This window comes from Panthera leo, chromosome A1, assembly GCF_018350215.1.
Source record: "Panthera leo isolate Ple1 chromosome A1, P.leo_Ple1_pat1.1, whole genome shotgun sequence".
NCBI classification, from domain to species: Eukaryota; Metazoa; Chordata; class Mammalia; order Carnivora; family Felidae; genus Panthera; species Panthera leo.
Genome location: NC_056679.1, coordinates 196077001 through 196189054, shown reverse-complemented (window position 1 = coordinate 196189054; position 112054 = coordinate 196077001). Strand labels below are relative to the sequence as shown.

General features: G+C 54.1%; 2 protein-coding genes across 2 annotated transcripts; both read right to left on the bottom strand.

Annotated features, from left to right (window-relative positions):
• Positions 1 to 9826: 9826 nt before the first annotated feature.
• Positions 9827 to 69994, bottom strand: CAMK2A (calcium/calmodulin dependent protein kinase II alpha). Its single transcript, XM_042949304.1, has 19 exons — positions 69717 to 69994; positions 56376 to 56470; positions 49096 to 49155; positions 42259 to 42313; positions 41328 to 41393; positions 41135 to 41207; positions 37992 to 38094; positions 36597 to 36680; positions 36372 to 36466; positions 35020 to 35142; positions 34561 to 34644; positions 33020 to 33062; positions 30573 to 30613; positions 25931 to 25963; positions 24900 to 24948; positions 17315 to 17390; positions 14619 to 14713; positions 10321 to 10549; positions 9827 to 10011 (listed from the first exon to the last, which is right to left on the bottom strand). The coding sequence occupies exons 1-19, from the start codon at positions 69776 to 69778 to the stop codon at positions 10008 to 10010; spliced, it is 1470 nt and encodes a 489-aa protein (XP_042805238.1). The 5' UTR covers positions 69779 to 69994; the 3' UTR covers positions 9827 to 10007.
• A 6516-nt stretch (positions 69995 to 76510) lies between these two features.
• ARSI (arylsulfatase family member I) lies at positions 76511 to 83006 on the bottom strand. Its single transcript, XM_042907629.1, has 2 exons — positions 82144 to 83006; positions 76511 to 78782 (listed from the first exon to the last, which is right to left on the bottom strand). Exons 1-2 carry the CDS (start codon positions 82461 to 82463, stop codon positions 77375 to 77377), a joined length of 1728 nt encoding a protein of 575 aa, XP_042763563.1. The 5' UTR covers positions 82464 to 83006; the 3' UTR covers positions 76511 to 77374.
• Positions 83007 to 112054: the final 29048 nt, after the last annotated feature.

Below are 112054 nucleotides of genomic sequence, written 5' to 3'. Positions count from 1 at the left end.
TAATTTGCTGAGGGCACAAGAATGGCCTTCACAGTTCAAGGTGCCTCTTCCCACACTCTTGGGGGCAGGCTCCAGTCTTGCTAACAGAGGCCCCTGGTGCCAGCACAGTGGCCCCAGCCCAGGAGAGGGCACTCTCCAGTCCCCCCAGCTGTCTCTAGGACAGACCCCAGGCCCCGGGCCAAGGTCCTGTGAGTACTCATTGCCCAGCCTCTTGGGTGCAGCCTGGGGTCCTGGGAGTCCAGAATGGGCGATCCTAGAAGTCCAGGTTTCTCTTCTCCCAGATTCCCAGTCTGGATTTGGAGAATTCCAGGAGTTTGTGGAGCCCACCAGTTTCACTTCCAGTCCCTCCAGGACGCGCTTCCCCTTGCTCCTGGGCCTGCGGTTCCTGGTCTGCCCTCCCTGGCCCCATCTTCCAGTCTGTCCCGCTTTTCCCATTTCCGCTGCTCCCAGACAGGCTGTGCTGCCACATCACCCTTCTCCCACCTCTGCCACCAGCGCCAACTCCCAAACGCCCTCAGACCCAACGCCCCAAGTGCCCCCAGCCCCATTCCTTCGTTGACTTCAGATCTCCCTGGCTCAGAACAGACCCCAGCCGGGCCCGGCTGCAGTAGGAACTGACTGGGGACCAGGAACACCTGGCTGGAGGGGTCCGTGGCGACGTAGTGGGCAGCTCAAGGAAGACGTCAGCCCCATCTGGAGTAGAACCCCAGCCTGGAATCTCAGAACGCCCTAGCAGGTGACAATCCAGTGCCTGCAGAGCCCGGCAGGCAGGGAAGTGGGGTGCGGGATCGTGCTTTGCAGAGGCTGGTCAGTGGTGGGGACCGTGGGGCACTAGAGAACAAAGCGTGCCTCTCTTCGGGGGAGGCTGACCCTCAGAAGTAGGGGCCCAGGTTGCCGGATACCCTGGCTTTTCAGGACAAGCTGGGAGTGAGGATTTTTGTGAGAGGTTTCCCATTTTTGAACATGAGCAACTGATGGGAAGCAAGTGACACAGTGTGGCTCCGTTAGGGTGGCTGGCAGGCCCACTGCTCTGCAGAGGAGGGGGTAGTAGGGCTGTGTCCTGTGGTGAGAACGTGACGGAGCAGAGGCCGGATCCAGGGCCCCCCTCTACTCAGTGTTCTGCTCCCCTTCTCAGCTGACCTCTGTGTGCATGGACTCCTGACCCGGGCAGGCCAGTGGGGGGCCCCGGGAGGCAGCATATGCGCCTGGCTCAGGTGTGCTGAGGGTGCCCTGGGGCCCCTCATTGCTGTTCTAGGGATGTTCTAGAACTCATCAGAGACGGTGTTCTCTTGGCGGGCACTGGGAAGCGCTAAGATGGGGCGCTGACCACCTGCAGTCACTTCCAGTTCCAGCCTGTGATCTGCAAGAGCAAATATCTGGGAGGCCCAAGGGGGAGAGGGAAGTGGGAGGGGGCCCTGTTAGGGTCAGCCATATTCCTAAAGTCAAGTGAGGGTCAACAGCCGACACGGGGGGACACCGGGTACCTTGTGTTTGGTTCTCAGGAGGCCCTGCCCCTTGTGCTCCCTTCTACCACCCCAGCCAAGTTCACCTCGCATGGTGCCCTGAGCCGGCCCATGCTTCCTCATCCAGAGTCCTCCCCGTTCATCCATGGGACTCCCATCCATTCTCTTAGGTCTGTCTTCCACATACCCTCCATCCTCCACCAGGCGTGGGCTCCTCGCATCCTCAGGAAGCCTGGCTCAGCCCTACACCTGGCGCGAGCTGCGACAGCCGGCCTGGCCTGCATGGGGTGCTCACGGCCTCCGGAGACACCCCACTTCATTTCTGTGCGGTTAAGACACGTGCAGCACTCTCCCTGGGGCCCAGGGCACTACGATGCAGGGCATCGTAGTGGGGGCTTGTCACCTGGTGCAATCCCAGCTCTGCCCCTCCCTGGCTGTATGGCCGTCAGGGACCCATAGCATCAGGTCACCACTTTGCACATCGCGGCAGCAACTGAAAGCAGTTTGTTGGTAGCTCTAGGGACAGCCAGCGAAGAGTTAAGACAGTCCCAGCCCCTCTGAATTTCACGTGACCCTGGCTTGCTGAGCCTACAGTTCTGGTTCTGCGGTGGACACTCTTCTCCAGACTCATTTTTTGCTGGTGGCTCATGGAAAATTTGGCTCCTTGAGCTCCAGGCCACTCCCTCTGGGGCCTGAGGCCTCGCTGACGCTGGTCCTGCCCTGGAAGGGCGTCTAGGGCCGCCTGCCTGCCCTCGGATCCTTGGCCAGCACCCCCTCCCTCGCCCCCCCTCACCCCTCTGTCTCCGCCTGACTTCCTGCTGCCTGACCTTTTCCCCCAGGACAGAACGGCAGCCCGCCCCCCTTGGCCACGCCGAGGCCTCCTCCCGGCACCCCATCCCGGATCACTTTCTACTGGAGGGAAAGAAAGCCGCTTCCCACTGACAGCCACCGCATCTGTGAGCAGCATCCCTTCCAGAACTGTAGTCAGCAGGAGCCAAGGCAGGCTCGGACTCTGCCAGTCGGAGCCCAGTCTTGACTCAGCTGTCCACTGGCTGGACGACTCAACTGGGTCTGCTGCTTCATTGCCCTGACCCCCAGTGTCCTGACCCTCAGATGGAAGATGGGAACAATGGCTTTCCCTCTGCAGGGAATTACATGGGATAATATAGGTGCTCAGTGCATAGTTTTTAAAAAGCGATCAGTGCTTAGTGCAAACCGTGGCAGGCAGAAGGCCTGCAGGTGGGATGGTTCTCATGAGCCTGCTGTCCCTAGTTCAGATAAAGAAAGTGAGGCCCAGCTCCCGCCTCCAACCAACAGAGGGAGAAGGAGGGTGGGGATTGGTGTGCTTGGAGCCAGGGTCAAGGCAATGGTGGAAGCCTCAGGGCGAGCTGGCATCCTCCAGTTCCATGGCAAGGGGCCTGGGAGGCTGGGCCTCAGTGTCCCCACCTGTAAAATGAATGGGTCGGAAAGCCACAGAGGGAAGTGGTGCTCATTCTTCGGAGCCGGATTCCAGGACTGGGACCCTCTTGCTGGATGGAGTTAATGGTTAAGAACTCGGATGGCGTCACCAACGGGCTGGGAGGTCCTGCCAAGCCAGCAGGAGGTGCAGATTCCGGGTGGGAGTAGGGCAGCACTGAAATCCTCCAGGCTCCAAGGCTTGCTTTGACCTTGACTCGGCTGACCAGGGGTCAGGGTCTCACAGAGTTTCAAGGATTGGGGTGGCAGGAGGCAGGGGCAGGGGAGGGGCCAATGGTCAATATTGATCTAGCTGAGTCAGGGGAGTGGATGGGGAAGCAGGCAGGCTGGGGTGGGGTTTACTGATAACTGGTCCTCCAGCTCCCAGCATGGCTGTGGGAACCGGAAAATGGGGTGGTTGGTGCAGAATCCCCAGACGGAGTGCTTCTCGAAATTACAGCTGCCTGGAGGCCAGCTCAGGCTTAATGCATCCAGTCCTCTGTGGGGAGGGTCTAAACATCTGTATTTTTAGCATACTCCCTGGGTGACTCTGCATAGCCAACTCGGTTCCCATATTGGGGACCGTAGGCTCAACCCCCTCTTTGTAACAACGAGACACCTGAGGTCCACAGAAGGAGAGTAACTCACTCAAGGACACACTGGGAGAGGATGATGATAATTCTCCCCTTTTTCTTGGGCGAAGGGGGAGTCTACTTCTAGATAGCTCCATCCATCGTGCAGCTTTGGCCCAAAGCCCAGGAAAGAATGGTAAGGCCAGGATGCCCAGAGGGAAGTGGCTTCTGAGACCTTGGTAGGCCCAGGTAGAGAAGGGAGGGTGGGGCATGTCCCAGGAGGAAGGACAAGGAGGAGGGGCCATTCCCACAGGACTGGACCTGCCCCGCCCCGCCCTGAGCAAACACTCCCAGCACCTGCTGGGGGATGTTTCCTAAAAGATTTACTGTGGTCCAGTCCGGGGAAGGCCATTTCCATTTCTGGGGACCTACCTGTGCCCTAGAAGAACACATCCACATCAAGGGATATTTGGGACCCACATGGTCCTCTGACACTCTGGCTCCAACAGCCTCCTCCCTAGCCTCTTCTTTCCCCACCCCTCCCTGATCCACTGTGCTGGGCTCTCAGCCTTTGCTCTGGCCTCCACCCTCCCCACCATTTCACCCTGTGGGGCACGTGCACAAAGCCTCTCGGGCAATCCCAGTCGCTGCCACGCTTCTCCCGCTCCTTCTTCTGGTTCTGTACACTTGGCACCTCCAGACCCAGCCCCCACCCCAGCCCGTCCTGCGTTCTGCTTCTCTGCATGTCCCTCACTCTTGGGATGGCCTCTCTGGGGACGGGAGACATGCCCAGCTCATCACTGGGCCCTACTCAGAGCCCAGCTGGCTGCAGCAGGCCCCAGCAGGTGTTTGGAGGGGCTAAAAATCCCGAAACCCCCCTCCCTCCCTCACACCCTGGGCCGTCCTGGTCAGGTTCCTTCCCCTCTCCACTACAGTCTCTGTGTACATGGAATGAAAAGAAGAGAAATGTAGTGCCCAGCGGAGGGGCAAACCCAGGATCCTGAGAGCCCGGGAGTAAGGGGTGCCTGGTACCTTGTGTGAAGGAAGACTTCGCCATTGTTACCGCAGAAGTGGGGGAGTGGGTGGGAAGTTCCAGCCCCTGCACCAGCCATCCCTCCGTCACTGCTGAGGCACACATTTGCCAGGAGTTTACTCTGAGCAAGCGTGATGATACTCTGTGCGTGTGGGGAGCAGCGAAAAGATGCTGTCCTGCCTTCAAGGGGCCCTCAGCTTCGCAGACTCTTCCTTAGGTGACTGCAGCCCAGGGCGCTATGAGGAGATGGCTATGGGGGCTGGGTAAGCCCACAGAGGGCCCTAACCCAGCAAGTGCTGGGAGAGTGTGAGGGAGGCTTCCCCAAGGAGAAGACACCAGAACTGTGTCCTGAAGGGTGAGGGAGCATCGCTGTGCACTGAGCAAGAGGAGAGGAGCCAGCGGGTTTCACAGCAAATGGGCAGTGGGGAGGTAGGGACTGCGGGGTAGACTATGGAGGGACAGATGGTCAAAGATTCCTAAGAATCCCAGCCACAGTTGGCTGGCTGTTCAGAGACGGGGAAACACAGACTGGGTCACCAGAGGCCTTGAAGGGATTCCGGGTTCTGTCTGGCAAGAAGCCTTTTACCCTCTGAGCCTCATTGTCTTCAGGATAAGGCTCTTCTAACTGACACAAGAGGTATTATGAAAGCACTTTGTGAGCTATAAAGGGTCACACTACTGTCAATAGTAGTGTTTTGGGTGGAGCTGGTGTGTTCTGAGTTAAAGGATACCTCAAGGGGCGCCTGGGTGGCTCAGTGGGTTGAGCCTCCGACTTCAGCTCAGGTCATGATCTCGCAGTCCGTGAGTTCAAGCCCCGCGTTGGGCTCTGTGCTGACCGCTCAGAGCCTGGAGCCTTGAATTCTGTGTCTCCCTCTCTCTATGCCCCTCCCCTGCTCATGCTCTGTCTCTCTCTGTCTCAAAAATAAATAAAAACATTTTTAAAAAATTTTTAAAGGATACATCTTGAGGTCTACTGGGGACTGGAGGCACAGAGCCCAGGACTGCTGGAACCTGCTCCTGTGCTGCCACCTGCTGGCGATTGTCTGCAATGGCAGCACAGACCCTCGGGCCCTTCCTCTTGCCCAGGTGGGGAGATCCGAAGGCTGTTTGAAGGCCGGAGCTGGGAGAAGCCCAGGCGCCAAAGGTTAGCAGACTCCAGGGCAAGAGGGCAAATAGAAGGCCCCACATTCCTCTGCAACCCACCCCCTTGCCCTTCTCAGCACTCCTCGTGGCCACCCTGCATACCGGCGGCAAGGCTAGATCCCAGAAGTGGCTGGTACAGGAATTCTGGAGTCCCAGATGTCCCAAGCATGGGCTAGAGGGGACTGTGGGCTCCAGAAGGCACATTTCCCTGATCCTGTGGAATCCAGGCCTCTTAGGTGGCAGCATGGCTGAGAGTGACCAGCTCACCCGCCTTGCCTAAGGCCGTCCCAGGTTTACTACAGAAAATCCTACATCAGCAAACCAGGACCGGTGCTTACCCTGTCGTGGCCTTGAGGAGAGCCAAAGCCTCTGCATCACCATGTTGGCTCCGCCTGACATCCTGGGCTCAGAACCAAACTGGCCTCTAATATGGCAGGGGCCTCCCTTCCGCCAATGGAGCCTCTCAAGCCATCTCTCTCTCCAGCCCCAAGGCCCCTGCCCCAGGCATTCTGTCCACAGATTGTGGGTTTGGAAGGTATTTCTCCCTTACCCCTTTCTCCAAACCCGTCTCCAGGACTTCGGAGGCCTGGGGGCTTGTCTGTGAGGTTCGGCTGAGGGGAGAGAATAGGTGGGGAGGGACTTATGGAACAATTTCCTCATTTTACAAGGAAACGAAGGCCTAGGAAGCCTAGAGGAGAAGAGCCTCGCCCAAGACCCCTGAGGGAGACTTTGCTGCTGTTTGTGGCAACCCGCATCCACCGCCCCCCGCCCCACCCACTCTTGTTAAGGGCACCCCATGTGTCTGAGAGAAAGCCAGCCCCACCCCTGGCTCTAAGCCTGGGCACAGGGTCCAGACACAATCCCACTGCAATTGGCTCAGGCTTGAGCATGAGACCAAGTTGGCCCAATCAGAAGGGAGACCTTGGCTTTTATTTTGCAAATGGAGAGATCTTGTACTGGAAACAAACAAAACCCACCCAGTGCCAGTGCTTGACTGAGACAGGGAGACCTCAAGTGCACAGAAGTTTGTAGCTATTTATTGCACTGAAAACACCAATAAAACAGACACCCCGTTTTCCCCCCCTCCCACCCAATAGCAGAAGTTTTGAGCAGTGGTCATTCAAATTCACAGCCACATAGTTTTAAAAAAAGAAAAGAAAAGAACTGAAACAAACGCCCCCCCCCACCCGCCCCCCAGACAAATAGTAACAAAGAAACCAGCATGGGGAGTCTGGCAAACACATCCCCCAAAGGGTCTCCCTTTGGGAGACAGGAGGCCGTGGGTCAGGATTAGTGCCACAGTGTGCGTAATCCTGGGAGAATACTTTCCTATAAAGGTGTTTGCATGCTGGAGCCTAGGTCTGGTCTTAGGTCTGGATTTTTTTGCGTCTACAGGATGTTTTAGAGGAGCAGAGTTTCACTGTCTGGTGGGGGTGGGCTCTGGGCCACTTTGTCTGCCAGCCTCCCCTGCGTGCTGCCTCAGGATCGCGCTGATGGCCTGTGGTCCACACTGGCTGACTACCCGCCCACAGGAGTGGCCTTCCTTGTGGGGCCGTTTCCTCCCGGGGTAGGGACCTGCCTCCATTTCTCTGGCACTTGGAACTGGACACGGTAGACGGGAGGCATGTCAGCAAATAAAGATCGGGACACTGGGGTCCTCCAGCTCAGTTACCCCTGGTGGGAAAACCCAGGGCCAGAGCAGGAAACAGACTTGCCCAAGGTCACACAGCAAGTCTGGTCAGAACTGGGGATGGAATCCTACTAACCCCCAAAGCATGGCTCTTTCCCCACAGTCCACTGCTAATAAGCAGTTGACAGGCACCGAAGAGGGGGAATGAGGGGCAGGTGGGGGAGAAGTGGGGGCTGGTCAAGGCCCAGAATGAAGCAGGGGTCCAGCCAGTGGATCCTGTCAGTTCTTGCAGGTACATCGGGCTTCACTTCGCCGTCCTGTTTGATCCCCCATCAGCTCTGCAACATAGGCTGGGCAGGAATATTTAACCCTTTAACTGATGGGGAAACTGAGGCTGGAAAAGGGACCAGACTTTGTCTTGGTACTTGCAGCATCCCCTGTGAAGGCTGCACCCTCACCTTTGGCTTAGGGATGGCTGTGGGAGCTGGCAGCTCACAAGGGAGGCAGGCGGTTTTGTGGCTGGGACGCTGGGATCACTGGGCCTTACTGGGAAGCCCTCTGGACCTGGGGCAGACCAGGTGCCTGCCCCTGGGCCTCAGCAACAGGGTGTCTGCCAAGGATAGAGGCCGGTGATCAACCAGTTTGGAGACCAGGAGGCCCAGGCAGCCTCTATCCTGGCCTGCAGCCCCAGAATAGCCTGCCTCACCTGGCCCCAGGGCAGCAGCACTTGTGAAAAGGGCCCAACAGACAACTCATGATCAGGGAAAACTCAGAAAGTCCTGGATCAAACATCCCCTCAGTCCTCCAGCCAACACCCAGGACTCCCCAGAGGTTCGGGGGAACCAGAGCCTCCTCCAAATCCCTGGGGATGTGGCTCTTCCTCCCCTAAAATCCTCCAGAGGGGACAGTATCTCATGCTGGCAAAACACGGCCACACAGAGGCCAAAAGCACAGAGAGGCGGCAACATAATTCCGAGTCGGACACTGAGAATACAACCTCTATTTTTTTTTTTTTTTTTTTGTCCAAAACATGTAGATTGGTTTTGCTGAGTGCTTTTTTTTCTTCTTTTCTTTTCTTTTCTTTTCTTTTTTTTTTTTTTTTTTTTTTGACGTACTTACTGCATATAAAGTCATGCAAAGAAAACAGTGCAGACAGTAGATGCTAGTGGATGTGCCAAGGCATTCCACATCAGAGTCAATCCCAGGGGAAGAGGGGAAGAGAAAGGAAAAAAAAGAGATTCGAACCCACGGCTGCAGGACGAGGCGTGAAGAGGAGAAATTCCAGTGCTCTGCTTGGACCAGCAGATACAGAGGGGAGAGGCAATGGAGACACATGCTCGTGAACCCCCAAAGACTGGGGGAGGGGCTGAGAGGGCACATAGATGCGGTGCAATGAAATCCGGGGAAGCTGGGAAGCGTCGTAGTAGGAACCTCAGTTTGGGAGGCAAGAAAAAAAAAGAAAAAAAAAAAGATAATTTCCGTCTTGACAACCTCCCCCCGCCCCCCCCCCACCCCCCACCGGCTCTCTCTGCCCTGATTTGCTATTTCTTAGCTCTAACATCTGGTGTTTCTACAGTCCTGAAAAGGAACCTTAGGACCAAAATGTCAATGAGCCCCTCTTCCCCCTACCTCCCGCACCCTTCCATCCCCGGGGACTGAGTCCACCTCGACCCCAGATAACCACGGGTGACAAAGTCCATCTCAGAGATGACATTAAAAAAGAAGAAGAAGAAGAAAGAAAGAAAGAAAGAGACCTAGAACAGAAAAAAAACTACCCCTCATCCCTCTTCCCACGTCCCTTCCCAACCCAACCTGACCTTCCCCACAATAATTTGAGAGGTTTAGTTATCACATAGATATCCAGGAACGCAAAATCCATTTAGGAAACACACAGAAGTTTGGCTATAAAAAGGCATGCGGTCCAAGTAGAAGTGATACCTAAATGTTGCCTTCTTTGCCCCCAAAAAGCAATCAGATTCTCTCCCTCAGATGTGACGGAGCTGGAATTCTCCAGGGCTGATGGAAGGGGTGGAATGGGAGTTACTGTTGGAGGTGAACATCAGCCGGAGGAGAAGAGTGAGGGCACCCTGAGACGGTTGTGCTCCACACGCTGAGGGGAAGGGTCCGCAGGGACAGGAGGAGGGGACAGGATGGGAGAAGAGCTAGGGAGGCAGTGTCAGGTGGGGACTCCTGGTGTCTGCTCCTCTCTCACCCTCTCCCACAGGGGAGGCTGGCTCAGGGGTTGAGGGGGACCCTGGAAGGAGAGAGACAGCGAAAGGTGGGGGCAGATCCACATTCCTCCTGATTCTGTCCCTCTTTTTCCTCAGCCCCTGGGGGACACACAGCTGGGCATTCTGGCCTATAGCCAAGGCAAGAGCAGGCTAGCGACAGCCAGGAGCGGGGGTGGGGGGGGGGTCCTCGGAGCCAGCACCCAGAGCACCCAGGGCACCCAGGCCTGAGGAAGCCTCGCCCTGGCAGGAGAGTGACAGGTGGTGGCAGGGAGATGTGGCTATTTGCTCTGAAGTCGTGATAACTTTTGTGGACAGACAGGTTTTCTTGATGCAGGTGTGGCGGTGGTGGTGATGGTGATGGTGGTGGGATGGGGTGACGCGATTGGGGGAATTCCAGCCAAATCCAAGTGGGAGAACCAGCAGCCACATTCCGTGAACGAAGAGAACATCTCTGCGGTACAGGGCCCCCGGCCCGGTCCTTCAACTGTAAGAAATGGTATGTCTGTGGGTAATGGCGGTTGCTCCCGAGGGCGTCATGCTTTCCTTGGGCAACCACCCCTCCCCCGTCCTTAGATGGAGTCGGAGCTGCTTCTGTGGGCCCCACCCAGCACCCTACCTGGCCCCCCCTCCCCCACCGGGGACCTGCAGGCCAGTCTCCTCCCTGTGGTCCTCCAGCCCCCACCCCATGGCCTTCCAGTGCCCAAGTGCCCCAACATGTCCCCCTCCAGACTGACACCACCCTGTTCCTTTAGATCGCCCTAGATGACAGATGGCAGGAAGGAGAGGCTCTTACTGGGGCAGGACGGAGGGCGCCCCAGATCTGTGGAAGTGGACGATCTGCCATTTGCCATCCCGGCGGTGCCAGACACGGGTCTCCTCCGACTGGGCCGTGCGGGGGATGCCACCCGCATCCAGGTACTGCGTGATGCGGATGTAGGCGATGCAGGCCGACTCGTCACCCATCAGATGGATGTGGGGGTTCAGGATGGTGGTGTGCACGGGCTTGCTGTTCCGAGACCACACTGGAGGTGGGGATGGGGGGGGGGCACAGGAGATGCACTTGGGGGCCTTCTTCACGTCCTTCATTTGCCCATCTCCCAGCGACCCTCTCAGCAGAGGCACTCCCCGCCCCCTGCTTCATTTCCACAGGAGGGGTGTCTGTGACAGGGCTCAGCTAGGTGTCAAGGCAGACCTTCTAGATGACTAGATCAGATCCCAGCTTAGAGACAATGGATTTCAGGCATGCCAGTTCTTAAAACACAGGGGAATGGGATTTTAGAATCACAGTATCTCAGACACACAGAAGTATAGGACTATGATGGTAGAATCAGATGAACTTAGACCAGGGTCTCAAACCCAGATTCCCTACGGGGGCCAGGCGTGTACATAAACGAGGCTGGTGAGCTGGGTGTAAAATGCTAAGTGACAACAGACCCTTTGCCTCGGAGTCAGGGAGCCATAGGAATGGGGGAGACTGGTGACCTACAGAGGGCGCCCTGTACACAGCTTCCCTGGTGGCTGATATGCGAGTACAGCTGACCCTGGAATAATGAGGGGGCGCAGGTTAGGGCACCCACCCTCTGCACAGTTGAAAATCCACATATACCTTTTGACTCCCCTGAAACTTAACTACTAATAACGGTCCGTTGACTGGAAGCCTTACTGATAACACCAACAGTCGATTAACCCATCTTTTGTATGTTATTTGTATTATGAGCTATATTCTTAAAGTAAGCTAAGGGAAATAAAATGTTATTCCTTAATAGGGAAAGGGAAATACATTTACTGCACTGTGCTGTATTTATTGGGAAAAATGCACGTATAAGTGGACCGGCACAGTTCAAACCCCTGTTGCTCAAGGGTCAGCTATAAGTAGAACCCACATTGCCACATCTTCTGAGTTTTCAAGAGAATCCAGAAATCTGGATGTTTATGTGAAAATGCTTCATTTTTTATTATTGGTATTTAACTCAAATTTAAAACATGCGAGCCCCATGAAACATATGTACAGTCCAGATGGCCCGTGGACCCCTCAGTTGCTATCCCTACTGGCAACAGAAAGAATTATGGAAACCTGGGTAATACTGAAACTGCAGAATCTTAGGATCTTGAATTGAAAGGATAGAATTAGGGGTCATGGGGTGAGGTCGTGGAGTTCTCCAGAGTTAGGTGGAAATACATAACTCTTATGATCAGGACAGAACTGACAAGGTACTTGAAACCAGCTTTCTCTATGCAAAATATGAGTTACTATTGTTATTATTAGTAGTAGTAGGATTAATTATTTTGGTTCTTGGAACTCTCCATTTTTTTAGCGAGATAGAAAACAAAAGCACAGCAAGACAATGACCCAGGGAGGGGCTGGACAGGGGTCACCAGGGTCCCAGGCTTTAGAGGAACCTTCATGCCTTCTCTTGGTGTAGCCCAAATGTAGGTCCAAATCCCATAGAGAGCTGACTTAAAATATACACTGCCCATCTCTTCCCTTAGAGATGACAATTCAAAAATCTATACTATTAAAAAGCCCCCTTCCCCTCCCCACCCTTTGATTCTGAAGCCCAGCCTGGTTTGTGAACCACTGATTTCCTAGAAAACATAAAATGTCTTTTTTTTTTTTTTCCAGGACTACTGGAAGCATCCCTAATATTATAATCCCACTATACCCAGGCTTTGCCTACAGAACTCCAAATCACTGAGTCTTACATACGTAGACTACACTAACAGACTGTTGCAATGTGGGGCTCTCAGAGAGAATGTAGAGCGTTTGCATTATAGGCTTGGGAGAGACTTCAGAGGTCAAAGGTCACCCAGTGGCCTTCCTACCAAATGCAAGGAGGCCTCAGCAAGTATCCTTGACAGCAATCAGGGCTGGAGGCACTCCAGACCGTCTAGTTCAATGCGTCCATTTTAGCACATCTGGAAGCTGAGGTCCAGAGAAGCAATCTGACTTGTCCCAAGCTGGGCCACTTCCTGAAGGAAATGCAGTAGGACCTAGAAGAAGTCAGTCTCCAGACGGGACTGAATTAGGACAATCTAGAACCGTCTCAGAAGGGACAGACAAGCTCAGCATTGTTGAGGGCACTGCGCCTTGTTGTTGTTGGCAAGGGCTGGGGTTCTGGGGGATGTTTGTAAAGAAATGACCACCCTAATTTGGTGTCTCTGACTAGACCGGAGCCTTCTAACATCCACCCTTGTGGGCAGCGTGGGAGAAAGGGCCAGGTCCTCCAGCACCAGCAGGGAAAAACAGGCTGGATGGTGAGACTTGGCCTGGGGTGGGCCGTTACTCCGGGTCTTGCTCTCATGGGCCCTTCGGCGTTCAAACCTGCAGTCCAGGGGGCCGGTGCTGTGATGGGTCCCCCTGCCCGGACGCAGGCCAACAACTAGGTCAGCCTTCTCTTTGTATTTATTTTCCTTTTCCCACCCCTGAGCCTTTAGAGCCAGCTCAGCCTGGTTTCTGCTCTACTGGCTGGGGACTGGGGAGTCCACTCTGGGGAACCAGTGCCCCCAGAGGACAGGCCTGTATAGAGGTGGCCATGGTGATCAGCGAGGGAGCTCCAGGGAGATGGGGACACTTGGGGTCCAGCCACCTCTCTTCACATGAGAATTTAACCTCCATTGCTAGCCTTGGAACATCAGAGTTTGATTAATCAAGGGAAAATGCAACTTCCTTCTCCGCAGCTTTTTGGGGGTGCTCTTGAGCCCCTAGATTGGGTGCAGGCAGGAGAGGAGTGTCCAGCTGGGGGCTGCTAACACATAGTTGAGAGGGGGTGACACAGGGCGGGAAAGGGAAGGAGTGAGTCAGGACTGGGTTCTGCTACTGACTTTCTGGGTTCCTTTGGATGAGTCATTTCCCCTCTCTGGGCCTCAGTTTTCCCTTCTGGGTGTTATAGAGTTGGACTAGATCCTTTTTCAGTCACTTAAATGCCCCCTTTGTTTTAGCCACCTACAAGTGCCACTATACTGACTTCATTACAATCCTTCCTTAAATCAATACACTTTATCAATTTATGTCAATTTATTATAAAAGAAAACTTTCTGGCACAATCAGTAATGAACAACCAGTATCACAAATACAAGTTTAATCACGAGTCCAGTGTAAATGAAATAAAGTTATGTAATCCTAGCTCCGAGCTCTTGCCCGCAAAGGATCTGAGCCTGAGACCGTTCTCTCTTTGATGAAGAGATAAATTAGAAGGTTGGAGAGATGTTTAAGACCAGCACCCAGCTGAGCCTTTCCCCCTGATGAAACCAGACGTATTGAAAGAGAATTTAGAAAGGGACCAACTTTCTCACTGTGTGAACCAATGTTGTTTCAAGTGATGCCCACGTGCACCGGAAATCATCTTGGGTAGCCTCAGTGGTATATGCCTTCCCTTTGGGGTACCCTGGATATGCCACTTCTCAGGTCCTGAGCTAGATGATTCTAACCTGCATGTGCTTTGGTTCGTCCCTGTCTGACCCCTGGCCAAGATGAGACATGGACACAGGCAGAAAGCGCCCTCGGTCAGGCCCAGCCTCAGCCCCCTGACGGCCCCTGGTTGCAAAGCTGCCAGGGTCTCTCCTGCAGAGGAGAGGCCCAGTAAGGACAGACATGCGGACAGAGACCTAGACAAACAGGCAGGGGCACAGCAGTGTGAGCTCGGGTCCCCTCCTCTTCCCTGGACTGCCCACCCACAGGCATTAACAGCCCATGAGCCGGCTTGTGACCAGTTGGACAGCTGGGGTGGCCCCAGGCGTCTAGATGGCTGTAACTTGGGTACATGCTCCGGCAAGAAGGCTCCCATATCTGTAAAATGGGAACAAAGGTCCTCCCCCAGCCCTCCCAGGGTCAGGGGCAGAAGAGGCCTGGGAGTGCTTGTCACACTTGTCCCAGGTCCCCGTCCTCAGCCACCGGAGGGACAGCCGGCAGTCGGATGGGCCCAGGTTATGAGAGGGAACCAAGGTGGTACCAACCCCTGTCCACACAGGATCTTCCTCTTCGCTGGCTCCTGAGCTTCCCCGGGGGCCCTGCCTGTCACCCTGCTGTGCCATCCGGCAGGACATGGAACAGAGAGCAGACAACAGGCACCCCAGAGAGAAGGGATTGCTCACAGTTTTCAAAATAGAATCGATGGAAGTCCAGGCCCTCGACCAGGTTCCCCAGGGCCTCAGGTTCGAAGGCTGTCATCCCAGGGTCACACATCTTCCTAGGGGGAGGAAGTCAGAGGAAAGAGGAGTTGGGAGTAGCCTCTTGGAGCCACCCTCTAACTCCAGGGCCTGGACTGGAGGAGGGTGGGCCTGAGAAACCAGAGGGATGGAACCCACCTTACAGGATCAGTGACGTCAGCAGGTGGGACAGGGCTTGCAAACTGTGCTATGAGGCACCCACCACGATCCAGTGGTAGAACTGGGAGGCCAGGGTTCGACTCGGGTCCTGGCCCTGCCACTCACCGGTTATAAGATCCCCAGCAAGTGGCTAGTGGCCTAACATCACCCAGCAAGCATGCCATGAGTGGCCGTGAAGCGTCGTGCAGAGACCCCAGGCGGGGGCTGACTCAGCGACTCAGCCTGTGCGGGCCTCTCCAACCTGCATCTCCCCACCGAGGGCAGCAGAAGCCAGAGGGGCTTTTCCTGGTGGGGAGGACCTTTTCCTTCACACCAAAGTGACTTCTGCTCACCAAACAGGTACATCCCTGGAGGGGGTGCGTTTTGCTACTTTAAAAATGGCCTTTTTGCCCTCAGCGAGAGCCGCAGTTTCCTCTTCTGTAACATGAGGAAAATAGCATTCCGTCAGGTTTTTCATGCCTGGGAGGGAGGCGCACAGGGCAAGGTGAGGAGGCCCTCTGCTGTGTGTTTTCAGCTCAGAGCTCCCTTCCAGGTCTCAGCCTTCTGGGGAAACCTGACATCCAGGTTGAGGAAGGAAAAAGGCCATCTCCCCCACCCCACCCCCACCCCCAGGTCTCTAGGATCTGTGGAACGACACAGACCCCTGTGACAATGACGGTGAAGCCAGGGACAGGAAGTACCTCAGCACAAGCAAAGATTCCAACCCTGGGGAGGAACCGGAGACACTGGTGGATGGGTATCAGGCCCGGCATCATCTGAGCTGGACATTGGCTACTGGAAGCCACTGTCTCCCTGCTCTTCCCTGACTGTCCTGTCCATGTGACCCAGACAATGCACTTCTCCACTCAGCCCCTCAAATTCTCCAGGCGGACTAGCTGGAGGTTGGGGACTCTGCTCAGACCATAGGAGATGCTCGGGACCCTTCAGCTCCAGAATCCTCCAAGGCTGGGGGTCTGAGCTCTGAGTGTCTGGGAGACTGAGCACCCCCACTGGAGAAGCCCCTGCCTTTGAAGGGACTCAGGGACCACCTTCTCCAACTCCATTATACATCTAGAGACACTGAGGCTCAGTGAGTGAGTGTTACACAGGGCCAGACTCAGGGTACCACAGGCTCCAGGGGTCGTGGCAAGGGGTCAGAACCGGGAGTAGGCTACCGATGCCAGAGAAAGTAACATCACAGAGGTGAGAGCGGGTCCCCAGAAATGGCACTGGTGGGGGGCTGGGGTCCACAGAAGCCACCTCTCTTTCCCTCCCTCCTTGGGGACATCTTTCCAGAGAGACTCGACGACTCTTCCTGTGGCTGATTTAACATTTAGGGCTGGCCACAAGACGCATTCAACAGCGTGTTTCTGGGCTTTCATGCTTTACCCAGGTGCAAACGTGCATACACACCTGTGCACGGCCCTTATGCACACAGTCACAAACATGCAGTGTAGACAAGTGCACACACACGTGCATACGTGTGGCCTGTCTCACACCTGTCCCTTCCAGAGTCCTTGTTCATCCAGACATAACCAGGGGATTGCTGGGGCCTTGCCATCATCGGCTGCTGCCAACACCCTCCCACAATTACCACGTACCTGGCCTGCCAAACCTTTAGGGAGACAAACTTCAGCTCCTGGGCACAGTGGAAACCAGGAACCAGCTGCCCAGGAACCAAACCCCGGCTACGTTATTCCCCCTTCATCTGAACCCAACAGTCAAGGGTCATTCTGCCTCAGTTGGCAGCTTTTGCCCACCAAAAAGCATATGTGGGGTCTTGTCAACCCTGCCTGAGTGGTGGAGACTCCTCCCGCTCCTTGGGGTCGGCTAAGGGCCTGCTTCTGGGCCAGACCAGGGAGGGGCATATGGGTGACCACTAGGGGGCGCTCCAGCCCAGCCTTTGCACACAGCCGCCCCATGAAAGGCTGGTCCAGATGTGCAGGGGACAGTCTCAGACCACCTGTTTCATTTAATGTTAGTTTTGGACACTCTGCCTTATTCCCCCAGAGGATTTAAGGTTCTGTCTTGAGGTTCTTTTGGTCACCCCTGCTCCCCGGAGGACATACCCTACCCTGCCCTCCTGAGGTCAGGTCCATTGCAGCAGGTCTGAAGAGCGGCCCGGCCCGCCTCCCTCCCCTCCTTCCCCACTCATCTCCTGAGGAGACCCATGCTGTGGTGGAGACCACCCTCTGTTTCCTTGGAGAAGCAAAGGGGTTTGGTTGGAGCCCCTCCTGAGGAACAAGATAGGAGGAGGAGGAGGAGAGGGAGGACCAAAATACAGAGAAGTACTATGAACAGAAAGCTTCACTAAAGCATAAAGTCTAAATGCAAAACAGCATATGAGCTCAGTCTGACTCACAGCTCACGCAGAGGGAGTGATTGAGGGTCAGAGACCGGGACCCCCAACGTTAGCCATCAGCACCCCCTCCCCCTGAACAACCATCTGGACATGACATGCAGAATGGGCTCAGCCAACTCACGTGTAGGACTCAAAATCTCCATTGCTTATGGCTTCGATCAGCTGCTCTGTCACTTTTATAATCTCCTGTTTCCGCACTGTAAGGCAGGAGGAGACACAGAGAAATGATAGTAATAGAAATAGTAATGAAGCACCTGGTACCATTTTCTGAGTCCCTATCATGTGCCAGATCCTGTGCTAGGACCTGAGGGCCTCTTGGAGACTGTCTTCATTTATATTCACGTTATCCCTGGGAGGTAGGTGTCATGACTCCCATTTCACAGAAGCAGAAACTGAGGCCCAGGAAAGTGGGGAAAAGGTGTGACAGTTCCCTCAACTGCAGAAGGCAAAGCCAGTGTCCCAGGTGGAAGCCTTTGTCTCAGTGAGGCATGCATGGCAGACATTCTGACATTAGGTCTCATTTGAACCCAGGTTGTCTCCAAAATACGCTCCCCGCCCCCATCGCCTTGCTTTGCCGCCTGAATCAAAACCAGGTCAACGGTGGGGCTGGACCTAGTAGCCATGAACCAGGGCCCTCCCACCCCGGGCCCAAACTGGGGCCCCCAAGGAAGGTCTTAGGGCTCTACTCCTCCCTCAGGTCTGGGTGAGCGTTTTGGTCTATTTGGGTGCCTGTAGGAATCAGGCACTGAGCTGTTCAGAACTTTCTAGGCCTTAACGAATCCCAGTTGCTGAGACCTGGCCTCCCCTGGCCACCCCTGAAACACTACAAATAATTGGTCTTTCTAGTACAGGTTTAGGCATCAGCTTTCTTATTAGATGTGTGCTGTTCCAAGCCCCGGTTTTCCCATCTGTGAAATGGAAACACCACCACCTCTCATCCCTTCAGTGCCAAACCCAGACTTGAGGGCCAGACAGACCTCATGGAAATGCCGGCGCAGGTCCTTACACGCTGTGTAACAAGGCCACAGGGTTGTTTCCTGGCCTGTCCGACGGAGACAACAGTGCCCCCCACCCCCAGTAACGAGGTAACGAGGTGGGATGAGGCGATGCGCACGAAGCCCCCGGGCCCACTGTAGGTACGCATTTTCAGCGCTTCCGTTTTCTGCCTTCTCCTACACAGGTTGCCACACCCACTTCTCACAGACACCCCGGGAGGTCAGCAAGGGCCAGTGCCCCCCATCTGATCCACAAGGACCCTGGGCCTCCGTGACAGAGGAAGCTGGAGCTGGGTGTCGTGGCTCCCAGCAGGGCTGTCTCACCAGAAGCCTCACATGGTTCCCTGGTGGCAGGCCGCCCCCCCCCCCCCAACCCCAGGCCCAAGCTTCACTCCAAACCCAGTCAGCTCTCCGGCCTACTGGAGCAGCCTCGGTGAGGTTCAAGGGCACACTGTCATTTCTCAGTCTGGGGCTGAAGGAGGGGACCACGCCTGGCTGAGGCCCTGTCCCTGCCCCTTTCCTCACCACCGCCCATGCAACCCAACCCCGTCTCACGCCAGGGAGCTCACCTCAGGCCCAGAGGACACAGGGTCCTACGACATCCAGGCTGAAAGAACCCCTGGAGACCAGGGACTCAGCCTCCTTATCAGACTTTTGGGGAAATGGAGGCCCAGTAAGGGGGGTGACTTGCCCGAGGACATAGAACATACTGGGTGCAGAATTTGGCTCCCAGCCCATGGCCTTTTCCACAGGACCCCCACACCCCACATGCTCCCTGACGTATCAGGCCCGTAAGCTCATCTATTTCCCAACTCAAATATGTGCTCCTCGGAAGCTGGGCCGTGGCTGCCCGTGTCGTACAGGATCCCTGGACCTGGATGGGACCCCTGGCCCCCCCAGGCACTCATCCCTGAACGAACGAGTGCATCAGGCACTGTGCTATGCGCTCTACCTGCAGAATCTCGAAGCCTCACAGCACAGCTTCACGTGGCCATCACTTCCACATCAGCGATGAGCAAACCGGAGGTGAGAGAGGTCGGCCAGTCTGCTGCAGTGGGCTGACTGCCCCAACCAGAGTCGTCATACTGTTCTCGGGGCAGGGGCCCTGTGCCCAGCACGGCTCTTGGCACACAGTGGGTGCTCCGTAGACATACTGGCGACTTTCTCCAATGTCAGTACCACAGTGAGGGGTTAATTCTTTATCTGCTGGCTCTGCTAAGATTTACCAGGGCTGGGAATGAGCCTGTCTTAGACCTTGAGCTCTGCCGGCTCCCTCTGGGGTCTTGCCTGGGGCGGGGGCAGAGGAGGCTTGAATGAATGAATCAGTGGGTGGACCCAACACCGGGGCCTGGGGCTGCTGTCTTCACCCTGTGTGCTAGAATTGCCCAAGTTGCCAGGTGGTCCCTGTCCCTAGGAGCCCAAGAGCCTGGCCTCCAGGTCGACTCTGCCCTCCTTCCTGGAGACAGAGGGTGGGAAGAAACCCATCCCTGCCAGGAGATGTCTCATTCCACTCCCACGCAGAATCAGGCTGACGATCCAGAGCGGGCCACGTGCTCCGGGCAGGCCATGGCACCTGTCCCACCTCCTAGCCTTTTCTGTACAGACCTTAAGATTCCTTCCAGCCTGACATTGCACGAGCCTGTGCTTAATTAACGCCCTGTCTCCTGTGGGCTGCCTCTCACTGCCATCTCAGGGAGGCTAGCGACGCGGTCAGGGGCATGGATTCTGGAGCCAGAGTCCCTGGGTTTGGATCCAGATTCTCTGCCACTTCATAACTGTGACCTTGAGCAAGGTGCTTCTGCGTGCCTCAGTTTCTCCGTACGTATAACGGAGCTACTGACACTACTTACCTCACAGGGTGGTTCCCAGGACCGAGTGAGTTAAGAATGTATCAGTAGGAATAACTAATACATAGATGGTTCTCACTAAGGACCAGCTACGGTTCCAAGCCCTTTATATCAACTCATGTATGTAAATAATGATGCATAATCTAAAGCGTTTAGAGCAGTGCCTGGCACTCCGTAAATAAGAGCTGTGATTATTGTCATCCGGAAATCTCTGAATTGGAAGTTTTCCCTGAGGACAGCCTCTGGTCTTCAGCCTGGGCAGGGATGTTTTCCAGAAGCCTGATACGTGATGGTTCCATCTGGGTTGGGATTTGGGGGTCTGCAGCCTGCTGCCCTGTTTGACATCTCCCTCTCTTTGCACCCACCTCCTCCTTCTTTTAAGTCAGAATCTCCCCCCCTGAAAGCCCCTTCTTATATTTCTCTTACCCTTTCTGCCTCCTGGGCCTCTGAAGTGTGCACCTGTTTCCCCAGACCCTCTGCCCTCCCCCTCTACTAGTCTTCTCTTTTTAGGGCTGAAAGCCTCTGGGTTGGGATTTGCAGGATCTGACGTAAGCTGGCCATCCACTCTTTGAGCATCCTTGAGCTATTTAAATGCCTCTCTGAGTGTGAGCACACAAACCTCAGTGTGGCTTGAATATTGCAGCATATCAGGTCTGGGGTAACACTCTCTATCCCCTCCCTAATTCTGGACACTATACGTCTCTTAATGCAGCCAGAGACTATGGCTAACTTGGCTCTGCCTCCAGCCACTCAGGACATCAAGTTTGCCAGCAGTGGAAGTCTAGTGAGCAGAAATCTCCCTAGTAGCTTCATCTCTGGGATGGGAAATCTGGGAGTCTGGTGCTTCTGAGATGTGGAGAAATTCATTCTGGTTTTGGGTTCCTTCCATGTCCTCAGCAGTCCTGTTGCTGCGTGAGAGATCCATTCAGCAGCTGCTCAGTAGCAATCTCTGGCATTTCTCACCTACCAGGTGTTCATTCATTCAATCCAGGAGTGCTCCCCTACAGATGGGAAAGCTGAGGCCCCAGAGAGGTTAAGGCACTCTCTCAAGGTCACACAGCATGCTGAGACAGAGATTGGATCAGCATTCCTGGCTGGTATTTCCCAGAATGTCTCTGCCCAGATTCTGAGGCAGCTCTTTGGGTTTGAGGAGGAAATTAATTTTTCATGGAGTTGACCAGGAGGAGGTAGGGAAGTGGGAAGGAGCCTGGCAGGGCCTCAATGCAGCTCAGAGGGTGAGAGGCCTGTGCATGAAGCCTGAGGTGCTCTGAAATATTAATGTCTCTTTCTTTGCTCAGGGGGAAATGTTCCCTAGAGGATGACATTTCTAATTAACTTTAATGTTAGGTCAGAATCTACCCCACCAGCTGCTATTCTCACTTAGTAAGAAGACTTAACAAATTAACACCAGAAAATGGTTTTTTTTTTTTGAAACTTTCTCTGAGGCCCGAAGAAGCTGGGGGAGGCGCAGGGCTCCTCTCTCCTGCCAGACATGGGGAGAAGCTTCTGGCTGAGCCAGTGTCTCTTCCATCAGACATGGACTTTTACATGTGGGAGACAGAGCAGGGGACGGGGTCCCAGTTCTGCCAGTAATAACCTGGATATACCCTTTCTCTCTGGGCCTCAGATTCCCCTCTACAAAAAGGGCGTAAGTGAACAAAAATTTAAGACTTCACAAATCTTCCCATCCTGGTCTCTAGAGGAGAGGATAATGGCTGCACATGTGGGGTCTCAGGGATGCCAGCCAGAACCATTACTCCATGTGGACAATGTCTTCGATGGGTCACATTTGACACTTATAATGCATACAAATTTTGCATTCTGTTCCAAACATTTCTCTGTCTGTTTAACATATAAATATTTGTCTCAAAATAATCATTGAGTAAAATCAATGCTCCAAGGAAATGTTATGTGGCCTCTTATCATTCAGCCCTAAGCTCCAGTTTGAAAATAAAGAAATTAGGGGCGCCTGGGTGGCTCAGGTTGTTAAGCATTGGACTTCAGCTCAGGTCATGAACTTGTGGTTTGTGAGTTCGAGCCCCATGTCGGGCTCTGTGCTGACAGCTCAGAGCCCAGAGCCTGCTTCAGATTCTGTGTCTCTCTCTCTCTCTCTGTTCCTCCCCTGCTTGTATTCTGTGTGTGTCTCTCTCTCTCAAAACTAAATAAGGAATAAAAAAAATTTTTTTAAGAAATTAAAATTTATTAAACAATAACTATATGCCAAATACTGTGTAACCACTTGATACACAGCCTCTCATTTCATCCCCACAGCAACCCGCTGAAATGGAGACTATCGTCATCATCTCTTTACTGAAGGAACCTGAGGCTCAGAGAGGTTGAGTTTGTTGTCCAAGGTCACCCAGAAAATGTACCGCAGTGAAGAAGCACGGAGCCAGTTTACATCCATGACCCCCCTCTGCTCTGAGACCAGCATTATGAGACCACAACGAGCCTTTTCAAAATCCCAGTGCCTCTTATCATTAAGACAGTGAACCTCTAATGTGGGGAAAGCCTTAGAAATGCCATGTCTTGTCCACCACAAACCTATGGAATCAGAATCCACAGGGGCAAGGGCTGGGAATGTGGTTAGAAAATCATACCTGAGGGACTTAGGGTGCAGACTTGACCCCAAAGGGAGCTTTTCTTCAAGATGATCCTTTTTTTTGGTAAGTTTTTATTTAGTTTTTGAGAGGGGGGGAGGAGAGTGCAGGCGAGTGGGGGGAGGGCAGGGAGAGAGATTCCCAAGCCGACTCTGCACTGTCAGTACTCGGGAGTCAGACTCGGGGCTCGATCTCACAAACCGTGAGATCGTGACCAGAGCCGAAATCAAGAGTGGGATGCTTAACATGCTGAGCCACCCAGGCGCCTCGAGGTAATCTATTTTTAAAGGGTGCCATCACGGAAGACTGGTTGGCTCTAGTCCCAGGCTGTGGTGATAGAGTGCCCCCATGCCCAGCTGGGAATGACCACCCAGGGACACACACAGGGTGGGGCTGGTCTCCCAAGGCATCCTGGCAGAGTCGGAAGGTAGCCATGGTGCTCTGTGGGTCACACTGACCTTAGAGGCGGAAATGCAAGGATACCAAAAAATCTGTTACATAGTAAACCACTCTTTCCCCTTCATTGTATTCTTTTAGAGGCAAATGTTTACACTGAGAAACGTCTACACAGATATAGCTGCAATCTCTCCAAGCCAACCGTGTTTTTCTAAATTACAGACACCCCCCAGGTGTCTCCACCATGAGCTGTGAGAACCCCCACCCACCGTGGCTGGTCTCCCTGTCCCGCGGGATGGCCGGGCGCAGGCAGCACAGCGGGACATCACGAACTCATCCGGGGATTTGGGGTCCCCAGAGAAGAAGTCGACACTCGTCCTTTCTGCTCCCACTCCAAGCATTCATGCCACACCTTTGAGCCATGGTTACGAGGCAGCATCCGGAGCCACGTTGCCCAGGTTCAAATCCTAATCCTACCCTTATGAGCTAGAGGACCTTGGGCCAATTTACTCGACCTCTATTTCCCAATCCATAGAAGGGGCTCAATCACAGCACCTGCTTCACAGGGGTGTTGTGAAGCGCAGGTAAATGTAAGGTGCGTGGAACAGGTCTAGCAAGTGCCCCACAAAAGGCAGCCACTGTTCCTGTTACTGTCCTTGCTATTTTCTCCCTTACTATCCAGTCCCAGTTATCTAGGTTCCTCCCCCTCATCCATCTGAAGGCTTTTGGGGACTGTTAGCCCCTGGCTACAGTAGGTCTTTCTCATACGCCTGTCAACTGAACTTTCTGAATTGTTGCTTCCCCTTCCTTTCCTATCATCGCTTCGTGTTTTTAAAATCAACTCACTTTTTATTGATTATTTAAAGTAAGCTTTATGCCCAATGTGGGGCTTGAACTCCTAGTTCTTTTTTTTTTTTTTTTAATTTTTTTTTTCAACGTTTTTTATTTATTTTTGGGACAGAGAGAGACAGAGCATGAACGGGGGAGGGACAGAGAGAGGGAGACACAGAATCGGAAACAGCCTCCAGGCTCCGAGCCATCAGCCCAGAGCCTGACGCGGGGCTGGAACTCACGGACCGCGAGATCATGACCTGGCTGAAGTCGGACGCTTAACCGACTGCGCCACCCAGGCGCCCCTCTTTTTTTTTTTTTTTTTATGAGCAATATAGACTTTATTTTTTCCAGATTTTGCACAGTGAATATCAGTTTTCTGCTCCTTTCAGTAGCATTTAAGAGTGACGTTTTAGGAGTTATTTTATGTGCTCAGGACTCCAAGTTCAAGAGTCAAGAGTCATATGCTCCACTGACTGAGCTGACCAGGTGCTCCTAAAATCAACTTTTTTTTTTTTGAGACAGAGAGAGAGAGAGATCAGGGAAGAGGGGCAGACAGAGAGAGAGAAAGAGAATCTTAAGCAAGCGCCATGCTCAACATGGAGCCCGACACGGGGCCCCATCCCATGACCCTGGGATTGTGATCTGAACCAAAATCAAGAGTCAGACGCTCAACCAACTGAGCCACTCAGGCGCCCCCAAATCAACTCATTTTTTAAAAATTCAAAAGAAAACGTCTACCAGTGTGATACATCTATGAGTTGGCTATGTTAATCCTTTCCCTAAAATGTACCAAACTACATACATGACCCCTACAACAGGAAAAGCCTATCTGCACGCCACCAGTGGACCAAGCACCTCATATGGGGAAACAGTGCCCCGCAGCGTGCCCAGTCTATGAGCGGCCACAGCCACGTTCTCTGTGGAGGAACAGGACGCACGTTGGTACTGGGGCCCTTCCAAGCCCGGGCTGTCAGTAAAGGGGGCCTGCTGGGAGGCCCAGGGCACCCAGACACTGGAGGCAAGGCCCCCCCTACCTTTGGTGTCTTCATCCTCAATGGTGGTATTGGTACTCTCTGAAGATTCCTGCCAAAGAGAACACGGGACACGGTGAGGCCTGCCTGGCAAGCGGGAAGACGCACGGCCAGTTTCAGGGCCGCCCCGGCTGCCTGATGCTGTGGCCCGGTTTCCGTAAGCCTCGCCGGCTCTGCCATCCAGATGCTGCACTGAAAACCCTGCCAGACCTCCAGGCCTAAGGAGGGGGAGGGCCCAGCTGAGCGGGTGGCTGGTGGCAGGGGGCGTGGATGAAGGGATGGTCGCAAGGAGAACCCTGGCCTTTCTGGAAGGGTTGGGAGGGCTCCCTGGCCCTGTCAGCTTGAGGGAGCCAAGAGGGGGTGTGGAAGAGCAGAAAAGGCATATGGTGGCCACAGAATGGGGAAGGAATACACACACTGGCAGGAGAGGAAGAGAGAGAGGCAGGGAGGCCCAGTGTGAGAGAGGCTGGGCCTCCGGGGGAGAAAAACCACACAACTGAGGGAGACAGCGATGGAGTCAGAAAAAGAGGGATGTGGGCCACCATGCCACCACTGGATCCCCTCGACAGAGGCAGGGGCTGGTGGCTCCTCTGCCACCGGCAGGCCCTGGGTAGCGTCGAAAAGCTCAAGAAGGGCCTCTCTGGCGCCCACTCCTTTGGCCAAACCGAGCCCCCCCTCGCCGCAACTGGCACAAACCAAGCCCTGAGACGAGTTCCAGAGCGGAGGGCGGGGAGAAGCGAGAAGCCAAGGGCTGGACGTGGGATGGGGTTCAAATCAACCTTCATACCTGAGGGGGCTCTCAGGTCTGCCGCCAGGCTGCTGGTCTGGGCCATGGAGTTGGAGGTGTCAACAGAAACACGCCAATGACACGCACACACAACACACATGTTGTCGCACGAGGCACACACGTACCAAGCACGCCCTGAGCACCCTCTCCCCGCCCCGGGTTCCCAGTGCAGCCCTGCAGGAGGGAGGCGGGAGCGAGGGTTTGAGGCCCAGCATTTACCGGCGTTTGGGAGACGGCAGACACTCACCATTAACTGAACGCTGGAACTGGACTTTCTTTTCTGGAAAAACAAGGAGAAGAGATGGGACAGGAAAAGACACAGCGTGAAAACGGCAGGGAAGCAGAAGAAACGGCAGGGAGCAGAGAAACAAAAGACAGGGGAGGTTTGGAAGGATGATGGGCCTCAGGGTCACCCTCTGTGGTCCCTCGCCAGCATGGCATTGGGGCATGAAGTCAGGGCCACCAGCAAGAGCTGCCCTAGTATGGCCAATCCTCTCTCAGCCTGAAGCTCTCGGGGCCTCGTGCACAACTGCCTGGGGCTCGCCATCCAATCGCAAGCTCCAGGCCGGGCCTCGCCTGGACCAGGGCTCCCCCTACACCAAGCTCTGACGGGGGAAACCAATCCTAGGGCTTGGATGCCAGTTGCCTAAGGCCTCCGGAAGCCAAAGCTCTTGCCGGACGAGAGGGCGCTCAGGTCTGGAGATGAGGCCCCATGTCTCCTCCTAGACTCCCCACGTGTGTGTCTACTGAAAGAACCCCACTCCCGGGTGGGTTGAGCGTCATAGTCACTTGGGAAACTTGTCGAGAATAAACATCACCAGGCCCCCTCAAGGAGTTTGATAACTGGGTGTGGGGCGGGGCCTGGGCATCTCCGTTTTAAACAGTATCACCAGGTGACTTCAAAGCAGGTCCCGGTGTGGAAACCAGTCCTTTAAGTAGCCTTTGAAATCCTGCTTCCCAGCGATTGGCCTGTTCAGCTCCTTTACGGCGACAGAGAAACTGAGGCACAGCCAGACGCATGGCTGAGCCCAGAATTTGAGTCTTTAGGTCCTGCCCTCCCTCCTACTCCAGTTTTTGGGGGATTTGTAGCCTCATTCCTATTATTGGCTGGGGAACCATGGGAAGGAGAGAAAGTTAGAGGACACGTGCGGATTGTCTTCTCCTTCGCTCACTCCTAAGCTAGGTGGTGCAAAGACTCACATTCAGGAGGGGCTGTAGGTCAAGACTGACACTAAAATTGGACAGATGGGAAGCTGGGGTCCAGAGACGAGCAGTGACCTGCCCGAGGTCTCTCAGCCAGCTGGTAGCAGAGGGGAGGCTGGAACCCCTGAATGCAGGCTTTCTCCTCTGTCCAGGTCTCCAGGCCCCACAGCCTGATGGCGCTGCAAAGGCCCGTCCTTCCTGGACGCGCTTACGTCTAAGAGGCCTGGAAGCTGTCCTCCTCGCTGTACTGTGAGCAGGGACAGACTTGAGATGCCCTCAGGTAGGCCTTTGTGGGGGCGGTGGGGGGCGGCGGAGGCACTGGCTATTCTCTGAGGATCCTTAGGTCTAAGTCTGCACTCTCTGACTTCAAGATCCAGGATCCTCTGAGGGCCAGGAGGAGCCTAAGATCCTGTGCTTTCCGTCCAGGGCCCCCAAAGATGTGGCAGAAGTGGCTCACTGGGCACTGCCCAGTGTAAAGTCTCACAGTCCCTGCATCTGCCCCAGCTCGATAGACTCCCACAGCCAGCAGCCCGCAGCCAGCCCCTCATCCCCTCTTCTAGCAGAAACCTGAGGAACGCAGGGCCCGGGGTTCCAGGCGGGACACGAGGAGGGAACACAGAGCAGAGACTGCGTCAGATTCGGACATACAGTGACAGGATGGGACATGGGGGAGAGGAATCACGATGGCACGGATGGGACACCAACAGGGGGCAGTGAGTGGGGCTGAGGGGTGGGAGCGGTCGGCCGCTCCTCATAGAAGCAGAGGCTTAGAGGTGGCTGGGAGGCGGGGGTGGAGGGCATCACTTCTGGCCAACAGAAAGGCTCGATTTCCCCGGATCACAAACGATGACGATGCTAATAATAACCCCGCACTGACCAGGGGCTTTCACCAAAAGCAGAGTCACATCTCCCAGAACCACGTGCAAAAGCGTGGTTCTAGGGTTAGCAAAGACGGCAGACGTAAAGTAGGGTCAAAATTAGCCTTGCAAAGCCCATCAAGTACAGTACGGTGTTATCTCTGTTCCCCAACCAGACCTTTTCCCATCCAGCGTTGGAAGCAATCACTGGGGCTTCAGCAAAGCCTCCGATGAAGTCGGTGGTTTCTTTAGGGACCAAGTGGTAAGAAGAATATGTACGTCCCCACTTGGGCGGAATGTGTGTTGTTCCAAGCAGCACACGGTATGACACCCCCCCCCCAGGGCCCACTCTGGTGTAGAGCCTCTCACTGGCCGCAGGAAACACCTACCATTCTCCCCTTGCACAGATGGCAGGACTGATGACCCAGATCGCCAAAGGAGGGCACGGTGGGGCCCATCAAACCAATGGTTCCTTGACTGGAGGTCCAGCATCACTCATAGTGAAACACATGACTGGACCCCCCAGAGCAACACATTGCAGGCTAGGCTCCCCAACTTCCAGGCAGGCCCCTGGTTAACTCTGGCTATTCCTGGCCTTTGGGTTTCTCTTCGTCCACACCAAAGCCACCTGAGAAGCCGCTCAGGGTCTGTCCTGCTGCTGCAAGAAGGAGTGGCTCTTTCTCCAGCTGGGCCCACCGGCACGCCTTGCGGTGACTAGCCAGAGTTCCGCCATGCTACGTGATGTCCTTGCCCCCAGATAGCCTCTGCCTCCTGGCCTGGGCTGGAGAGGAGCCAGAAGGGAGCTTCATCCCAAGACCCACTATGAGGGAGGACCTGACCTCACATCCAACGGCTCTGTGTCAGCCTTTGCCAGGGCCACACCCAAGAGCCAAGCAGACGGGGCAACCCTCCCTCCGCCCCTCCTCCTCCGCTGACTTCAGCCACAGCCCACCCGCACCTGTGACCTCTGCCCTATGTCCTTCAAGTATGATTTTTTTCCCGGGGACCCCAGCACCCCCGGTGTCTACCCACTAGGGCCAAGAGGACCCCGGCTGCTCCAAACTGGGCCACCTTCATACTGTACCTCCCCCCATTACCCTTTCCATTTGGAGGAGGGAGAGCGTTTGACTCATGCATGACCCAAAACAGCCAGGCAGCCAGAACTCAATTCTGGATTCCATCCTAGGATTTGGGATAGATGTGTGTTAACTTTATAAATTGGGTTGGCTTTAGAGGTGTGTTTCCAAAGACTTCCTTGATCAAACTTTGTTTTCAAGGGAAATCTTACTTGCAAGTCCAATCTAGAAAACAGAAAAGATAATACTGACTAGCATCTCATGAGCGAGGATCGCACGCCAGTGCCCCTGCTGAATCCTCAGGATACGCTGGTTTGTTTCATCTTCACAAACAGCCCCGGGAGGTGGGAATCCCTTTTACTCCCATTGCCCAGATGAGGAAACACAGGCTCAAGGGATTGAAATAACCAGCTGAGGTCTCTAGCTGCTAAGTCCTCCCTGGCTCCCTTAACCACTGCGATGTCTGTTACATGGAGCTTTTTGGCTGAAGTGGGTGTGAGAAGCCGAGAATCTTCTCTGCTCAGCCTCCCCCTTTCTATCCCGTGCTCCCTGCTGCTAGGGATGCCTCCCCAGAACCTTCAGGCTCCAAGAAGTTCAGTTTGAAAACTACTGACTTGGCTGATAACCAACTAATTATGTATTCCTCACGTACCCAAGATGAGAAGGAAAAATGATCAGATAGGGTTTTGTTGGCTTTTTTTTTTTTTACTCTTCTGTTTTTAAAGCTTATATCTTAGAAATGATGGAGTCCACATGCCCCCCCCCCCCACACAACCCATTGCACATTGCACTTATGAGGAAAACTTAGCCCCCAGAGGACTAAGGGCAGAGAGGAGGCCCAGATCCTGGCCTCAGCCAGCCAGCCCAGATATCCTCCCATGCAACCCATAAACCAAACAAAAGCCAGTGGCCTGAGACCATAAATGCCACTACAATGAAGCCATGAAGCCACCAGCCCACCTGGATGGCTGTGTTTGGACAGCATCCCACACCTTCCAGCATCCTGGGCACAGCCCAGCCCTGGGGTCCTGGCCAGGCAGGGCTCTGAGCCCAGAAAAAGGCAGGGTCTCAAGAGAGGAGAGCCCACAAGGCAAGCCAGTGGCAGGGGAGGAGGGGGCCGGAGAGGGAGGGGGGCCAGGCCCCAGAAAGCAGAGGGAGAAGAGAGAGGAGGGAAGGAGGGGTCAGCAGGGTGTGGGCGGAAGTAGCTCGGGCAGGGCATCGGGGGTGGGGACAGAGGGCAGGCCTGGGTCATGGGGAGGAGGAGATTCTTGGCCTTGAGCCGGCAGGCCTTGACAGGGTGGGTGCCTCTGTCAGATGATTGGCTCTCCAACCTCCATGGACTTCGTGGGTGGGACTGGGGTGCACACTGGGTCAGGGGCCCATTCCAGCCAGCCCACACTCGGGGAGGAGGAGGTCACCCCTCATGATCAGCTCTGTCTCTTCTTTGTACCCTCTCACTTTCCAGTCTTCCCATCCCAGAGAACCACAGGTATCTTCAGACCTGCCCCTTTCCTTGCGCCCGCCCCAACTCCCCTGGCCACCTGCCTCTCCCACCTACTTTCAACCCTCCCCCTTCCCCTCCCACCAGCCCCCCCCTCCCCCACCAATCCTGGGGACAGCCCGGCCGCACGAGTGACCACATCTGCCCACAACACCTTCAGCAAGGCCTGGGTCTCGCCCCAGCCCTGAAAGGCAGGCCCTGTTGGTGGAAACGCTGCCTGACGCTGGCCCTGCCGGGCTCCCGGGGGCTTACCTTCACACCATCATTCTTCTTGTTTCCTCCGCTCTTCCCTCCTGCGGAGGAGAAAAAGTAGAGGGTTACCAACACCAGGCAGGGCACCAAGGCCCACAGGGTAAGGAACAGCAGCATCCGCGGGCAGGCGGAGGGCACAGAGCCGGCTCAGTGATCCGGGGGACACCTCCTCCTTCTGCTCCTCCTTCCTTCTTGGGGCCTGGACTGCCGGTGGCCCCCTAGGTGGGCCTGGGCTCCCCCGCTCTCAGCAATCTTGAGTGTGACCCTCTGGCCCCATGGGTTGTAAGAGGTGATCAATGTGTCCCAGGCCCGTGGGGTTGCTGTTTCAGCCCAGGGATTCCCTCTGGATCCCAGTCACCACCCGTGCTGCTGGTGGCCAACCCAGAGGCCTGGCTGCCTGGCCCGGGGCTGGACGCTCCCTCCCCACCCTGGCCCACTCTAATTTTAGCCCCATGCTGCTGCAGAGGTCATGTGTCAGCCCTGCCTACTCACTCCGGACAGCTGCGAGCGTCGTTTTGCCGGTGATGAGAAGCAGATGCCCCGCTCTGGGGCCCATCCCTGCCAGAGCACCCACCCCTACAGAGGCCTCCCTACCCCTAAATTCCAGAGCCCCATGCTCGGGCTGGCCGTGTCCCTGGTGCTGGGAAAAGCAGAGCAGCGGTTCTCAGGGAGGCCCCTCCTCTTGTTGTTCCTCTTTCCTCCTTCCCTGCCTCCTGGACAGAGCCCCTGGAGAGGGCAGCAGCCAGGAATCGGCAGGAATGCCCAGCCCTGCCCAGCCCGGCATCTGGCCGCTTCAGGCTTCAAACAAATGCCTTAAGTTACGTGAGACAGGATAACTATAGAGTGCTTAGCACAGCACTTGACCTCGATGCAGTAGATGGTCGGTAAATGGTAGCCACTGTAAGTCCTTCTCCCGGACGCTGGGAAATGGGGAGCCTGGGAAAAGGGGCGGCATGGGACATGGACGCCCCAGAGGCTCAGAATGACAGGTTCATGCTAGCCCAGCTTCCCAGTCCTTCTCACATCTCTACCTGTGACCCCTTCCAGGCAAGTCTCCCTCTTAGAAAGTAAATGCAGGGGTGGGTGCCTCTGGATCCCAAAGCTGGGAGGAATGAGCTTCCTGGGCTGGACTGGGGTGTACAGAAGAACAGGGGGAGTAGTTGCCCCTCCAGCTTCAAGGGGGCGCTCTCAGCTCCAGCCCACAACCGCAGGACTGTGGGTCCCATGAGGTCACATGTTCTGATCTTCAAGAGAAGACAGAAATCTGAGTTTTTCTATGAAATCGTCTACTTTTTAAGTGCTGGGAACTCTTTTCAAAAACACCACTGTTTTAAAACACCACTGGTCCCATAAGCCCATCAAGAGATGGGAACTGACCCACGGGCACCATCTGGACTAGAGTTTCTAGGGGCCCTTCAGATGTTAAAAAAAGACTCTGACTGTCTGGGTGGCTCATCTTTCAATTTAAGGAGCTGCAGGATCCTTGTCTGAGGAGAGAGTGGGAAGGCAGTTAAATGTGGTGGGGCAAGCCCAAATGTGAAATTCCAGAGTTTTCCCACCCGTGGGTCTCATTCTCCCGGCTGATTCAATGGGCAGATAGACTCTCTGGGAAGCCAGAGCCATAGCTTCCCAGAGCCGACCCCTTGCTGTGGAGCCGGCCACGTGTCCACAGCAGCCCTCTCCGACTGGCCCAGCCCCAACCAGAGGGCCCCTCGGGTGAGCTTTGCTATATCTGCTCAGCTGCCCCGTCAGCTGTCCGGGCTCCCCAGAGAGAAGCCTCTGGCAGGCATTGACCTGGGTTCTCTCCCATGCGCCAAGGGGAGCTTCTTGCTAAGCCCTGATGCAAATCCCTTCCTTTTCTCTTTGGGGCCACATGCCACAGGTCGTTGGGTACTCCCTGCCTTAACCAGCCGGCTACGGCCAAGGCCAAAGACCATTACCCCGGCTCCCTGGTGACCCGTCGTGGTTAAGGGCTTGCTCCGGGGTTGCTCAAAGCTGCACCAGAAGCAGGCTCTGCCTCTCTCTGCCTAGCAATGGCCCCCACTGCCTTGTCACAAAGGCCACCTAAGTGAAAGCACGGGGACTGCTTAGCACAGGGCTCAGTAACAGCAGGGAACAGGAATATTGCTACTTCCTGGGCCTACTTCAGTCCTGCCTGGACGTGTACCCCGGTGTTTGGGAGGACTCCCCCTGGGGCTGGCCCAGCCTGAGAACCCAGCACCGCTGTGAGTTTGGGGCATTAGCCTTTCTTGATGGGCCTTTGGCCTGCTGACCTTTCACCTCTTGCCACTTGTGGGTGCAAGTGACCTAAGCCCCCAGTCTTTGGTCCTCTGTAGCCCTCACTCTCCCCAGGCCCCTGGCTCAAGGCCACCCAGATATCCAACAGGGCAGTGCTTCCAACAGACCTGTGCGGGACATATTTGGGGCTCTGAGGTCCCACCACCTACCAGAGAAGTTCCTGGTAGCCAGCATGGTGGTAAGGATGGCTCCCTGCAACAGAGAAGGAGGGGGCATGGGGCACAGGAGGTCAGAGGTGAGGGGGGAGAGGAGGGACAGAGAAACGGGAGGGGCGGGGGGAGGGGAGGCAGGTGCTGCATTCAGACACAAAGCCAAAGCCTTCTGCCCTGCCCCTCCATCTGTTTTCACCCCACAGCCCAGAGACCGTCCCTGCCTCCCTGGGGAAGTCAGGGAGAGCTAGGCCTTAGCTGGCACAGCTCCTGGAACAGGGCCACCCTAGCAGCAGATATTAATAGGTCCCACTGGCCTGGTAAAAGGGCTCAGGGACACCTGTCAGTGGGGGGTCCTAAAGGCCAAGGAAATGTCCTGCCTGGACAAGGACAATAGACCTGTCCTCCCGGGCCCCCTTTACTCTCCACCCGGTGCATTCGAGCCCTCAGTTCATCATTAGTTTGTCCACTCGGGGCTCCTGGGCTCAGAGCCGTGGACGGTTAACAAAGAAACTCTTTTGTCTCGATGAGGGGGCTAAGGCACCACGCTGCTGGTTCTGACAGTCTGATCTGGACACTCTCTGAGTCTGACAGTTCATGATTTTAAGACATGAACAATGGTTCTGACATTTTGCGATTTCCTCTGCGACAGCTCCCAGTGGGGGTTGGGGGGGTGGGGGGCAGTGGGACTTAGTTCTCCAGGCCTCATGCTGCCCACCACCCCCTTGGCCCGTGTCCCCTTCCTGAGCTACCACATCAGGCCTGGGAGCAGTTGGTGAGGAGGTTCTGAATGAGTTGAGGCCTCAGCACCTGTCACTCAGCGTTCTGATGCCTTCTCTGTTCCAGTGGGCTGGAGATTCCTCAGTCATTCTTCCTACCTGCTCGTGGGGTCCCTGGCAAGGTCTTAGGCCAGTAGCTATCACAGCCCTGGGGGCACACATGACCTGCTTGAGAGGCTGGCAGCTCCAGGCCCACCTGGGTCCCACTGTGGCTTCCTCTGGGCCGTGACCCCTGACCACGTCTCTTGGCTTGTCATCTCCTGTGTTTGGCAGCCGGATCTCTCATGCCCCTGGCCTCCTGCCCCATCCCATCTCACCCCCTAGGACCCCTCACCAGCCACTCTGGAACCACGCTTCCGGACTTCTGCACGAGCTTTTCTCTCCGTCTGGAACATCTGCCCACACTGACTCCACACCGCTAACACCTGCTTGTCATTTGGGGCATCTGCTTAAATGCCACTTGCCTAGCAAGTCTTCCTGGGATGCTTCCGTGGTCCTCCCAGACCTCGCCTGTGGCCCTGCTGTGTACTCCTCCAGCCCCAGGGTGTGCCCAGGCACAGCACTCACCACTGCCCCTTAATGTCCTGCTTCCTTGTCTGTCCTTTCCACCGCCCCCTCCCCAGCCCAGACAGTAGATGTTCAGTAAATGCTTGTTGACTCAGTGAAGGAAAGAACTTGTGAGGGGGTCTCTCAGCCTCTGCGGAGACCCGACCAAGCTACTCCATGTCGGGGGCGGGGCTCGGGAGGGCGGGGACCCGTTACCTTCAGTTTTCTCCTGGCATTGAACTTCTTCAGGCAGTCCACGGTCTCCTGTCTGTGCATGCAGGAGGCCACAGTGGACCGATGCTGGAGGAAGAGGGGAAAGGTCTGTGAGTGGAAGCCAGGCCCGCCCGAGGGCCCCTCGGCAGGGTGTCTCATGGAGATGTGGTCGGGATTTGGGGGGGAGGGGCGGGGGGACAAATCTCTGTTCTAGGGAATGCTGTCCACACTGCAGGTGCTTGGCACCCCCGGCACCCGACATTCAATGCCAGCAGCATCGCCAGTCATGACGTCAACGCCTCCCGTTCTCACTTCTCCCTGAGAACCACAGCCGGGCAGCGTCTCGTGAGCAAGCTCCCTTGACCCCATGTTGGGCCCGAGGGGCCAGGGGCAGAGCCATGGGGGTCCGGACCCTGAAGTCAGGAGGGGCTCCTGGGAAGGGCCCTGCTGAGGAAGGCTCACCGAGATCCAAGGGTGCTTGAGGGCCTCGGCGGCCGTGATGCGTTTGGATGGGTTGATGGTCAGCATCTTATTGATCAGATCCTTGGCTTCCGGGGTGACAGTGTCCCATTCTGGTGACGGGAACTGGAAGGGGCAGAGGGGCCAGGTTTGCCCAGCCTAGCCCAGGCCACCCCTGCGATCCCCCAGCCCCTGACTGGCAGGGGAGCAGGCAGGGGTCCTACTGCCCATCCACTCGGGCATCCACAACCAGGAGGAGTGGGGACCCTCAACGCAGGGACCCCCCCTGGAACCAGAGGAGGGACAGGGTGCTTTGCCGCCGGGGACAAATCAGAACAGAGGCCAGAGGGAAAGGAGGACTTCCTCTGTTGTTCTAAGGCTGTGCCTTGTCTGGGGAGCAGTAGGCCAGCGGCTGTAGGCCAGACTCCAGAGTCAGAAGGCTGAGTTTAAGTCCTGGCCCTGCCTCTTAGGCTGTGTGACTCCAGACAAGTCATGTGACTCTCAAACTGCCTCTAGAGATGTTGTGAGGATTAAATATGACGTGAAACACACAGCACATAGCTTGATAGAAGCAGCCTTATTGAAAATCAGTATAGGGGCGCCTGGGTGGCTCAGTCGGTTAAGCGTCCGACTTCGGCTCAGGTCATGATCTCACGGTTCATGAGTTCAAGCCCCGCATCGGGCTCTGTGCTGATGGCTCAAAGCCTGGAGCCTGTTTCAGATTCTGTGTCTCCCTCTCTCTCTGACCCTCCCCCGTTCATGCTCTGTCTCTCTCTGTCTCAAAAACAAATAAAGGTTAAAAAAAAATTTTTAAAAAAAGAAAATCAGTATAGCTTGGTCCTTAGGAACACAGACGCTAGAGCCAAACTGCCTGGGTTCAAATCCCAGCTCCACCACTTTCGGCTATGCAGGGTGGGCAGTTATCTAACCTCGCTGCGCCTCAGCTATCTTATCTGTAAAATGGGACTAATACTCACACCTATGTCATAGGTTGGTATGCAGATTAGCAGTAATATATATATAAAGCATCTAGAAGAGTCCTCTATCAGTGCTAGCTATTATTATTATTTATGTGTGCATTACTATTGGCGGGAGCAGGGTTGGGGGGAGTTGAGAGTCCGGCTTCTGGACCTACCCTCCACCTCTCATCCCACTTGGGTGCTGTTTCTGCCCTCTGGGGCCCCGGGCTAAATCCCGTCACACAGAGGCTCAACCGTGAGGCGAGGCCTCACGCATCAGCCCTCAGGCTCTACCCGCCCCACAATTAGAGAGTGGCAGGGGGCCTAAGTGGGTTGGGAGGGCAGGAGGGAGGCACAGGGGTTGACAGGGAGGCTGGAGAGAGGAGGGACACTCACATCATAGGCGCCGGCTTTGATTTGCTGGTACAGGCGGTGCTGGTCCTCATCCCAGAATGGCGGATACCCAACCAGCAGGATGTACAGAATGACCCCTGGGAAGAGGACCAGGAGAAGCCTCACCCCCCTGTGGGGAGGAGCCATGAAGAGGGGAAGGATGGGAAAGGAGAGGGCAGCAGAGGGGCAGGTGACTGGGGGGATGAGGCGGCTTCGGGGTAGACTCACCACAGGCCCACAGGTCCACAGGCTTCCCATACGGGTCCTTCCGCAGCACTTCCGGGGAGAGGTATCCAGGCGTCCCTGCGAACCCTGCTCCCCAGACACCCAGACAGGCAGACACACACACAGAGGTTGGCACATTAGCAAGCCAGAGCAAGATCCTGCTGGAAGAGGGATGAGGTTGCCCTGGAGATGAGGAAAACACTCCCTGCCCCCAAGAGTGTGTCGAGGGCAGGAAGCTCTGGCCCGGCCAGGCAGCAAAGCCTCTAGACCCGGCTGGACAAGTCCACAGTGCACCTGTCACTACCCCCACTCCAGAGCCTATGGCAGAAGTCATCAATCAATCCCAGAGTCCTTCCCATGGGGTCCTGACTCAGCATCCCTCACTTCTAACAGCCATCCTGCAGCCACTATCAAGCGCTGGTGGCACGCTGGACAAAATGTCCTTGCCGTGTCAGCTGTAGCCGAGCAGAACCCTTGCCCACTCCCCACCCTTGTCGGAGCTGGTCCTGGGAGAGGAGGAGGACTCTCCCCAGCTCTGGTTTTGCCTTAAGTCTCTTTTTCTTCGAGGCCTCGGTTTCCTCATCTGTCAAATGAGGGATTAGGGACGCCTCCCTTCACCACCTCCCGGCATTGTTGAGAGGATCTCGCTGGCAACAAACGGGCATCCAAAGTACTTTAACAGATAATCCAAAGAACAGTGACTATCTCTTAAGTGTGTGTGCTAAGCACGGAGCTGAGCACTTACTCGTCTGGTCTCACTCCTCACACAGCCCTGAGGAACGTGCTGTTATCACCCCCATTTCACAGGTGAGGAAACAAAGGCTCAAGCAAGGTGATGTGACTCGTCCCAAATCACACACCTCCTAAGTGGCAGAGTCAGAACTTGAACCCAGAGCTCTGGCTCTTAACCGATGATCAAAGGTGCCCACTAAAAAGTTTCCCCAGATAGCGGAAAGGACTTAATTATGCCAGAATCTCAGAGTGCTCAGGCTTGTCTGAGCTTAGATCCTGGCTCTTCCCCTTTTGATCTCCCATGAACTCTTCCAAGTTTCTTAGCCTCTGTTCCCCATTTGTAAAATCAGGATAATTAGCCCCGGTACCCAGGCTGTTAGGGGAACCCATGGAAACCCCCTAGCCCGTAGGGATGGTGCACGTGTGTGTGAAGAAGCCACGTACTCTTTTCATGATAACTGTGTCCCTGTGCCTGAGTCCCGTGGATATAGGATGGGCAACACCCAGTGACCAGGGGCTGACTGGGCTGCGACTGCTGCTCCTAGAGCCCTGGCTAGTGCAAGAGCCATCTCCCACTTGCCCCTGCTTGGGCAGGACTCTCCTAGACGCCAACGTGTCAACACAAGGCCGGCCCCCAGTGCCCCCGGCACCCCCTGCTCCACTCACCGAACCATGCCTGCTGCTCCCCTTCCACCTCTATGGCCAGGCCAAAGTCCGCCAGCTTCACCGCGGCGCCCTTGAGCTTGGAAGCCAACAGCAGATTCTCCGGCTTCCCAGGACCAGAGAGAAGAGTGAAGTGGGGGAAGAAAGAGCCAGAAGACAGTGATGAGCAGATTCAGAACCTCACCTCCGGGGGCCTGGGCGTACGGAGGAGCAGCTGGACAATCCAGAGGTGCCCTGCACCCGCCCCTCCAGTCCCAGCCACGGGACCCTGAGCTTCAGCCCCCAGAGAGGGGACGACCCTAGGGCAACACCGCCATCTACTGCACCAGAAAGACCTTTTCCCCACCCCGCATCCCCTCCTTCACCTCACCTCAGGGTTTGGGGCTGGGGCTGCGGTGAGGGCAGGGAGTTGGGGGAATAGCCACCACTATAATAGAGAAGAAGGAGTGATATTTATTGCGCCCCTCCTAGGTGCCAGTCACTAGGCTAAGTGTTTTGCATACATCATCTTATTGCCTCAACAACCTTTGGGGTCAGCATCATTCTCCCTGTTTTCCACAGTAGCCTTCCTACATTCCCCGAAACAGTCATGCTTGTTCCCACCTCAGGGCCTCTGCACTTCCCACTCCCCCTGTCTGATTTGCTCCTTCTCTGAGCTCCACAGAGCTGACCTCTTCTCTTCATCTGCTCTCACCTTCATGTCACCCTGTCAAAGGATCCCTCCATGACTATCCAAAGGAGGAGCCCCCAGGTAGCCTCTGTCTTAGCAACTTGTTACTATCTTCAGAGATATCATCACAATTTGTAATGTTTCCCCATCTGCTGTTGTGCTTGTCCATTATCTGTCACCTCTATAGAAAGTGAGTTCCTTATCCGTCTGTGCACCACTACATCACCCGCACCTAAGACAGGGGACAGCACAGAGCAGACACTTAATAAGTATTTGGCATACGTATGAAGGTGAGGAAGCCAAGGCTCGGAGAAGTTAAGTGACTTGGCCAAGATCACACAGCTGATAAGTTATAGAGCCAGAATCGAGGCAAAGTCAGGCTCTGGAGCTGTATTTTAACCACTCTAGGCTGAGAGAGGGCCTCATATATGCTGCCTGGCCTCTGGGGCCCCAAGGCTGCTGTCTTCTGCTGGGTCTGGAGAGGAGGAGATGCGCCTACACAGGACAGAGGGAAGTGGAAGTGAACCCTGCAGTTAGATAGCCCTCGCTTCTGACCCAGCTCCACCATTTCTATGCCGTGGAACTTGGGCAAGCCATGTCAATCCTGAGCTTTAGTTTCCTCTCAGAAAAATGGATCAAGCCCAGCTCATGGAGCGGTGTGCGGATTAATCCGTGTAGAGCCCTTGGCAGTGGCCTACGGCGTGTGGTTGATGAGCATCAGCGCTCCCAGTTTCTGCTTGGGGTGGGCTGGGGGCGTGGGCTCCGAGTCCCCGGAGACAGCTGGTTTCCTCTGACCCCCTTCCCCACTGGAACTTCCGAGGGGTCCCACCTCTGACCTTCCGCTGACCAAAGTTAGGCGGGACCCAAACAAATATAGCTCCATCTGTCCCTCATTAAGGCCTCTTTTATCCTCCGGCGACTGCGTTCCCAAAGTGTCCTGGGCCTTGGTAGCTGTCCTGCCCTGATTTGATGAATATGCCACTAATTAATCCAAGCAGAGTGGCCTAAATTTGTGCTGCCTCTCCTCCTTTCTCCTCCTGTGCAGGGGCTGTAGCTATAATGGGAACAGGCCCTCTGGGAGAAGTGCCCTGCAGTCTGGCAGGACCCTCTGGGAGTGCACACTCACCTGTGGGTGTAGACTGATAAACTAGGAGCTCACAGGAGCTCAGATGAGAAACCATGGACTGCTCGTGATAGAGGTGGGCAGGGGCTCAGGTCAGAGCACTGCATCTCAAAGAGGGACCTGGGTCCCACTGGAGGACTCCCAGGGAGGGTGCCCAGAGAGGGCGCCCAGGATGAAGAGGGCCTGGAAATCCTGTCCTGCCTGGGAACGGAGGAGAACAGCCTGCAGAAGACTTAGGAGGTACAACAAAGCTGCCAAAGGGTCTCTGGGCTCCTCCAAGCTGGAGGCTTGATCTGTGTGGCCCCAAAGGGTAGAATTGGGGTTCACAGACAAAACTCCCACAGCAGGAAAGATTGAAGGAGCATTTCCCAGTGGTTCAAGGGGATACCCCATAAGAAGCAAGTTCATAGTCACTGAAGGCCAAAACGCAGAGGTTCAAAGGCACCTAGAAGGAACTACTGTAGAAGCAGGAACTGCATTGAGGGGCTTTTTGGCCCAGGCCACTGCGGGCACAGGATCTGGGGTCAGAAGGCCAGGGCTCCAGTCCTAGCTCAGACACAGCTGAACTGCGTATTCTTGGGCAGGTCCCTTAGACACTCTAAGCTTCAGTTTCCTGCTCTGCAAACGGGGGATACCAACCGAGGTAACCAGCCTCGATGCCGTGAGGCTCAGCAGAGGAGAGCTAGGAGTCTGAGCCGACCAGGCAAGGCTATGTGGCTCGTGCCAACCCTAGACTGCACGTCTGCTTGGGTCTGTCCATCTTCCCATTCAGGTGGGAAGAGGAAGGACTCTGAGGACCCCGAGACCTGTTTTTCTTCTCCCCCCACCTGCCAGAGACCCAGAAGCAAGAATGACAATGTGTCCGCGCACCAGACACTGTGCTGTCTCCTTTGACACCCTCAGCAACCCTGTGCAGAGGTTGCTATGGCAACCCCGCTGTAAGGAAGCTGAGGCCTTGAGGCTAGAGAGTGGCCTAGCTGGGCCTTGGACCCCTTCGTAGCCAGCACTGTCAGTCTAACTACATCTTACCGGGTCTGGCCCAAGGCACATGGGGCGAGGAGTCAGGACACTGGATCCTGAGCCTAGATACTCCTCCCTGAGCCCAATTTCCTGATCTGAACAGTGGCGTCTATATTCCCCACCCAGCCCAACTCAGGGGATTCTGGGGGCTCCTGGGTGGCTCAGTCAGTTAAGTGTCCAACTCTTGATTTCAGCTCAGGTCATGATCTCATGGTTCATGAGTTCGAGCCCCACGTCGGGTTCTGCACAGAGGCTGTTTGGGATATTCTCTCTCTCTCCCTGTCTCTCTCTGCCCCTCGCTGGGTGAGCTGCACCCCCAGATGGGTCGCTCACCTTCAGGTCCCGGTGCACCACACCCATCTGGTGGCAGTGCAGCACAGCCTCCAGGATCTGCTGGATACAGTGACTGGGGAGAGAGAGGAAGGGGTCACGGTGTGAACGCAGGCCTCTCCCGGAAAGCTGGAAAGGCAGGGAGGGAGGCCCCCTTGGCCCCAGGCACCATCACCAGGCTGCACCTGGCACTCACCTGGCATCAGCCTCACTGTAATACTCCCGGGCCACGATGTCCTCAAACAGCTCCCCACCAGTAACCCTGGGGAGACAGGCACAAAGTCACCCTCCCACAAAGGTCCCAGGTGTCGCCTCTTCCGAAAGAGTCTCCAGGAAGCTAAGGACGGGACCCAGGGACCTCAGAACCTCAGCCCAAAGGGAGGAACCCCAGAGGTGTCTCCTGTTGGAACCCTCTTCCTGGCTTCTAGCCCACCTGTCCACCAACTCCCCTCCCCTCCGCCACCTGCCCTTCTCTCCCACTGGGTCCAGGCTGCACTTAGGACAGGGGATGGGACACTCAGAACGTATCACTCAGGGTCATCAGGCTCCTGGAAGCCCAAGGACTGGGTTTTGTTGCTGTTGTTGTTTGTTTGTTTGTTTGTTTGTTTAGTAAACTTGATGTTTTTAGAGTAACTTTAGGCACACCGCGAAACTGAGGCACAGAGATTTCCCACACACCCACACATGCAGAACCTCCCCCACTATTAACTGTTTTTTTTTTTTTACAAACGGGACCAGTGCCTTCACTGAAGTTTCTCTGCCAACCCAAGAACCTATCATTTCATTATTGTTTTTCCTTCCATTGACTGGCTTTAAGAACTTCACAATGACTCCAAAAGGAAACTTTCTATCACCACCAGACATGCAAAGCCAGCATCACTGGCCACAAACAGAAGCAAAATGAAAGCTGTGCCAAGGAGAGGAACGGGTATGTGTCGCCTTTTCAGGGAACCCCACCTGCACTGCTTGGGTGGCGGGCCTACCACATTTGGGAAACTTCGGTCTCAGAAGAGGGAATTCAGCCCAGCCTGGGAGCATTTGGGAATCGGGCCGAGGGACCCAGCCAGGTCACCCCGGCTCCGGCTGCCCCCCACCCCTTGTACAGCCCGGGGTGGGCCCAAACTCACAGGTCGAAGATCAGGTAATGGTGTCCCTCCTCAGAGATGCTGTCATGGAGCCGGACTGTGGGAGGGGCCCAGGCAGCCAGTTAACCCGGAAGCACTGCTTCCTGCCCCCTCCTGCCCTCTCACCTCCCTCCCCCGCCCCCCAACAGCCAACATGCCAATTTCTCAGTCACTGAGCACAAGCTAGGTAACAGGTGCTTTGACAAACTAAGTAAAGGATGGCTCACTGACTTTGGGCATCGTCAGAAGAGGCCCGGGTTTAAAGGTGAAAGACCCCTCCCCGCTTTGGTGAGAGTTTGACCCCTTTCTTCCCCCAATGCTTAGCTTCTTGCAGGGTGGGGTGGCATCGTCGAATCAGCCCGTGGCTCAAATCTCTGCCACTTCCTAGCTGTGTGACTTCAGGCAAGTTGTTACACCTTTCTGAGCCTCTCTTTTCTTGCCTGGACAATGAGAATGAAACTTCTGGACCTGCAGGCTTGTGAGAATTCCATGAGGCACCCAGCCGGTGTTCAACCAATGCGGCCCTGAGTGGCTAACCCCACTGTGTATCCAGGTCTGAGACAAGAGAGCTGGGGGACGTGGGGGACAGTGGTCCCTGAGTGTGAGCATGCTGAGAAACTCATCTCTTCCTACCTCATTTACCAAGAACGGGGGCAAGGCTCCCAGAAGCCCAGAGCTCCCTAAATTACCCCCTGAGATTCTAGAAGGAAGGGCCCGAGGCCTGGGATTGACTCTACGGGGCTGCACCCTGCCAACCAACTGCATTTTCTCCCAGGACAGCTTCACATCCTTCCCTGAGCCACAGCCTAAAAATGTCCACAGAGCGGGGTGCGGGCTCAGAGAATTAAGATACATCGCACAACGGAAAATTACACAGCTGTTAAAATAATACGGCAGTTATGTATCCACTGGTTCAGAATCATCTCTGAATTATGTTGTTTGGCAAAAAAGCACAGCGCAAAACAGCGTGCGTGGTACTTTTTATAAAAGATGTATTTAAGCCTGTCTGTGGCATAAGCCTCTCTGGTAGGATACAGAGAAGTGGGCACTGGGGTACTTTGGGAAAGGGAATCAGGAGAGCAGGGGTTGTGAATTGTTGAGACTATTTTTTCACTGTGAGCCCTAGTGCCATCTGAATTCTTGCCATGTGCATGTATTTCTGACTCAATATTGAGTCCCCTAAATGGCTTAAGACTCTCTTATCTGCACATAAAGTTTGGAGAAGCAGGATCAAAAACACAAGAGTGGGTGTCTGCTATGGGGGAGGGGAGAATGTGATCAGAGATGGAGGAGGAAGGGAACACAAGTTTATTATTTTTTTTAAAGATTTATTTATTTAAGTAATCTCTACACTGAACGTGGGGCTCAAGTTCACAACCCCGAGACCAGGAGTCACACACTCCACCGACTGAGCCAGGCAGGAACCTCAGGCATGCAAATTCAATTAAAAAATTTTTTTTAATTCCTAAATGATGATATGTGTTTATAAATGACAGAAAGAGGGGCGCCTGGGTGGCTCAATCGGCTAAGCATCTGCCTTCGGCTCAGGTCATGATCTCAGGTTTGTGGGTTCGAGCCCCACATCGGGCTCTGTGCTGACAGCTCAGAGCCTGGAGCCTGCTTTGGATTCCGTGTCTCCCTCTGTCTCTGCCCCTCCCCCACTCATGCTCTGTCTCTCTCTCTCTCTCTCTCTCTCTCTCTCAAGAACATTAAAAAATCTTTTAAATAAATAAATGACTGAAAGATGTGTTAAACATATGTTTATTTTGCTCTTAACTAAGCTCTATGCTTAACTTGGGCTCGAACTCACAACCCCGAGATCAAGAGTCGCAAGCTCTACTGGCTGAGCCAGGCAGGCGCCCCTGTTTGTAGTATATTTCAAAGCAAAAACAAGAAGCAGGTTGCCTACAAGTACATATTATGTGATCCGGCTTTAATTTCTTCTCAACATTTTATTATAAAAAACTTCAGGGGTGCCTGGGTGGCTCAGTCAGTTAAGCGTCTGACTTCAGCTCAGGTCACGATCTCGCGGTATGTGAGTTTGAGCCCCGCGTTGGGCTCTGTGCTGACTGCTCAGGGCCTGGAGCCTGTTTCAGATTCTGTGTCTCCCTCTCTCTCTGACCCTCCCCCATTCATGCTCTGTCTCTCTCTGTCTCAAAATTAAATAAACGTTAAAAAAAATAATAAAAAAAAAAAATTCAAACATACACTCATGTGAACACCCGTGTACCCCCCACTTAGGTTCTATCATTAATCTTATACTTGTTTCACTACGTTTCTACCCATTCCTCTACCTATTAACCTGTTTCCATTTTTTAAGGCATTTCAAAGCAAAGGTAGGCTCGGTTTTTGAAATGTCTATGTGCAGTGAAAAGAGCATCCTGTATATCCTGTGTGCAGAATCTGGCAACCCCGTATTGGAGCCCTGGCCAGGTCCCCTTTGGTAAGATGGGGTCGCCATCCTGCAGCTGCCAGGGGGGTGAGCTGCTAACAGCTCACATTTACCCCCTTCTCTGGAGAACTCCCCACTGCCTACAGAGCCACCTTGTGTACAAGGTTACCTGCAGCATTCAGCCAAGGACTGACTACTGTGGGAGGGCAGGGTCGGTACAAAGGGGCAGTCTCCTTGCTTTAAGGAGGGACAACCCCAAGACAGGATTTATGTTCCAGTGTGTACGCCATACACACACCTGGAATTGGGTCAAAGTTAGACTTGACCTGAGGCCACACCCTTGCTCAATTTCTTCCCTTTTTCCAACGTGCTTCACCCAATTCCTTGCAGGCCTTCCATGGGAACACACCCTCGATAAATCACGAGAACCTGAGTCCCTGCCTCAGGCTCTGCTTCTAAGAAACCTGACCTGAGATAATATGTATAGAAATACTCTCAGGTCATGATCTCACAGTCCGTGAGTTCGAGCCCCGCGTCAAGCTCTGTGCTGACAGCTCAGAGCCTGGAGCCTGTTTCAGATTCTGTGTCTCCCTCTCTCTCTGAACCTCCCCCGTTCATACTGTCTCTCTCTGTCTCAAAAATAAATAAACATTAAAAAAAATTAAAAAAAAAAGAAATACTGGAGAAGGTACAGACATATATCATATGGAAACATGTATCATACAAAGTTAGCATTGATAGTGTAACAAGATAAAGTTTTTAAAAAGACCCTTTCCTTGGGGAGTAGACTCCTTATTGCCTACTCGGTTCCTGGCAGGCACGCATATTTTTAACTTCTCTTTCCTGAGCATGAGAAGCTCTGAGAAGCCAACCTGCGGTCAGAACCATCTCAGAATGGGCTTTTAGAACCGGGTCAAGAGGCATTTGAGAGGAGCTCCAAGAAGACTGGGCTCCTTGATCTACCCTCTGACCAGAAGCCTCAGCCCCTTTAGAGAAGAGTCTCAGGTTTCAGAGAAATGGACAAAATTGGGGGAGGGGGAGGGTCCTTCGGCCTTGATTCTAGCTCAGATGGTACTTTTATGCTGATTTAAAAGCCTGCCCCTCTAAGAAGCCAGGCGACAGGAACACAGGCTGGATTCTAGCCCCCACCTGCATGAGGGCACTGGCGTTAGTCCCTGAGAGGAGGTGCCATCATAGCTACGAACCCAGGAGATAAGACACATCAAACCTCTCCTCCCATCCGTGAAGGCTACCCTGAGAAAAAAAAAAAACTGAGTCCAAAGCCAAAGAGGAAAGGAAATTTTCAAGAGCCGCCGCAGGGTGTGAAAGGGTCTCACCACCTGGTAGAGATTGACATGACTGTGGTCGTTGAGTTATGCTGTCAGTTTTTGACTTTTTAAAAATATTGTCATAGATCAAATAGATCTGTAACCTAGTTTTCATTTGTGTAGCTGAGCTCATGAATTTCTGACATGCCTTTCATATTTCCAACAGTTACCAGTTTTTTCTTGGAAATTAGAGGCTGGTGCTTCTTACCTATCCAATGCCCCCCGACAACACATTCCTGATGTCCACTTGGGAAGCTAAAGAGAACGGCTGGGAACCTGGGCTCTGGAGTCAATCTTGCTGGGCTCACCTCCCAGCGCTGCCTCTTATAAGCTGTGCAACTTTGGGCAAATTAGGTAACCTCTCTGATCCTCCTTTCCTACCAGTAGTGGTAACACTACTGGCCTGCTTTGGAAGTTAATCGATGATACTTGTAAAGCCCTCAGTACAGTGCCCAGCACAGGGAAGAACCTGATAAATGAAAACACCATCGTCTTCATTATCAACCAGCCCCCCTTCTCTTGCCCACCCAAATCACTTGTGAAACTCTAAGGTTGTCCCCTACTCCCTGGGATGGCCTTTGGGGTTTGCCCCATCAGCAGGTGGTAATACAGAGTGTAGGGCACTGTCCCATGTGCATGGCACAGTTGGGCCGCCCTGTGCTAAGCCACGGCCTCCCTGACCTGGTCCCCCTGGGGCTGGGCACCGGCCACACACGGGCAGCAGTCAGTAAGCATGGCTAGAGACACCAAGCAGGCTGGCTAGGACTCAATCTAGCTTCTCCAGGCACGGACTTGCCTCGTGGGTTTTGCATCCACGGCTGTACCTCTTTGCATTTCTTTGGGCAGATTATAATCTATAATCTATTTAGAAGTGAGATATTTGGAGGCTCAGGAAGTAGCACCCTTCAGGGCCCTTCCAGCCCTAAGATAGCTCGGGTTCTTCCCCCGCGTCTTCCTGGTCTGGGTCTCAGCTCGGCTCTCCACTTCCCTGTGTATCAGCCACCCCCGCCCCTTCCTTTCCCCCTCCCCACCCCCACCCTCACTTCTTCCGCACATCCTCCATCCCTAGCAGAGGCCTTGGCACACGGTGGGGCCTCGGATGCCCTTGCTATCAGGTGAAGGAAGGAAGGAGTAAATGATTCAAAGATGACAACGATATTAAAGGTGACAGCCATCATTTCTGAGACTTTCCCATGTGCCAGGCTTGTGCTAAGTGCTTTATTTGCACTTTCCCATTTAACCCTCCAACAGTTGTAGAGGGTGGATATCATGATTACCCTCACAGAGGAGGATACCGAGGGTCAGAGAAGTTCAGAGCCTGCCCACACTCAAACACCCAGTGAACAGCGGAGCTGGGATTTGACCCCACGTGTAAACCCCGTTCTCTTCACCGCCATGTTAAACATAGGGCCCCAAACTGTTGACCAAACACCTTGATGGCTCAGAGGAATGAGAATCGTGTGGAGGTTACATTTTCGGGTAAGGTGGTTTTGTGGAAAGGTGTGGACTGAGGCAAAAGGGGAGCAGTCTCATGATAATAAAGCACTTACCTCGGGACTGTCACTGTGCTATGCTCTATCTAATCATCACAACCCTATGAGGTGGGTATCATTTCCATTTTCCAGCTGAGAAAACCGAGCTTCAGAGTGGTTAAGCAACATGTCCGGGGTCACACAGCAATTAAGCGGCAAACCCAGGATTTCAGCTGCAGTCTGTCAGCCCCAGAGCCCATGACTACTGCTCCCCATGCACAGCTGGGAATGAGAGGGGGAAGGAGGTGCAAAGAGGAGGCAGCGTTGACCTGAGACAGCTGCAGCACACCCCCTTACACACACCCTTACACACACACACACACACACACACACACACACCACCTCCTTCCTCTGGGGCTGACAGGCTTTCTCAGAACCGTGGGACTTTATCGTCAGAGATCACTCACAATCCTGTCCGTCATACAGCTGGGGAGGTGGAGGCCCCGCCCAGGCAGGAGCCGGCCTAGGGCTGCACAGTGAGTCTGCAAGCAGGTCGGGGATCGGGGGTCCAACCAGCCTCGCTCCCCACCAGCTGCCTTGCTGCCCCTCTTCTGATTCTGGCCCTGGAGCCTCTGGCTGCTGTTTGCAAGGCTCTGCTCCCCTTCCCTGGGCACAGGGAAGGGGAGGTGCCTTTTGGGTATAAATACCAGATGGAGATGCTTCTCTCCAGCAGGAGAGTTAACCCTTGGGGCTCTGGGCACAGAGAGATGCTTCCTCCCCACGGGTGAAGGCGTGGCGGCTGTCAGAATTGGAATATTCCTCAGAGAGCCCCTAGGCCTGAGTCCTCAAAGCGTGGTCTGGGAACCAGCAGCCTTGGCATCGCCTTGGAGCGTGTTAGAAACGCAAAACCTTGCCCCCTGCCCCCAAACCCACTGAACCAGAATCTACCTTTTAACAAGATGCCCAGATGATCCAGAGGGTGCTTCCTTGTGAAGTTGGGGAGGAAAGTGGCTCAGAGAGGGAGGGGCTCCCACCCAAGGTCACACAGCCATTCCCTGACAGAACTCCATCTAGAATCTGCACTTCCTTCCCACGCCCCACCCCCAGCCGCCCAACTCAGAACCATGATGGGCAGGGATGCAGCCCCCCAATCATGTAAGGGGGAGGTGGGAGGCCAGCCAGTGACATGTGGTCTAGGCCCGGCCTCTCCTGGCGGCCTGGGCTCAGTCTACCCCGGCACCGGGGCCACCTTGGAGCCTGCCTCTGGGGGGCAAGCAGGCGGCTGGGCTAGGCAGGCGGCCCGGCCACAGTGCCAGGCTGACTCAGCATGGGGCAGGTTTGGGGAGTGGGGCGTGCTGGTCAAGGCCAAGCCTGGCCTATTTTCGTCTCTCTCAGAGCTTCGGGAGTTTTCCTGCAACAGCTTTTCCGAAGGAGGCTGCCGGCAGCTGCGTGGGCTGGGAGGAAGGGCCCCTTCTTCACCTTCCCCTCAACCAAGCTGGTCTCTGAGAAACGTGGAAACCATTAAAGTTACCCCCTTTCCCATAATGGGGGCCATGATGCCCAGAGAAGAGAGCAGCTGCCCTCCCAGCCCCCAAACACCCACCGGGCCGGGTGCCACCCACACCCCTCCCCCCTCCCCAAAGCTCACCGATGTTGGGGTGCTTCAACAGGCGGCAGATGCGGGCTTCACGCTCCAGCTTCTGATGGTCTGAAACACAGATGCCCAGGTAAGTCCCAGGTGAGGGAGGAACCTTCCCCCACTCCATCTCTGCCTCTTCATGGCCTCTTATGATCTGCACCTGCCAGGGCAGCCCCTGGGCCCCGCCTGGAGAAGCTCGCCTCTCTGGCAGGGGCCCTGGGTCCTCCAGGAAGGCAGCGGGATGCAGCAGTAGGGGGAGAGACCAGGTTGCAGTGCCTCAGAAGTCCCTTCCTCTCTCTGGGCCTTGGTTCCCGGGGCTCTCAACTGAGGTACCTCCCAGAGCCACAACCACAGAGCCCAGAACTGCCCCCCAGGGCAGGCCCCTGCCCCGCCCCCAGCCTTGCCCCTCCCATGGGGCTCCAGCTGGGACTGAACCACTGACAGGCACTCCTCCAGACCCACCCTGCACAACCCTCTCCCTTGGGCTTGGGGCCTTCACCCGTGTGGTTCTCTCAGCTTGGAACTTTCCCTTCCAACCTCCCGCCCAGCCATCATTGGCCATCACTGGTTCATCCCACCTGTCTTCAGATACACTTTCTCCTAGCAGCCTGTCCTGACTGCCAGGCTGGTAGGGGCCCCTCCTCTGGGTTCTCAGGGCCCCTGGACAACACATCCTACCTTGTCTCATGGACCGGGACCTTGTCTCGTGCCCTTAAGGGCAAAAACTTGGTCTCTGTTGTACCCTGGCATCTACCCAAATGCCTGGCACATAGTAGGTGCTCAAGAAATAATTGAAGTAAAGAATAAACCATTGAATGGCAAACCTTTCTAAAGGAGTCTGTATTTTCTCTGCAAGAGAAGAACCGTATTAATTTGCAGGGGCCACCCCCCTTACAGGGGACTCTGGACCAGTGACACAGAGAGCCCCAAAGAATCTGCAGTACAGAACCTGCATGTGACAGCATCGGGGCTTACCCAGAGCTCTTGCACCTGCTTTCCAGGACTTTTGTCCAAACCCCCAGGGAGAGAGGACTTGTTCAGAATCTGCCCCCTCTCCCCCCCATAGTCACTGACTCTGGGACTGCTGGGAACAATTATACCCATGACCCCCTTCCATCCCCCCAACGACCCTGTGCTATGGGCATCCCTGTCCCCATTTTATGCATGTCTCCATCTCCTTTTGGGTGCTTTCCTCACAGTTCAGGGGTTGATGCCTTAATTTAAAACAACAACGACAACAACAACAAAAAGGGAGGCGGTAGCAAATCTACAAGATTTACTATGTGCCCCGTGCTGTGCAGGGCACTTTTTTTTTTTTTAATTTTTTTTTAACGTTTATTTATTTTTGAGACAGAGAGAGACAGAGCATGAACAGGGGAGGGTCAGAGAGAGAGGGAGACACAGAATCGGAAACAGGCTCCAGGCTCTGAGCTGTCAGCACAGAGCCCGACACGGGGCTCGAACTCACGAGCTGCAAGATCGTGACCTGGGCCGAAGTCGGACGCTTAACCGACCGAGCCACCCAGGCGCCCCTACAGGGCACTTCTATATGCATCTCAAGTGCTTACAACCGCCCTTTGAGGGAGGTGCTGTCACATTCTGGCTTTACAGAGGAGGAGACAGAGGAACAGGGACGTTAAATACCTGGCTCAGAATCACAACTGTGGTGATCAGTGGAGCCACACTTTGTACCCAGGCAGGCAGACTCCGGGGAGGAGCTTTAAAACCCTGTACTATACTGTTCTCCGCACCCTGACTCATTGCCACCACCTCCACCTGCCCCCAATTTCTGAATGGGAAGATCGAGGCCCATGCCAGGGAACTTACGCAGATACTCAGAGGCAGAGCCAGGACTAGAACCCAGTCCCTGAATAGCCCCTTCAGGGCAGGCAGGCACCAAGGAAGATTATAAGGACGAAGCAAGTCCCAGCTCTTGTCCCCAGGCAGCCCGCTCTGCTTTCCCCTGCCTCTTTATTAGAGCAATCACTATTAGAGCAATCACAGCCGTCCTCCATGGGCTGCAGAAGCCAAGATCAATACTGAAATGTGGCTTTTTCATCAGCAAAGCAATTAAGTCCAATCCTGTTTCCATAGAGCGTAAGCTCACCTCCCCAGCTGAAGGTGGACTACAGGCTGGGGGAGGGGAGGTTGTGCACACTGGGGGGCTTCCCCTGGCCCCCCGTCCTTCCCAGCCTCCTTGCATATCTTCCAGGGTGGGGGCAGGCCGATTCCCACACAGAAGAGGGGGATCCCCAGATCACACCGCGTTGCAACTTCCAGCGCTAGAAGCATTAATTTGTTGAATTTATGTAAACATATAGGTTTTCCAATGGTTTTCGTAACTGTGAAATGCTTTTATTTTCTAACATTCCTCGAAGAATGTAGGGACTGTGTTTCTCTTGACCTCTGAGGACTTGCTCTGTTATGTAGGTAAGGAAACTGAGGCCCAGTGATGAAAAGGGCAATCCCTTTATCAAAATCACTCAGGGGTGCCTGGGTGGCTCAGTCGGTTAAGCGTCCGACTTAAGCTTGGATCATGACCTCATGGTTCGTGGGTTCGGGCCCCGCATCGGGTTCTTTGCTGGCGGCTCAGAGCCTGGAGCCTGCTTCGGATTCTGTCTTGGGCTCTCTCTGCCCCTCCCCTGCTTGTGCTCTGTCTTTCTGTCTCTAAAATGAATAAACATTAAAAAAAAATTTTTTTTTGAATCACTCAGTAGGGTGGTCAAGCCTTGTTAGTACTCAGAGCTTTGAGGAACTGCTCCTGGATGCTGTCCCTAATGCAGCCAATAGTCCTTGGCAGCGAAGAACCTCTTATTAAAATATGAATTAGTTGCTGTCACTCCCTGGCTTCAAACCCTTCAACAGTCCCTAGTGTACTTATAATCCAAACTCCTCACAACAACCAGCCAGACTCTGCTGGGTCCTGCCTCATCTCGGCCTTGGAGCTTCAGCCACAGTGGCCGCCTCCTTTCTGACCTCAGACACACCAAGCCCCTTCCCACCCCAGGGCCTTTGCATTCGCCCCGTGCCTTCTGCCTAGAATGCTCTTCTCCTGGGTCTTCTTATGGCTGCCTCCTTCTCCCCTGGCAGGTCTAGCACAACGTCACCTTTTCAGAGGTGCCTTTTCTGAGTGTCCCCTTGCCCCATCACTTTCCCACTGCCCTGTCTTCTTTATAACACTCCTTGCTACCTGAAGTTATCCAGTTTATTTATATGTTCAGTGTTATTTTCAGTCTTCCCCCTTAGAAAATGGGTGCGGTGAGAGCAAGACCTTGTCTGTCAGTCGCTGCCGTGCTCCCGGGGCCCAGAGCCACTAAGCAGCTTGTCCAAAGTCCCATAGCTAAGAAATGGCAGCGCTGGGATTTCAGCCCATGTTAATAATTACTATACTATATATCGCCTCCCATTCTTATAATTAATTAATTGACAAATCAATCCATCCAGCTCAATATAGTCCCACAATGGTGAAGCCTCCTGCCCAGGTACCTGGAAGGATTAGCCCCAATGCCCACTACAATACCTTGTGAACCTTCTCCCCCACTGCCTGGGGGCAGACCTCCAGGGTGTTGGGGTTAAGGGGTCCTACCTTGCCCAGGAGCTTGGCAGGCAAGGGTGAGTGGAAGTAAGGTTCAGGGTGAGGTTCCTGGGGCCAGATAGCACCAGAAGGGCAGGGCAAGACAGAGCAGAGCATGGGGGCAGGCTGGAAGTCTGTGCCTGCAGAGGGGGTGGGCTCCAGCAGGCAGGTGGGCAGTGGGACTCTGGCCAGAGGCATAGGACAAGAACCAGGGGGAAAAAATAGACTTCAGAGTCTTGCAAGAGGAAATGCCCCCACCCTCTGTAGGGCCTCAACAGGGTTCCTGATCCTGGGGGGGTTAGAGAAATAATCCTAAGGAGCAACAGTGCCAGGCAGGGGTGGGGAGTAAGATGAGGAAGACGGGAGAGATGTGTCTTACTGCCTACTTCCCATCACGGACCACAGGGGTAGCCTGAATGGCTCATGCTGCGTCCTGGGACTGGTTGCCAGGGAGCCAAGGAAGTGACCCCTCAGCACTCAGATAGAGAGTGGGTACTGTGAAGGTGTCTGTACCCCAGTCAGTCTCCCCTGGCTGTGCCAGCCACATCCATGTGCCCAGCATGCCCTAAAATGTTAATGAATTTTTCTTCTTTTTTTTTTTTTAATGCTTATTTATTTATTTTTGAGGGGGGGGGGCGGACAGAGGATCCCAAGCATGGTCAACACAGAGCCCGACATGGGGCTCGAGCTCACGAACTACGAGACAGTGACCTGAGCCAAAATCACGAGTTGGCTGCTTACCCGACTGAGCCACCCAGGCACCCCTAATGACTTTCTTCTGTGTGCTGGGTGAGGCTGGGGCTAGGAAGCATCTGGAGCCCCTGGCAGGGAGTTCTCACCGGCATATACTAGCTATCATCACTGCTGATAGGAGTCTGGGCCTCACCTACTGAATCCAACCCTCTGGGGTAGAACTAGGGCAGCTGCATTTTTTTAACCGCTCCCAAGGGGATTCAGCAGGGCTTGGGACAGGCAAAATTTGTACTTTCTGTTCCATGTCTTTATGGCTCCTTGGAACTGTTTATACTATAAGTATCTTATTTAAAAGAGTAGTTTTGGGGCGCCTGGGTGGCTCAGTCGGTTAAGCGTCCAACTCTCGATTTCAGCTCAGGTCATGATCTCATCGTTCGTGAATCTGAGCCCATGTCAGGCTTAGCACTGACAAGGAGCCTGCTTGAGGTTCTCTCTCTCCTCTCTCTCCCTGCCTCTCCCCTGCGCTCTTTCTGTCTCTCTCTCAAAATAAATACACATTTTTTTTTTAAAGAGTAGTTTTAAAATACATACAAGAAAACATCTCCTGGGTTGGGGAGCCATGCAACAGCAGGAGAGGCTGACCCTGGTGGGGAAAGGGAAGGGGAAGCCACAGCCCCTGCCCAGGGGAGGACGGATGCTCCGGGTGGGCATGGCCCCTGCGGGGAGCTGCCAAAGTCACCGGGAGTGCCAGCAGGAGAAGCTTAGGGTACGTTGCCAAATATTCAGCATCACACTGCTCCCCACCCCGGGCACCATGAGTGGCAAACAAAGAAACCTGTGAAAAGCCGCTCTTCTCCTCCCCTCCCGCTGGGGACAGGAGCGTTGGCAGTTGGCAGACTTCTTTGAGAAGGTTCCCCGGAGAACCTCCCCACTCCCACCCTCCGCGCTCACCTAGGCCTGAACCACCTTCCTCTAAGGATTTCAGAGCCTCAACAAATCGCCAGAGAATGACAGGGTGCCTGGCAGTTTCCTCCTGGCATGGCCCAGAGTCTACACTGCCCGAGGAATGCTTAGTTCTACCTTCCAGAAAAGAGGCAATGCCCTTTCCATTCTCCCCCATAAACATCTGTCTCTTCCTGTCAGTGTGTGTGTGTGTGTGTGTGTGTGTGTGCGTGTGTGTGAGTGTGTGTGTGAGAGAGAGAGAGAGAGAGAGGGCAGTGAACTGCCCAAGAGCCCCAGCATCCAGGGAAGACATTGGTTCCTGACCCTCCCTCATTTTGGAGCTACCTCAACTTGCCATCCCGAGTCATGGCTCTAATCTTGCCCCCACTGTATCTCAGGGATTGGGACGTCTCCTTTGATCACTAGAGACATAAAGCACAGAGAGGGCACTAGAGTGCCATTAGTCACACAGCATGCAAGGCAAACCCCAGCATTCCTGTGGCCTTCCTGCCCGCTCTGACCCCTGCCCCTGGCTCTGGCTCCAGACTTTCCACAGGTGTCACCCTTCCACACCAGCTTTCAAGCTGAATGTGTGCCATCCTGGCAGGTTCAGGGACCCTCAGAGAATCCACACACACACACCCCCAGCCTCTTCTCCCAGCAGGACACTGGCTGCCTATGGGGGAACTCAGTGACTAGGAGAAAGCGCTGGGCTCCCAGCAGCACTGAGCCGGGGGATGAAAGGCAGCAACACACGGTCAACACAGGGCCTGCTGGGAGGCCTGCGGGAGACAATGTGAACATCCTGTAACAGCCTCCGTGAACCCCACACCTGCTGGGCTCCAGCCCAGACGCAGCTGCTGCCTATGCCGGGCAAACCCCTGAACACTATGCCAGCCCCTCGCTCGGCGTCCCCCAGGCTGCACCTGCACCTGCCTCACCCAACAGAATTCCCTTCGCCTCCAGGGGACCCCCAAGGCAGCTAGACACCATTCAGAGCAGGAATTGGAGTTTTGAAGATAACCTTCCCCAACCCACTGACCATGGTTACTGCCCTTCCCGCTCTAACCACGTGCTCAGGGCAAGAAGCAAGGCTCCTGGGCAGGCTTTCCAAGTTCCAGTGTCCACACGGATCACCAGTGCACCTTGTTAAAATGCACATCCTGATTCCTTAAGGCTAGAAACAAGAAGCCTTTCTAACGATCTCCTGGTGACGCGGATGCTGCTTGTCTAGGACCATTTCCGAACTGGAATGACCCGGGGATCTCTTCCAAACCCAGGTCCCACCTCACACGGATTAAATCACAACCTCGGTGGGTAGGAGCCAGGCATCAGGAGTTTTGGAAGCTCTCTGGGGGTCCCAGGGTGAGGACAGTTTGGGGAGCCACCGTTCTAGAGAAAATTTAGGGATAAGAGAGTGGATTTGCGTGGCTGCAGCAGAATGTACTTGGCATTAGCTGGCCTCTAGTAGAGCACTGGGGTGTGTTGGGTGCTATCCTAGGTACTGGAAATAGCAGGGACTGAGACCCATCCCTACCCTCTTGGAGCTTAGAGTCAAGAGGCAAGATGGATGTGAAATCAGGGACCAAGTCAGTCAATGGGATAAGTCCAGGTTGGGGTAAAGCCACAAAGGTAAACAGTAATAACATATCAAATAGGGGATACCCCTCAGATTTGGGGGTCAGGGAAGCCTCTCAAAGGATGGGACATTGAGCTGCGACCTGAAGATTTAGAAAGGATCAGGCTTGTAAGGAGCCAGGTGAGGGAGTCCCAGCAGAGGGAATGGTGGGTGCAGAGGTCTGGAGATGAGAGAGGGAGCAAGTGGCAGAAAAACAGGGAAAGGAAGTCCTACCTGGAGCCTTTGCCTTCATCTGGGTGGGAGGCAGAGAGGCCATGGCCTCCGGTCTAGATCCCCGAAGGAAGGAAAATGGAGAGGTCTGCCCTCATAATACCCACAGGAGGAAGCAGCTCCCTCCTGCAGCATCACCCAGGGGGACAGACCCAGGTCCTGGCTCTAACCCAAGGGGTAGAGGGTAGCAAGAGCCCCAGAGGGCGGGCGAGGCATATGTCTGCTACCTACCTCTGGCCGACAGCTTCTTGGTGTTGATGATCTTAGCAGCATACTCCTGGCCAGCCAGCACCTTCACACACCTGCGCACCACCGAGAAGGCTCCCCTGGAAGGACAGAGAAGGCGCAGGGGGTAAGGAAGGGCCCAAGGGACGCATCACTGGGACAGACCAAAGCCCATGCGTCTGCACCATGCTGGCTAGGGAGACCTCCTGCGGGGCTGCAGGAGCTCCTGGGGACAAATGTGGCCTGACTCGGGGACGGGGCAGGGCTGGAGACCCGGGACAACCACTGGTAGCAGATTATCAGGGCCTTGGCCTCACGAGAAACGAACCTTGCAGAGTTGTTAATAAGTTGGGCTCTCCAAGTTGTAAAACATTAGAATCGTGTAGTGTGAGAATCATAGCATCCCGGTCTCTGAAAGATTTTACTTTTTCATTCTTTGAGTAGGTAACACATCAACAAGGTTCAAAGTTCAAAAGATTGGAAAGACTCCCTCCCACCCCTGTACCCCAGTCTCCGAGGTCCCGTCCCCAGGGACAGCTAGTATTACCAGGTCCTTGAGCAGCTGTCCACAAATACTCTCCCCCACACAAAGGTACTGGAACTTGCAGACTATTCTGCACCCTCCTTTTTTTTTTAAAGTCTATTTATGAATTTTGAGAAAGAGAGGGGGAGACGGTGAGCAGGGGAGGGGCAGAGAGAGAGAGAGGGAGAGGGAGAATCCCAAGCAGGCTCTGTGCTGTCAGCGCAGAGCCCGACCCGGGCCTCCAAACCACAAGCCGTGGGATCATGACCTGAGCAGAAACCAAGAGTCGGATGCTTAACCGACTGAGCCACCCAGGCACCCATTCACCCTACCTTTTTTTGGGAGACATCTTGGAGATACTCCTTCCAAATTGTATATGTTACAAGAGGGGTACCTGGGTGGCTCAGTTGGTTGAGCATCCGACTCTTGATCTCGGCTCAGGTCATGATCCCACAATTCGTGAGTTCGAGCCCCACACCAGGTATAGAGCCTGCTCGGGATTCTCTCTCCTTCTCTCTCTGCCCCTACCCTGCTCTCTCTCTCTCTCTCTCTCTCTCTCTCTCTCTTTCTCTCTCTCAAAAATAAACAAAGATTTTAAAAATCTTTAAAAAACACAAAAAACAAATCGTCACATAAAGAGCTCCTCATTATTTATTCATGTGGCTGTCCTATAATTTACCTAGCCAGTCCCCTATCACTGGGCAATTAGGTTAGTTCAAACCATATTACAAACAATGACTAACCTTCTATGTGTGCCTTAGAATTACTTTTGTCTTGTGTGCAGCTGTCTGTGGATAAACTTTGAGAAACGGTGTTCCTTGGTCAAAGGGTAGGTGTTATCGGTAATTTCAACAGATAATGAGAGATTATCCATCTTAGAGATTGTACCAACCTACTTTCTCTAATATGTGAGGGGACCATTTCCCTCGCCCACATCAACAGGGTATCATCAAGATTTTTGTCTTTGCTAGTGAGACAGGTGGAAAATGGCAACTAAGCGTAGGTTTGATCTGTGAGTCTCATATTGATTAAGGCTGAGCCTCTTTTCACATGTTTTAAGAGGCTTCTGAGACTTGACCCTTAAAGTATCAGTGGCTGGGAAACAATCTGGAGCGAGGGATAAGTTTCAGCGCTTGCATGGGGACATTGATTACTGCCATGTGGAGTGTGGCCCATGTCCCAGATTGTTCAACTTTTTGAGAAAAGCCAGAAGTCTGGATATGTATGTGAAAATTCCCAGTTTTTAAAGACTGGCACCTTATTCTTGAAAATAATTTTTTTAAACAGAGGATCTGGCCAAACAAAACTAGTTTGAGGGTTAGATCTTGTAGCCAAGAACTATGTCATACCCCCTCCCACAAAGGTCATCTGGTCCAACTCCTTCATGTCACAGATGATAAACCTTCCCTGCCCCTAAGGAGCTGGACACTGACCGTAGGCACCACCCTTAGCCCCCTAACCACAGACTAAAGGCAAGAAGCAAGTCTGTGGGCAGGTTTTCCCAATTTTATTTTATTTTATTTTAATTTTTATTTTGTATTTGAGAGAAAGACAGAGAGAGACCATGCACAAGCGGGGTGGGGGGTGGGGGCAGAGGGAGACAAAGAGAGAAAATCTTAAGCAGACTTCACGCTCATCATGGAGCCCAGCGCAAGGTTCGGTCCCAGACCCTGGGATCAAGACCTGAGATGAAATCAAGGGTCAACCCTCAGTGCTCAACAGCCACCCAGGTGCCCATCCCAGTTTTAAGGTGTATGTGAATCACCAGGGTGTCTTATCGAAATGCAGAGTCGGGTTCCTTAAGTCAAGAGTAGAGCTCAAGACTCTGGGAGCTCAGCGTAGAAGACTCGCGCAGCTAGCTGTAGGCAGGGCTAGGTCTGGAACTCTGGTATTTGCTCTCCCTCACCAAGGGAGCCCGCCACACCCAGGTTCCTGACGTGGCCACATCCTCCAACGCTGATGCCCTATCCTCAGCGTACGGGTAGGTCCAAGCCCAGGAGGCCTGCAGGCTTGCACAGACACCCTCCCTACGTACACCCTGGGCCCCGTGTCACTGGTTTCACGTCTGGGCAGCATGAATGGAGAGGGTGGGAGACTGAGGAGGGATGAGGAAGAAAGTGCCAGGAGGGGGCTGGAGACCAGGAAATGCGACCTCTAGGAAAGCCCTAGAAGGCCAGAATTCCTGGGCAAGTAGAAAGTCTCACACAACAATGGACCTTCCTTGAGGTGGGCACCACGCTGTCCCCCCCCCCCCGACCCCCCCCCACACACACACACCCAGGAAAGCAGCAAGACCTGGGTGCCTGGCCTGTGCTCCCAGAGCACTCCACACCCACCCATCTAGCCCAAGTTCACGGCTGGTTGCTCCTCCTGTCCCTCCCACCTGACGGTAAGTTCCTGAGGGCCAGGACTTTCACTTGCTGCTCCACGTGCCTGTGCCCGGGGAACCCAATGTCTACTGCCCATAGGGCTTCCATAAATGTTACTTGCAGAAACAGGAGGTGGATTGAATTTGCAGTGGGAGGGACTGAAACGAGACCGGGAAGGGGATTTTCCATCGGAGGTGTTAGGAATAGGAACAGGCATCTGAAGAAGGTAGGGCACAACTCATCTCTCAAAGAGACGACAGACAGACAGGCGGACGGGCCTAAAGACCTTCAGGTCCCTGCCCAGCTGGAGTCCACGATTCTCAAAGGCCCCAAGGGACAGAGTGTTTAAGGTGGCCCCTCTGGGAAAGGTTGGAGAGCCCCAGTGAGATCAGGGGGCAGGGAAGGAGAGAGGCTGTAAGCTCCTGGGTGCAGGGCGGAGTCTTGCCCCAGTGACCAGCATCTAGCCCATGTCCGGTCTGGAGCCTGGAGTTCAATTAATATGGGAGCGAGGGATGGAGGGATGGAAGGGTGGTGGGAGGAAGACAGGAAAAGAGGGATAGACATAATTTCTCCGCTAAAGAAATAAATGCTAAGTGAGAAGTAGAAAAAACTAAGTAAAAAAATCCATTCCAGGTAAAGACCTTAGACCAATGGTTGTCGAACTGGTTGCTCAGGAATCCCCTGGGGGTATTTTTAAAATACATATTCCAAGGCCCCATCCAGACCTACCAAATCAGAACCTCTGGGCAGAGGCACAGGGGATCTGTATTTTCATTGAACACACGGGTTCAGGTGATAGTTTCCCAGCCAACTGGGCTGTCCTTCCTGCCCTCTGCGGGAGTCCTCCTAGATGCCCTGTCTCCGGACATCAGCACTGAAGGGGCTGGCACATGTACTTCTGTGCAGGGTGGCTTGACAGGCGTGTGAGCCTGGGCTCTGCCTCAGGAGCTGAGAACCTAGGAGCCACAGCTATAAAACAGTAGAAGGCACATTTGCTAAACTTCCTTCCTGGAACACAGCCCCAAGCTTTTGGGTAAGTCTCAGCTTCTAGCTGGGGGTCCTAACTAGGTTCTAACATGGGGAGGGCTGCTGCAGGGGCCGTGTACCCCCTGAAGGACATCCTGCGCCTCTGAAAGTAGGTATGTGCATTTTTTTCTGGGGCAAGGATGCATAGCTTTTAGCAGCAGCTCAGAGGGAGGAGTTTATCAAAACCAGTTCAGAGCTACTGGTCCAGAGGGCACCAGCCTCCCACGTACCCAGAAGGCATCCTCCTTTCAAATGCATGTGCACCACTAAGCTCCTTCTTGAACACAGCAGCCCTGTGAAGTGGGAATTATCATATCCGGCTGGCAGGTCGATGGGCAGGGGCTTGGAAACAGGACAGGACAGAGAGGGGAGGAGGCCAAGATGGGGAGGTCAGCGTGAAAGGGAGTGACCAGGGGTCCTGAGAGGAAGGGAAAGCAGGTCACAGAACGTGGTCAGGGAGGGGTGTGTCTGTGAGACAGACAGACCCAGAAGGGACAGAATCGCAGCTCTCAGCCCTGCTGGGAGGTCTTGGGCAGAGGTCTGCCCCAACACAGGCCTCCCCTTCTTTATCTGCAGCACGGGAGTCGGGGTGTGGATGAGGCGAAATAGCACAGAGCCCTCTCCATCTTTAATATTCTATACCAGCACCGTCCAACAGAATGTTCTGGGATGGTGCAAATATTCCGTGTCGTCCAACGCGGCAGCCGCTAGCTTCATAGGCTCATAGAGCACTTGCAATGCGGCTCGGAGGACTGAAGAACTGAATTTTTTTATTTTATTTCATTCGAACAGCTATACGTGGCTAGTGACCACCGTGTTGGATAGCGAAGTTCTAGAAGAACAGGCATTCCCGAACCAGACCAACCAGAGTTCAAATCATGGTGCCGCCACTCACCAGCAAGCCCCTTAACCTCAGTAAGCCTGTTTCCTCCCCTGTGAAGTGTAGCCAGGAATAGTACTCACCCTCTGCAGTTGTTTCAAGGATTCAATGAGATAATAAGGTATGCAATAGCTTTAGCACAGTCCCTGGAGTCTAGTAAATGCTCAAGAAACATCGCCTTTTATAGGCATCATTATCTACGAAGTGATGAGAACAGCTGGCTTCATCAGAAACAAAATGGACCCTGTTTGCCAAGCTCAGAGAAGGAGGAAGTCAGGAGAGGAGGTTGTGGGGGCCACGGTGAGGAGGGGAAGGGCTGCTCCCCAGGGCAGAGCAGCGTGCCCCTGTGGGGGGGGGGGGGGGGCACAGGCAGGCAGGGAGGCCCTGCTCTCCAACAGACAGATGGAGAGGGCACGGTGAGAGTGGGTCCAGCATGGCTGAGAATGTGGGAACGTGCTAATGGGCCGTGAAAAGCAAGATTCACACTGGGAAATTGCTTTCTGGCTGCCTGGCAGGCTCGGTGTCCTGGGAGTTGCTGGCTGTCAGCCCACGGGGGGCTCACCACTCTCTCTGGCCTGAACCAGCCCAGAATGCTGACGTTGAAGCCAGGTGAGCACGGGGAGCATTCGAGGGGGGGCTTGAGAGACCTGGGTCCTCGCCCAGCTTGGCTACGAGCTTCTTATCCTCTGGGCCTCAGTTTCCCCATTTGAAAGATGGGGATGAGGACCCGCAGCCACACTTCCCCCTGGGCCATTTGGGAGAAGTCTCTCCTACACAGGGATGGGGAGAGGTTCCTGCTACCCAAGACAACTTCCTCTAAAGTAAACCTCCCCACCTTTACCCCGAGCTGCCCAGAGCCCAGGGCATGCCCGTGGGTCTCAGCAGACAGAAGACAGTTTCTGGGGGCCTTCTGGAAACAGCACAGTCACAGAACCCGCATCCCCCTCCACTCTGGACTCCTTAGGGGGTCTGATTGTCAGGGGTCCCGACAAGTACTAGGGTCTTCTGTTCACTGGCTGCTTCCTCAAACACACAACAGGTCTCCCTTATTCTGGAAAAATAAATAACCATTCTGCTCCCCCCCCCCCCCAAATTTTTAAATTGAAAACCAAGAACTTCTCTCTCGACCCAACAGCTTGGGCCATTTCCTTCCTCCCTCTTTGCTGCCAAACTTCCAGAACAAGTGTCCGACATCCGCTGCCTCCTCTTTCCACCTCCCACACTCCATGAACCCACCACAATCTGGTGCCCACCCCCGGGCTCCCTGGAAAAAGCTGTGCCAGGCCCGCCCACCCAGTGCCCCTCCCCCCCGCCCCTGCAGCCCCAGTGGGCCTGCTCCCCCTTGCCTGTCCTACACCAGGAGACATCTGGCCCACCTCCCTTTTTGTTTCTAGGTGGCTGCACTCTCCCTGGGACCTTGCCCTGCTGCCAGTGCCTTCCCCTGCTCATCTCCCCCCAGATCATTTCTCCCCGTTCTCTCTCCACCGTCCTCTTACCACCTCCCTCCAGCCCCTCCACCAGGGCATCAGCTGGGATCTCTGGGGAGGGTCTGGGCAGTCATGAGCACACATAAAATTTAAACAAAATGACTGTGTCTGCGTATTATCCTGGGCAGAGGATGCATATCTTCCATCAGCTTCACAAAGGATCTGTGACCCCACCACCCCTGCAGATAGTAAAAGCCACTGACCATCATGCAAGATTGAAACCTGCTTCTGTATAGCCCCTCCTGCCTCCAGAATTCCAGTCCCGAGTTTCTAGCTACTCATCATGTTGCTTGGATGCTACGTGACAGGCAACTCATAATCAAAGTCCAGTCTCCTCGGGAAAGTCTCCTCACCCTCAGTTAAAATACCTAAGCATTCCACCTCTCTGAGATGAGCTGGGGTGATTCCAGAAAGTTCCAGGTCAACAGGAACCGTTATCTGTCAGAGCATCAGGGTCCGGAACCTCTTGGTGGTAACTCACAGCCCAAGTTAGCTGATCTGATCACTCAGCAGAGAGGAAGGCCTGGGGGTATGGATGCCCGAGCACACGGAGTCAGGATGTCTGGCCATCAGAGGGGCCATGGGGTGGGCCACATGTGACCGCATCAGGAGCTGGTGTGCCCAGTGATATCTTCCCAGTGACGTCGACTTTTTCCCCATTCCACAGATGTAGAAACTGAGGTCAAGCCCTTGAACCCAGGACTCCTGACTCCTTGTCGGTTGCTCTCTCCAATACCTCACATTCTCAGATTAGAGGCGGCCCTCACCTTGGGTACACAGATGGACTTTAGGGCAGAGGGATCTTTGAGAAATAATACACCCTTGCAGTGGGTTGTAGTGAAGCGTTTTTCTAGGAAAGTGCCGGGGGGTCGTATGAGATTCTCTGAGGGCTCCTAGATTTCCAGACCAGTTAAAAAGCTGGGGTCAGATCTGTCGAGAAACAAAAGGGATATCCTGTTTCCGTAATAACCCCTTCGAGTGCTTTAAGCAAATCCCTTCACCTTTTGGGGCCTCAGTTTGCCTATCTGTGAAGTCAACTGTCGATCATTTTTAAACCCGCTCTTTCTTTCTTCTTAGTTCTTTTTATTATTATTATAATTATTTTCTAATCTTTATTTATTTTTGAGAGAGAGAGAGAGCATGAACAGGGGAGGAACAGAGAGAGAAGGAGACACAGAATCTGAAGCAGGCTCCAGGTTCTGAACTGTCAGCACAGAGCCCGACATGGGGCTCGAACCCACGAGCTGCAAGATCGTGACCTGGGCCGAAGTTGGACGCTTAACCGACTGAGCCACCCAGGCGCCCCTTAGTTATTTCTTTTTAAGCAACGATGCCCTTTTAAAATAACAAACAAAACACAGCTATGCAGGTCTCCAAGTGGCAAATAGATCAGAGGAGATGGGGCTGTGGGGGCTAGGGGCCCCATTTGTTTGGTGTTCTCTCTCTTCTCCCCAGTTCGCTACAGCAGCTCGGCCCAGAACCCCACAGACTATAGCATTTCGCAGCCAGAAAATTCTAGGACCTTATTACTGAAACCTTACATCTCCCTCCTCCCATCCTGGGCTGTAGCCGCCCGCTGCCAGGGACTCAGTGTCCCACACCCCACAGGCCTGCCCCATGCCAACCCAGCAGAAGTCTTGTGGGGGACACAGAAGGTCTGGGAACCAGAAGATTCTGTTTGCCACAAGGAACAGTGAACCAACAGAAGTCCTAACATATTCCTTGTTTTGGCTGTGCATGGGTTTTCTTGAATGGGTTACAAAAAGGGAAATAGTGCCCTATTCTTGTGTGCTATTGGCCTGTGCGACCTTGGGCAAGGCCCTGGCCCTCTCTGGGCCTTGGTTCCCCATCCGTAAGACAAAGGAGCACTCCTCACTCCAGTACTCTGAGTGGGACTGAGTGTGTGCTCAGGAAATACCTGTTGCCGGGAGGCAAGAGTCACAGACATGTTTCTCCTTTTACGTGACCCCAAGGCCCTCAACCTTCTCCGGCAAGGAAAGTTCCAGGGGCCCCACCTGATGCCTTGGGGCCAGCCACGCCTGGCTGGGCCTCTGGGGGCTGCGCCAGCCTGGCCAGGGACGCAGGCTTCCTACTGTGCCCCAGAGAAGCTCAGAAGCTCAGAATGCAACACGGGCAACATGCATGCTGGAGAGGGTGGACCGTGGCAAAGGGGCCTGCACAAGAAGAGGGAAGGGCAGGGCGGGGGAGCCCAGGAGCGCAGCCAGCATCATCTTGCTCCCCCTGCGCTGGGAGGTAGACCTGGGCTGGATGCCCTCTTGGAACCGGTGTGTGCGTGTGTGTGTGCGCGCGCGTGCGCGTGTAACCGGATGCAGGCATTGCATTCCAAGGCTCTGGCCTCACCCCACTGAGGGCCGGGGCCCCAGACTGCAGGGGTGCTGGCAGCAGTGTCACTGTGTGCTTGTACAGAGAGGCAGGCGGGCAGGAGGGAGGCTCAGCAGAGTGTCAGTGTGTCTCAGCCTGTGTGGGGGTGGCTGTGCGGGGGTGGAGGGCTGCGGCATGCACCAGAACATGTGCGTGCCTGCCGCTCGGATGGCTCGGAGGGGGAGGAAGGAAAGTCTGTCCCTTTCCCTGTTCCCGTCACCCCTCCCCACCTTGAAGACCTGCCCCCCCCCTCCAACTTCCCATCCTTGGCTTTTGGCCCCTGAGAACGATCTGGTCCCCTACCTTGGCTTTGCCACTGCCTCTCCCTGTGGCCTTGGGCTATTTCTCTCTGGCTGTTGGTCCCACCATGTAGGTTATAAATAGCGAGTGTGGACGGTCCTTCCAGTTCTGATGTTCTTTGTGTCTGAAATTTCCCATGTGTGTCCCCCACAGAGGGAAGCTAAGGAGGGCAATACCTCTCATGGGGCATTTCCGCATCTGCAGAATTATTCTGATCCCCATTTTACAGATGGTAAAGTTGGGGCTCACAAAGGACCAGGGATCCACACAGGGTGGCCTGGTAAATTCGAGGCAGAATCATGTTTGAACATAAGCCTCAGCTCGGCGTTCTCTTACCCAGAAGGTCATGGCCCCTCTTCCCTGGGAGCATTCCCCCAACACAGCAGCGAGAGGGGTCCCTATCATGAACCGTCTCCCCACCATGTCCCGGGTGCCAGACACCGGCACAGCGGCCATTCCACCTTCTCAAGCCTCGGTCTGCTCATCCGGCAGGTGGGTGAGTAAGCCCTCTGCCTCCCTCAGAGACGAGCTAATGTCTGGAGAGGTGCTTCACCGGCCCCAAAGCGCTGTGAATATGAGGTTATTCTAAGCAAAATGCAAGTGTACCTCCATCTCTGGGTGGTGTATGGACGGCCAGGTGTTTCCTCTCCCCAACATTACCCCATTGAGGCTCCTAACAGCTCAGCTGGGGAAGGATGGGATTGTGGAGCACACTGGCAGACGTTAGAGCTTGCATGTCACGCGGGATCCTAAGCACCCAGGATGCTGGCCCCCCAGTGTGGGGAGCAGCCTCTAGGCCCCATGTCCCCCACTGGTCACCCCGGCCCAAGCCCAGCTCCTGATACACAGCTGAGGGCGTAAGAGCGGGCAGGGGGCTCCGGAGCTAGCTCTGGTCCATCCCTCTGCCGACCTGGCTGACCCCTGGAGCCCTCCCTCCGCCCAACACTACCCTTGAGTCAATTTCAGATCCCAGTTTCTAGAGAAAGAGTGGGCTGTGCTCGCTCTCCAGTCTCCCTCCCTCTCCCTCTCTCAAGTAAAATCTCCTTCGGAGGCTCTTTCTGGACAGCTGCAGAGCAATTCTCTGCCTCCCTAACCTCTCCTAGAAGTGGGATTCCAAAGCCCAGAGAATGTCAACGGCTGGAAGAGATATCCTCCTTTCCCAGCCTCCTGGAACCTGACCCCTTGCCCCGATCGTGGTCTTCCCAGAAGTCAGGCTCTGCTGAGAGCTCTGCCCAGACCGCACCCCACCCAGCTGACTGACCGGCAGGTGGGAGAGAGACAGCTTCTCTTACATCTGTAGCCCACCCCATCCTGGGCTCCTAGAAGGCCTGCATCATAAGCCAGTCCTCACCGAGTAGGGCTTCAGGAAGCCCTCGAGAGGCACACGCCCTCCTCTCCAGCTGGGCAGCCCAGGACCCTGCGGGAGGTCCAAAGGCTCCCATGTCCCCTCGCAGGACCAACCCAGCTGCCTCTCCAAGGCCCCCTGCCAGTGATCTGAAGCGGGTTCCTGGAATAAGGGACTCAGCTCCTGCATGGTGACCGCAGTGTCCCAGCTGGCAGGGACTGTGGGTCAAGCATCCAAGGCCGGGCCCTGCGGGCATCTTCCTCGCTTCTCCCAGCAGAAGAGGAGCTTGGTCAGGCCCCTCCCCCAAGCTGGGCAAACTCCAGACAGAAGGTAAACATGTGGCAGGCCCCGGCCGAGGGCTCCAGCCTGCCCAGCCTTTGAGGGCAACAATGATTCCAGCAGCAGCCCCTGCTGATGGCGCACTGGGTGCCAGGCCACATCTTCACGCGTGCCACCTTATTTCACCACCACAGCCTTTTTTTTTTTTTTTTTTTTTTTTATCTCCAGACTACAGGGGGCTGTGGTCTGGCCGCTGTCGCAGAGCCACGGATGGTGAGATCCAGAGCCTGGGCCGTGTGCTGGGCCCACCTCTACCTGCCCCACAGGGCGCCTGGCCTAACGCTGCTGCGCGGAGCAAAACCCCCACCCGCTCAGTAATATGTCCCGGGGTTTCTAACCCAGCCATGGGTTAAAAGAGGTGTGGAGCCTCATTCTCGGCAACCCTAAGCCCATCACAGCCTTCCTAATGTCCTGCAAGCTCCCGACAATGCATGCGACATTTCGTAGGTTTGCGCTTCCTTCTGGAGAAGGCAGACTTAGACTTTCGTCAGATTCCTGGAGGAATGTGAGACCTAAAAACGGTTAGGAGCCCGTATGGTTCTAGAAGGGAGAGGTCTGAAACGGATTAGACAAGGCCTGGCCATGCCTGCCACCCTCGGTTCTCCTCCCGTGGCCACACCAGGGCTCCCTGTCCCCTGAAATCCTGCCCCTGCCCCGGTCCTGGCCGGCAGTGGGGCTGAGAAGGCTCCCGAAGGCTCCCTGGGCCAAGTCGCCCCCACAGCACCCAATCTGCATGATATCCATCTCCTCTCGGGGCAAAATACCACTTTTATTTTCACTTTAAGTGCCTGAGTCACATCTCAACTCCATGTCACTGCACCCTGTGACGCAGTCCTCCCAGAGCTGAGCCTTGGTCGTGCCCTGAAAGGCAGATCCCAGCTAATCAGGGGATCCTTGGGCTCCCGTGGGCACCGGAGCCCGGCTGAGAAGGGGCCCTGCGCACATTTAGCAGACAGCTTCAGTCCTCTGGAGCAGCTCAAAACACACTCAGAAACGCAGGAAGTCTGCAGACAAGAGTGAGCACACATCTGCACATGGGTGTGTGTGTCTGTACAGGGCCCCGGGGCATACCTCAGGGTGTCGGGATAGCCTGGGATGTGAATGTGAGTGTGTGTGCAGGCAGCCTACTCGTACACAGCCACAGGCCCACCTCCCACACATATGCAGACACCAGCATAAGCTCACACATGCCTTCAACACCCACACTCCCACCCGAGCCTTTGGCCCAGGCCTCACACGCACGCACATAAACCTTTCCGTGTGCGTGGCCCCCCATCCACACCCGGATGTGCGTGTCCAGACCTCAGAGAGGTACCACTGTGCCCAAAGCCCACACGGGCATCCTTACACAGACATAGACATCCTTACACAGACACGGACGTTTGCACACACCCAGACCCCACACACGTTTGCCTGCTGACGTGCATGTAGCTCTGACCTGCCACACTCAGGCACACACAGTGACACCTATTCACGCCTTCACCCCCATGCAAATCAGCCAGTGGTACCCCTTGGGCCACCTGCACGCGCCCACTCTTGGCGGCCTTACACACGAAGGACACCCCACAACCCCCTCCTGCTGCACACATGTGAACACTTGCCTACCCTCTCGGGGCACGCAAGTGTACCCCAGAGTCAGTCTTTACACAACACACACCAAAATGTGCACTGGGTGCACACATCCGGACCTCACCCCGGCACATATCTGCTCACAGGGCCCCTCTCCCCTGCACTCCTGCTGCCACAGCAAGGACCACCCGGGGCGCTGGAGCTGCTTTGCCCAAGGGGCAAACTCTGCCTCCAAACTATACCCCTACCCTGATCCATCCCTGGGTCCTCCACACACCTAGCTGGGGGCAGCCAGAGTGTTTCCCTGACACTCCACGACTTACTGGGCCACCCCAGGGGGCTTTTCCCCCCCCCGTACGCTCCCACCCTTCTCCCCCCGCCAGTCATCAGAGGCATAAAATGAGCTCTGGAGCTGGACAACTTTGCCAAGGGACCAGAGCCCGTATACCACTAGCCCCTGAAATGGTAGTGCTCCCCCCCACCCCACTTGCCTGATTGCCCCTCCCCACCTCCCAATACACAGGAAGCCTCACCAGTCCCTCGGTTATTAACCCCTGCTGTACCGATGCCCTCACGCCAAGAGGAGTTGGGAGGAGGAAGATGGGGAGGGGATGCGCTTTCAGGGAGAAGTTGGCCACTCTGCACAGTCACCATTGGTGCCTAAAGTCAGAAAGGACTGCCTGGGAGGTGGTGAACTCTCTCCCATCAGAGGTGTCCAAGTTGAGGCCAGATGAACACCTCAAGAGAAAGTCGGCAGGGGGTTCCAGCCCTGGACTTAGCAGCCTGGGAAGATTTCTTTTTAACCCTGAGTTTCTAAAAATCTGTGTGTGCCCAGTCATGTGCCCCCATGTATGTGTGTGTGTGTGTGAGAGCGTGTGCATGCACGCGTGCACCGGCATGCACCATCCACCTTTCACCCCTACACACACACTCACCTGGCTGGCCTTGGCACATCTGTGCACCCACAAACATGCCTACACCCAGCTCCGGGCACTTTGCACAGGCAAGCGTCCCCAAACACACGCAGACTTCCTCCCTATGGGTACACAGGAAGCACGCAGGTGCACACCCCCTGCCCGTGACGCTGACCCCCTGCACCCTCCAGAACTCTCTGAGGTGCAACTCACTTTCCCAGTTCCTCGAAGAGCTGGTACTCTTCCGTGAAGCGGGTGCAGGTGATGGTGGCCATCCTGGCGCTGGGCGGGCAGGCGAGGCTTGGGGCTGGAGGACCAGGACTGGGGCGCTGCTGCTCTGCACCCGGAACTGGGGACCACTCGCCTGCCTGCGCTGCCGAGCGCGAACCAAGAACCAGCTTGACTGACGAGCCCGGGGCTTCTGAGCAGGGCACTGTGGCTGCTCACAGCCTCGCGAGCCTTCGTCAGCATCCAGGTCCCCATGGCAACCACCTCCGAAACGCCCTGTTCCCGTTGCCCCGGTAACTGCCTCCCCAACACCTGCCTGCCTTCCACTGCGAAACCTGCTCCCGGACGCCCTGGCCCTAACCACACAGAATACTGCAGGCTTGTGTGGGCCCAGGGCGGGTGGACCCAGCACCCCCCGAGGTGATGGACTGAGGGAGGGGTCTGGAGAGGGGGAGAAGAACCAACTTAATCCACAAGTGATCTTCTCTCTTCCCACCTCCCCCACCTCCAACTGTGGGTCCCTTGTAGCAGACAGGATGGGATTAAGTGGGGCAAAAAGGCAGTTGCCATGGTAACGGCCGGTGGGTGCCACATTCTGGGATGGTCCCCAGGAAAGACAGGATACAGTTACCCTGGCAACTTCATCTCCTCTGGAGAGACAGGTATTGCCCCGTTGCCCTGGCAACAGCCGGGTTCTAAGGTTTACAGGAAAAGATGGCTAATTCATGGGGATCTCTCTCCCAGTGGATCACTGTAGTCTGTAACTATCTCTCTGCTCCCCTCTGTATTTTGTTTTGGCCTCTGTCTCTGTCTTCCCCATTTGCTCTCGTTCTCTGCTACCCCTGTCCATCACACTGGCACTCTAGCTTGGGGGACAAATGCAGAGGAGACATCCGGATTCTGGAGGGAACTGCCTTGCCTGCCCGCTCATCCCCACCCCTCTCCTCCAGCCCATGTTCCCGGTGGGACCATGGAGATCTGGTCTCCTGGGGCTCACGTCCCAGTTTCTGCTTGTGCTTTAAGTCAAGGTGAAAGAGGCAGAGGCGGGCAGTGGGGAGGGAAGCATGGCCTGGCATGGAGGGGAGTGGCCATGGGCCTGCCCTGAAATCCTCATTCCCTTTTCCTCATTCTCATTTTCCCTGCCAAGTTTGATTCTTCAGGGCAGCAGCCAGATCTATGGCCCCAGGATCTCACCCAAGCCCTGGGGGTTTAGGAAGGAAAAGGACTGGAGTCAAGGATCTGAGTTCAACTCCAGCTCTGACGTTTGTTAGCTGTGTGACCCTGGGAAAGTCACTGCCCCTCTCTGAGCCTCCAGCGCCCTTTCTACAAAACAGAACAAAGCTGCCACTGCAGAGGAAGGTTGTGAAGAAGGAGTGGGCTAAGGGCTGTGGAAGCCTTTGGGAAGTATGTAAACATGAGGCCTGTTTTTAGTTTCTGGAAGAGGAAAAGGAAGGTCTAAAGCAGGACCATGACCACCCCCATCACTAGCTTGGACTCAGAATTTCACACCCACCTCCTCCACGCAAGCTCATTTCATGCCCACCAGGCTGAGGTCTCTTGCCAGCATTTGCCCACAGTGAGCACAGGTCGGATAAAAGGATCCAGGATCCAAACCCTTGTTTCTACCCCACCCCTCTGAGCCTCAGCTTGCCTTACTGGTCACCTCACTTGCTGGACACGTTGTCTGCTTGTCGGTTATCCCCAGCCCTAGCGGGTCCCTGACTCACTACTTTAGGTCCAGGGGCCCCGGGAGACATCTGGGTCCCCTCTCCCACAATTCTGCCCCTCTTCCTGGGAGTTGGGGGTGGGAGAGAATGATGGGGTTAGCTCTCTGATGCAGCCACTTCTTCCCAGGAGAGAAATGGGAGGGAGGCCGAGGGGAAGGAGGGGAGGCGAGCTAGGGAGGAGGGGTAATGGCTTAGCCACTAATTGCACCATTACCACCTTCAGAAAAAGGAAAAACCACTCAGTTTTGTTTCTGCGCACAATGCTTCCCGCTCCTGCCGCCAACGGTTGCAATTCAGAGGCAGAGAAGAGAGGCCTGTGCTCGGGGGCTGCACAGCTGGTGGGAGCGGGCTGGGCACGGAACACCACTAGAGGCAAGAGAGGCTAGAGGCAAGAGAGGCAGACGCGGGGAAGTGGGGGAAGGACCGCACCCCCACCTCCCTGCCCAGGCCCTCTAGCCCTCCCCGGGAGGTGGCTTCCGCTCGTGAAGGTGCTGCAACAGCCTTTAGTGACCACTGAAGCTACCTCAGTCATTGTCCAGGGGAGAGGAGAGGAACTCCATGTTCTATAGGCTGTGTGATTTTGGATGAGCAGCCTAACTTCTCTGTGCCTCAGTTTCTTCATCTGCAAAATACAGTTCATAATATTCCCTACTTCCAGGGCTGTTTAAGGATTACATGAGAGGAGCAGATGAGTACAGCAGCTGGCATGCTGTACGTGTTCATTGATGGGCAATTATTACTATTAAGGGACTCATAAGAAGCCCCTCCCTCCTCACGCCGCTCTGCCTGAGTCAGGGAAGCACACACGACTATCCTCTAGTCCTAGCACTTTGTGGCGCGGTTCTCTGAGTCCCCACTGGAGTTGAGCTCATGGTTTGAGCATCACCCTGGCCCGGCCTGGTTTGCAGCCTTTTGCTGGTAGAACAAAGAGGCTAGGAGAGGGCTCACAAGGCCTCTAGCTCACTGGTGCCAACTTAACTTAATGGGGCTTTAGAAATTAACACATAAAACAAATAGCAAACGTGCCCCAAGGCTGTATTAATGGGAGTCTGAAGTTCTGAACAAAGGAGGTGATAGTCCTGCTCTGCTGGGAGCTGGCTGGACCACCCTGTTTCCTGGCTCACCCCATCCCCAGTCCCCACTGGTGAAGGGAAGCATGTTCAGAAGAGAGCAGAGCACTGGGCAGCAAGAGCCAGAGGGACGAGAGGAACAGAGGCTAATGGCCGGCTCTCTCCCTGTGTCTGACAGGGACCATGGAGGTGGCCTATGTGGATTTAGGGGGCAAAAGCAACCTGGCCTCACACCACCCCGTCACCCATCACCCTGTCCGTCCTTCCCTACCTCTGTCTCCCCTTTCCGCTCTCCTTCCTCTTCTCCTTTTCTTCTTTCTTGCCTTTCCCCATTTCCTTCCCTCCCTCGAGCCCTTTCTTCTCAATCCTCCCTATCCTTCTTGCTCCTTTTCACCTCCTTTCTTGTTTCTACCTCCCTCCCTCCTGCCTCCCGGCTGTGTACCTCTTCTTTCCCTCCCTGGGCTGGCCCGGCCCAGACCCTGTGCGCCCTGGGGGACGTCCAGGACCTGGCGGAGAGATGCATGGAGAGGAGGAAGAAGACAAAAGGTCTCCTTGGCAACTCTCATACACACCCTGCCCCCGCGTGCTATGAACCTTCGAGAGCTCAGCTCAGGGGTGTGGGCACTGCCTCGGACAGGCACCCCCTTCTGGAGTGGAACTGCCACCCTGCGCGACAGCTAATTCACTGCCTCCCCTGTGCCCGCGAGGCTGGCAGCTGTGCCTGGTGGTGGCGGGCAGCGAGGAGCCAGGCCTGCCTCTGCGACGCGGGGAGAATGAGCCGATGATTGCAATGGGGGGACTGTTCCTGCCAGACTCCCCACCCCCCAGGGCCATGGCAGGCATGCGAGCCAGCACGTGTGCTCCCATCTGTAACACTCATGTGGTACTCAAGAGCTGGCCTGCATGCCGCGGGCTGGCGGCCAGGGGTGGGAGCCCAAGAGGTCACTGAGCACAGTTGTGGCATGTGAAGGTGGGGAACCTGAACGTGAATGCAAGCTATACCCTGGGTCTATGGGGTGGGATGGAAAAAAAAAAAAAAACCGGGATCAGGGCCAAGTTCCTGGGCCATAGCAAAGGTGGGAAGGGGGTGGGGGGAATCAGAGCCCGGGAAGCATTGTGCCAGCCCACTGTCATCCCACCTGCCACAGCCCACACACATACTCTCAGGCACATGCCCAAGGGCCTCAGGGTCCTGCAGGGCCTGGGCAGGTACCACAGAAAACGTGCCGTCTGAAGGGTCCCCACGAGGCCTGTCCCACTAAGGGCAGTGAGCGTGAGGGGCAGAATTGGTGGAAAGTGGGCCAAGAGAGAAATGATCCGGCAGAGGGTCTGGGTGGAGGGTGATGTGGTTAATTAACTGCAGTAAGTAATGCCAGCCTCAGACTCTGGAGAGAGGGAGGGGTCAGGGAGCATCGCTGTCCCCTGAGGGGGTCCCACATAGGAGACATTCCTTCCAGAGCAGAGGGAAGCAGGAAGCCAAGGGACAGAGGATGGTGGCTGCCGGGCCAACGTCTGCACAGCACAGCCTGCAGTTAGAGGACCCAAGTTCAAGTCTAGCTGTTGGCTAGGAGTGATTATGGCAGGCCTCTTTCCCACTGGGGCCTCCATTTCCTCCTCAGAAATATGGGGACAAGATGTTCCTTCGCTGACTCCAAAAATACGAGAAATAGTTATTTCCGCTTTAGAGCCAGGCCCTGTGCTAAGCATACTGCACGATTTATACCGCACCACAGATATCTGTGAGATAGGTATGATCACTGTGTATCTTGCAGAGACGTGACATGACTTACCCATGTGGGGTCTGTGTGACCTCTGCACCCCTGCCCTATGCCCTTTGGCCTACACAAGGGCTGAAAGGGCCCTGATGGAGCCCATGTCCCACACAGATGGAGACCAAGGCCCAGAGAAAGGAAGCTGCTGCTTCCTCCCTCGGCAGCAGAAGTCAGGGGTAGAGTTGGGACATAATCCAGAATTCCTGACTCCCAGAACAGTGTTCTTTCCCTTACCCTGCTCTGCCCTCCCTCTTTCTGGCACTGAACGGCTGCTTGCCTAGGTCCCAAGGTAGCCAGTAGGTACCAAGCGAGAGGAGGGAATACTGTCAAGGCCCAGGGTAGGGCTCAGAGCCCTGTCCCTCTAGCCAGGTCCAGGGCTCCCTCCCGGTTCCTGGGGGACTGGTCATCCCTGCCCAGGACCCCACAGGCAGGGCCCAGCTTGGACAGGGCCCCCCCGGTTCTAATCTGGGTGGCAGATCTGCTGACATCTGGTCAAAGGGGAAATAGAGAGGCTGTCTGGCATTTCTGGACTCCACTCCCCCCAGCTCTGTGACCCAAGGGGCCAGCGCTGCCTCTGGTCTCCTCTCCCATCCACCCCTCCCCACCAGGTAGGTGGTCCAAGCATCCGCCTAGCAATGCCAGTCAAGGGCCTAAAACAGAGTCCAGACCCAGGTGCCCTGGCTGGGGGAAACTCAGGGGCCACAGGAAGACAGGAGGAGATGGGCAGGAGCCATGCTGTCTGCTGGGCCCAGCAGACACCACAGCAAGCAGGCTGAGCCTCCCCTCACCACACTCTAGTCCTGGTGACTCCTTACCCCAGTACCTTCCACAAATCTCAGCCCTGGGTCAACCGCCAGCACCTTGGTTAGGCAGGCTTGGGGACTGCTGGGCTGTGGACCAGGTCGTTGGCTGAAGCTTGAGTGGGGCTCTTGGGCTGTGTGCCAGGTTCTGGGTTAGGTAGGACTCTGAGCCAGGCAAGCTTTAAGCTGGGCTTGAGATGAGGCTGAGCTTCCTTCTTAGGGCATCAGGAGCAGGGGCTGGCCTCTAGCCCCAGCTGGGCCCTCTATGTTTGAGGCCACGTCAGCCACAGGAGGGTAGGTGTTGGTGTCTGGGGAAGAACATGAAGGGACTTTTATGGTCCAGCTCTCACGGCCCCCAAAGGGCATAAGAGAAGCAGGGTTGGAGCTGGAGGCTAGGTCACCTAAGGCAGGGCCAAACTCAGCAGGCATGGGAGAGGCCTCCACTCAACTGGTGCAAGCCTGGATCTGCAGGAGAGCCCTGGCTCCACGCGGCTCTGGAAAGGCACAGCCCAGACAGCTGGGAGAGGCACCCAGTAGAGCCGGAGAATCCTGGGTAATGGGCAGACTATGAACAACCCATCTGTGGGATATGCTGGGCCTGGGACACCGTCTTCTTCAGAGTCTCCCTCCTGAGCAGGCAGAAGTGCTGGGGGTGGCCGGAATCCAGAGGCTTCAGCCAGTCCTGGCCCCTGCCCCACACAGCCCAGGCGTCCACATCCTACAGACAGAGAAAGCTCCAGCTGGAGGGGTGGAGGAAGGGGTCCAGGATGTGGACGGTCACCTCCGTCCTGCAGCCCCAGGCCAGACTCTCACTCCTGGGCTCAGCTACCTCTGCAGCTCTGGAACCAACACCCAAACCCCCTCCACTGCACCGCACCCACCCCCCCACCCCCCACCCGTCCTGCTCATCCACAAGCTGACGAGTCCTAACAGGCCTCCTTTGCCAGTGACAAAAATAACTATTTTCAAAATTCACAGCAGGGCTTTCGCCTACACACGCTGCACCGACTGGAACCTGAAGGGAGATATGCAGAACGCAGTGTGTGCATGGAGGCGCGCTCTGCAGTGAGCAGGCTCTGAACCCCCCACGCCCCTCCTCCCACCACTCAGCCCATGCCCCCCCCACACACACGCACAGGGGTGTCCAGAATGACCAAGTAGGAGGGGCTCCTAAAGCATCCATTGTACACAGGGGGGCCCTGAGGCCCAGAGAGGGTCCAGGATTTGCCAGAGGTCACACGGTGGACCTGTGGCAGGACTGGACCAGAACCCATACGTGCTGCTTCCTAGCCAGGCTACCCACCTCCTCTCCCATTCACTTGGCTAATGGTGAGCTCGTACTTGCCCTCAGGATGCACGCGCACACGCCCCAGTGCGTTCACAGACCGCACCACAGCCCTGGCTTCCATGTTAGTAGCATTTTAATCAAGTGCACGGGCTCCTCCACAGCCATTACCTTGGCCAGTTCTCTACAACCCTGTGAGGTAGGCAGAGCTCAGGCTAGCATCCCGATTGGCAGTTGGGGAAACTGAGGCCCAAAGGTGAGGGGATGGGCCCAAGGTCAAAGAGGCACCCAAGTGTCCTGACTGTTGGTTCAGGGCCTCTTTGCACAGCTGTTTCCACCACCCTTGATCCTGCAGCAGCTAAGAGCCAGGTCAATCCTCTGGGTCCTGGGGGCCAGAAGGAGAGCTTTCTGCCATAGCCCCCAGCACCAGTCTGGCCCCAGGACTGACCCAAGCCATGTGAAGACCCATCCCTGCACCCCCACCCTCAGCATCAGAGGATCCCTTCAGAGAGTGGCCAGATCGCCATGCTTCAGCTGGAGTCCAGGCCTCGAGCTGCCTCCAGTGGTCCCTCACCCAAGCAGTACCACAGAGGTGCAGGGTCCAAGGGCAAGGCTTTAAACGAGCTGGGAGGCAGCAAGGTCAATGGCAACTCCACCATGCTCCCAGGCACCAGGTCCACACCACAGGGCCACAACATCAGAACTCATTTACAGATGAGGAAACTGAGGCCCAGCTCTCATGCAGACCACTTGAGGTCACAGAGCAAGTCAGTGAAGAGGCAGGATTGGAATCCAGGCACCCCAGTCTAGTTTATTCTCCCCCAAGCCAAGCTCCCCACCTTTCAACCGAGGGGCTCGATGCCCCCCCCACCGATTTCCCTGCAGATGGGGGCTTGACCTCAGGCCCATCCCTGGGGAGGAACAGGGCCAGGTTTGAATGGGGAAGTACATCTAGAGGGACAGAGATCCTCACCTCCCCCCACTCCCCATCAGATCCGCTGTGACATCAGCCTGGTGTTGAGTTTACGAAAAAAGGATCGCAGCTTGCAAATCTTGCATTTTTTCTTGCGGCGTCCTCGGGAGAAGCTTCGAGCCCTGCCTGCCTCTTCCTCCTCTTCCTCTTCTTCCTCATCACTGGCCCAGGGCCCCCAAGCACCCCCGTTAAAGTCAGGGTGGGCCCGGGGATTCTCAGCCGGGTAGCGCACAGGGATGGCTGTGCGGTTATAGTCCACCAGACGGGCCAGCAGGGCACGGACCACATCAGGCCGCTGGCCAGCCAGGTCCTCCCGTTCGTAGGGGTCAGCGCTGATATTGAAGAGCCACACTGCCTGGCGGGCACTGGCCATGCGCTCGAGGTTCCACCAGCTGCCAGGGAAGGCGGCCAGCGTCTGCGGTGGGATCCAATCGCCATAGCCAGGGTCCCCTGTTAGCAGCTTCCACTCGCCCACACGGATGGCGGCCTGCACGGCAGTGTTCCAGATGCCAAAGCCAGCCTCCAGGGAGCCGTGCCGGGCATGGTTGTAGAGGGGGTCAATGTTGTGCAGGATCTCTGTGCGCGGTGAGGCCCGGCCCTCGCTGATGGCCGGCCACACATCGTAGCCGTCCAGCCCATCGGCCGCCGAGGCGGTGCCGCCTGCCAGACCCACCAGGGTCGGGTACCAGTCAGTGATGTGCACCAGCGCCCGGCTGGTCCGGCGCTTCCGCTTGAGCAGGGGGCTATGGACAAAGCCCAGGCCACGCACACCACCTTCCCAGTAAGTGCCCTTGCGTCCTCGCAGCGGCCAGTTGCTGCCCCCCGAGAAGGTCTGGCCGCCGTTGTCACTGGAGAAGATGATGACGCTGTTGTTGTAGAAACCATAGCGCTTGAGAGCCCAGGTGATGTTACGCACAGCCTCATCCATGCAGGTGACCATGGCCGCATACTTCCGCCGGGCCACGTTGCCCATGGTGCGATAGCGGTACAGGTACTCACGAGGGGACTGCAGGGGCGTGTGCACCGCCTGGAAGGCCACGTAGAGGAAGAGGGGCCGCCGGGGGCTGTGGCTGGCTAGGATGTGGCTGACACGCTGGGCATAGAGCATAGTGGAATACTGGCCGCTGAGTCCCCAGGCCACACTCTCGCCCTCGTGCAGGTCAAAGCCACACACCCCGGGCCCGTCGCAGTTGTCGTAGGTGTAGTAGTCCACGTTGCCCGTGAGCGAGCCCAGGAAGGTGTCGAAGCCCCGGCGGGTAGGCAGGCACTCCTTCCGGTAGAAGCCCAGGTGCCACTTGCCCACCATGTGGGTAGAGTAACCCGCCTCCTGCAGCTTCTGGGGCAGCGTCACCTGGTCCAGGGGCAGGCAGTTGGGCTGCCGTGGGCGGATGATGGAGTGCTGGAGTCCCGTGTGGATCTGGTACCTGGAGGAAAGAGGGGAGGGCAAAGAAGGCCCGGGTGAGCTACAAAGCACTGCTCTGGCCCACCGGCCCCCAGTTCTCACCCCGAGGTGGGCTCTGGGCCCAGCACTTCCGGCAAAGGTACAGCAGGTATTACGACACGTGACAAGCACTTCCAATGTATCACCTCATTGAATCTTCAAAATTAGTTGAGCTCATATTATGGTCATTTCGCAGATGAGGAGACTGAGGATCAGAGTGGTTAAACCACTCGGCCCAGGATCACGCAGCTAGGAGCTGGGGAGTTTAGAGTCGAACGCAGGTTAATCATGACAATGTAGCTAACATTATTCTCCAAATAAGGCAACTGAGGCTCAGTACATGAAATCGCTTGCCTACTGATTCAAACAATCTGTAACTGGAGTTGGGATCTGTATCCCAGGCAGTCTCCAGAGACTTCAGAATCCCTAAACTCGAAGCCACTAATTTGCTCTGGGGCCTAGAGCAAGTCCTGCCCTCCCAGGGAAACTCCTGCTCACTCTTCAAAGCCCAGTCCAAATGTTACCCCCTCTGTAAAGTCTCTTATAACTCTCTCCAAGAATGAGTCACTTTTGCTTCTGGGTTAAATTTAGTACACATGATCACTGTCCTACTTGACCATGGGGTTCTACTCAGTTGTACATGTTCTTAGGCCCAATCATCTGTAATCGGATTGTCCTTTACTCAACTTTGTGGTCTTGGCACTCAGGTGACGTTAAAAGGACACTCAATTACTTACGGAATGAATGGATGAAAGAAGGAACGAATGGTGGCACTCCCAGACAATTTTAGAACCAGAAGGGACCCAAGTCAACTTCCAGTGTATTTACCTTGTTTTAAAAACACAGTTCCAGAGGAGGGGAAGGGCCTTGCCCAAGGTCACTCAGTGGTCAGGGGCAAAGCCAGGACTTGAACATAAATCCAAGCCAAGTCCAAGCACAGGCTCCCTTCCAGCAAACGAGGCTGCCATGTCTCCTCCCCCATGGTGGCCTCAGTTTGCTCATCTATAGGGGGGGAGTTGGGTTGAATGGGAGATCTCTGAAAACCTTTCAGTTCCCAGATTTTGTAAGACCTGTTCTCGTGTGCCTACCCACAAGTTCATGTGGCCCCTGGATCCGGTCACTCACACACGCTACTGCTGTGAGGCAGGAGTGAATGGTTAGCAGAATGCTATATTCCTCATTTATTCATTCAAGTCCCTTCTGTGGTCAAGGCCCCCATGCGATCTGCTTGGGGTGTCCTGCCTTTACTCAAGTCTTAAAAGTCCCAGGGTAAATAAGAAGCCTGGAACTTCACTAGGGTCTTAGAATCCCACACCTGAAGGCCTGACACCTTTAACCCAGGCACTAGGTGGGCTTTCCTGTTTTTAGTTTCCTTAACTTAAAGCTGTTATTGTTGTTAGCCATCATTAGCTACTACTGCCATTTTTAACACTATAGGCCACACGCATCGTTTCACTTAATCCTCATAAAAAACCTACAGGGGAGACCATTATCCCCATTCTACAGATGACCAACCGAGGCTCTCAGAGGTATCGCAACAGGCCCGACTGCAGACAGCTCGCAAGCAGCTGCCCCGAGCTTTGAACCCAGGTCTGCACACCTCAGGCTGAAAACCTCTCGGTGATCCTGGCTCTACAGACCTCTCAGTCAACCTCATGAACGATTCCATTTAACAGAGGAAGTACCGTAGCGCCCGGTCACAGCCGAGTCTCTTCCTAGGGCTGGGCACCACGGAGCACTGGTTTGTAAAGTGGGTGGGCCAGCTCAGAGTCACCGAAGCTCGTCTGTAAGCGAGTAACATGAGAAACACTGGCTCTCTCCAGCTTCGCCCAACACGACTGGATGCATTAACAAAACACTAATGAGAGCAGTCAGCATCAGTCAGATGGAGCCAGCTGCAGGGGGCGGAGGGCAGACGCTGCCCAGCCACACTCGGCTCACTTCACAGATCAGGGGGTTGGCACACTGCCCCGTTGGCTGCTCATTCCCCTGCTTAAACCCAAAGTCACCTCTCGAGAGAGAAATGCTAACTTGTGCACAGTTCTCAGGAATGCAGATTCTTCTTCCCTCTCCTGGAGGTTGGTCAACATTTGGGCTTCACCACCACCACCAACGCCCCCGCCCACGACCCATACACCAGCCCCTCACCCTCTTCTCCGACGCTCTCTCTTGCTGTTCCCGGAGCTAAATGCTGAGTGCCCGAGTGAGGGAAGAAAAGGCACCTATTTTGACTCACGGCTCTGGGACCCCTGCCAACCACCTGGCCTCTCAGCCCCCTCCCCAACGGATGCTACAGACTCTAGGCATGAATTGGGTCCTCCCTGACTCCATGCCTCAGTTTCTCCCACCCAGAAACAGGGACAGCAAGGCTCCGGTTCCTGAGATCATACTCAGAGATGGAGATCTCCCTGGGTGGAACTTGGGAGAAGGCATGCCTTGGACCCCATCCAAGGAGGATTAGCTTCAGCCTTGCCAAAGGATTTTCTCCTAAGTGGCCAAAGTTTGCCTTCTACGCCCCCACCTCCTGTTTCCCTGCTCTTTTAATCCTGTAATCCTGCCGCCTTGCCTGTGGGCCACTCCTTACGGAGAAAGCAGCACGTCTCCTTGGGACTTTCGGCCAATTTAGGAGGACTTTGCAGATGAAAAACCAGAGGTTTGGAGAAATGAAGTAACTACCCAAAGGTTCCACCGGTCACGGCATCCTGTGCATATCTTTCTGCTCTATCTAGAATGTCTATCTATCTAGACATTCCCTGGCTTCCTTCCTCTCCTCGCAGCCATCAAACAGTTTGGGGACCCTAATCCCTCCGGTGACATGGGGGCTGCCATTTATTGACAGCCAAGCAGGTGACACACAACTCATCCCATCACCACTCTTTTTCAAGTAAACACTCCTCTTCACTCCGTTTATGAACAGACAAGAAAACGGAGGCTTAGAGAAGGGAAATGACTTGTTCGTGGCCTCAGGGTCTGTATACAGAAGCGGCGTTAAAACCCAAGGGTCAGAGACTGCCGTGTTCCTCCAACAAAGGGATGACCAGATGTCTCCTTCACATGGTGTGTAATGTGTGTCCTAGAACATCAGAGGGAGGAGACCTCAAAGATGGTCCAATCCACTCCGTGTACAATTGGAGAAACTGAGGCCCAGAGAGGATAAAGGACATAACTAATGATCACATAGGCGACTGGAGACAGTCGTGTCTGAGTGTCTCAGAACTGGCCCTGAGTCCTTGCTTCCCAGGTCCCAGAATGGGGGGAGCGGGACTGTGAATGCACAGGAAATCTCCAGACCGGATTCATTTGGGGCTTACACCGCCAGCCCCAGCAGCCTGGGTCATGCCTACCTGCCAGTGAGAAGTTGGCTCCGCGAAGGCGTGCAGATAGGCTGGATATAATAATTCTCCAACTTGACACCCTCAGCTGCCAGCCGGTCCAGCGTAGGGGTCTCAATATCTGAGCCATGGTAGCCCACGTCGTGGTAGCCCTGGTCGTCGGTGAGGATGAAGATGATATGGGGAGGCTGGGGTGGAGCGGCCGAGGGCTGCTCCACGCCCGCCTCCCCGGGACCGTCGGCCGCCAGGCTCGGCTTGGACCAGTCCCAGGACAGGTAGCCGAAGCTAAGCAAGCTGACCAGCGAGAGGCCAGTGAGGGCGTGCATCGCCATGCCGGCCCGCGCGTCCCGGCGCACAGGGTTCCCCGGGCCTCACCGCCTCGCGCGCCCAGGGCGCACGGCCCGCACGCCCGCCGGCTGGCCGGCCTGGACGCTGCGAGATCCTTCAGCGGCCCCGGGGGTGGCCCAGGGGCTGGTCCAGGACTGGCGGCCGGACCTGCGCGGCCGCAGCGGGGCGCTCTGGGGAGGTCAGGCCCGCGCCGAGCCGCCTCCCGCCGCCTGCGCGCCCGCCCTGCGCCGCCCTCGCTCCCTCTCCCCCAGCTCAGCCGGGCCAGCCTGAGACGCGGCGTGGCTGCTTCCAAAAAGTGCTCTCCACCATCCTCTGGCTCTCCCCTTCCTACTAGCCCTCGATTTCTCCCGCCTCCTAATTTCTCTCGCCTCTGCTTTCCCTTCCTCCTCCTCCCGACCCTCCAGCCCCCAGCCCGGCCTCTCGCCCCGCCCGGAGTCCGGAGAAGAGTCGGGCTCCCAGCAGGGAGGCGGGCAGGACCCCAGCGGGGAAGGGGAGGGAGGCACGGGTTGGGCGGGCCTGGGGGGGACACCGCGGGAGAGAATGCGAGAAAGTTGTAACATCTGCCGGGCCGAATCCCAGGTGGAGGGGCGGGACCTGGAGCAGCGGCTCCGCCCCCGGGCGGGAAGCCCAGGCCCGGGCGGCCCTCTGGCTCCGACCCCCTCCCGGGCCCCGGCCCGGGCCGGGAAAAGGAGGGAGAGGGGCTGCTTGGAGTTCAGTGGAACAGCTCCGGAATGGCCCGGTCAGACGTTCCTCGATCTTGGGAGTCTTAGCATCTCTGCGTGCCAGCCCTGGAAGGGACGCGCATAGTTTTCTGTTCCAACCGGGTCACTGTGCAATTGGAGAAACTGAGGCCCTGAGATGGGTGGGAACTCGTGTAAGTCACAGAGCATGTTAGTAGCTTCTCCCCTGGCTCTCAGTGGCTGTTAGAGTGGCAGTAGAGGCAGCAGTGGAGAACAGGGATGACTTTAGCAAGCACGGCGTGGTGGGGGGGAGGGGGGGTCTGGAAGTCGGCAAACGCGGTTCAAGCCTTCGCCAGCTTCCCTCTCCCCAACCCCTCCCCCTCTTCATCCTGCGGTTCGCAGCAAGAATGCCAGCGCCGAAATCCAGAGGGCGGGGGCTGTTGAACACATCTCGTATCCACGGGGTCCAGAAGCTGCATGAGTACATGTTGCATGAGTCAATGGATGAATGGGCCTCCCGCATCCGGCAGGCCAACTCGCACCCAAGGAAATCTCCAGGGTGGAGAAGGCAAGCCCCAGGGACTCCTGAGCCAGGCAGGTACCATAAATGAGTGAAGCAGGGGATGGTGTATTAGGCCGGGGCTACAGGGAGCCAAGGACCACAGCCTTGTGTCCCGCCGACCATTTGTCATGCAAGAATGTGGCCCAGTGTTTCCAGATCTTCCGATTTTCCAAGGACACCCAAATCCAGATTATTATGAGAAATATTCCAACTGTTAAGTGCTAGCAACTAATTTGAAGCACATTTAAGCACCGCACAGGCCAACTCAAACCTATCTGAGGAACAGTTTAGGCCGTCGGGAGCCCTTTGCAACTTCCACTCTGCAGCATTGTTTTCAGACGTTTTACTAGGCTACATTCGTAAATGGGAAAGCTGACTTAAACAAAACCAGTTAGGCTTCTTTACTACCAGGACTTCAAATGCTGGATATGCTCATCTCCAGGAGGGGAGTTCCTAGCGCTGTATTTTCCGATTTTATGTGAGCGAGGACCCTCCTTTTCAGAGCTTTTCAAAGCGCCAGTGTTTGGGGAAGTTGGGGAAACAAAGACTGGCCAGGTGTGTTTTCTCTGCTAGCATCTTTCCCCTGCTAGTATTCTGTCATGATCCCTTCCCTCTTCCTTAAAACCACTGTGTGTGGGGAAAGAAACCAGACCTCCAAAATAGCAGCCCGAGTGAATCCACATTTTGAAATGAGGGCTGCGTGGGGCCGGCCGCTCCTGTTTGCTCAAAGCCCCATATTTAGGGTGACCAGATTTATCAGAAGGGAAAACTGAGCCTGTTTTTCTGGCAAAAGAAATGTTGAGGACAGACAGGAAAAATACAGCCTCCTGAGGGGAAGGCTGTTAAAATGGTGCTCCGGGAGGCTTCAGCCTGAAGGCTGTCCTGGGGGGGGGGTCAAAGTGGGACAAGTCACAGGAGGTCCAATGGACTCGGGTCTTGCATTCTGTGCATTGTCCCAGACCTCGGTCAGGAGGACATGGAGAAATGGCACAAGGAGAAACGGCAAGGGAGGTGGGGTAGGGATGCAGCCTGGAGGAAAAAAAAAAAAGGTCTGGGGAGGCAAGCTCACAGGCTGCAGATCTCGGAGTGGGGGGTGGGATAGGGGGAGTGTCATAGGGACAAGGCCAGCAGAATTTCTAAGAGTTCAAGACTGGGCACCGACGTCAAATTGCATGTGTTCAAATCCTACCACTCCTTTGGGGTCAGGCCTTGGGCAAATCATTTGGCCTCCCTCGGCCTCAGTTTTTTCTTCTGTGAAATGGGATAATAATATAAATAAGACACAACACGGTGTTCAGGAAAATGCCCAGCACATAGTAAGTACTCAATGAATGTGAACAATTACGACGATTGTTCTCTGGGGTTCTGGGAGAAGAGACTAAGTCCTGTGGGTGAATGTTACGGGGAGGCAGATTTCGGGCCAATTTAAGGGATTACTTTTGTAGGAAATCTGGCAGTTTTCTTAATAAAAGGATGGCAGTGATGGGTGAATCACCACATGGAGAGGAGTAGGTGGAACTCTGGGGCCCAACTCTTGCTGCCAGTATTCACGTTTAAGAGCCCCTCGTACTCACTGAAACCCACATGGCCTCAGAGGGCACCATTTCCCCTCTAACGTCCTAGGGATATAAACACTGACCCTCAACTCTTCTTTTAATACCGTGACACAGCAGGGCCAGGCTGGAACATTTAAGCTGGACATTTCCAAAGGCTCCGGGATGACAAGGGGGAAATAAACAAAGAGTAACGTGAATCCAGGTCATATCGCTATTAAGTTGTGACTCACTCGTCTTCCCTTTTTGTTCCCTACAGGATGCCTCCCTGCCTCCTTCCCTCAGCACGGTGTCCCTCAGCCCCACCGCAGCTCAGATGGACCCGAGAACTCCAAAATGTCTCAGGGTCAGGCCCAAAAAGTAAGTCACAGAGAAACAGAACTTCCCTCTTCAGCTAAGCTAGTCTCTGCAGTTTCTAATTTAGGACCCACCTTTTTCCAAGGTGAATGACAGCGGGACTATCCACCCCTACAGATAGGGAAGATCTGACCCTCATTCACATAGATGCACGCTTACCCCTTCATCCCCCCAAGACCAGCTGCATTGAAACAGTGTGAGAGTGGTGCCCCTGGGTGCCTCAGTCGGTTAAGCATCCGACTATCCGACTTCAGCTCAGGTTTGTGTTCTGCTGGTTCGTGGGTTTGAGCTCTGCATGGGGCTCTGGGCTGACAGCTCAGCCTGGAGCCTGCTTCAGATTCTGTCTCCCTCTCTCTCTCTGCGCACCCCCCCCCTTTCTCACTCTCAAAAATAAATAAACACTAAAAAAATTTAGTTAAAAAAAATAATAAAACAGTACCAGAGGGGCACCTGTGTGGCTTACTTAGTTGAGCATCTGACTCTTGATTTCGGCTCAGGTCATGATCTTACGGTGGGTCATGAGATTGAGCCCCAAGAGTCAGCCCGGAGCTTGCTTGGGATTCGCTCTCTCCCTCTCCCTCTGCCCCTCCCCTGCTTGTGAGTGTTCTCTCTCTCTGTCTCTCTCTCTCTCTCTCTGAAAAGAAATAAACATTTTTAAAAAAACAGTACCAAAAGCCTAACATCTGCACACAAAATGCAGATCAGATGTAGCAGGGGTATAGTGTTGTTACTTCCTGTCGGGCTTAAAAAAACACTGCACTCCTCGTTACCAGCACTGTGCAAGGAAGACGTAAAGTGCCCACCTGTTCAGGAGGTAGGGAGATTCTGAACTAAAATGGGGGGCAACACTAAAGGACTTTGGAAGGTCTTTCCAACTCGAAAATGTTATGATTTGCATTATGTATCCATAGAAAACTTTCTAGGATACAGAAATGTAAAAGTGAAAAAGTGGTGAGTCTGTTTTGTGGTGTTGTCTTTCATGGCTATGCATGTTGTGGGGCAGGTTGTACGGTGTGTGTGTGTGTGTGTGTGTGTGTGTGTGTGGCCGTCTTTGAGCTAAAATTAACTTCGTACAGATATTATTTTCTCCTGACGTGACTGACCTTGGCAAAGATCTTAGGCACAGATTATACACGCTGTTGTCCTCTGGAGGTCAATTTTCTAGGCTGGGCCAAATCAAGGACCTGAAAGACAAGACAGAAGGCCTCTACACAGTCACAAGTGTCACAGAGTTCAATCCCTTAATTCAGAGGAGAGCTTGTCAGGCCTTCCTCACTCCAGACCTACTGACTCTTGTTCCACATGCAATTCTTACAAAGCTAATGATTTTGTTCCCTGGCCCAAGAACATTGGAAGCAGTTCAGAAGGAATGTATAAGAAAGTGGCTTGAGGCGCTTGTCTGTCTTCTAGTAATACAGTTTCCCAGTGGAAACATCAGGGGGATACAAAAGAATAAGCATATCAATCAGACCGATGAATTCCAAAAGCCTGGGAGTTTGGGGCCCTTTGGTGCAAAGGCAAAGGAAGAGCTGTATGCATCTGAACAGACCCGAGGGCACCACCAAATCACAGCCGCACCACAGCAGTGAATGATGGGTCACCCTTCAGAGTTGACATTCTGCTCAAGGTTCTCTTTTTAGGAAAGCTGGAGAAGCCATCGGCAATTGTTTAAGGTTTCCGTCCAGAATGGTTGCTTTGACAGGCCCACGGCGTAAGCTCAGCCAGAGCGGTACAACATCCCCCCCAGCCCCCCGGAGACGCGGGCCCAGGAAGCAGCATTGGCTGTGGCGGGTTCTGTAGTGAGGAGGACGCCGCGGTGAGGCTGGGGGTCCGGGTGCCCAGTGGTCAGCCCGGCTCCTTCACCTCCCGTCTCTCTTGCGGAGCCCACAGATGCCAGTATCACGTTCCCTGCCCCTTACGCCCCGCCCGCCTCTGGAGTTTGAAAGGGCACATGGCCCCGGAGCGCAGAATGCTACCGCCGGCACCCTTTCCGACAGTTATAGGCCATATCCTCCTAAGGAGCAGTTGCTCTATATGAAAAATGCCTCCACGAGAGAAAGTTCCGTGGGCTTCCTTGGTCATCTAGTCCTAGCGGCCACCGGTTCTCTCTTTACCTCCCACACTCACGTGTAGTGCATCGTTAATTACAATAGATTAATGATCAAAGGTGATGTTGGAGGTGTTTAAGACAGCCGTGCTGGCTGTATTATAGAAAATATATTGTCTGCCCAGCTGAGCTGTTCTCACCAGTGGGTAGACTGAGGGGTATCCGAGGCCCGGTCCTTGCTGGATATTATCTGGGCAAAATGTTCTGGGAAGAGAAGCATTTTCCTCCTTAATGCTGGCACGCCCCCTTTTGCATTTCTGGGAGGGGGGAGACACACAGCCCTCCTGACCCTTGCTTCCGGCCCTCTTGGTGGTCTCACCGAATCCCCCTTGCTTTAGTGTCAGGATCCCCAGATCAGACATCTGAACCCGGAGTGGCAAGAGCCAGGGCACCGTAGCCCCTTGCCTTTAACCCTTCACGGGGCCCCAGTCCTGGGCATTTCAATGGCTCCTTTCTCTGGCGCTCAATGAAACATTCTTCCGAGTAGATTATTGAAAGCAGAGCTCTGGGTCCACAATGGGCGCTCTGTGCTCACAGCCGCTGCCCAATCTGTTTGCCCAGCCCGAATGCGGCCTCGCCTCTCGGCTCGTTCCCCGCCCTCCACCCACCGACCCCGGCCCCACCTGGAGGCCAGCTCAAAGGGAGGCCGTATGAAAGGACTTGTTCTCCACCTTCTCAGAAGTTCCCGCCATGGCCTCTGCCAGCCCTGGGAGGAATTAGCCCAACAGGACCCAGGCCTGCCTCCAGCCCATCCATCCGGGGCTCTGCCCACTTTGATGTCCAGAGGCTTCCGTCCTCACTGGTCAGCTGGTTTCTCTCTCTCTCCCTTTCTCACACACACACACACACACACACACACACACACATACACACACCAGGTGGGACTTTCAGAGAAAGAGGTGAAGTCCCAGAGCATCAGACTGGGGGGGGGGGGGGGGGGGGCACTGAAATCCAGATAAATGGTGGGGCTCCTAAAAGTGAGAGTGACAGGTTGCCCACCAGCACCCCCTCTTCTGGGTTCAGGGAAGGAAAAAGAGTACAGGGGTTAAATGGCAGACCCCTGGAGCCAGGTGGCTGTGTTCCAGCCCAGCTCTGCCATTTGCTAGCTGTGTGACTTAGCTACCTGAGTCGACCTCTCAGTGCCCCAGTTTTCTTATTTGTAAAACGGGACTAATTATAGTAGCTACCTCATAAGGTTGTTGTAAGGATTACAACAGACAAGGCATGTGAAGCTCTTAGCACGGTGCCTGGTGCATAATAAGCTCTCTCGTGAAATGATAGCTGTTGTTATTATTGTTACTATATTTAGATTCTATTGTCATTATACTTAGAGTCTATTCCTACAAGTGCATAGAGCTTCAGGGACGAAAATCTGCATTCCCTTGATCAAGTCCTTTTTTTTCTTCCAAAATGTTCAATGGCGACCGACTGCCTGTAGTAAATGGCTCAAACTTCTTGGCTTGGCTCGCAGGGACAGAACCTTGACTCCCTCCTTCTTGATAATAGTCACTGGACACTCGGAAGGTAAATGGGTCCCCTCGCTACCCTCACTGTTGTCATTGTCCTCGTCTGCTATATTTGGAGAACCTGGCTTTTAGCACAAATATAAGGAAACTCTGCCTGGGGGGGGAAAGACACTAAAACAATACCCAATTGAAACTTGGAAGTCATAATAGTGCTATAACAGCTTGCATTTATTGAACATCCACTGTGTGTCAGTTACCATACATGACTGTGTTTATTATCTCACTTAATTCTCATGCAGGCCTATGATGCAGGTAAAATTATTACCCTCATCTGCATCTTACAGATGGGGAAACTGAGAAGGAAAGAAAGGGTAAGTAATTTGCCCAAGGTCACACAGCTAGAAAGTGTCAGAGCCAAGATTTGAACATACGTCTGGGGTCTAATGTCTGTTGCATTAAATACCCCACCATTCGCTCTCCTGTTAGAGACACCTAACCTGTCACTGGCGTCTTCACTTACGGTTTCCCCTGTGCTCTTAGTGGTTAGATGCCAACTCTCTCAGTGCGTTGGGATGCCCTGGTGGTCCCCAGGGGCCCTGGGAGGCCACGCTCAGGGAGGTACCCTCACACCCTGGCGTCCCGGATAGAACTCTACCCCTTGGCCACTTCTGGTTCTCAGGCCTGTTCCCTGCCCTTCGCATTCCCTCCCTGATGTCCCAGTGCCTGCTCTAGTAGCTTTGGGATGTCCCAAAGCCCTCTGAGGCAGAGGCTTCCCCTGGCTGGCTACTTTCTCTGAACCAGATGTCACCTGTCAGCTCTCCTCCCTATGAAACAAGAGCCAGTCTCCCAGGGCAGCAATCTTGCTGGGCTTTTCTTCTAAGGGACAGCTCAGCCCAGCCCCCGCTGCCTCCTGGCCCTGGCTAGACAGCTCAAAGCCAGGGATGCTCACTAATGACAGGGATGAGGCTTGCCTCTGTTCCTATGGCAACTGCTGCGCTCCACTTACTCAATCACTTTTTGAAGCTCCTGCTGGTGTGAAAGTTATTTTGCATAGACATGCTTAACTCTTATCCAGGAACTCTGCACTGGGCCTTTAGATCCTTCCAGATCGCTTATAAAGTTGATTTTCTCTCTCCTCCCTTTGTTGAAGTCCCTTTATCTTTCAAGCTCAGTTCAAATCCTACCTCTTCTAAGAGACCTTTCCAGGTCCCCTCCCCTCACCCCTCCCCAGGCGGAGTCAATCTCTTGCTCCCCACACTCCCCTGGGGCATGTTTATGGCTCTATTAGATCACAGTCTGCCTGTTTCACAGTTATTTATGTGTCTCCCTCTGAGCCCCTGGTGAGTGATCAGCCCATAGTAGGTGCTAAACAAACATTTGTTTGAATTTATTTGAATTTCCCTTTCAGGGTTTTAAAAAAATTACTATTATTAACAGTACAGACCATTACTAATAATCCCTATGCTTGTAAAATTATTTACAGTTTATATATAGCTTCATGCTTGAGGGCACTGCTTTAAACCCCAGCTCCACCCTTGCTAGCTATGTGACAGTGTACAAGCCTTATAACTGCTCTCAGCTTGCTTCTCATCGGTAAAACGGATTGTTGTAAATATTAAAATAAATGTGTCAAGAGTTGACTTAGCACAGGCCAGATGCCTGCGATGGCTCAATAAATGTTAGTCATTATTATAACTCACAGCCTTGGTGGGACCTCACAAAAGCTCTAGAATGAGGAGAAGCACTGGGTTTCTGTCAGGGTCGTCTTTGTCCCCAAGGACAGGTGAAGAGGGCGAGGCTCAGAGCGGAGAAGTTTTGCCTACACTTCAGGCTTTAGTCGAGTGCTATGGTGGGCACCTGCGGGCGGCCGTGGAGCCACCTCCCCTTTCCTGGTGATGGAACCTGCATTTTCGTTTGCAGAACTACTCCTTCCTACTGGTGGGTCAACTCCAGGGCAGGCTTGGGTAATCAGAACATCAGATGTCCCTGGCCACAGGGATTAGTTTGGGAATGGGCAAGGGACCCAAGTCTATCCAATGAGACTCACTTCTGAGATTTTTGTTTGAATTTCTGAGAACAAGATTGTCTCTTTTCTGCTGGACTGTAGGCCTAACTCCAGACCAACTCTAAGGGCTAACAGAGAGGAAAGCCAAGTGCAGAGGTGGAGACAGATTCATCATATTGTCAGTTGAGCAGAAGAATCCTAACGTTATAATTACTCCGGGGACTTTGGCGATATGAATGGATACAGTTGTTCCGTCTCATGCCAGGTGCATTGGTGTCTACCACCCGCAACTGAACAAGTACCAGCTCTTGTAATGTAAATCTACGGTCTCCTCCACACAGAGGTCAAGGATCTCTCTATACCATTCATTCACACGACAAACACCTACTAGGGTGCCATCCACTTCCGTGGGGCTGAGACTACAGGGATGGACAAGACAAATCACCCGGCCCTCTTGGAGTTGATGGTCCATTGTCATCCCATTTGATATATGAAGAGACTGAGGCTCAGAGAGGAGGACACCCCCAAGGTGTGTGTCCTTCAAGTGATTCAGGGTGCCATGGTCCAGAATGAGGCTGGGCAAAAGCTGAGGCAGGCGGCTGGGACTGGTCAGTCACTGGCAGGAAGGACTTATGCTTCTGGCAGTCATATGTTTCTGCTCATCACAAGTCAAAGATGGAAGAAGGTTCTGAACCAAAGCAAGAGGTTGGACACAGGGGCTGAGGCTTTAGGCCCCGAGGTCTAGGACTCCTGACAGGGGACATTTTCCTGGGGAAAGGGTGGCTCTGAGGTCTGTTTTGGGGGATTTTACTCCTGGCTTAATGGATAACCTCTCTTTGGGGGCTGTGTCCAGCATCAAGATTCTTCTAGGAGGAGGCTTCTTTTCCCAGGATCTTTCATTACACTTCTCAAAGGGAAAGGCCAACTTTCCAGCCCAAGCTGGGGCTAGTTTTTCTTCTCCATCTGATGACTCACCCCTGGGAGAGCCCAGTCTCTCCAGGGCTGGGCCCCCGGGGAGGTTGTGATGTCTAGAAGTTGGATTTGCTCTCAGCTTGCTTTGTTTGTCTCCGCTTCATCCGGATCTAGCACAGGCTCTGGCATATAATAGATGAACACGTCCTTCTTGAATGGATGTTTGTGGAGTTTTGTTTGTTTGTTTTCTGACTCGTGGAGGCTTTTACGATGGAGAGAGCCACTCATCCAGAGGCAAATCAACCGTGAAACCAGTCCAGTTTAAGCTTCAGGACCCTTTCCTGGCACAGGCCCCCCTCTAAGCCAGGGGAAAGGCCCTAGCAATGTGTTCACATGGTCATGTGTTTCTGTAAAAATTGCACAAGTCATTCTAACTGTAATCAGTTGAGATCATTCACTTTTTCCCCCTCTGACCTCCTTACTGCCAGATTTTTCTTGTTGTCAGATGGCTTTAGAAGGGTCCGTGGCATTTTGGGGTTCTGGTTAAGGGGACGTTGAGTTGGCGATACATTTAGTTTGCATCTGGTGGCTGTCTAGGCTTTATGTATGGTTAAGTCAGCTGTCTCTGGATAGACATGTCTCGAAGGACCCGCCCGCTGTCTCCTGAGCCCACTCACCTGGCATAAAGACACAGAGGTGAAGGTTCAGAGCTGCATAGCCACATGAACACGTCTTCCAGTACCTGGCAACAGAACTGTGCATGCTGGAAAGGAGGGATACTTTGAAATGTAGGAAGCTGGAAGCTAGACTGTAGATAGTTCTTCAAAATCCTCAAATGGTCAGGCCTCTACAATTGTAAGCAGAAGACTTGCTGTTCAGAGATACTTATGCAAAATGGCAGTTACTTCCTGTCAGGAATATTCTCTGTAATACAGTGGATATAATCGTACCCTAAATCTTTCTTGATGGAGGGATGGAGGGATATCTTGTTGTTTATGGTTGAACTGTGTCCCTCTGAGAGAGTATGTTGTTATCCCACTCCCGGTATCTCAGAATGTGACCTTAGTTGGAAATAGGGTCTTTACAGAGGTAATCAAACGAAAATGAGGCCCTTAGAGTGGGCCCTAATCCAATATAACTGGTGTCCTTATAAATGGGGGGAAGTTTGGACACATAGACAGACACACAGAGAAATCCCACATAGAGATAAAGGCAGAAATCAGGGTGATGCTTCTATAAGCCAAAGAATCCCCAAGATTTCCAGCAAACCTTCAGAAGCTATACGAGGGGCCTGGACCGGATTCTCTCTCATAGCCCCCGAAAGGAACCAACACCTTGATTTCAGACTTGTAGCCTCTGGAACTGGGAGACAATACGTTTCCATTGTTTAACTCACCCAGCACGGACCTTGGCTATGGTGGTCTGGTAAACTTATGTGCGTGGGAGATAGAATTTGTCAGAAGACCTGCGTCTGTGGGCCATGAACCTGGAGCAATTCATCGATGTGTGAAGTCCCATGTTTCATGCACTCCAACTATCACGAATTAAAAAGAAGAATTTAATTAACTGTGCAAGAAGGAAGAGTCAATTTTCTTTCCAGGAGCATGTCTGAGATGGCACGGGTGCCCTGCCCCATCCTCCAAGGACTACACAGCTCCCGCCATCTGGCACTTTCTCTCAGTGTCCCCAATTAGGACTTCTCTACCTCCGCCCCCTGAGCCCTCATCTCGTTACCTGTGTGTGCTCCCCGGATCATATTTAGAAAACAACCAACTGGGCTCTGCTCCTGTGGGCCCAGATCCCAGATTTGAGATTCTAGAGAGAATTAAAGGGTAGAGTGGCCCGAGCCCTATCTCTACAACCACCCTTCCTCATCACTTTCCATTTCTTCCCCCTGCCCAGAAAACCAAATCGGAGTTGTTTCCTCTCAGACCCTGAAAGAACATTGCCTTCATGGTTGGCCCCAGATGAGCTGTCTCAGTTACTCTGGAAAGGCCATCTAAACATTGGCGATTCTGCTGAGTTTTTCTTTCCACCTTTCCCCCCCTCCTTCCCCTGGCCTGGCCTCCAGCCTCTCTTCCATATTCCCTGCCCCACAGTGTCCTCAGGGGAACCCGGCCCTCTATTCCCACTACCACCCACCTCCCACCCACCCTTACCACCAGCCTCTTCTCTCTTATCAGATGACAAGCCACAGCTGTTTTCCTCAGGCATCTGTCTGAGGCTCTTGGCTGAGGACAGGAGCAGAAGCAGAGGGAACCAGAGGGCGGTTCGGCTGCGGGTTCCAGGCAGGGATTTGGCGTCTCACAATGTGGAGGGTTCCATCTAGAGTACCCTCAAACCCAAATGGACATTGCTGGTGGGACTGTAAAATGCCAGTGAGACCCGGCAATTAATCCCACACCTAACTATGTACCCCGAGGAAGTGAAAACAAGGACTTAAACACATACCTGTACACAAATATTCATACAGCACGATTCGCAATAGCCAAAAAGTGGAAACCGCCCAAATGTGTTTCGGTGGATGAATGGATAAACAAATTGTGGTAAATACACACAGTGGAATATTACTCGACCATAAAAAAGGAATGGAGTACTGATACATGCTACAGTGTGGATGAGCTCAGTGAAAGAAGCCAGACACAAAAGTTCACATATTGTATGATTCCATCCACTTGAAATACCTGGGTTAGGCAAGTCCATAGAACGCGGATTGGTGGTTGCCAAAAGAGTTGGAAAGAGGAAATGGCAGAGCAGCTGCTTAATTGGTAGGAGGCTTCCTTTGGAGGTGATGAAAAGGTTCTCGAACTAAACAGAGGTGGTGGTTGTACAACGCTGCCTTGAATTGAATTGCTCACTCGCTTTTAGAAAGTTAATTTTAGGCTATATTCAATTCGCTGCAACTTAAAAGCCCCAGAGAAGTGCTCTAGTTGGTCTACCTTGGGTCAGGTGACCACCCTGGCCGATCATTGAGGATTGGGGGTGACATCTACAAAGATGGCAGGCCTCCTTGGAGTCACATGGTTGCAGTTGGGGGAAGGTACATTTCCAGGTGCTCTTCTGAGAAAATGAAACTCTAATAAATAAGAGAATCACCAAACGTCAGGGCTAAAAGGGTTATCTAGAACTGCACCATCCCTTTGGTGCCTACTAGTTAAGAATGGCTGTTTAGATTTAAATTGATTCCATCTCTTTTTTTTTTTTTTAACGTTTATTTATTTTTGAGACAGAGAGAGCCAGAGCATGAACAGGGTAGGAGCAGAGAGAGAGGGAGACACAGAATCTGAAACAGGCTCCAGGCTCTGAGCTGTCAGCACAGAGCCCGACGCGGGGCTCGAATCACGGACCGTGAGATCATGACCTGAGCCAAAGTCGGACGCTCAACCGACCAAGCCACCCAGGCGCCCCAATTGATTCCATTTCTAAATGGCTCTAGCACCTTCCAAGAGCTAGCGGCTACCATATTGGACAACAAAGAGGTAGAACTCGTCCATCATTGCAGAAAGCTCCATTGGAGAGCACTAATGTAGAGATTGTAGAGTCCAACCCTTCATTTTGCAGGTGAGGGAAATGAGGCCCGGAGAGAGGAGGGGACTTAGATACATAGACACAGCCAGCGATTTAGGGCCATCTCCAGAACCAACACTCAGGCTTCTTGACTCCTTTTCTGACGATCTGCTGCCTCTATGTTGGCACACAGTGTAGGGTGCTGTCTCTCCTCCGGGGGGCTCTCCGTTTCATGGGAGAAGAGATGCGCCCACAAGACGGGGCAACCCCTCCGATTCCGATCAAGGACGGCATTGAGAGTCTGCGGTGGGCCAGGCATCGGGTCACACCGGGAAAAGCAGTGTGTGCCACAGAGGAGACGATTGGCAAAAGGCCACAGGGGAGGTGGAGAAGGAGTTTTAAATTAGAAAGAAGCTCTAATGTCTTTCTGTTTATAAAAGCAACATGCTCGTCGCATGCAATTTAGAAAGCCTTGAAAAATATTAAGGAAAAATAAATATCACCATCATCTTCATGACTCAGAGATTGTCATGGTTAACGTTTTTATATATATCCTTCTAGGCCTTTTTTTTTCCTATGCATTTCCAATTATAGACACGTATATATGGATCAAAATGCATTTTATGCACTTTATTCTGCCTCCTGCTTTTTTCGCTTAATATATTTTGTACATTTTTAATGCAATCACATGTAGATTCATGACATTGTTTTAACATCTGTGAGAGATGAGTTTTGAATGGAAGGTTCTGCAAGGCTCCTCGGTGAAGCCGCGATGGACCAGATCCTTGAAGGACCAGGAGGCAGACGGTGGCCAGGACATCCTCAGCGGGGGGAGCAGTGCGGATAAAAGTCGAGTTGGTGACGGCCCACTCTGCCCACTAGAAGCTGGCTGTCAACAGATGAGAGGGTTGAGGCCCAGCGTGGGGGAGGTAATTCTACCAAGTCCACATGTGAGGTGGTGTTAAGGGTGAGACTTGAGCCCAGGACCCCAGCCCTTCCCCAGGGCATCGGCCTCCACAAATTTCAGCCTAGAGTCTGCCCGTGGGCACTTGAGGTTCTCATTCACTTTCATTGTCTTAACTGCAGATGACATCCCATCATGGACCATGCGGGGCCTCTGCTCCATGCACCCACAGGGAAATCGAGGCCCACCAAGGAAGAGCTATCTGGGTCACTGAGCTAGAGGATAACATTCGCTCTCGTGGACAGCCCTCACGCGTGTCAGGCCACGAGCTGGGGGACTGGCCGCCACTCCACCTGGGGACTCTCTCCTCCCTTCCCGAGGGAGGGCTGTGCCTGCACCGCCCTGAGTCACAGCCGGCCTGCCTGCCTGCTGTGAGTCAGCAGCATTCCTGGGGGCTGAGAGCGTTGCAGCGGAAACACAGGCCCTGCCTTGTACCCCGGTGAGCCTGGCACATTCTCCAGTGAGGGAGACTAGACGTGAGAGAGTCAGCCAGATGAGTGGCCTCAGGTCATGGCCTGACAGCCTGGGAGCTGACCTGTAGGGGCCTCAGGGGTTCGGATGACTCAGAGAAACCCCAGCTGCCTCCTACTGCCTGGGAGCTGGGCGTTGACCCTACGTGCTCTCTCTGAAGGAACCTGGGGCGGACGGCACCAGCAGCTGCCCTGGCTGGGAGAGGCTACGGGGAGGCAGGGAGAAGGTTCTCTGTCCAGCCGGATTTGGGCAAGTCATTTCCCACCTCTGCGTGCAGGGGAGGATGTTAAGAGCACAGGCTTTGCCATGAGGCAAACTTGGGTTGAGATTGGGGCCCCACACCCTGCAGCACATGTGTCCGTGGCCCATTACTTAAGCCCACAGGGCCGCAGTAGGACCCAGTGAGATAATGTAGGCAATGCACATAGCACAGTGCAGGACACAGAGACAACGCTTACGAATTGGTAGCTATTGGGAGGCAAACCATAAGAGACTCTTAAGCACAGAGAACAAACTGAAGGTTGCTGGAGGGGTGCTGGGTGGGGAAATTAGCTAAATGGGTGATGGGCATTAAGGAGGGCACTTGGGAGGAGCACTGGGTGTTATATGTAAGTGATGCATCACTAACTTCTACTCCTGAAATCATTATTACACTATATGTTAGCTAACTTGTATTTAAAAAAAAAAAAGAAAAGAATTGGTAGCCATTATTAAGATAGTAAATATCATCCAGGGTCTTTTCTGGCACTCCCCTTTTATGCATTCACCCATTCACTCATTCATTCATTTAACCGGTATTTACTGAGTGCCTCCCAGGCAGGGACAGAGCTTGGAACGGGGCCTTCCGGGAACTGGAGGTCACTCAATAGCTCATGTTCATGGGTAAGGCCTTGGCTGAGCCAGGAAAATACAGGTTGACAGTCACAGTCTCTGCATCATGGAACGTACATTCTAGTGGAGACAAGCGAGACCATAAAAAGCTAAATGGCCAATAAGAAAGAAAATTACAGATACATGGTCGAGGGTGACGGGATGGGCCACTTGGATGGAGGGGCCAGGCAGCCTCTCTAAGGGGGTGATGTTTACGCTGAGACGTGAGGGAGGAGCTGAGAAGAAGCCAGCCTTGTGAGGAGGCAGGAGGAGGGCCTCTGTGCCAGGGTGAGGACCAGGGCAAGGACCAGTGCCAGGAGAAGGTCTGCTAGGGAAGGCAGAGCGAGGAGCTGCACGGGCTGTGCAGAGAAGGGGAGCGGCTTGAGGTAAGGACAGGAAGCATCAGGGTCTCTCAAGTCAGGTGCAAACAGGTTGCCTTTCTAAATGCGGTTCCATGCCTCCGTAGGCTGGAGTTCCAGGCCACGACCCCGCAATGCCTGACTCAGATCTGAGCTGGCGAGAGCTTGGCCACTTTCCCAAGGGGCATCCTGTGTCCTGTTCGGGCTGCTGTGACTCTCAGCCTTCCCAGCAGCAGGGCCCTTGGAGGTGAGCCCCCCCTCAAGCAGGGAGACCAGAGCAAAGCCACTGGGAGGCTATTTCTGGTGGAGGGTCGGCCCTCCAGCTGCATTCCAGGAGGAATGCTGCCGGAATAGTTGTTCCTGGGGAGTGCAGAGTTCACCCCTACCCCAGATACAAGGAGCCTTTTCTCACCCAGGCCCCTGGGGGTGAGGCCTTCTGGGGCTGGAGGTCACCCGACTTCCGCTGTTTACAGGGAAGACCTTTGCTGAGCAGAGAAAACACAGCTGTCAGCCAGAAGCCCAGCATAATACCTGAAGGGAAGGACCTGGACAAGGGAGGGGAGGGAACCACCAGGCTCGCTGCGTCCTCTCCCTGCCTCCCTAAGTTCAGTCACCCTGGCATTCAAGGACCTGCATCTTCCTTGACCATGCTAAACAGGAATGACAGCTTCCCATACCAGAGATCATCCCCTGAACCCACTTCAGAGACAGGGACACTGAGGCCAGTGAGGGGAGAAGGCCACCCAGCTAGATAATAATAACTGCTGACATTGAGAACTTGTTATGGGTCAGGCAGTATGGTAAGAGCTTGACCAACATTTCACGACAATCCCGCGATGTGGTCACCCATGTTAGTGCCATTTTCCAGATAGGGAAACTGTGAGGCTTAGAGAGGTTCCCTTACATGCCCGAGGTCAAGGAACTACTAAGTGGAAGAATCCAGATTTGAACCAAAGCCTTCTGACTCAAAAGTTCACTCTAGTATTTTTTGTTGTGTTTTTTAAAAAAATTTTTTAAACGTTTATTTATTTTTGAGAGAGAGAAAGAGAGAGAGAGAGACAAAGCGTAAGCGGGGGAGGGACAGAGAAAGGGAGATACAGAATCTGAAGCAGTCTCCAGGCTCCAAGCTGTCAGCACAGACCCCGACGCGGGGCTCGAACCCACGAACTGCGAGATCATGACCTGAGCCGAAGTCAGACACCCAACCGACTGAGCCACCCAGGTGCCCGCCCCTGTTGTGTTTTATTTAAATTAATTTTTTTCTCAAAGGAAACTTCTTATTACTGCTACTAATGGAAAATGCATGCTGGACAAAGGCAAAAATGCACGCCACAAAAGCCAAATAATATTAGTACATTCTAACTGAAGTCTGAAAATGCTATTGTTGTTCACAGACCGGAACCCGAGAGGTGTTCACAGTTGACGAGAGAGATCAACACAGGTTGGAAAGAGGTTGGTGATACGCTGGTACTGAAGGGGGCTTTCTCCTTGAAAGAATCTCAAAGCTGAAAGGAGATGGTGTGATGGAGTGCGTACCTTGTCCTTTAGTGCACCTTAGCTCTGTGGTTCTCATTAGTGCTGTCCACCGAGCATTCCTGGGTTTCTGCCTCCCGGCCTGGGGAAGGATGACACCACCTGGTCCCTTTGTGGCGGTAGGACCACATGACCAGTGCCGGTTCTGAATTGCACCATGTTATGAGCTGGAGCATGTCACCGCCGGGGGGGAGGCCCTCCAACACCCTCTTTTCCAGAGTGAGGGTCCCTGAGTGAGAAGGAGACATAGTGAATATATCACAGGAGCGAGAACTAAGCCTGGATGTTACAAGCCATTAAGACTTTCAGGTGTTGATTTACCGCAGCGTAATCTAAGTATTCTGACTAATATGGCATACCATCCAGAATCATGCTGAAGACGCAGCCCCTTCCCAGAGCCCACAGCCTGATCTACTGTGCCGTGCGGACACTGGCCAAGTCCAAGCCTTCATGTTCCTGTAGAAGCCATGGCTCCTTCCCTGAGTTCACTGCCTTGGAAAACTATTTCCCCAAAGTGCCCTTGACTCTTCCGCTCCTGGGGCTTAGCTTATGCATCTCTCTCTGGCAGGGATGATAAACGCCCCCATGTTTGCCAAAACCAGCATCATGGTAGAGATACACCGCCTGCGTTTGGATCTGGGCTCTGCTTATTACTAGCTGTGTGGTCCTAGATTCGTCACTTTGCCTCTCTAGAATGGACTGATAGGAGTATTAAAGTACTCAAGTGGAGACAGCAATAGTATGGTACTACTCTCAGAGCCATTGGGAGGATTCAGTGTGTGACTGTCTGTACAGCAATAGAACAGGGCCTGGCACATGGTTAGATATTTACAAGCATTAAACTATCAGCATGATCCTTGCTTACTGAAATCCTGCCTTGGCCTTGCTTCTGGCCTGTGCATTGAAGATCAGGGACACTTCCCCTTATTTTGAGGGTCACTTTGCATACTAGGTAGAAAGATGAGACATCAAGTATATTAGTTTGCCAGGGCTCCCGTAACAAAGTCCCCCAAACTGGCTGGGTTAAAACAATAGAAATGTATTCTCTCACAGTTCTGGAGGCTAAATGTCTAAAAATCAGGTGTCAGCAGGGTCATGCTCCCTCTGAGACGCCGGGCAGAATCCTGCCTTGTCTCTTTCTAGCTGCTGGTGGTGGCCGTCGATCCTTGCCTTGACATTCCTTGGCTTGCCCCCAATTTCTGCCTCTGTCGCGTCGTGGGGTCTTCTCCTTGAGTGTACATATCTTTGCATGGCATTCTTCCCTTCTAATAAGGACAAAGTCGTATTGGATTAGCGCCCCATTCCCATCCAGGAAGACTTCAGCTGCAAGACTCTATTTCCAAATAAGGTCACATTCACAGGTGCTCCTGTCAGGACGGCAACAAAGTATCTTTCCAGGGGAACACAGTTCTACCCGCAACGGCCAGGAGGCAGACCGCATGGCCCTTGGGCCTCTGGTTTTCCCTTGAGGGTGGAAGAAACTAAGAGGCACAAGGTTGAACAGGAACTCTGGCCCTGGTACTGGGACACCTGGGCTCTGCCATCAGCACCCAAGGCGACCTCGGGCACTCCCCTTTTCTAGGCCACGTTATCCTTCATGGTAAGATGGAGAAAAGGACGCCCCACCCCCAACCAGGTTCTTATGACCCAAACGAGGCAGGGGGTGGGAAGGGCCTCTGCAGCCTGGAACCCCAGGCACAGATGCGGAGACTGGCCCTCAGCCTTTGACCTCTCTCTCATCGTCTCACATGAGCTGTTCAGCATTCCTGAAATGGTAGTTTTTCCAACAACGTTGCCAATTAAGCAGGCTGGGCCCTCACCCCCTCCCCCTCCAGTCCCAGAGTTCTCTCATGAACTCTTCCTTTCTCCTGGTTTCCTTAGCTCGGTTACTTGGCTCTGAAACTTTTCCTGCCTTCTCTCTCACGTGGGGAGAAGGTTGCTACCACATGTGGTTGTCGCAAGGATTAAATTTGGAGGCAATGCAGTTAAGTCAGCACAGTGCCTGACACACGGCAAACTTGAATGAACATCCATTAATATTGATTTGCTCATCACCACAAGGAAACAGCCTCCGCAACATAGAGACGCAAAATGCATTGCGGCCATCGCGTCTCCCTTTAGCTGGTGGGCCTCTGTTGATGCCTTTCTCCTGCAGGCTCGGATTCATTGGGCCCCTCTTGAGTGCCGTGCCAGGCTTCAGAAAGGACGGGCCCGGTTTGTTGGGACACCGCACTGGTTCTGCTCACTGTGTGGCCTGGGAATGGCCCCTCTCTCTCAGGCCCTCAGTCTCCTCATGTGCATAATGAGAGTATTAACCTGGGCAATCTCTGGGAGGCCCCAAGGAGCTCTCTGTGTGTCGCATGACTCTAGCCTGCTGGGGTCCCGTAGGGACTTCTGGCCCCCGACCTGGAGGGGCTGAGGGAAGGCGCAGTGGCGGGAACTCAGATAAAGGCCGGGACTCCTGGTCCTGCCCCCTGTGTGGGCAAATCCTTTCCCTCTCTGAAGCTCTTTCCTCCATCCCAAAAGAGGCTGGGCAGGATGAAAGCCCTTGCAGTCTGCTTTTCCACAGTTCAACAGCCAGCCCCGCTTTGGAACATGTCGGGGTCGTCTTCACCTGGCCTTAATGCCCACCCAAGAATATGAGCCCTACGCCAACAGGAACTTTCTCTGTCTTGTTCAACACAGCACTCCAGGGCCTAACATAGGACTGGGTGCATAGCAGGTGCTCGATGTACTGTGGAAGGAAGAGAGGGAAAGAGAGAAGGAAAGGAAGGTGGGAGGGAAGGATGAAACAAAGGAAGGAAAAAAGGAAACATTACCTACATCTCTGAATTTAGCCAAGATCACCTAAAATGCCTTTTCTTTTCTCACCATTGCTGTTGCTAAGTGATGTTTTTTTGTATTTATCTACTCAACCAATATTTATTGCCAGCTGGCTCTGCCCCAGGCATGGAGCTGAGCCCAGGGGATATGGAGGCCATCTCCTCTGGGTCTTACATTCTCCAAGGAACAGACAGTTAATGTTTTACCCAAACAAGAAACTAGGCTTACGGTCAGTGCAGTGAAGGAGAACAGGGGCACTAAGTGACACTGGAAAGGGTCACAGGCTGAGGGTCAGGGAGGAGTTAGGGAAGGCTTCTCTGAGGAAGAGACACGGGGCCCAAGTGGTCAGTCAGGGGAGGGGGAGGGAGGCTGGCTCCCTGGTGTGGACCGTGGCAGCCCCCGGGGCCTGGCCTGCTTTCCTAGGAACCCTTGCTCCCTAGCTGCCCAGTAAGACACCCTCTTGCAACCAAGCCGGGACCTCTCTCCTGTCTCTACAGCCTGGGATAACAGATCCTTGCTCTCAGAGCTGTCCCTGCCTTGCCGTGGGCTCCACTGCCTGACCTCTCCACAGGGCAGTCCCTCCCCGCCTCTCTTTGACACATGCTGGGGACAGGCCCTGAACACATTCCCCAACCTCTGCCCTGCTGCAGCTTACAGACCACCTCCCTCCCCTCCTGCCTTACCCCTGTGGCTCCCCTTTGACTCCCCTTCCCCTGTGGCTGGGGCACAACCCCTGAGGGTTTCCCCCCTGAGTCAGGGCCTGGCTGACCCCCAGGTGGTGTTGGAGGATGTCCCAGGAGGCCACCCTCTAGGCAGGCTCCATTTAACAACAACAGTCATAGTAGCAGCAATAACAACAAACACAACAATAATAGTAACAACAACAATAAAGTGCATCCCTCCGGCACTTGTCTTAGTAGGTGGTTGAGCAGGGCCTTTGAGACAGGGCAGTGACACAAAGCCCTCTGTGTCTTTCAGAAGAGCAGGGCCTGTCCGCTCCCCACACCCAGGTCAGGGCAGGGCTTGCTGGGGCCAGTGGGGCAGAGGGGGTTGCGGGGGGCAGCTAAGGGCCTGCTCCTTTTCCAGGGAATCCACTGTGCTCCCCTCCTGAGGGAGTCGGGGGTAGGGTTAGGAAGTGATCAGAATCATGGATCTTTTCAAATATGGGCAAAACCTTGGAGACGAGAGTTAGATAGCTATCTTGCCCTCTAGACATTTCCATAAACAATAGTGATTTCAACAGCTATCATTTGTCTAGTGCTTACCATCCAGGGTCAGGCACTGCTCTAAACAATGACACGTGCATTGATAGCTTGATCCTCACAAAAACTGTTATCCCCATTTTACAGATGAGGAAACTGAAGCAGGGAGAGTTACATCCCCTCAGCTACTAAGGGGATGTCCTGCCATGGAAGCCAGGAGGCTCCGAAGTCAAGCTCTTAAGCTCAGCTGATGAAACATTTCACAGTCGCTAACACGGCCCTGCACACAGAATCACCCAGGCTCACCCCCGACCCCAACTTGGAACACACAAGGGCCAAGGGGCCTGTCATCACAGCTCACATACACACCCAGCCCTTGTCCTCCAGACCAGGGGCCATTTTCACGGTGATGGGTCTGGATGCCTTTTAGAAGAAAAATACAATTTTCTTTTCCACTCAACAAGCCCGTGTTTCTCTCCCCTACCTCCAGCCCCAGTGTTTATTTCAGCAAGGAAATGGCCTTTGAAGTCCTCACTTCTTGAAAGCTGAGAGGGAAGGGAGGCACTACAAACATTTCAAAGCATGTCCACATTTTGGTTGGAACGTGGAATTTTTTTAAGGATTAATAACAGTTTTTGGAATCCACTGACCCTGCTGCTTTTTCAAGGCGAAAAAAATAACCCCTTGAATATCATAGCTGTCAGGGTCTGGCAGGGAGTGGGGGGAACCCCGCGAGGGCAGGGAGCAATGCCAAGGGTCTCCTTAAGCAGAACCAGGCAGAGTCTGATGAGGAACAGCCCAAAGTGTGGTCCAAAGGGGAGATTTCACTGTAGCAAAGTGAGAGTAAGAACAATCTAGTTGTTACCAAAGCTCCATTCACTCAGTTTAAAGAATTGTCTTTTGCTCAGGGGTTGTGGTTTGTTTGATGTCAAAAAGTACTCCCTGGGGCGCCTGGGTGGCTCAGTCAGTTAAGCATCCAACTCTTGATCTCAGCTCAGTTCATGATCTCACAGTTTGTGAGATCAAGCCCCGCATCGGGCTCCATGCTGACAGCACAGATCCTACTTGGGATTCTCTCTCTCTCGCTCTCTCTCTGTCCCTCCCCTGCTTATGCTCTCTCTCTTTTTCAAAATAAATAAACAAACTTAAAAAAAATGTGGGAGCACCTGGGTGGCTCAGTCAGTTAAGTGTCTGAGTTCAGCTCAGGTCATGATGTCACCTCTCGTGAGTTGGTGTCCCATGTTGAGCTTTGTGCTGACAGCTTGGAGTCTGGAGCCTGCTTCAGATTCTGTGTCTCCCAGTCTTTCTTTCCCTCTCCTGCTCGTGCTGTGTCTCTCTTTCTCTATGTTTCTCTCTCTCTGTCAAAAATAAATAAACATTAAAAAAAAATAGACTCCCTTTAAGGAAATCATCACTATATTAAACAATAGCCTTTTAAAAGTGTCTTTAGCAAAATAGTTGCCAACCCTACTTTTGGTCTCCCAGTTTTTAATTTTTAAATCTTTTTGGAATGTGTCTGGTCTATGAAATACCAGGGCTGAGAGTACAGTTGGGGAGAAATAAATCGCTGAACCTAAGCTCTCATAATCCAAAGTAGAAACTGGGGCCTCGTAAGACTCCACCAAAGTGCTGTAAGGTTCAGGGAAGGTCTCTCCAGATGCAGATCCTGGAAAAGGCTTCTTGGAGGAAGGGGCACTAGCTTAGACCAGGAAGAGCAGGGACCATCGGCCACCCAGGGCCAAGGCAGAGCTCCAGGGAGAGGGAAGGAAACAAACAAAACCACAGAGGAAGAAGCAGAATGGCCCTAGGTGGCACCTGCTTGCCCACAGCTTCCTCAAGCTGATCTCATGCACTTCTCATGACAACCCTGCAAGGAACATACTCCAGTTATCACCATCTGACACCCTAGGAAACAAAGTCATGGGCAGGGCCACACAGCGAGTGGAGGCAGAGCTGGGTGCTCACCCAGACCACCCTGGCATGACCAGCTACAGAGTTTGCAAGCCCAGTGCACAGTGAACATGTTGGGCCCTGAGTTCAAACATTATTAAGAATTTCAATGGGGCGCCTGGGTGGCTCAGTCAGTTAAGGGTCCGATTTCGGCTCAAGTCATGATCTCGGGGTCCGTGGGTTCGAGCCCCACGTCGGGCTCTGTGCTGACAGCTAGGAGCCTGGAGCCTGTTTCAGATTCTATGTCTCCCTCTCTCTGACCCTCCCCCGTTCATTCTCTGTCTCAAAAATAAATTAAAAAAAAAAAAAAAGAATTTCAATGGGGCATCTGGGTGGCTCAGTCAGTTAAGGGTCCAATTTCGGCTCAGGTCATGATCTCGCGGTTCGTGGGTTCGAGCCTCACAGCGGGCTCTCTGCTGACAGCTCAGGGCCTGGAGCCTGCTTCAGACTCTGTCTCCCTCTCTCTCTGCCCCTCCCCCGCTCACACTTTGTCATTCTCCTTCTCAAAAATAAACATTAAAAAAAAAAAAAAAAGTCAAAATGGTGACAGCAGAACATTCAGCCAAGCCTAGGGCCCTCCTAAGTGCAGGGCCCAGTGTGACTGCATGGGTCACACACCCAGGACATGAGCCCTGCCACCTGTCCCAGAAGTCCAGCTCTTTATACGCTGCTGGCTGATGGAAGTGTTAAGTGAAACAGAACCAAAATCTGCAATATACCACATTGTTCCTCGACGGCTATGTTTGGGGGGTTTCGGACCACAGGTGAATTTTCGCTACATTTCTATATAACTTACTTTTTAATACAAATACGAATTTCTTTAAAAGAGAAATGAAGACGGTGCCTTGACTCTTCATTTTGGTGGTTCTTCCTGCAGAACAGGAAGAATTACGGAGTTTCCTGGCCACTCTCTGCGCTTCCCTTTCAGCACCACTCCGCTCCTCATTGCCTGTCATTCCCTCTGACTGCAGACCCCCAGCCACCCCCTGTCAGGGCCCCAGCCTGGCCCCGGCCTGTGGATGACTGTCAGGACCGGAGTGTGCTGTGATAAACCAGAGCACGTGCACCAATGGAGAGACCACCGCCTGGGAGAGAAGGTAGGTCAACTTCCTGCTCTGCCACGAATGTACTGTGTGACCTTACGCAAGCCCCTTTCCCTCTCTGGGCCTGATGTCATAGTAAAGCCCTTTCATACAGAGCGGCCTGCAGCTCAATCACTGCAATGGTCAAGGAGGCAAGGCCACCCCACCCTTTCTTGAATGCCCTCCGTCTCCAGAGAGGATAGCGGGAGTGAAGCAGGACAGCCTGGGGAAGAGGCAGTGTGGTATACTGGGCAGCACGCTGGGCCCGCCATCGGGAATTCTGAGTTGGAGATTCTTGTGGTGGGTACTATCTGGCCCTCTTGGGACCTCTGTCCTCTCTGTTCCAAACTCTCCATGGCTTCCAACTCTACCCAGAATAAACCCCAAACTCCTTACCATGGCCCTACGTGACCCATCTTGCCAGCCTCATCTGCTTGCATCTCTGCCCCTTGTTCAGAGGCCAGGCTAGCCACCCCCACCCCCCATGCTAGCCTCCTGCCTTCCCTCATTCGCCCTCAGGACCTTTGCACTGGCTGTTCCTTCTGCCTCGAACTGTCTTCCCCAGACCTTCCCGTAGCCGTCTCCTTCTTGCATTTGGAGCCCCAGCAGCAATGTCACTCCTCAGAGAGGTTTCCCCAACCCTGAGAACCGTCCAGCGAGCCCACGTCTGCGTCTTCACAGTCCTCCCAATCGTCTGAACATTTCTTGTTTGTGTGCTTTATTGTCTGTGTGTCTCCCCTTTCCCTGTCTGTGATAATCAGCAATCAAGCCAGCTGGGACCTTCTGTCTGGTTCCCTACAGTGGCCTCAATGCTTCCATTTGATGAAAGCGTGGAGGAATGACTAGCAGGGACCTCAATTTGCCTATCAATGCAGTGGGAGGGTGGGTGTTGCTCAGCTCTGGTCACAGATGCCTTTTCAAATATAACACAGTTTAGGGATCCTTTCCCTGAGAAATCACCTACACACAACATTTTGCATCAGGTTTGGAGAGGGTCTCCCCAGCCCCTTTGAGGCCTACCCCAGAGACTCCCTGATCTTGCTGTGAGGTTTTCTGATTTGGGAACAGAAAACAATGAAGATCAAATGGCTGTTCCTTTGGTCGCAAAAGGTGCTCAGAATTCGGCACTCCCCTTTCATGCACTTTGCATTTCCTCATTTGGAGGCAAGGGTGCCCCTTGGTGCGCCCCCCTCACTCCTGTTCCTAATGCAGTAGACCCCTCATAGTCTGGGCTCATTATTCTTACTCCTTGGTTGGCCACCCTGTTCCTTCTGGCCCTCTCCCCTCCTCTTCCTGCCTCTGGGATCTTAAGACAGCAAACTCAGGCCCCCTGGAGAAATGGTCTCCCTTAACACCAACATAGTCCCCGTCTACAAAACCTTTCAACTTCATAAACTCGTAACTGCAGAAATCTGTCCAAACATTCCGGGGCAGTTGTAACTATTGGTGTTGGCTTGCGGACCTGAGCCCAGCCGCCAGGGCTTTAATGAGGAAATACTTAACAGTCCCAGCCCAAGGTAACGGCCAGGGAGGGCGGGGAGCCCACTGACGGGCACCAAGGAGCCATGAGCTGGCCTCCACCGCAGAGTGGATAAGACGGGCTATGGAGCATTTTTCTCAGAAAAAGTGAAATTGACTTAATCCTTTCACCCTTTGCGGGTGTGGGCGGAAGAGGCTGAAGATGGGTCAGGACAGCTGTCAAAAGCAAGAGCTTGGCCAGGGCTGAACTTTTGAGTTCAGCATTCTCAAGCCCTGTAGCCAGACAGATGAAAAAGGCGCTTTCTCCCTCCCAGGCTCAGCGTGCTGACTTTTCCATGATTAATGCGGAGAGAATGGCTTCGACGCTTCACAGGGCCGGCCGCGAGGACAAGTGGCCCTTTCCCTCTCCTCCTCAGGCGCCTGTCTGGAGGACGGTGGGCCAGGAAGGGTCAGCCGTGTTGGTGGGGTCAGTGGCAAGGTTGCCTGAAATTTGCACAGGAATCCACATCACTGAACTCCCAAGGCCCCTGGCTCCCTCAGGAAGCTGCTGCCACCCCAGCCGGGCAACTACAGAGAAGCAACCGCCCCCCGTGGTATTTCCCCTCCCACAAGCCACATGAAACAGCTCTTGGGGGAGACGGAGAGAGAGCACACTTCAGAAGTGGGTGTGAAAATTTGAGCTTGGTGGATGAGGTGCCCTCCACGAGAAGGGGGCAGCTCTGTGGCCTTGGAGGCTAGTCCGGAGGAGTTCCCTCAGGTCTGGTCTTTGGGAGAAAGGGCACATTGGCTATGCGGTGGGGGCAAACCGCTGCCCCGCCGCACCCCTGCCAGAGGTCCCCTCTCCCTACAGAGTACGGACAGGGCCACACTCTGCACCCATGGCTAGTGGACAATTCTAAAATTCGGGTACCTGGAGGTACCGAATAAGAATAGCGTACCTGACTACCCCACATGGCCCAGCCTGTCACCATACCTTGGGGGCTTCGATTTTTCAGGGCGGTTGGCCCTGGGCCAAGGGAATCCTATAAATTCCAGGTACATGCAGAAATAAAGGTCATGCTTCTAGGAGCCAAGGGATAGGGTCTTTCCCAAGAGAGTGATGGATTTCTTCTCCCTTCATTACATCAACAGCCCTTAAGACCTTGCCTTACCTAGTGTCCTGTACCCCATTGACATTCTCCAAGACACCCCCGGGATGGAGCCTTATTCTCCTGACAGATAAGACCTTGGGAACTATGCTTGAAGCCCCGGGGGTTAGGAAAAGCACTGGTTAATTTCCTGACTGCTAGATGAAAGAAGAAACTGAGGCTCCAGAAAAAAAGCTGAACTCGAATCACAAAGTGGACTTTCCCTTGGAGGTCGAGGGAATCAGCAACAGGCTGATTTTGCATGTGGGACCCCTCCAGCTCAGAGAAGGGAGAAGACTAAATGTGCCTCCCGACTCCCCCAGTCCCAACACACATGCCACAACGCTGCATGATTCCCCCTGCCCAGGCCCCCTGAGCACGGCCTCCCCTTCTCTTCCTCTGCTCCTGTCTCTGGAGAGGGCGCAGCAGGCCCAGCCTCTGCAGAGGCTCCCCCAGCTCCCCGCAGAGGCTGGGCCTGAGTCAGAGTCTCAAGGACCTCATGAGAGCTGGGGGGTGGAGGCGCTCGCAGGCAAGAAGGCAACAGACGCAGGGACGGGAGTCGTGAAAGCTGATTTCAGTCCTAGTTCTCCGCGAGAAAGCTGTGTGACTTTGAGGGGGCGCTTTTTCAAATATCCCTGATACTTGAAGAACCCATTATGTTTGACAAGGCTCTCTCACATATGTTATTTCATTCTACCCTTAGTCTCTCGGGGCCTCAGCGTCCTTGCGTCAAGATGAGGGGATCGAACCTTCAAGGCACGCTTGGTATCCACGTGCTGGTAGTTTGTGAGAGACCGTGTTTTGTGGTATTAGGGATATTTTATTGTTCGTTTTAGGATATATGGTGCTGAGATGCCGCATTCTGGGGTTCTAGAATCTTTGGCTTCTAAAATTCAATGGCCTTTGGTTCTGAGAATATGTGACTTTTTTGTTCCATGGTTGCAAATGTCAATGTTTCCCAAATTTCTGTCGTACCAGAACCACCTTTACCACCGCGGCTATGTCTGCACACACACCTGTATTATTGTTCATTTAGTATTTTTCTTTAAATAGACTCTTTTTCACTTAAATAAATGTCTTTAAAATGGAAACTTTATATCACTACTGCAAATGGAAAACCAGTCTCACCTGCCATAAATAGGACCTAAAAGTAAAAATAAATACAATAAAAACAATGTTATTAAATTCTAACTAGATACTGTTGCCCTGCCAAAGGCTCAGAGCCCAGGGCCTGCTCTTAAAAAAAAAAATTTTTTTTAGCACACATGCACGCACACACACACACACACACACACACACACACTGGCAAGGCTTGGAGAGGTAGTAAAGACATGTTAGCATCGAATTAAAACAGTATAATGAGAAGAACTGAAAATATCACTGAACTTTTCATTTCCTTCTCCGTAAGTGATTCTGTGTTCACTGTTGTCCCTGGACACCACCCACATTCATCGTCAAGTGTATCCCTTCACCCTGCACGTCACCTCGCTCTACCCCACGTGGGATAAAGGAACCTGGGATTCTTGCCTCCCAGGCCACACACACATTGTCCAGGGGGCAATTGTCCACACTTCGTCCAGCCGGTTTCTTCTCTTCTGAGCTTTCAGCCAAGGCTTCTTTGCATTATTGCAAAACTAGGCCCTCAGACTCCCTCTGCTCATCTCCCTCTGGCTACAAAGAAGCTAGAGAAAGCCTGGAAGCCTACCACCTACCAGAGCCACCGATGGGACTCGGCATAGGTCTAGTGACATCTGGGCCTGAGGGCAACACCTTCACTTGTAGGACAGAGAGAGCACACACTGCCCAAGCCATGCCACACCCCCAGAGTTAGGGAGGGTGGGGGCTGTGGGAAGATTCTGATGTTTCCCAGCACATACCCCCGTGGGTTCAAGGCTATGCTCACCTTCTGGCATGGAGAAGAGCTGGCCGCAGAGCTAGGGTGGCCTCAGGATGGGCACTGACCTGTGGGCAGGAAGACCCAAGCCCTGGTGCCCCCCTCCCCCCGCCTCGCCACTGCTGGCCCAATGTGGGACCTTGAACAAATCCCTTTTCCTCTGTGGAGCCACTTCCTCACTGTAAAATTGGGATGGATACACTGGCTCTGACTGTCACAACCGATCACTTATTGGATCACATTCTATCTTAAGCATCTGTTCACGTTCAAGACAATGGCTGCTGCTATTATCATTAGAACAACAATAATCATTATTTGAGCCTCACGGTTGTTCAAGGAAGGGTAGGGTGGGCAGTAATTTTCTCACTGAGAGGGTCAATACATATAAACGTTTTGGTACACAGTGGTACTTCATAAATTTGATGACAGTCCTATCTCCCTCCTTCTAGGCTCTCTGGTGCCTAAGGGCAACATCACTCACTAGACTGAATTCAGTTTCTGGAGCTGGCCACATGACAACTCTCCGTGATAGTGACTGGGCCCTACAATCCAAGGCAGCCTCTGTCTGACTCTAGCGCAATTTATGAAAAGCCAAAAGTATCTTCCTCTCTGCTCCCTTCATCCTGTGTGCATTCTCACCTCTCGGCCTTTGCCCTCGCTCTTGCCTTCACT

Coding starts and splice junctions, on each gene's coding strand:
- CAMK2A (XM_042949304.1), bottom strand. CDS start 69,778: ATGGCCACCATCACCTGCACCCGCTTCACGGAAGAGTACCAGCTCTTC. Junction 36,467..36,596: donor TGTGGACCTGTGGGCCTGTG/GTGAGTCTACCC, acceptor TCCTCTTCCCAG/GGGTCATTCTGTACATCCTG. Junction 35,143..36,371: donor TCAAAGCCGGCGCCTATGAT/GTGAGTGTCCCT, acceptor TGCCCCTTCCAG/TTCCCGTCACCAGAATGGGA.
- ARSI (XM_042907629.1), bottom strand. CDS start 82,463: ATGGCGATGCACGCCCTCACTGGCCTCTCGCTGGTCAGCTTGCTTAGC. Junction 78,783..82,143: donor AGCCAACTTCTCACTGGCAG/GTAGGCATGACC, acceptor TCTTTCCTCCAG/GTACCAGATCCACACGGGAC.